Here is a 144,179-nt window from a genome sequence, read left to right as displayed (position 1 = left end):
TATTTTTCTGATTTCAGATTCTTCTTCTTACAATTCATCCTTTACATATATTTGAAAGATTAAGTTTGTTCATTTTTTCAAAAATTAATTTACTCCTCTGATACAATTAATAGCTACCTCTTATCTACAACATCAAATTTTAAATTCTTTGCTTATAAAAACCCAATCATATCATTTCATTTTTCCCCTCTCAACAGCTATCCTTCATGCACCTATCAGCACTCTCCTAAGTAACATATGCAACCACCTCAATAACTCATTTACTGAAATTCCACAACACTTCTAATATCTTCCTTTGACACCTCCACCTAATTCATTCATCCATCCAAAAGTCTACTCTTCTGTTCTAAACACCTTCCCCCAATTGCTGCAATCAATCAGTCAATAAGCAGTTATTGCACACCTACAATGTGCCATGCACTGTGCTAAGCACTTGACAGCTATCTGGAACTCTTCTTATATACTGCAGCACTTAGAAGCTGTACAATATAATAAAGTGTGTAGTTATATATTATTCAATATTAATCTCCCAATTCTTTTTAATTAATTTATTTTGATTTATCAACAATCACTTCCATATGGTTTTGAGTTTGAAATTTTTCTCCCCTTTCTCCCCACCACCCTCTCCAAGATGGTGCACAATCTGATATAAGCTATACATATACATTCTTATTAAACATATTTTCACATTAGTGATGCTGTAAGGAAGAATTAGAGCCAATAGGAGGAACCACCAGAAAGAGGAAACAAAACTCAACAGAAGAAAAAAGTAGCAAACAGTATGCTTTCATCTGCATTCAAATCCATAGTTCTTTTCTTGGATGTGGATGCCATTTTCTATCATGAGGCCTTTGGAATGTCTTAGATCCTTGTATTGCTAGGAAGGGTTAAGTTTATCAATATTAGTCATTGCACATTGTGGCTCTTATTACATACAATGTTCTCCTATTTCCACTCACTTCAGTCAACATCAAACCATACAAGTCTTTCCAGGTTTTTCTGAACTCCACCTGTTCATTATTTCTTATAGCACAATAGTATTATTCCATTATATTCATATACCACAACTTGCTCAGCCATTCCCCAATTGATGGGCATGTTCTCAATTTCTAATTCTTTGCCACCACAAAAAGAGCTGCTGTAAATATTTTTGTATATGTGAGTCATTTTCCAATTTGTATGATCTCTTTGGGATATAGTCCTAGAAGTGCTATTGCTGGGTCAAAGCGTACTTACATTTGGATAGCTCTTTGGGCAGAGTTCCAAATTGATCTCCAAAGTGGTTGGCTCATTTCACAACTCCACCAACAATGCATTAGTGCTCCAATTTTCCCACACCTTCTCCAAAATTTATCATTGTGTCATCTTGGCCAATCTCATAGGTGTGATGTGGTTCCTCAGAGTTATTTTGATTTGCATTTCTCTAATCAATGGTGATTTAGAGCATTTTTTATATGACTATAGATGGCTTTAATTTCTTCATCTGAGAACTGCCTGTTCATATCCTTTGATCATTTACAATTGGGGAATGACTTACATTCTTGTAAATTTGACTAAATTTTCTATGTATTTTAGAAACAAGGTCCTCAGAGAAGCTGGTTGTAAAAATTCTTTTCCAATTTTCTACTTTTTTCTAATTTTAGTTGCATTGGCTTTGTTTGTGCAAAAACCTTTCAATTTAATGTAATCAAAGTTATCCATTTTGCTTTTTTGTAATGTTTTCTATCTCCTGTTTGGTTGTGAATTCTTCTGTTCTCCATAAATCTGATAGGTAAACTAATCCTTGCTCTATAAATCATTAACCTATTTTGACTTTATTTTAGTATATGGTGTGAGATTTCAATCTATACCTAGTTTCTGCCATTCTCTTTTCCACTTTTCCTAGCAGTTTTTGTCAAAGAGTGGGTTCTCATCCCAGAAGCTGGGGTCTTTGTGTTTATCAAATTATAGATTACTGTAGTCATTGACTACTGTGTCTTTCATATTTAACTTATTCCACTGATCACCACTGTATTTCTCAGCCAGTAGCAAGCAGTTTTGATGATTGCTGCTTTATAATACAATTTAAGATCTGGAATGGCTAGGCCACCTCCCCATGCATTTCTTTTCATTAGTTCTCTTGATATTCTGGACCTTCTGTTCTTCCAAATCAATCTTGTTATTATTTTTTCTAACTTTATAAAATAATTTTTTGGTAGTTTGATTGGTATGGTGCAGAATAATTAAATTACCTTAGGTAGAATTGTCATTTTTATTATATTAGCTTGGCCTACCTATGAGCAACTGATATTTTTCCAATTATTTAAATCTGACTTAATTTGTGTGAAAAGTGTTTTGTAATTGTGTTCATATAGTTCCCTGTGTTTGTTTCAGAAGTTGGATTCCTAAATATTTTATTATGTCTGCAGTATGTTTAAATGGAATTTCTCTTTCTATCTCTTGCTGTTGGGCTTTGCTGGTAATATATAGAAATGCTGATGATTTATGTGGGTTTATTTTATAGCCTGCAACTTTGCTAGAGTTGTTTATTATTTCAAGTAGTTTTTTGGTTGATTCTGTAGAGTTCTCTAAGTATATCATCATGTCATCTGCCTTTAAGAGTGATGGTTTTGTTTCTTCTTTGCCTATTCTAAAACCATCAATTTCTTTTTCTTCTCTTATTGCTAAAGCTAACATTTCCAGTATGATATTATTTTAGGAAAGACTCCATTTATTCCTATGCTCTCTAGTGTTTTTAATAGAAATGGTTGTTGTATTTTGTCAAAAGCTTTTTCTACATCTATTGAGATGATCATGTGGTTTCTGATAGTTTTGTTTTGATATGATCAATTATGCTGATAGTTTTCCTAATATTGAACCAGCCCTGCATTCCTAGTATAATTCCTACCTGGTCATAGTGTATTGTTCTTGTGATAACTTGCTATAGCCTATTTGCTAATATTTTATTTAAAATTTTTGCATCTATATTCATTAGAGAAAATGATCTATAATTTTCTTTCTCTGTTTTGACTCTTCCTGGTTTAGGTATTAGCACTATATTTGTATCATGAAAAGAATTTGATAAGACTAGTCTCCCAACTGTTGAGGTCCTTCAAATCAGGTGCTAAAAATGACATCTTCCATTGACATAGTGTTTTACAATTTTTCAGTGACCTTCCATGTCCCTTTTTTCATGCAGTTTTTACAAAATTGCTGTGAAGTAGTCAAACCAAAATAAATTTATTTTTATTTTACCTCTATATAAAATTTCACACATGGAACAAATCTTATAGTGTTTCTTTTCTCATTTTAAAGGCCAAAAAAAATGGAAACCCAGAAATTAAAAAAAAAAAAGGCACTTCCAAGATGATATATTTAGTAAGTCAGCCTAGGACCTAGACAATGCAGTTTTAGAACTGAAAGGAAACCTACAGGTCATCTAGTTCAAATCTGTAAGTGTATGATGAGAACATTGAGATAAAAGAGGTCAAAGGTTAAAGAGGTAATTAGAACCAGAATTAGCACTAAAAGTCAGACCTCTTTATTCCCAGTCTAGTGTTCATTGTAGCTATCATATCATACTGCCTCTCAGAGGAAAGAGAAAAAAAAATTAGAATATTTATTATTCCCTAATGCTTTACTTGATTCTTTTGTATTTCCCTAGATTAAATAGCAAAGAATTGGATATCAAATGAGTGACTGAAAACAAAAGGAAATTAATCTAAAACAAGGCTAAAAGAGCTATATTTGAGTTTCTTATTATGTTTATAATGGAGGGAGAAAAATAAATATTTGTATTGTGAAGTTATATTTCAATTCATAGGAAAAAATGCATTTTAAAAAGTATCAATTCAAAAGCACTTATTAAGTACATTCCCATCAAACACTGAAGTGCATGGGAAAGAATGCTGGCTCTCCAGCTGATGTACATTGCTTTACATTCTGTTTGTCACACCAACTATATGAGTTTGGGCAAATTACTTAACCTCCCTGTGTCTCATTTCATCATTCATCATTTTCATTTGAAAAATAAGAAGTTCATACCACATGAACAGAGGTTCCTTGCAGCTCTTAAATACATAATCATATGATCCTATGATCTTTCATAAATCCTGCTTTAATGGGGGAACACAGTGAAACTAAAGATGTGTAACCTATTCCTATGAATAAGGGTTTTGATTTCATGACAACCCAAAAGAAACAGAGTGAAGTATGTTAGATCTCAGGATACAAATGCAAATCCAAAGTAATTTATGGGACTTAGTGGTGGGAAAGAGACAGAGAGAGGGTCTCCTTTAATAGAATTTAAAATCCTTGAAGGCAATGGCTCTTACTTTTGCTTTTGATTCTTCAGTGTCTAGTACAGTGACTAGAATTTAGTGGTTAATGAATAAAAATAATTTGTTCGTTCAATTGCTTGATGCATTCCTACTATTCATTCAGAATGTAACACTTGAGCTTTACCTTGCAGTTTCCTAAGGATTGTAAGATATAAAGGTGAGGAGGGAGGACATTTCTCCCATTAGGGACAGTCAATGCAAAGGCATTATAGGTAGGAATGGAGTGTCTTTTGTAAGGAAGAGTAAATAAATCAGTTTGTTTATACTCCATTGTACACAGATGAGAGTAATATATAATAAAGTTGAAAAAGGAGGATGTAGCTAACTCAGTGACAATCAAAGGAGTTTATATCTGATGCTATATCCATTAAACAGAAACAACACATTGGTGGCTATTGAGTAGGGGAGGGTTATAATCTGTGTTTTATGAAAGTAAATTTTGAAACAATATGTAGGATGGGTTGGAGAGCAGAAATATGAGGGAAAGAAACAAGTTAAGAAAGTATTTCAACAGATCATTTGAGAGGTAATGAAAGCCTGGGCATGAACTGGTATGGTGGCTATCTGAGTGGAGGGAACAGATATGTTTCACTGATGTATAAATGATAAATAAAGGGTTGGAACCTATATAGATATGTGGCATAAATGTGATTGAGGAGTCAATATTGATATGAATGTTGATAACCTGAGTGAATAGAAGGATAGTTTGATCCTATCAGAAATAGAAATATTTGGAAAATGGTTCTGTTTTGACCAGATGGAGTTTGGTATGCCTTCAGGACATCCTGTCTGAAATAACTAATGGGCAATATGTGGTGAATGACTTGAGCTCTGGAGATGGAATATGGATGGATATATAGATTTGATTCTCATCAGTATAGAAATGATAATTTTTATATATGAGCTGATAAGATAAAGAAAGATAATGTAAAGACATAAAAAAGAGGGCTCAAGGGTCTTAGGAGATATCCATAGTTAGGGGACATGATATGGTTGATGAACATTCAAAAGAGTCAGAGGAGTATTCAAAGGAGTAAAGCTAAGAGGGAAGAATGTCAACAAAATATGGAGAAAACAAGGTCTGCAGGAGGACACTGTACTCAAATGATTCAGAAATATCAGGAAGGATGGCAATTGAGAAAAGGCCATTACATTTAGCAATTAAAAGATGATTAGTAAAGTTGGAGAGTGAAGTTACTAGTTAAGTGCTTAGATTAAAACAAAATTACATAAGACAGGAGAGACCAAAGTATAATAAGAAGAAACATATAGCTTGAGAAAACAAAGACAATAATAGGAAAATGTTTTTCATTGACATAAAGTAAAATAAAATTTCCAAGGAAAGTATAGCCACTTTTATGGAAAATAAAGAGAAGCTGATTACATATTACTGTGAATAAAGAGAAGCATTTCATTTAAAAAAAATCATTGTCAATTGTTATTATTAGCTACAGTAAAGTAAAGAGGAAAAAAATCCTAGAATAGACAAAAGAACTTCATAAATATTATTTCCAAAAATATCACCTATTAACATGAAGAGACATTGATGACATGTATCCCTAAGAACTTGAAGAATTAGCAGACAATAATGCAAAAAAAACCCAGATTTTATTACTTTTGAGATTTTAAGTAATTCAGTGGAAACCCTAGTATGAAATAAGGTAAATTTAGTTTCCATCTTGGAAAATTGGAAGACAAAATAACTATGTTAATTATAAACTAGTTAGCTATTCGTTAAGACCAAATACAGTAATAAAATGCTGCAAAACACTCAATTTGAAATCACCTAAGAGAGAAGAAAGTAAATCAAATCAAATTAAGTTACAAAGCATTTATTAGGCACCTATAGAGACAGATAGGTAGGACTGTAGACAGAGTGCTGGGCCTGAAGTCAGGAAAACTCAACTTAGTGAGTTAAAATCAAGCCTCAGACACTTTTTAGCTGTGTGACCCTGGACAAAGACACTTAATCCTTTTTGCCTCTGTTTCTCATCTGTAAAATGAGCTGGAGAAGGAAATGGCAAACCACTAAAGTATCTTTGCCAAGAAAACCCCAAAGCAACTTAACTTTAAAATGTGCCTATATGCTTCATGTAAAAAAAAATGATAAAGTAAGAAGTGAAAAGTCAGGAAAAAGGAATTAGATTCTATTTGCCTGTTTTTTAACAAATGTTTTGGTTTTATCTCCCACTGGAGGTTGCTTCCAACAAGCTGAGAAAATATGGCTTGTATCATGTATTGTTAAGTAGGTAGACAAATGGAAAATAATCAATGACCAATTATTTAAAATTATATCAGGGAAGATGTGTTCTGGTGGTTTTAATTTCTGAAATTCCTTATGGCAATTTGAACCATTGTTTTATTTATTTATTTGAACCATAAAGCATCCTTCAGAGATGTGGCTTTCAAGGTTTTATGTAGTACTATCCCCTTTTTTTCCTAAACAAACATTTAAAAAGTCATACCTCTCCATTCCCTTCAGAAAATTATGCAACTAATTTTCTTAGTTTATTTTTATCCCAATAAAATTAAGAATTTTTAAAAGTGTATATAATACAAAAAAATCCTAAAATATACTAAAAATCATGTAATATAAACAGATTTCTGTTTTTGGTAAAATCCATTGTAATTTTCTTGTCTCTAACATAATCATGAGAACAGTAGTATTAATATTATACATAGGCTTCTTTTTTTGGCAAAAAAAAATTACAAAAAATATACTGTCAATGATAATGTATTAAATTTTTTTTTAGCTACTGACCAAAATCAACATTTCTTTATATAGAAGCTATGAAATAAAACTCCCCTCAGATATAAAATGCTATGTATAGAAGCAAAGTTTATGTTCCCTTGTTTGAAAAACAAAAGAACTCAATTAAACTGCAGCCAAATTATAGGATTTTAAGATATAAAAGCTCAGCTCAATGTAAAATCATACAACTAGTCTATTTACCATTCTTGATCAGTTAGAACAATACTAAATTTATCATATTTGTTCAGGACAAACTATTTCCTTATCAAAACATACTTAGAAATACCTTTCTTTAAAAATGAAATTTACACATATTCCAGTCAACTGTTTAATAATCCAATTTTAACACTGTTTTGCATTCATAGGGCAGGTTGTTGTTTTGTTTTGTTTTTTGTTTTGTTTTTGTTTTGATATAACTTTGCAAATTTATTATCCATATCTTTCGCTTGTTCTCAGATGCTGTCATTTGCTTTTCTGAATCAGGGTATGAATTCAAGGACATTGCATTGATTTATTTAGAATACACAATTAATTTTAATTACCATACAAGCATATTTAACTAGGACACTTTAGTTATAAAATTGAATTCTCCATGACTATTAGTAACACTAAAAAATGTACACTTTAAATTTTTCATTTAGATATACTACTTTGGTTTGAGAAAAGAAAAAAAAAAACAAGTTGACAATCACATTGAAGAGTCTTAGGCACTGCCTCAAATCGTTAGCCAATTTTGCAAAGACTTCTCTTTTAATAGACTATGTCATATAAGGTTGATTATTTTTGTAACAACTTGAATAAAGAAACTATGCTTCATTAATCATTTTAGTTCCTTAATAAAAGAGATTGTATGTGATGCATACAATGTATTCAAATTATAATAGGGGTCATATTTGTAACTTTTGTTTATTGATTTGTCCTTTCTCCTGATCACAGTTGAATTCTGGCAGTGCATATCCCAATAAAATTTAAAAGTATTTTATTATTTTTTAAAAATCTGTCAATAATATTGAAATTCTGTCTTAATAAGGTATTCCATCAATGAGTAACTAAAGTAGCAAACTTTTTCAAAAGAAGTTTCTTTTTAATTTTTTTTGTTTTTTGCTAAATAGTTCTAAATTACACATAACGTTTTTGATATTTTTCTTAATGTTGAGTTCCAAATTCTTTCCCTTCCTTTCACCTCTCCCACCTCATTGAGAAGGCAAGCAATTTGATTTTGATTTTACATGTAAGGTTATTCAAAAGATATTTCCAGATTAGTCGTGTTGGTAAGAGAACACAAACAAAATTAACCAATGTAAATTAAGAAATTTTAAAAAGTATGTTTCAATCTATATTCAGAGTTCATCCTTTCTTTCTCTGGACATGGAGAACATTTTTCATCATGGACTATTTGGACTTGTCTTGGATCATTTTATTGGTCAAAGTAGCTAAGTATTTCACAGTTGACCATCCTTACAACATTACTATTACTGTGTAAAATGTTCTCCTGGTTCTACTCACTTCACTTTACACAAGTTCATATAAGTCTTCTCAAGTCTCTTTGTTGTCATTATCTTTAATGAAATTATTGATTTTTTTTATGATTTGTTCTTTAAAACTTTCATTCTTTAGGATTAGATTATTTAGTTTCCAATTAAACTTTAGTCTATGCTCCCAACACATTATTAAATATAATTTTATTGCGTTATATCCAGAAAAGGGTGCATTTAATATTTTTACTTTTCTGCATTTGGTTGTGAGGATTTTATGCCCTAATACATGTTCAATTTCGGTAAAGATGACATATACAGCTGTTCAGTTTTCTCCAGAGGTCTCTCATATCTAACTTTTCTAATCGTCTATTCATCTCCTTGAACTTTTTTGTATTTATTTTATGGCTAAATTTATCTAGCTTTGAAAGGAAAAAGTTGAGGTCCCTATATAGTATAATTTTAATGTCATTTTCCTGCTGTAATTCATTTAATTTTTTCCTTAATTAATTTGTATCCTATGTCATTTGGTGTATATCTATTTAGTATTAGTATTACTTCATTGTCTATAGTTTCTTTCTTAAAGAGGCAACTAGATAATCAAGAGGATAATAATGCTGGGTCTAGAATCAGGAAGACTCAAGTTCAGCTTTGGCCTCAGTCAGTTATGTGGCCCTGGGGAATTCAGTTAATTCACTGGAGAAAGAAATGGCAAACTAACTCAGTATCTTTTCCAAGAAAAGCCCACGTTTAATATAAGTAAGGCATATGTTCCATGGGGTCACAACGAGTTGCACATGACTGAATGACTGAACTACAGCAAATGGCTCCTTTTTGCAAGATGCATTTTCCCTGCTTATCTCTTTTAATTAGTTATATTTTTTGCTTTTACTTTTTCTGAGATCATTATTACTGCCCTTGCCTATTTTACTTCCACTGAAGCATAATAGATTCTGCTCCAGTCCCTTATATTAACTCTATGTGTCTCTCGGTTTCAATAGTTTTTCTTATAAACAACACATAATTACATTCTGGTTTCCAATGTATTCTATATGAGTCTTTTTTTTTATGGGTGAGTTCTTCTCATTTACACTTATGATTATTAATTGCACATTTCCATCCATCTTTTTTTTTTATCTTATACCTGCTATAAGGTCTGTTTTGCTTCTGAGCACTGCCTTCTTTTGTCTGCCCACCCTTTGCTCACTCCCCCCTTTCTCTTATTCCCTTCTCAAACTTCCCTGTTGGGTAATATATTTCTATACCCAATTGGTTTGTAGATATATTTTTCCTTCTTTGAATGAATTTAGATATGAGTGAGGTTTAAGTACTGCCCACTCCCCACTATTTTCCCTTCAGTGTAAAAGCTCTGCCTTGGACTGCTCTTTTATGCAAGCTAATTTTCCCTATTCCTCTCATTTCAATCTTATCCCAGGGCAACGCTCTTTGTTGCCTATCCATTTTTTTACATAATTCCAGCAAAACTGACTCACATCAAGACCTTCTTTCTAAGTAGCATACTTCTAACTGCCCCAATAACAATGAAGTTTTTGGAAAATGCGTGCATTATCATTGTATGTAGAAAGGTAAACAGTTTAACCTTATAGAATCCCTTATGATTTCACTTTTCTGTTTTATCATTTTATGCTTATCTTGAATCTTGTATTTGGAAGCCAAATTTCCTATTCAGCTAAGATTTTTTCATTAGGAGTGCTTGGAAGTCCTCTTCATAAAATTCCCCAATTTTTCCTTTGAAAATGTATACTCAGTTTTGCTGGGTATGGTATTCTTGGTTGTAACTATGGTCCCCTTGCATTCCAGAATATCATACTCCATGCCCCCTCCCATTCTTTAATGTAGTAGTTTCAAAATCTTGTGGGATGCTTAGTGTGGTTCATAATATTCGAATTATTTGTTTTTTGTTGCTTGAAGTATTTTCTCTTTGACCAGGGAGCTCTGGAATTTGGCTACAATATTTCAAGTATTTCTTTCAGGTGATTATCAGTAGATTCCTTTGATTTCAATTTTTCCCTCTGCTTTTACCAGGGAAGTTTTCCTTGATACTTTCTTAAACTATATTGTTCTTTCTTTGATCATGGTTTTCAGGTAATCCAAGAATTCTTAAATTATCTCTCCTTGACCTATTTTCCAAGTTGGTTGCTTTCTGATTCAATATTTCCTGTGTTATTCTCTCTCATTCTTTTGACATTATTTTTTTTTCTTGTTGTCTCACAAAGTCATTAGCCTCCACTTGCACAATTATAACGTTTAATTTCTAAATTTTATTTCTCTTATTTCTATAGCTAGTATTTCTAATACTAAAGTGAATAATAGTGGTGATAGTGGGTATCCTTATTTCACCCTGATCAGGGTGTGCAAGGGGAAATTTATTATTAATCTCATCTTTGATTATCAGGATTTCCAATTTAATGCTCAATTAGGGATTATTAATTTGTTCTTTTAATAGTTTTTTTTAATTGCATGCAAAATTCATTAATCTGTTTGTTTCTTTTTTCCATTTTCTTGATGTAAAATTTAGAGAAATAAATGTTCCCCTAAGTACTGCTCTGGCTGCATCCCATAAATTTTGGTATGTTGTCTTATTGTTGTCATTCTCTTTAATGAAATTATTGATTGCGTCTATGATTTGTTCTTTGACCCACTTATTCTTTAGGATTAGATTATTTACTTTCCAATTGATTTTAATCTATCTTTCACTGCCTTTTGTTGAATGTAATTTTTATTGTATTATGATCTGAAAAGAATACATTTATGATTCCTTCCATTTTACATTTCATTTTGAGGTTTTTATGTCTAATTACGTGATCAATTTTTATGTAGGTGTCATATGCTGCTGAGAAAATGTATACTCCTTTCTGTTCCTATTCAGTATTCTCCAAAGATCTATTATACCTAATTTTTCTAATATTCTGTTTACCTCCTTAGTTTCTTTATTGTTTATTTTTGGTTGGATTTATTGAGTTCTAAGAAGGGACAGTTGAGGTTCCTCACTAGTATAGTTTTGCTCAATGTTTCTTCCTGAACTCGCTTAACTTCTCCTTTAAGAATTTGGAGGCTATATACAAACTTGATGCACATATTTTTAGTATTGATATTGCTTCATTGTCTAGGGTTTCTTTTAGCAAGATGTAATTTCCTTCCTTATCATTTTTAATTAGGTCTATTTTTGCTTGTACTTTGTCTGAGATAGGATTACTACTCCTATTGTTTTTTTTAACTTTAGCTGAAGCATAATACATTCTGCTCCAGCCTTTTAACTTTATTCTGTGTGTGTCTCTCTGCTTCACAATTCTAATTTTTAAGAAACTATTTTATTCAGAGACCTTTTGTACTTTTTTTTCCATTTGGCCAATTCTGTTTTTCAAGGTATTATATTTTAAAGTAGATTTTATGCCTCATTTACCAAGGTGTTAATTGTCTTTTTATAATTTTCTAGCTTTCCTTTCATTTCTTTACCTATTTTTTCCACCACCAAACTTATTTGATTTTTAAAATTACTTTTTTAGTTCTTCTGGTTATTCTTATTAGACTTGTGTCCAATTCATATTTTCCTTTGAGGCTTTTCTTGTGTATGGTTTGACTTCATTGTCTGTTTCTGAGTTTATCTTAATCTTCTTTGTCAGCATAGAACATTTTTATGGTTAAGTGGTTCTTGTTGTTGTTTGTTCATTTCCTCACCATATTTCTTGATTTGAAACTTTATGTAAATGTTCAGCTGTTTCCCTGAAATTGGGGTGAAGGGAAAGGCTCTGTCTCAAGCTTTAGGCTGTTATGCATTGCTGTTTTCAGAACTGTCTTGTTTTTTTTAAGTTTTTGATGTTTCCAAGTTGGTGTGATCTTGGGAGAGATATAGTCACTGCTCTCTTCATCTGTACTCTTGTCCTTACTAAAGAAGGGCCTTAATCCTTTGGAACTGGAATTGATATTTCTCCCTTGAACCATTCTCACTTGGAACAGAAAATGATATAGTTCCTCAGGGTGCCTGATCACTTAAGACTGGAAGTAATAAGTCTCGCAAAGCTTTCACTTCCTCTTGACTAAAAATGCTTCTCTCTACCTTTAAACTATTACCTAGAAATGGGTAGAGGAAATGGAATTATCAAACAGCATCTTGTCCTGCATCTGGCAGTATCCTTTAATCCCTTCTTGACTGGTGTCCAGGTGTTTTTACCCTATCTGGCTTGAGAACTCTTAAACTTCTTCTATCTCTACCACCTAGTGGTATTTTATCAATATGGGATCCAAACCACCATCTTCACTCATGTTTCAAATCTCTTTTTTTTTTCTGACTTGCTATGTATTCTTGGGGTGGAAGAATGTCTTATTCTGACTTTTTTTTTTGCTCTGCCATTCCAAAATGCGATTTGAGGTGTTATTTTAAAGTTGTTTGGAGTGGAATGTTGGGACAGCTCAGCTTTCTCTACCCCAACATTATGGATCCCCCAACATCAGTTTCAATAACATAGTGTTAATATGCAAACAAATGCACAGCTTTAAGTGTATAAGCTGCTTCATACTTTTCCTTTGTAAAATAGGAACATTCTATTTTTTTCTGTTAATTAATCAAAATTGTACTAAACTATATGAACAACTAATCTCATTACAGTTTGTTCAACCATTGCAGGCTCCTTTGCATATGATTCGTTAAGTATCACATTGAACCTATCAATATTTTTCTACCAAATGAAGCTTTTTACACTCCATAATTGTGTAACCAACCTTAAATAGTTCAATTAATCTCCCAATGACACAGAGACTTTTTTAAGTTTTTTTTTTCCCAAGGCTTAAATTTTCTCTAGAAAAAATAAGCTTACATTGCCTATATATGCTGTGTATAGATATTTGTGATGTTTCAATTTATTTGTTTTAATGCTTCCAACTTTGTGCTAAAGAATGTACATAAACAGAATTCAATACTCTTCCCACTCCATCAATCACAGTACTTGTGAGTTCTAATGATAAATTAAGTAGAAAACTGACCACATGTTATGGGATGTAAAAAAAAAAAATCACCACCAAATGCAAGAATATTAAATGCTTTCATTTCAGATAATGTATTTAAATTATATTTAATCAAGGGCCCTGAAACCATACATTAAAAAGTAATTGGAAACTAACTAATGAAATCTTAAAGAATGAGTGGATAAAAGAATAAATCATAAAAACATTCAATAATTTTATTAAAGAAAATGTCAGCAATAAGATAATATTAAAAATGTATGGTATGCAATCAAAACAGTACTGAGGGAATATATATGTGTGGGTGTGTGGGTGTTTATGTGTATATGTACATATGTGTGTATATGTATATATGTATGTATGTATGTATTTGCATGCAACAACAAAAACAACAAAAACAAAAACCAAGGTAGAACAAAACATAAAAATCCACAATTAAACATTAAAACAGAAATCTTGAAAATCAAAGGAGAAATTAACAAAATCAAAAGAAAAAAATTGAAATAATAAACAAAGCTAGGTACTGGTTTATGAAAAAAACAAGATAATAGATAAACCATTGGTTAATTTGAAAAAAAAAGCAAAAAACAAAATTACTAGCATCAAAAGGAAAAAGCATCAATGTACTACCAATGAAGCTGAAATTAAAGCAAATAATGTGGAGTTGGCTCATATTTATGTCAGTAAAACTGACAATCTAAAGGAAAAAGAGATAGATAGATAGATAGATAGATAGATAGATAGATAGATAGATAGATAGATAGATAAATATAGATATAGATATAGATATAGATATAGATATAGATATAGATATAGATATAGATATAGATATAGATATAGATATAGATATAGATATAGATATAGATACAGATATAGATATAGATACAGATACAGATACAGATACAGATACAGATACAGATACAGATAGATATAGATATAGATATAGATATAGATATAGATAGAGATAGAGATAGAGATAGAGATAGAGATAGAGATAGAGATAGAGATAGAGATAGAGATAGAGATAGAGATAGAGATAGAGATAGAGATAGAGATAGAGATAGAGATAGAGATAGATAGAGATATAGATATAGATATAGATATACATATACATATACATATACATATACATATACATATAGATAGATATAGATATAGATATAGATATAGATATAGATATAGATATAGATATAGATATAGATATAGATATAGATATAGATATAGATATAGATATAGATATAGATATAGATAACTGCCCATTAACAGAATAGGAAGTAAAGTATTTAAATAACTCCATCATAGGAAAATAAATAGAACAAGCCATCAATGAGCTATCCCCCCCACAAAAAAAAAATCATGACCAGGTGGATTCATAAGTGAATATACAAAATATTTAAGGAATAATCAATCCCAATAATATGTAAACAATATTTTAAAATAGGTGAACAAGTCCTAATAAATCTCTTTTATGACACAAATATGGTTTTGATTCTTGTTGTTGTTCATCTTTCACTTCTCTAAGGAGACCAATAACAAACATCATTATGTCTTGACTTGCATGTGAATTGAATATGAGTGGGGCAGAGCTGCACAAAATCATCAGCCTCATTGTCTCCTCCAAGTCATTTAAATTCATAGGTAAGATAAAGGTTAAGATGATTGAGGATGACCTAGGGTGCAGTGGGTCACCTTGGCATTTCTAAATTAAGGTCTTTCCCCAAGTCTCAGTTTGCCTGAGGCCATGCCTGTTCAATGACAGATGGTTAGGTAGGAGTTGAGACAAAAGATTGCTTCTTTTACTTTCACAAACACATCAGTCTGGAAGGGGAAGACCCTCGGAGTTTCTGACCAGAACAGAAAATAATTGCTTTTACACTCATTTTAAGCCACCAAAACCTAAACAATGAGCTAAGTGGCTTGGGTTAGGGATATTATTGGCCATTCATTGAGAGTCAAAGTGATTTGGGTTTTAAGGTCCACTGAAGTAACTCCACTTAAAACACAATGGGATTTTTAGCGAGCTATCTTTTCAGAGCTATATTTCAAGAAATCAAAATTGAAAACCACAGAAGACAAAAAATAAATTGTCTCAGTTTCTTGGGGGAGGGGAAATGTTGATAAAAATAAATAGATGAAGGAGGAGGAGTAGGGGGAGGAGGATGAAGAGGAGGAAAAGAAGGAGGAGGAGGAAGAGGAGCAAGAGGAGGAGGAGGAGGAGATGAAGAAAATAGCAGCATTCCCCAACTTCTGCTCAACTGACAGTTTAGGTACCCAGAGGATCGTTACTACTACTCTCAAATAGCATGGTGAAAGGACAATTATACAAAACATTCCCCTATAAACCCAGTTAACACCTTCCTACCAATACAACTTCCGTGGGAGGAGTAAATTTAAACTTAGAGCATCAAAATTATAATGAGGCACATGTTTAAGAAATATGGGTGACAAGGTTTAACTATAACACCTGCTCTATAAGTACTTCTCTCTATGTAGAAATTTTATGCAGAACTCCATAGTTTTGATACCTAAAGCAGGGATAATAAAAACAGAGAAAGAAAGCTAAAGACCAATTTCCCTAATGAACATCAATGCAACAATTTTAAATAAAATACTAGTAAGGAGATTACAGAAATATATCACAAAGATCATATACCATGAGCAAATAGGATTCATACAAGGAATATAGGGCTGGTTCAATATAAGGAAAATAATCTGCATCAGTTACCATAATATTAACAACTTTGGGGACAAGAACTTATTATTTTATGAAAACTGATCTGAAAACTGAGAAACAGTTTGTCAGAAAGTAGGTATAGACCAATATATCTCGTGGTATACTATAATAAGGTAAAAATGAGTATGTTCTTTAGATACAAAGGGTGATACTATGTGCAAATTAGGGGGAAAATGGAATAATTTACCTGACAGATCTGTGGGCAAGGAAAGAATTTATGACAAAATGAGAAACAGAATATTGAAAGATGTAAAATAAACAAATTTGATTTTAAGAAGTTTTTTTTTAAAAATAGTTTTTGTACAAAGAAAATCAATGCAGACAAGACTAGAAGGAAAGCAGAAAGATGGGGGAAATGTATTATATCACATGTCAATGATAAAGACTTCATTTCTTAAATATATAGAGAACTGAGTCAAATTTGTAAGAATGCAAGTCATTCCTCAATTGATAAAAGGTCAAAGGATAAGAACAGGCAGTTTTCAGATGAAGAAATCAAAGCTGTTTATAGTCACATAAACAAATGCTCCAAATCACTATTGATTAGAAAAATTAAAATTAAAAGAAATATGAGGTACTGCCTCACATCTATCACATTAGCTAATATGACAGAAAAAAAAAGAAAATAATAAATGTTGGAGACACGATGGAAAAATCAGGACACTAATTCACTGTTGAGAGAGTTGTGAACTGATCCAACAATTTTTTTAATGCAGTTTGGAACTATGCCCAAAAGGCAATCAAACTATGCATACCTTATGACCCAGCAAAAACACTACTAGGTCTGTATTTCAGAGAGGGGGATGAGGGGGAAGAGGAGAGAGAGAGAGAGAGAGAGAGAGAGAGAGAGAGAGAGAGAGAGAGAGAGGGAGAGAGAGAGAGAGAGAGAGAAGGAGAGCCTATTTGTACAAAAATAGAGCATCTCTTTTAGAAGTGGTAAAGAATTGGAAAATTAAGGGGTAACCATTACTTGGTGAGTGACTGCACAAGTTGTGGTATATGATTGTAATGGAATATTATTGTGTTATAAAAAGTAAAAGACAAGTAGGATGATTTCAGAAAAACCTGGAAATATTTACATGAACTGATAAACAGTTAAATGAGTAGAACCATGAGAATATTGTACACAGTACAATATACACAGTACATAGTACAATATACACAGTACACAGTACAATACACAGTAACAGCAATATTTTAAGGATAATCAACTATAAAAGACAGCTAATTTAATCAAGACCATGATCCAATATAATTCCAAAGACCCATGTTGAAAAATTGCTCTCTACCTCCAGAAAAAGAACTGATGACCTCAGATTGATACAGATTGAAGAATACTTTTTTTAATTTTTTTTTCTTTTTATTTTTGCAACATGGCTAATACGGACATATATTTTGCATGATTTCACATGTATAGTCAATATCAAATTGCTTGCCTTTCTAATGAGGGGGTGGGGCTGCAGGGAATGAGGGAATTTGGAGTTCAAAATTTTAAAAAAAATTGTTAAAATTTTAATATATAATTGGGAAATGATTAAATAAATATAAATCCCTTTCAATAATAAATAAATGTAGTGGATTAGGCTTTTTACATTTTTTTCTGTATTTCCACTCTTAAAGTATTTCAGTTTTCTTTGTAAGAAACATTTTCCCTATTCCAGTTATTTATCTTTAAACATTTCATTTATTTGTGGTATTTCACCTATCATTAAGAAATATTATTTTACTTTTAAAATTGACAAAAACAAAATTAAGAGAAATGTTTGTTGAGTTGTCAATTTTGAATAGTTTTGACCTTTTGTTATTTAGATATTTATAAACTTGTAGTTTTTTAGAAGCCAGTTTATAATATTGAACTTATTGAGATGAATCATGGTTGAGAAATAGAACAGATGCTTTCTTTTTTTTAGCTTAGCTAGTTTTAAAACAAATTTATATCAACAAACAAGGTGATCACATATATGTCAAGAATTAACTTTTTCCAACTAATGATTACTACAGCAGATAAAGCCTTCTGAAATTTAATAAACAAAGACTCATTTGATTTGTGAATATTATATTAATCACTTCACAACATTAATTGCTTGTTGGACTGGTTAGCATGCTAGTCTTGCTTTTTTCCTCTTACATTAGAACTTTGTGATCACTGCCAAAAGGAATATATTTTAATAGGAGTTGTACTCAAAAATATTCCAATAATTGTGCCCACTCTTTCACCCTGTTTTCCCCCTCATCCCTCCAACAGACTATATGTAACTCCCAGGTGGAGTTTTGGAAAATCCAATTTCAGATGTACTTAGTGGCCCATTCACATCCATAGCTACAATCTTATTGTTGGGAACTGTATCCCTTTTGTATTTTTATTCTCCCCCCAAAACAGCACAGTGAATAGCAAATAGTACTTAGTAAATCTTATTGATCAATTGTTACTTAACTAAAATTGGCCACATCTGTGTTAGTGTTTTATGTTTTCCATAGTGTTACCACGTATTTTCAAAAAGTCGAAGAAATATAGTAAATTTCCGGGGCAGTACATGAAAGCAAACTGTTTAGAAGAATTCATCTTTATTCTGGCAAAGAAAATGCTAAGCACTTACAATAATTGCCTTCAATATAAAAGATCATGGAGGAGGATTCTGAATAGTTGTTATACCTCTACAGAATAAGAGGAGAAAATGGAGTTAGGGTACATCAAGGGAGATTATCTCTTTAATTAAGAAAAAACTTGCTGTAAAATTGATCAAACACTGAATGAATTTATCAGAGAAGGTCATGGAATCTCCAACCTTAGAGAGCTTACAAAATAGGATCAAGATCTTTCTGTCCTTTGCAGTTTAGGTGGAGGCATGCCTCCAGTTTCAAGGCTGTAGTTCTTTCATTCCAAAGCAGCATTAATCACTGTTCTGTGAGTGGGTGTCAATGTCAACTCTTTCAATTCTTTTTTTTTATGCAGTTTTGTTTATGAGTCACTGTAGTCAAACAGATTTAAAAACAGCTTTCACTTGAACTGAAAATTTATCCCTATTTAACATAAAATATCCATGGTTTGATCCTGTTATAGTTCACTTATGTTCAATTTTTGTTGCTATGTGTCAGCTGCCTACTAAGTTATGTAAAATGCAAATAGAATTTAGGTTATCTAAAGGGCTCCTTCTTTCTCAGTTCAAGAGTTTTCTTCTAATTTGTGCCTCATGATATATTTCTTTTTAGTCTCAACCATTACAGTATATCCAGCCATAGATTTTTGCAAGTAGATATTAAGGTCCAGGGCCACCCCAACAGCGTTCTGGTATAAAACCCAAAACAAATGAAAGTGTTTATAATTCTCCCAGCCAATACTTTGCAATGATAAAATCACATGAAAATTGACTTGAAGCACCATAAGAAAAGAAGTTACATAGGAACAGTCAGAAATCATAAGGGGAAAATAAGTCAAAAAGGCCAGTGTGAGTGTGTGTGTGTGCATGTGTTTGTGTAGTGAGAAGAATCACTAATAATTCTCTACACTGAAGACAGAGCTGTTAAACTGACAGTATTCACTGTACACTAAGTTAGGGTTGTCACCATTTCTCCCTGAGACACTCTCTGAATCACTCTGTAGGTGGACCTCCTTATTCTCCATGTCTGAGCTATAACTCCTTTCCTAGATGTAACTGAGTACTATCTCATTCCTTAACCTTTGGTCAAAGTTCAGCAGATACAATCAAGCTATCATTTTAAGACAGCAAGAGGTATAAAATAACAATTCAGATTATTCCTGAAAATCATGTTCATGCTATTGTTCATGCATTTACGTTGTGTATATCTCTTCATGAACACAATTGGAGTTTTCTTAACAAAGATACTGAAGTTTTTGCCATTTCTTCTCCAGTTCATTTTAAAAATGAGGAAACAAGTAAACAGGGTTGAATGACTTGCTCACGGTCACACAGCTAGTAAGTGTCTCAGGTCACATTTGAAGTCAGGAAGATGAGTCTTCCTGACTCCTAACCTGGCACTCTGTGCATTGTGCCACTTGGCCACCCAAAACCACATTCGCTGTATATATTTATGTATCATATACGTGTGTATGTACACAAACATATGCATTTATGTACTATATGTGTGTGTATAAATTTTTTCATCTCAGAGGCTGACTTTGCATTGAGTGCCTAGCTCGTCCATCAGTATTGTTAACTTATTCTTCTGAAAAGAAACAATTATTCCTAATTAAAATACATCCATCCACATGCACTAACAGGAATTCTTCCATTGTTCAGATTTCAGATACATAGTAGATCACCACTAGCAGAACCTACTAACAAAGAATGAGAAGCCATGCTCTCAGTTTTGGTTGAAATGATTTTTATCCATTAGTTCATAAATCTATTTTATGGTGTGCAATTTATTGTTTGCTGATTCTTATTTGGCAGTAACTTGGGCAGCTGTAGCAAGGAATTCAATTTCCTTTTGATTCTGCACAATATTCAATTTTAGCAGATTTTTTTTATGTCAGTGGATTTTAAGAGCAATTTCTTGTGTTAGGTGCATTTGGGTTTTACCCATTTTCTTGATGTAGCTTCACTGTTGATATGTGTGAAAGATTGCAATTCTGCCCATGCAAATTCACTTTGTTTATAACCATTGATTTTAACACTAAAAAAAAAATAAATAAATAGATTGCAGCCATTCATTTGAATTTTGGAATTCGCATTATTTTTTTGTTTAGCTAGTTTGAATTCAAGTTATTTCCCCCATTCATGTATATTTATTGTCTTTACCCCCAAGAGTCTATAAGGATTCACTTTTTAAATCTGGCTACCTTTTTTCTGACAGTTTCAAATTATATATCCATAGAAACTATTTTATCTAAGTTCATCTAAGCTCAGTTGTCAAATATATGTTCTATGTATATGTATTTTCTTTTGTATGTAATTTCGAAGTCATTCAAAATGTTTTTGTGAATGTTTCTTTGCTCTACATTGAAAAAAAAAGTACTTTTTTTTCAAAGTGTACTCTACCAATAGAGATTGAAAATTATGCATCTTTCTCATGCTTGGTCTCTTGATCATGCTTTCAAATAATCTCTTCATAATGGCTCTACCCAAAACACTAAAACAACAACATTTGAACAAATTGAAGTACCATGAATTACTCATATCATTCATTTCTTTTTAACATTTTCAGTATGTGACCTATGTCTTTTGATGGTTATGATGGGGTACTTGGGTGCTTGTGTTTAGGTGCTTGTACTTGGACCCCAATTTCTCCCTAGCCTCAGAAACACTGTCCCTGACAGTTTCTCCCCAGCCCAAGGACACTGTGCCTAGCAATTACTCATGAGTGGGCCCCAGCAAGACCCTTATCTCTCTCCCTGGTGCAGTTCCAAACAGCACCTGAAGGATTTATTAGTTTAAACTGGCTTTGCACTGGGTCATAAAGACATTCTTACCCACTACTATACTATCCTACCACCCTACCACATTATCTACACCCTGGGCTCCTCATTAACTGTATTCTAGACTTAAGACATATGTATACTCCCTACATCTATCTTGTCAAACAAGACATTGATTGGTGGCAGACTGGACAACTCTCAGTTACCCTGAACTCTAGTTCATTTAGTGACTTAGCAGGCCTAAAACCACACCTCCATGTGGCCCCCCTTGTGGGCTTTTCCTAGTGAACCCTGAGTAAAATGCCTGTGCAGTAGGTACAAGAAGTGCATGTTCTTTTAAGAACTGACAACTCCTTAACCACTCCCTAATCCCACCCTGAATCCCCTAGTTAGCATATTTATTGTATTTTATCCTATATAAACTTTAACTGTACCTCTCTAAGGTTGCAGGATCCTTTAAGAATCCTTGCCCGCTGAAAAGCGTAACAATAAACTTTGCCACCTTGGCTTAAAGAATGCTTGAATCTGTGAATTCATTCCAGATGACCCATGTACTTCAGGCTTTGAGGGGTCACAACCTCTCAACCTCTCAGCCCACAACAGTTAAATATGGCCTTGATGTGTTTAGGTATTTATTTGCATATCCATTGTCATTTAAATACTGCCCCTTATATGGTCTACCACTTTGTGAGTTCCTTCACGTTGCTAGTTTATTTCTTTTGACATGATGGTGCTCTATGATTCACAGTCATGTAGTATTCCTGAGAAAATATTTGTACTTAAGATATGCAACTTTACAGTACCAAGTAGTGCATGATTTCTCCAATTTAAACTAGTTTGATGACCTACTACTAGTATTTGATTCAAAATACAAAATACAAAATACCTATACAATGTCACCTACAAAACTTTCTGAAAGTATAATTATGAGTGCACACATACACACGTGCGCAAGTACACATACACATAAACATATTAATGCATTAAGCAATTAACACAACATATGATAATAGCAAAGTAATAATTTTTAGGAATATTTCAATGTTATAATCTAGGTAACCTGTGTTTTTCATTTCTTTGATTGTTCCAGTGTGGCTAGATAGATTCACTGATTTTCTATTAATCTGAACATCACTGAAGAAATATGTGATTTGTATCTTAATGCAATTAATATAATATTATTGTCAAGTAGGAGCTTTTGGAAGATGTTGCCATCAAGAAGCAATTGTTATTTAATTTGAATCTTTAATGAATACATATTTCATTTTATACTCCCAAATAAATTATAAAAGCTTATGTTTAAATTGTTTGTTGTAACTATAGATTATTTTATTTATATTATCTAATTTGATCTTTATAGTACAGCAATCAAAGTGACACTCTTATAATGATTAACTGTGAAAGTAACTACACTAATCAATATAATTATCCAAGACAATTCAGAAAGACTCATGATGAAAATTTCTATCCACTTACACAGAGAGAACCGATGAACTCTGAGTGCAAATTACAGCATAATTTCTCATTTTCTTTTTCTTGCTTCTTTTTACAACCTGGCTAATACATGAATATGTTTTGCATGATTTCAGAGATATAATGAGTATCATATAGCTTGTCTTCTCAGTGGGTGGGGAAATGGCTGGAGGGTAAAAGAGAATTTGGAGCTCAACATTTAAAAAAAATTAAAATAAGTAAATAGTTTTAAGTGATACTCTTACCACTTAACAAGCTATATAGACAAGGCTGGATGAGTTGAGTTCCTTGCTTAGAGTTCCACTTTAAGTGAGATAGCAAAGTTTTCTGGCTTAAGCTTAGGATGCATTCTAGTATAGCCCATTGTACACTTGGGCTTGTGGCTTATAAATCTTTGTTTGAGTTTTGGGGCCTCTCTCTCTCTGTATACACACACACACACACACACACACACACACACACATACATAATCTCATAAAGTGAAGTCTGAATACTTGCATGATAGGATAACATTTAACATTCAGAAAGATGAAATAGCTTTTTTTCTGATGTTTTCTCAATTTATGATTTTAAAATATTTTAATTACATTTGTGTCCTCCTCCATTGCCATTTTTAATTATTCTACTTTTTAAAAAACTGACTTTGCTAATATTATTACCCTTTCATAGGGACAGGGTTTAAATTAGGTAGAAAGAGCAAGTCCATTGATAATTCTTTAATAGTGCCTAATAAGGGGTAAGAAAATTATATCAGTTCTTTCTTTTGCATGACAACTCTTCAAAAACTTTAAGAGAGTTACATGTCTCCTAGAAGTTTTCTCACCATTTCAACTATGTCTAGTTCTTTCAATCAGTCCTTGTACCAATCAATCATTAAGCGTTTATTAAGCACATACTCTGCTTCAGGTTAATATCTGCTCTCAAAGACATAAGAATCCATCATAAGGCATGGTTTCTAGTCCTCTTACTATTTTGCAACATTTTGATTATTCTAATTGCTCCAGTCAGAGAAGGAAATATACTTGACTATCATCATGATATCATATTAAGAACACTGGACAAAAGTAGATGGGATGCACCTTAGAGATCAGTCTCAAGTTCTAACTTTTTTGTTAATATACAATATCGTTGGAAATTCAGTTTCCTTCAGGAAAATATAAGCTGAATGAAGGCACATACAGTTTCAGGGTTTGTTTCTCCATAACCCTACACTTCACACAGTACCTGGCATATGCTAGGTTCTCAAGAAATGCTTCTGCACTTGTATTGAATGCATGATCAAATAATGGTGAAATTATGCATTACTTTGAAAATTCTAGGAACTTTAAAATGTACTCCATTTATATTCTCTTGACAATTCAAGTTTGGTCTTTTCTTTTTCCCAGTCTCCATTTAACGCTTGTATATTTATCTGACTCACTATGTTCAACCATCTGAGTCAGTAGTCTTCTTTTGTTTCTTCACGTGAGCTCTGACTGCATGGAGTGGATATAACCACAGCAACAAATGAACATACATATTTTAAGATTTATTACTTTCTCCTCATGAATATCCTACTCCCCATTGAATTATTGCTACTCAGTGGCACATTTAAGTGCCTCAAGTCCTTCAGAAATATCAGTCCTCTGTCTCACTTCACCCAGAAATACTATTCCAAGCATAGCATAGGATACTTGGGTAGCAGTGACTCCTACATTATAGATGATTGATAATGTGGAGCACTTATAATGCTGTCTAGATAGCTGTCTAGTTGGTTATATAATTGGATATCAATTTATATTTTTAAGAAAGGAAGTTATCTTCAGTCAATGTTGAAATTACTAGCATGTAGTTAGTCTTATAAGGAAAACTTTTAGAGAGAAAAAATTTCAAATATAAAACATCTTAACCTTTAAATGAATGACTGTATTTAGAATCAGTAGGGTAGACATTTCACTGTGAATGGCATAGAATCAAACAATAGCACAACTTCTCTAATTCATTTTTGTATGCATTCTTTTTATACTTTCCCTATTGAAAGTTTTTGTTTGTTTGTTTCATTAGTTTGTTGACTGTTGTATTCCTGCCACCAACACCAGCATCACCCTCACCCCCACAAAAAAAAATCATTTAGATTTTTAGACTTCGATCATAAAACATTTGGTCTGTGAAGTTTGGATCAGTCAAAGGGTAGCACTTGAGGACCTAGAGGGCCACATAAGCCTCCAGGCTGCAGGTTCCTCATCCCTACCCTAGGCTGTAGCAGCAGGCTGCACCTAGCAAAAGTTAGCATAAAGATCAGCTTCCCCCAAATTAGTTCTCTCTAATAATGTTCACCATTTGGTGACATTTGCCTGATAGGTGGGATCTACCCATTCAAGTATCAACCTAGGTGGCAGTTCTACACATTCTGGTGTTACCAGAAGTGAGAGAATTTACCCACTGGATTATGCCTTGCTTCTCCCAAGGGGATAGAAAACCTCTCTCTTTCCCTTTCCAAGGCTAGTTTCTCCCAAAATCAGCCACCTAGAATCTGAACATTTCACGCTTCTCAAGAGTAAGGCACGACCCAAACTGTACTTCATCACTTCCAAACAAGGATAAAAAGGGATGGGCTGGTTCTTAGACTTTCTGACCCCTACATAAGTGTCTAGCCTTAGAGTAGTTTCTTAATCTTATAAAATGTGTAGACAATGGATCAAGTTACCAAAAGTCTTGGTGTTGTAATGTCCTAAGAGTTAGGACCTAACCTCTTCTTCTATGCATGTTAGGATATTTTTTTCCTTAAAAAATATTGAAACCTTTCCTTGAGACTTGATTGACTGAAGGTATTAAAGGCTTAGGTTTTGAAATCACTCCTTTGTCTTCTGTGAATAAAACACTAATGAGACTTCCAGGTATCTTCTCTGATTCTTGACTGGTGGAAAATTATATTCAACTCAGGCAAGGAAGCTTTACTTAGCTGGGTGTGCCTGGAGAATATCTTTTTCCTGCTGCGACTACATGCACCTGCATTTGTTAACTATTGCATGATTTTCAAGTTGTTGTCTTCTAGTTTTGAAGTTAAATTGTCAAGGCCAATTTGATTTAAACACAGCTCAGCACACTTGGATACCAATGGCTGATTAACAGTGATCAAAGGACAAGTGAAATATTTTCTTCACCCCTGCCTTATCTCAAGAAGCCTTTGTCCAGGACCATTTCACAAAGGGTTATATGGTGAACAGCCTGAGGTGGTTCAAAGATGTTAAGGAAAAATTGATATCAGAGATCATAGCACAGACAGTCCATCTTCAAGTGACTCCAAGAAGTGAATAGAAAGATGTCAGGAACAGAATTGACACCACAGTGAAATGGCATGTGGATGTTACCACTTATTTGGCCATAAGACCATGTGAACAGGAATAATGAGGATTTTAACAGTGGATAAAGGAAATGCAAACTTCTAACTAACTGACTTCTGTATCTCTTGCATGAATGACTACATAGTTCAACCCTCAAGTCACTAAGTTATTCAGCCATGTGGCAAGTCCCTTCCATGATGATGTTGAAGGTGAGCAGGTTAAATTTCATAGCAGAAGGCATGTACTACTCAGTTATTGATATCCTAACATGGAGTTGACTGAGGAAGTGTCACCCTCTCCAAAAAGCATCAGTTAACATAATTGTCCCTGGGCCTCAGTTAGCAGCAATTTCAATAGTCTGTATCTCTCTTCATATATACCTGCTTTCCCCACTCTCCCACTAAGTCCCAAGGTGACAAGAGCCTTGTTAGAGGAGTAAACGTGGCTGTAATTCCAGCCAAAACTGACACTGCCTTTGAACAATCTGAAGGAAATACTGAGACACAGCACATGTACTGAGGTATAGTTACCATAGGGAACCTTTAGTGCAATGTCAGCACAGCTGCTTTGAGCTTATCTTGGAATAAGTCACTTTGTCTCGAGCTACACTCATCCCTCTAGTAACTGGCCACAGCAACAAAGGGCTTACAGAATCAGATTCATAGTAGAAGTAGAGCAGTATGTCAAGAAAATTGAAGCCAAGGAGCCTTACTCTGTCACTGCAAGAGGAAAAGCCTTCCATCCTCAGGCAAATCCATGATCCTCAGATTCTACTAACCCTTAGCTCTTATTTACTGTGTTCAATCTCAACTCCATTCTCTTCTCCTATTAGAGTCCCTCAGAACCTTGGAGGAGAGAGAGGACACAATCTTGCTTCAAAAACTCACCACCCATATAGATACCACTGCAGCACCATAGCTGCCAATTTTTTGTAAACAAATTTCAAGGCGGATGTTTTCTTAAAGTGAGCTAGAATATCTAGAGGAAAGAATGTCATTTTTCAATTTCTTCTACCATTCTCTGGACCTTGATCTGTATTTCCATTAAAATGATTTTTTTTTTAATATTTCGTTCAGTCCTGGTTAGACTACTTGATTCTACTTACAAAGGTGCTACTATATACCTTACAGCACTGAGAAAGGAAAAGGAAGTATTTTCCTTTTCTATTGCCAGATTCTATACTGCTAGTACAGAAATGACTGAAAATAGCTTTTTCTGTAAACCTTATCTTAGTGAAGTTCATTGACTTAACTTAATCTGTAATCCTCCATTGAGAAAAAACTATTCCTGGCACCATAAACTTCAAATCTTTGAAGTGGAGACCGGAAGAGAATTTCATTAATGACATTTAAACTGAAACAGGATACCTAGTTAAAGGGTACAATTGACTAAAAATCCTAAACTATGATTAGTGGATACACCTTTCTGCCACAAAGACTTATCCTATAATTAGAGACTGTTTACACCTTTAGATGTTACTTAAGTTTGAGAAAGCTAACAGCCTTACCTGAGATAACCTTGAAAGTGATGAAAGCTCCCTGATTATCAACATTGCAAAGCAGGCACATATTGAATATCTTTTTGTGTTTCCCCTTTACTTAAGTAATTTCTAGCTCTTACTTTCCATACATGAAATTTTTGCATGTTAATATTCAGGGGCTACAATATCTGAACTGTCCAGGATATTTTGTGCAATTTTGTAGAAACATAGTGTTGGATGAATTATTATTTTACTGTGGAATCATATTTTGCATTAATTACCTAACCTCAACTGTCACAAACAGTACCATGTAACTATTTTAAATGGATGATCTTGAATTTTTCAATATGAAATCAATACAGAGAAATGTCAAATACAATTTATTTTTGTATCATTGTATTAATATGATTTAGTGAGGTTCGGATTCGCTCCTATAAATGACACTCTCCAATGCACCAGAAAATAATAAGAAATAGATAATTTATTTAGAAGAAGCAAAGCACAGATAGTTTGAATTTGCATAGAAAGCATAAATAATAAGAACAATCAATAATATAGCACCGATCAAGAGAGTCGGTAATGGAAGAGAATACATCACCAATTCAAGGGAACCTCCAAAGTCAATCAACGGCTGGGAGCCCCGTTGCAGCCAGTGCAAACTTGAATTGTGTAAAGATTTTCCCGGGCGAAGCGTCCTTCCCGCGGGTGAGGCTCAGCGGGCTTACAGGACGCAGTGTTTTTATATTGTTCTAAACAAAGAAGGCTTGGGGCCAAGAAGCCCTTTTTGATGCATGCGCTATTCATGGTTTGTCCAATACACATCTGACCTTAGCCACGCTCCCATCCGCCTGAGGCTTGGTATTTTGTTTTTTAATAACATCACGTCTCACAAGGAGAGGAGCCAACCCTCCATGTCAACGTGACCTAGGAATGGCTAGTTCCTGGAATGCTAGGCCAAGAACACTCAGGAGATATGGAACGGTCATGACCGAGATTTGAACTGAACCTATTTATTTGAGTGATCTTATTAATTTAAAGGGGAATTTCCAATTTCCATTTCAATCATCCAAAAAGGAATCTCAATACTCTGACCAGTGGATTTGAAGCAGGGCATAGGGTAGCCAGTTCTTTGCTTTCAGATCCTTTATTGGCATTATCACTTGAGCTTTTACTCAGCATGTAGTCTGCAGCCCAGCAGGGCAGAAAGGGAAGCAGATTGGAGCTTCTCACCCTTATCTCACACTCAGTTACCACTAAACTAAAACAATTGATTATATGACACAGGGAGGAGGTAAGCCATGGGGTCAAAAAGCATAACGCAAGAGTTGATACTTAAACTAAGGTTTCAGCTCATTTTTCTGTGTGTTACGTGTGTCTTTACTACTGTAAATTCCTTTATATCAGACATGTTCATTGGCTATATCTTACAAGGAACAACTATTCCAAGTACTTTAGTTAATAAAATGTTTTCTTATACAACCTGCAGCAAAGAATTTTTACAATTTTTAGAAAGGCTAATGTATGCTTTGTGGATTGACCACTTATATTCTGAGGGCAGAGTACTTCCTCCATTCTTCCTCTTTTTCCTTCCTTGTTTCCTCCCTGACTGTCTTTTTTCTTCATTCCTTCCTTCTGTTTTCCCTTTCTTTGGTGATCTTTATAACTTCAATATATTTTACATTGTAGTTCCTTCATAAGTATATTTCATATCCAATTGAAAATATTTGCTTTTAATAACAGCTAATAATTGTATAGTATTTTAAAACTTTCAAAGCACTTTACATATATCATTTGGGCCTTAAAATAATTCTAGAAGGCAAGAGAAATAGGTATTATTGTTCTAATTTTATAGAATAATGAACTGACATTCAGCTAAGTTATGTGTCTTCTCCATAGCCACACAGTTCTTACATGTCAGTCTTCTAGGAACAGAATGCTGACTTTAGATTTCTTCAGTTCCCTCAGGTGACTGGTTTAATCTCTTTGATTTCTAAGAAAAAGTCTTGAATTTTGTTGGGGAGACAAAGTAGTGCCTGACTTCAAAGCAAATATTTTCTTTCTGTAGGAAAATTTGTGAAGTTTCTGTAGGCCTCAATGCAGCACCAAAGTCGATAATTTTGTTACAATTAAATATGCCTAATAAAAGCAAGGATGTTGAATGGGGGGTAGAAGACAATGGCCTCGACAGATATAACATATTCTCTCATTTACTTTTATTGTCTTTACAATTGAGTCTCATTGCTTTCATCTTCACCAAATCTCCAGCTGGGTTATCTTGGTTGGAGTTCTCAAAATCCCTTTTGAGGATATGAAGTGGCAATCACTGATATAATAGAATATCAATAGAATCATATGCACTAAAGTTAATGTTCTTGGTCCTGAGAATTCCTTTTAACCTGTATACATGTAGTCACAAACATATGCACACATACATATATGCACATATACATATATATGTATGTATGTATTTGAGTTTAAATCACATAACATTGTATATATGTATACCCACATATATAAATGGCTAACATTTATATAATTTTTATTATGTGTGATAAGTAGATATGTATACATGAATACATATATATCTGTTTGGATATAGACATATATGTATTTGCATTTATAATAAATGTATACACAATATTGTTTGATTACCTCTTATTTTAAACTAATATACTACTATGTTCTCTTTCTGGTAGCAGTAAAAAAAGTGGTGTAGGGTTCATTAACTATGGTTTTGAATTGGTATTAAATAGAAAGAAACCTTCAAATCTAGAACAGCTTTCTGGGGGCTCACACGTAAGAGTGGACCCTACTGATAGATATCTATAGCCACAAGGCCTTTCAAAAAAAACCTTAGCATCTCTATTTTTACGCTATAGCTATTACACATTCCCAAAAACTTATTAATGAGGGCACAAACCCAGATGAACACCAAAACAATAAACAACAACAACAACAAAAAGAAACCAAAAGCTCTAGCTTTGGAATTTAACTTGTCTAAAAAAAACTGTCTATAAGGAAGGAAAGTGAACATCTGGAATATCACAAATAAAAAGAATTGCTAAGTCCTTTCTTTTCATTTTCAAAACATTATGAAGCTGATGTAAAGGCATGTATATTGGACTGTTATACTTAAATATGATTATATAATACAATAAATTATATTTAGATTAACTATTCTTATGAATTATCCATGTCATTATTTGTATTATATAGTTTAGAAAATCATAATTGACCTTTTTTCATATACTGTATCTTTGAAAATATTTGTCAACTTGTATATGTATTTATAATATAGAAGTGATATATAGCCAGATTTTGAGGAAATATCCTTGAAGGAAAATTAATCACTTATTAAAAACGAATTTGAATATACTGGAATAGAACAAGCTTTTCAAGGTAGAGTAAAAAAGTACTTTTTAATATATTACCACAGTAGGATACAGGGAATGTAAATTAAATGATAGGTTTGCTATTTATAATTAAAAGAAGACATCTTTTTAATCTTAGTAAAAGATTGTGGATGTGTTTTCCATCTAAAAGACTAAGATTATACTAAATAATTCCTTTAAATGTTAATGAGACTTTTGCAGTTAAATTTTTATCTGTGACCAGGTTTTAAAAAGTAGTTGAAGAAAATACAGGCATGAATTAAGACATGCCTTTCTAAGTAATGACTTTCAAAATTTTTACAAACAGGTATTTGTGATTTGATTAGAGTCAGTATGGTTCAATAGAGAGATTACTCTTAGACTAAAAAGATAACTCAATGCAAATCTTGGCTCTGTCAACTAATGTGTGTCCTTGCTAGTCACTTCATCTTTGTAAGTTTCATTTTCTCATCTGTAAAACAATGACAGGGATCACGACCTTAGCTACTTCCCATGTTTGTGAGGAAATAAAGTGCTTTGTAATATTTAAAAAGACACATACATAATGCATACATATGCATCATTGTTATTATAGTTATAATTATCAATAATGATAATAGCTAACACTTAGAGAGCACTTACTTTATGCCAGAAACTGTGCTAAGAACTTAGAAATTATTATGTTGTATAATGCTTACAATAACTTGGGAGATAGGTACTATTATTATCCTCATTTTACAAAAAAGGAAAATGAGGTAAACAGAAGTTAAGTGTCTTGGTCAAGGTCACACAGCTAGTATGTATCTGACATTGGATTTGAACTCAGGTTTTCTTGATTCCAGGCTCAGTGCTCTATCCACTCTATCATCTATCTACCCCAATACATGTATGTATGCATATGTGTGTACGCAGACACATATCATATATATGTATGCATATGTGTGGATATACCCATATATATGTGTGGGTATACACACATATTACATTTTTAAAAAATATAACTGCATAAACTCCTTAAAGAATGAAGCATTTATTAAGAAGTTACTATTTGAAAACCGCTATTCCAAATACTGGAGATAAACCTAGTAAAATAAGATAATCTCAGCTCTCAACGAGTAAATACTTTTTTCTTTTTAGTCAATTAGTGTTAAATGCATTGTCCAGGTTCACACAGCTAGTAAGTGTCAAGTGTTTGGTGTGAGGCAGGATTTGAACTCAGGCCTGGTGCCCTATCCACTGTACCACCTAGGTGCCCCAAAGAGTACATATTCTAATGGGGGAGACAAGACATATAGAAAGGTCCAGCTACAAGGTAGAAGAAAGGGTTCGCTGACTCTTAGGGCATACCAGCAATTAATAATGTAATAGCTCTTATTAACCTCATTTCCAGTAATAAAATCATATCAGTTGCTAATATTAAAACATTTCACAATGCTTTGGTAACAAAAAAAGAAACTTTTGTTTTCTAAATCTTTCATAGATGTAGTAGAAGCACCTGTAGGAGCAATTGTCAGACTATGTCTCCACAGGACTTGTTTATCAGGTTCAAAGCTATGGACAATGGGTTAGAAAAAACTCTGAGGGCCTTACCCTCCCAGATTGATTCTTTTGGGAAGTCAGACTAGGCTATCTTTTACCTTAATTCTTACCTAGCCTTTAATCACTGAATGGGTGTCGCCTCAGAGAAACTGAGACCTGGGAAATATCTTAGATTAAAACGGCCAGGGTCTCCCACTGCTTCGGGGGTCATCACCAGTCATCCTGACATAAGTCTTGTCAGTGGACTCTGATGACTTTAAAGGACAGAGTGAGGTTGATAATTTTACACAGTTCTGCCTCACTTAAATCCAATTCATTGCAAGTCAAGATACCACCCTCTGAAGGACAAACAACAACAGAAGCACTGATATTTCCAGGGCTTTGATATCCATAATAAAAGGAAAAGTAGTGGTTAAAGCCCTACCTCTGGGAAAGGTTAGCATAAAAAAGATACCTGAGCAAAGAAAAAGTCATGAACTTGATTCCATCCACAGAGTAGGGGAGACCTAGAATTCAACACCTAAGATCTCTATAACACCAAAAAAGAGTATAATAATAACAATGATGATGATGATGATGATGATAGATTTTTATTATGCTAAGAAGACCAAAACATAAGAGACGAAGTAAAAGAACAACTCAAAAACACCTACCCTAAAAACTTTAAAAAAAAATAGTGCTTTCCCACAGGAACAAATAGGATTCTTCTAAAAAATTTTGCAAGGGTATAACAATATAAAATAAATTAGAGCTATGAAGAATAGATTTAGAAAAAAAAAAAGATAAACAGCTTAGTAGAAGAGGTACAAAATTTACCATAGTAAACAAGCTCTCTGAAAATTACAATATATGAAATAAGAGTTTGTGGATCCAGAAGACATCAATTATTTAAAAAAAAAACAAAGTCAAAAGAATGAGTAAATATAAGAAATTTTGAGATACCTCATATAAATAACAAAAGACCTAGAATAAAATTCAAGAAGAGATACCTTAATCACATTATCACCTGAAATTCATGAAGAAAAAGGTACTTGCACATAATATTTCAAAAATTCATTAAAGGAATTTTGTAGATGTGAGAATAAGAAAGTAATGTAATAATAGAAATAATCCACACATCAACTTTTGGAACTAAACCTAAAATGAAAATTTCCAGAAATATCATTGGCAAATCTAGAACTTTCAGGAAAAAAGGAAAAATTCTGTGAGCAGCCACAACAAAATATTTCAAACAATTAGGAAAAAAAGTATATCAAACACAATCTTGCTATTTTCAGTACAATAGATCAGAGAATGTAACAAAAAAAAAGATATTCCAGAAGGCAAAAACAAAGGTCTACAGCACAGAAGAAGTGATACAACAAAATTTAGTGTAGCCCTGAGAGGGTCTGGGGGATGCGTAGAGGAATAAATGTTCAATGAAATAGGAAACTAATGAAAAACATAGAAATGACAAGAAACTATAATAGAAAAATACAGACATCAAATGAAAAACTTAAATGTAAATACAAGTAAACAATTAGAAGATTCTTTGTAACTATTAATTGTTTACATTGTAATGGGGAGGAGACATTAAATGTTCAGTCAGACTTTTAACTACAAGAGGGGTTTGGGATGTATTGAGGATTCCTGGAGACAAAATGAGGGAAAGGGTACATTAGAGAAAAATGGGGATAAAGATAGGGAAAATTGATAATGCATATAATTGGGTTGCACATATACATAAATATAGATAAATGTGGAAAGAGGGGGGGAAATGAGAATCATTGAACTTCATTTTCATCTAAGCTCTTCAAAAGAGGGCAGAACACACACAGAATTTAGTGCGCCAATATACTTAGCTCAGGAGTATTACAGATAAGAATAAGAAGAAGGAAAGTTTAGTGTAATAGGTAAGCTAATACAAGAAAGAGATTACTCATAAGCAAAACAACCCTTGACCTTGGAGAGGGTATAGTGAAGAGGACATTAGAAGAAAAACTTGAAAATCTTACAACTTGAAATGAAAAGTGAGTAGGGAACATTAGAATGGGGTGGGGAAGTATGAGGACAGAATGAAGGAAAATAAACAATAAGCTATTATAACTGTGATTGTGAATTGAATGAAGTGGTTAGCAAGATGGATTAGAAAGTAAAGTCCAACAATATTGTGATATTTTGTTTTGTTTTACAAGAATACACTTTAACAATTAAAAACTACTAGAAATAATAAACAACTTTAGCAAATTTGCAGGCTATAAAATAAACCCACATATATCATCAGCATGTCTATATATTACCAACAAAGCCCAACAGCAAGAGATAGAAAGAGAAATCCCATTTAAACTTACTGCAGATATTTTAAAATGTTTAGTAGTCTACATCCCGAAACAAACCCAGGAACACAACTACAAAACACTTTTCACACAAATAAAATCAGATCTAAATAACTGGAAAAACATCAGTTGCTCATGGGTAGGCCAAGCTAACATAATAAAAATGAAAATCTAAAGCTAATTTACTTATTCAGTGCCATACCAATCAAACTACCAAAAAATTATTTTATAGAGTTAGAAAAAATAATAACAAGATTCATTTGGAAAAACAAAAGGTCGAGAATATCAAAGGAACTAATGAAAAGAAATGCAGGGGAAGGTGGCTTAGCAATTCCATATCTTAAATTGTATTATAAAGCAGCAATCATCAAAACTGCTTGGTATTGGCTAAGAAATAGGGAGGTAGATCAGTGGAATAGGTTAAATATGCAAGACACAGTAATCATGACTATAGTAATCTATTATTTGATAAACCCAAAGACCCAGCTTCTGGGATAAGAACACTCTCTGTGAAAAAAAATGCTGGGAAAACTGGAAAAGAGTATAGCAGAAATTAGGCATAGACCCAAATCTCACACCATATACCAAAATAAAGTCAAAATGGGTTCATGACTTAGATATAAAGGCTGATACCATAAGTAAACTGGGAGAACAAGGAATAGTTTACCCATCAGATCTATGGAGAACAGAAGAATTCATGACCAAACAGGAGACAGAGAACATTACACAAACAGCAAAATGGATAATTTTGATTACATTAAATTGAAAAGTTTTTGCACAAACAATGCCAATGCAACTAAGATTAAAAGGAAGGTAGAAAATTGGGAAATAATTTTTACAACCAGTCTCTCTGATAAAGGCCTCATTTCTAAAATATATAGAGAATTAAGACAAATTTATAAGAACACAAGCCATTCCCCAATTGAAAAATGTTCAATGTTTCTGAAAGGCAATTTTCAGAAGAAGAAATTAGAATTATCTATAGTCATATAAAAATGCTCTAAATCACTATTGATTAGAGAAATGCAGATCAAAACAACTCTGAAATACGAAATCACACTTATCAGATGGGCAGACATGTCAAAAAGGGGAAAATGATAAATGTTGGAGAAGATGTGGGAAAATTGGAACACTAATGCATTGTCGGTTGAATTGTATACTGATTCAATCATTCTGGAGAGCAATATGGAACTATGCCCAAAGGGCTATAAAGTTGTGATTACTATTTGACCTAGCAATAGCACTTCTAGGGCTGTATCCCAAAAAGATCATAAAAATGAGGAAATAACCCACATGTATGAAAATATATATAGCAGCTCTTATTGTGGTGGCAAGGAATTGGAAATTAAGAGGATGCCCATCAGTTGGGGAATGGCTGAACACGTTGTGGTATATGGATGTAATGGAATACTATTGTGCTGTAAGAAATGATGAGCAGGTGAACTTCAGAAAAATCTGGAAAGACATATATTCTGATGCTGAGTGAAATGAGCAAAACCATGAGAATATTGTACATATTAAAAGCCACATTGTGAGATGACTGACTTTGATATACTTGGTTCTTCTCAGAAATGCAAGGATCTAAGAGAACTCCGAAAGATCCACAATGGAAAATGCTATCCACATCCAGAGAAAGAACTATAGAGTCTGAATGCAGATGGAAGCGTACTATTTGCTCTCCTTTTCCTTTGTTGTTTTGCTTTATTGCTCCATTCTCGTGGTTCCTCCCATTAGTTCTAATTGTTCTTTAAATCATGACTAATGGGAAAATATGCTTAATATGAATGTATAAGTAAAGCCTATATCAGATTGCAAGTTGTCTTAGTGGGGGGATAGGAGGACAGGGAAATGGAGAATATTTAAAACTCAAAATCTTATGAAAGCGAATGTTGAAAACTAAGAATAAATAAATTAATTATTAAAAAACAAAAAAAACAAAAGCTGGAGACCAAATGAATGTCTATTAATTCATTTAGGGATGGCTGAATAAGCTGTAGTATATGAATGTGATGGTCTATTATTATGAGGGGAAAATGTGGAAATAAGCAATTTCAAATAAACGTGAAAAGACATATGAATTGATGAAGAGTGAACATTGATATCATAAAAAAATGCAAAATGTTGAAGGCTTTATAACTAATCAAGAATGAAATGAGCAAAATTAGGAGAACAATATGAACGGTGACCACATTGTAAAGAAAAACAGTTTTGAAGGCCATAACAGCTACAAACAACGTAATGACCATTTGTGATTGCGGAGTGTCATAATAGATTTAGGGAAAGAAAAAAAACTGTATAAATTTTTATACAACCAATGAGATAATGTTTTTTGTTTCAGTATACATATTTTAAGCAAAGAATTTTATTTTTCCCTCCTCTTCCTTTTTATAAAAAAATTTTAAACATTCATTTTTTAAAAGTTTTTATTTCCAAATTCTATCCCTCCATTACCTTCACCTCTTTGAGGTAGTAAGCAATATGATGTAGGTTATGTAAAAGATATATCTACATTGGTAATATTGTGGAATAAAACTTAAATGAAAAAGAGAAAGAAAGAAAGAAAGAAAGAAAGAAAGAAAGAAAGAAAGAAAGAGAAAGAAAAGAAAGAAAGAAAGAAAGAAAGAAGGAAAGAAAGAAAGAAAGAAAGAAAGAAGAAAGAGAAGAAAGAAAGAAAGAAAGAAAGAAAGAAAGAAAGAAAGAAAGAAAGAAAGAAAGAAAAGAAGGAAGGAAGGAAAGGAAGGAAGGAAGGAAGGAAGGAAGGAAGGAAGGAAGGAAGGAAGGAAGGAAGGAAAGAGGGAAGGAAGGGAAGGAAGGGAAGGAAGGGAAGGAAGGGAAGGAAGGGAAGGAAGGGAAGGAAGGGAAGGAGGGAAGGAAGGAAGGGAAGGAGGGAAGGAAGGGAGGAAGGAAGGGAGGGAGGGAGGAAGTGAAGGAAGGGAAGGAGGGAAGGAAGGAAGGAAGGAAGGGAGGAAGGAAGGAGGGAAGGAAGGAGGGAGGGAGGGAAGGAAGGAAGGAGGGAGGGAGGGAAGGAAGGAAGGAAGGAGGGAGGGAAGGAAGGAGGGAGGGAGGGAGGGAGGGAAGGAAGGAAGGAAGGAAACAAAGAGAAAAATTGCTTGTGTCAGTCTGTATTCAGATGCTATCATTTCTTTCTCAGGAGGCAGGTAGCATTTTTCATTATGGTCCTTTGGGATTTATTTTGGATCCTTTTTCTGTTGAGAATAGCTAAGTCTTTCACAGTCGTTCATAGTACAATATTGCTGTTAATGAGATGAATATAAAAAATAGGATAAATATAGTTTAATTAAAAAGTTAAAAGGGAGAAAGGGAAGTACAATTTATTAAACATTTACTAAGCCCTTACTATGTGCCAGGAACTGTACAAAGGATCTTCAAGTTAGTATTTCATTTAAAAAAGGCAGGGAAGGCATGATTGGTCATATAAATGTACAATGTTACATAAATTATGGGATGAGATTACTGCATTATTAGTTATACTTGTTTCCCTTTGTTACAAGGAATTTCACACAGACTGGACCTGCTATGCAAATATTTGTAATGTAAACACAAACATGTAGACAAAACTTTTTATGTTGTTTTGTTTTTGTTTTGTTTGTGTCCAGAGTCTCTTGAGTTCAGGGTCCTGTCTCCATCAGGATCTGAGGGGAAATGTGTGTAAAGGTGGTTTGGCCTGCCAGGTATACACCGGGATAAGGAATATTTCATATATATCTTTGAATCTTCAATGTCTAGCATAGTGGTATGCAGTGAGGAGGAGCTTAACAAATATATTTGAATTAAATTCAAATAGAAGCCTAGTGTTTACAAAAATTTCTAATGTTCAAATAAAGGTCCAATTTCTGGGAAAGCACAATTTACTTCAAAATTTGTGATGTACACCACATGTTAAGTATAAACTTATGATCTTTTCTCTTCCCTACCTAAGTCATGAGTGTAATCCATTTTCGAAAGTTTTGTGTCTCTACAGCAAGTACTTAAAGACTATGCCATAATGTGAACATCAAAAATTTTCCACTCCTAAAGTGAATGTGCTTCATTTGATATTGATAATGAAAGGATTATGGACTGAGTGAGAAAAAAATAAATGTCATCTGATCCATTGCTTCCTCTCTCATTGTCCCAACTTAAATATGTTGCTGCACGTAATTTATATATCTCTTAAATATATATTTAACTGATCACTTTTGTTTTTATATAGCCAAGATTTCTCACTCTGTCCATCTCAACTACCACCCAGAGAGCCATCTCTCAAAAATGAATTTAAAAAGGCAAAAGGAAAAGAAAATTAAAAATTATCAGAGATAAATAATTCATAAAACAATATGAGATTATGTGCAATGATCAATACTTCTAGACTTCCTCCTCAAACTGCAAAGAAATTGGGTAGGTATCTTCTCATATTTCTTCTGTGGGACTATGGTTTTTTTTTTTTTTATAGTGTCATGACATTTACTTTATTTGGTGGTGGTTGTTAGTCCAATTTAAATTGTTGTGGTCATTATGTATATTGTTTCTTTGGGAATGCTTAATTCAATTTGCATAAGTTTCCGTAAGCCTTTCCTACAGTGTCTGTATTCATTATATTGTCATTTTGTGTAGCAATATTCTATTACATACAAATGCTACAATATGTATATCTATTTAGTAATCAGTGGGCATCTGATTTGTTTCTACTTCTTTGTCACATAAAAATGATTCTATAAATATATTGTTTCATTTGGAACATTTATTCTTGACAATGATCTTCTTTTGGTATACTCCTAATGGTGGAATCTCTGAGTAATAGGTTTTGGAGATTTTAGCCATTTCATTTGCATAAGTTTGAATTACTTTTTAGAATGGTTGCACTAATTCTTGTATCTATCAATAGTTATCTGTACAGGGCCAGCTCTGGGAAGTTGGAGGGCTTAGGCCAGCCTGGGTCTTACCTGAAGTTTGTACTAAGCCCGACAGCTGTGAAACTCAGGATGTTGGCTCACCACCCCCTGTTCCATCTCTTGAGAACAAGGTGCAGGAAGGGAGGAAACAGATAGGGTAGAGGACAGGACGCAAGAAAGAACGTAACAGACAAGGTACAAGGAAGTAAGGAAATCACTTAGTTAGGTTTGTGCTTTTCATGGAAAATAATATTACTATTGCTTGATCCAATACTATATAAGCCTGAGCCCTCAGATCAATAAACAAAGTTTATTTTGCAGGCGCTCAGGGCATTTGGCGCCTAGACAGGGACCTGAAAGGAAGGCTTCCCCCGGCAGAGTGGCCCTGGACAAGGTGGGCTGTTTGGCCAACAGCCCTAGAAAAGGAGATGCTGTCATCAAGAGAAGATGGCTAACAAGGTAGGGTGATAATTTTCATATGAAGCTTTTTATTTTCACCAGGTTAAGCGAGGATTAAAAAGAAATGAGACTGCTGCTTTTCAGTGTCTCTTAAAGTGAAAGTAAACTTCAGAATAAGACTGCTGCTTTTCAGCATCTCAGATTTCAAGTGAAAGCAAACCGTGCAGGCAGGGAAAGCTAAAGTAAACTACACGGGCTAAAAACGAGACTGCTGCTTTTCAGTGTCTTCAATTTAAAGGGAAAGTAAACCGCACCAGCTAAGTAGTGTCCTATAAAATAGTTAGCTAACATGGGGCAGAGCTCCTCGGCAGAACAGAGAAACAGAGAATATTATTTCAAAGTGTTCGAATACAGGGGACACAACTAGAATTTCAGCATGCAAATAAGAACATTGTCTTTCTTTAAACTATCAACTGCATCATTGTCATTTCTATTGAGAAGAAACCAAGTGCCATTCTGCTACTGAAATCTCTGTATAAGATACTTGTATTGTCCAACCATTTCATTGCAAGTCATAGCTGAAATCAGTCCAGTGTATCACCAAGATTCAATCTGCTGACTATTTTGCTCGCCTATTCCAAGACTGTACTAATACCAACATTGATTCCACTAGGAAATGGCAGTGCTCAGTTTTTGTGGTGTTGCAATTTTCACATATTTGCTATTTTATTGATTATTATTTAAAATAATAGTGCTGTATGAGAACTTAATGACTGTGTCTTGGAATTATTTTGTATAGAAAATATACTTAGAAAAGTGGTTACCATGCTGCTGTCTTGTTCTTGTTAAAAAGTCCCATGTGTACAAGTAGAGTTTCCTCATGTACAAGAGTCCTTTTTTCAGGTGAATATTAATTATTCTTCAAATAACATTAAAACACAGCATAATTCTGGTAATTTTTAGTTGTTTAAATAGAATCTGCCATTAGTTCTGGAAAGCCTTTTTTGGTTTCCTGGGTAGAATTTTATGTAACATATATAAAAATTAAAGTGAGATTCATAAATATTCAGGACATTGGCAACTGATCACATTTACAAAGTCAGTGCGTAAGTGAGGTTATTACTCCCTCCATAATGCCTTATGGACAAGCAGGATCTGTGATGTGAAGCTACATTGTATTTCCCATTTTATATATGTCTCCCTATTTGATTTTATTCAAGTTATAGTACATTCTGAAAAAGTTGGCCTTAGGTGTGTATTGTTGTGGCATGCAAAGAGTTATGATGACTTTACATTAAATGCTAGAATTTCTAGTCATTATGATATTAGAAATTTTTGTGGTTTTCAAGAGTCTCAAAGAAAATTATATATTAATGTTTTTGTCAGCCATCACATTTCCAAACAGTATTTTTAAAAAACAAAGGTAAATGTGATATGGCAGATGAGCAGACTAAGCAAAATCAGTGGTTAAGTGGATTTCATTTTGGATCCTTTTTAATAATCAAAGGAAATAGGATATTTGCCTTATATATAAAAAAAAGTTTTATTGAAGTTAGAGCTAAAATAGCATACTTAATTTTATAGTTTTTGTAGATACATGTCCTTTGCAACCTTCAATTCATTTCAGATCAGTTTGTAAATCAAGAGTTCTATCTTACGGTAATTCTAGAAAAATACACCTTGTATCATTTTATCTACAACCACAATTTAAATAACTTAAAAATTACATTGGTATTCAAAAAAGAGGAAAATTACTTAAGAAGCTAAGTTACATCAACAATTAGAAAACAAATCAACTTGTTTTCTTAATCAGGTAGGGGAGGAAAAGTCAAGGGTAGGAGTAAATAAACTCCCTACTTTAGAAATTTGACATAAGCAGTTTGTATGTTAAACACAGTCTAATGCACTGTATGTATACTAAAATTTCCAGTAAAATGTAGCTTGTAAATTTTCTGAATCAGCTCCTTAGTACTAGTTATAATATAGCTAAAATCTTAATATATTTTACAGTATATAAAAGGCTATAACTTCATAAGTCCTTTTTAACATATCTTTCATAGAACTTTTTGATTTAAAAAATTATTCATTCCCACTTTGTTAGAATATTAATAGCAATATTTTTAGGCTTTCATTTGTCCTGGTGGTTCTTTGGGAGGGTTTGCAAGCAAATTAAACAAGTGAAGTGGGAAAGGGGACATTTATTTGTCTTTGAATATTTAGAAATAGATTTTTACCCTTGCCCAACAAAACCCTCTTGAATTCAGTAGATAACTAACGAAATTCTTTTGCTTTGCTGCAGAGTTCTACTGCCTAACTCCCCTCTGGTATTAGAAAATCCAGCATAAATTTGTCATAGCCTGGTCAGTAGTTAAAACAACATTTCAGAGTTGAAAATAATGTTTATTAATTAAACCATTAGGGAATCTTTATTTTAACTACAGATAGGAAACAGTTATTTCTGCTTTTTCTGCCAAGAAGCATAGCCTTAAACACATTTCTACACATACCTGATTTCTTTGCTACTTAAACTTATGCTGTTCTAAGCATTACTTAATCATATTTAGTTGGCTATTTTTATACTGAACAATTACACAATGTTAAGGAGAGTCTTATTCTAAAATTCCTTTATTTCATATCAATGTGTGACTCATGTTTTTTAAGTGTAATTACAATGTATGTGTCAGAGTATGCACAAAAAAAGTGGGGGAAAGATGAATATCATATGAAGATAAGCAGATACTTTGGATTAGTTACTTATTTTAAGAAGGACATAAGCAATATCATTTCTTGTTTTGCTTTAGCATTGTTGGCATTCCAAGGCACCTCAAGACTGACAATGGTCCCGCCAAATACCAGCAGAAATTTTGCACAATTTTGTCTCCCCTATAATATCACTCTATTGGCATGCCATACAATCTTACTGGACAAGCCATTGTTGAAAGGTGCAACAAGGATATTAAAATCCTCCTTGATAAACAGGAAAAAGAGGGAGTAGAAAATAGGGGAAGAAGGAGATTGAATCAGTTAATATATACCATAAATTTTTTGACACTAGATGATCAGGGATGTACTACTGCACAAAAACATTTTGCAGGACAAAAGAACAGGTTGATAGATGAGCAACCAGATATCATAGTAATGTGGAAGGATCCAAAGACGGGTAATTGGGATGGTCCAGTAAAATTACTAACCTGGGGTGTAGGTTATGCTTGTTTTCCCAGAACATGCAGGAGAACTGGTCTGGGTCCCCAAGAGGAACATTCGCTTCTGTCAGCATACTGACCAGAGGGATAGAGACCCTGAGCATCAAAGGAAAAATTGGTAGGAGAGACAAGTAGAGGAGGAAGGGGGAGACCGAGAAGAAGAAGAGCCAATAATGAGATGTTGACTATCCTTTTTGCAATGATGACTGTTGCTGGTTCTCTGGGACAGAGTCATGATTACATTGGACTTACATGCCTTACCCCCCTTTGGTTAAACCTGTAACTTGAAATGTGATTACCACTATAGTTTTGTTTGTGTAACTCCCTATTTGCTTTCTAATACTACCAAAGTAACTCCTGATCAAATATTGAATAAGCTTCAGGGCACTTGGCGTTCCAAAAATATAACATGGATGGTATTGATCCTCAAGATATTGCTTATAAGCTGTTGTACTATAGCAAGCAACTTAACGCTTTCCAGAATATTTCAAGTTTGCTGTTGCATTTCATACCCTGATAGTATTCTTGTTATTCTTGAGTTTTCTCCTGATGTGCATCCCACTTTCTCAAGCTAGAACAGAAAAAAAGGGGGATATTTAGAGGGCTGGCTCTGGGGAGTTGGAGGGCTTAGGCCAGCCTGGGTCTTACCTGTAGATTGTACTAAGCCCAGCCTCTGTGAAACTCAGGATGTTGGCTCACCACCCCCCCATTCTGTCTCTTGAGAACAGGATGCAAGAAAGGAGGAAATGGATAGGGTGCAGGACAGGACACAGGAAAGAAAGTAATAGACAAGGTACAAGGAAGTAAGGAAATCACTTAATTAGGTTTGTGCTTTTCATGGAAAATAATGTTACTATTGCTTGATCCAATACTATATAAGCCTGAGCCCTCAGATCAATAAACGAAGTTTGTTCTTCATATCTTCCACCTGGCCCTTGATTCTTTCTCTCTTCACACTCTGCCGGCATCAGACCACGGCCACGGACACAGGTGCTCACGGCAGTTATCAGTTAGTGTTCCAATCCTCCCACAATCCCTCTAGCATTGACTAATATCTTGTATCCTTTTAATCAATATACTAGGTGTGATGTGAAAATTCAAATTTGTTTTGAAATCCCCTTCTCTTAACATTAGTGATCTGGACCAATATTTCTTATGGTTGTTTATAGCTAGTATTCTTTCTTTTGAAATTAGTTTGTTCACGTCCTTTGTCCACTTATCTACTGGGGAATGGTTTTTGTTCTTAGGTATTTTGGTCAACTTCTTTGATACCAAATCTTAATATAAGAAATTTCAAACAAATAGATATTTTCTTAAATAACCGATATGCTTCTTATTCCAAATGCATTGGTTTTGCCTGTGTAAAATATTTTCAATTTAAAAATTAATAAACAGGTAAGAAAATATGTCCATTTTATATCTGTCAATTGCTTTTACCTTTTTTCATTAAAAATTCATCTTACTTGAAACTATGAAAAGTATGTGATATCCTTTTCTTTTAATATTTATGGTATGGTCTTTAATATTCATGTTGCCCATCTATCTTAAATACGTAATGAATGGAACATGATGTCAGTCTAAATATTATGTTGGCTGTACTGTGTATTCTAGTTTTTTCAATAATAGTTATCATATTGATGTTTTGGGGATATGTTAAATATTGGGCTTTTGAATTCTACTATTTCTGATTTTCCCTTTTCTAATTTGTGCCACAGACCCACTTTTCTAAATTTAGCTGGTACTAAGTCATTTTGAAGATTGTTGCTGGATAATAATTTTAAAGTTTGTAAGTCCTTTCTCCCCTTTTATTTCTATATGTTAGTTTATTACTCTGAAGATTGGAGGTAAATTTGCTACCTCTCCTCTTTCATATGTTCATGCTTTCAGATTAATCTGACTCAATTTAAACTAATGAAAAGCTTTGTGTAAACTTGTTTATCTTATATCATATCTTACATCATATCATGAGAGTGAGGCTATGTTGCTCAAATTTTTTAATCATTCTTCACTGAAAGATTTTTTTTGGAGGGAATGATGATGATGATATTCTAAGCTTGATTTGCCTTTAGTTCTCATAACTCTTCAGTTTTTGGTGAATTGTATGATTTTGAGATTATTTTGGTCTTGTAACAATATCACGCAAAATTTGTTTAGTGTACTGATAGTCAATTGTGATGTCTTTTCCTTTATTTGTGTCCCATTTTTTTTCAGTCTCTAATAAGTCACTTTAAAGATGTTATTGCATAAGATATCTTTCCATTTTTTCTTCCTTCTAATTTTGTATCAGTGTTTTTTAATGTTTTTCTAGTCAGATTTACATACATAGCTTATTCAGAAAGAACTTCCATAATGTTAATCACACATTTCATGTCATTTAAATTGTAACCAATTTAAGTTTTTCAATATAATTTTTGTTCTCTAAGTATTGATTGCCAATAATTTTCCCAAAGAAGAAATGTTAAATGCATTATATACCCACATATGTGTATGTGCATGTGTTAGGCTCCTATTTAATCTTTTTTATTTATTTCATTCCTTGTCCCTGAACCATATTTTCCAACATACTTTTTTTTAACTGCCTTTGCATATGGCCACCTTTACACTGATGTCACAAGTATTAAAATATCCCTTTGTAATTCTTTCTGAGTAGCCTAGGGTGCCATAATTACCCTGCTCCTATGCTAATATAATATCATTCATCTGGTATGACATAGTCATTCTCTAGACTGGTTTGCATAATGCAAACTACTATCACACTGACTGAGTTTCAAAGATAAACCAATGCCATACAGTTATACTCAAATTCTCTCAATAATCTAGGGATAACTTTGTTGAAGGGAAAAACATCCCTACTAAATAGTAGTCTTGTTCTTGAATCCCTCCACTCACTCACCCACCCCCACCACTATGCATTTTCATTTGCACAACCAGCAATCCCCAATGTAACACACCATGGTAGGCCACAGAAGATATATTCAACCTGTATGTCATGTGTTATGTTTACACAAATCAGCTACTCACAAGAATGACATATTTTAGATTTAACCATAAATGTATTATGTAAGGTAAAAGAAATAATATCACAGGCATTATAATATTGAAGCAATTTCATTAATAACAAAACAAATGATCATCACACATTAAATGTGGTCACATTCTCCCTCTAATTCAATCAGTGTCTATGGAAGAAACTAGAAACAGAAACACTGTAGAGAAGCACATAAGGGAGAAAAATGTGGTCTGGGTAACTCATAACTCTGTGCTTTAGGCTTTAATGTCATTAATCCATTCAGGAACATTTGTACCACAGAAAATTTTTTTCTACCAACTTGTGTCTTAATCCTTACTAATCTTCAGACTAAAATGTGCTCTTCTCTTGTATACTCAAATGTAGTACTTACTAGCTTGTTCATCTTATAGTCATCCTTCAGAAGTTATTTATAAATTATTGCCTTAATGTGAATAACAATACAAGTAAGTGGGAAAATTGCCAAAACCTTCAGATTATGTGTACAGACTTAACCAATTAGTTACTTTTACAGATGTTGTGTTGTCCAAACATATCAGAGCTCATAGCAAACAGCTCAGGTTAATTCTCCAGACAAGTTTAACTACCTTAGACAACATTCCTATACAGCAAAACAGCTGAAATCACCATTTTACCCTTTCTGTTCTTCCTTCTCAAAAGAGGGTGGGGGGAAGTTTCTCCTTTCTTAAGATGTAGGTAGTAGGTAATAGCTGAAACTTCAATCTTACTTCAGTTAAACACAAGCCAAGGAGACTAAAGTCTTCTATTTACTGATTGACTAGACTTACTGTTATTCTCTTTAAATTACTCCAACAAACTGATTTTTTCTAAACATCTACCATTTCTTCAATCTTCACTTGCCAGTTTCTTCCCTTCTATCTCTGAGGCCTATATATATTCCTTTATCCTTTAGTGGCTTAATTCAAGAACTCCCAGCTTTCATATTCAGTTACACAGTTGCAATTCTCTAAATGTCCACCTTGAAATCAATACTCATTTTAAAATCATGCCACAGCAAGCAAATATTTATATGATTTCTTGTTTGTTTTTTTTAAACTTTTGTCTTCTTTAGTTATAAAATGGCAATTTCTAAATGAAATGAAGGCCATTAATGTTCTGCAGGTATAATGCCCACAAAAGTGCCCCAACCCAATTTTGTCCTTGAAATATTGCTTCACACTCATTTTTAAAAAATTTCTAACAGATAAAAATTCTTGCTCTGTGAATTTAAACCATAAAATTGTTCACTTACACATATGGCATTATCTTCATCTTTTACAAGGTGATTGTAGTCATTGTATACATGCCACAACCCCTTTTCTGTCCTACATTTTTAAAATATGTTCTGAAAATTGTTTTATATACATATTTAAATTTTTATTAAGCCAAAAATTGTCCCCTCTTCTTCATAAAAATTTAAATTGTTCATATATAACAGTAAAAATATCTTAAAATATTTCTTCACACACAGAAGGGTTTTTTTGTTTGTTTGAACACTAACCTGATGAAAATAACCTTAAAAGAATAACACATGATACATTTATTTAATGATAAGTACTTGGACAATATTTTATGTACTTTCTTAGCCTCCAAATCTACTGAAATTGATTTAGGGGCTTAATCTGCAATCATCATGGTCATATTTGGATATTAAGGATCTCTACATTATGAGATGATCAATTGTTCAAAACAATGTTTCAGAGTGGAAAAATACACAGGGTTTAAAAATACAGAATAAAGATTCAAATTTCAACTTTGACAATTTTTTATTGTGACATTAGGCAATCACTTTGCCTATGTGTCATTTTTTTTTCATCTTAAAATGAAGAGGTTAGATTACATGATTTCTTCAATTCTAAACTTTGGTCTTATCACAAAGCAAACTGCAACACTAACTTTATGGGACGCTGCCAGATGAACCTGGAATGCAACCTTCCATTTAATTCTAACTTCCTTAAATTTTCTACATTAGTTTAGAAACAGAATGTTAATATTGATGTGTTAATTTCCTTTAGTAGTACTCACTTCTCATAAACTAAAAGCCATGAATTTAGTGTATCAACTGTTTAGTGAATATGCTGGTGAGAATGATATTATAAAAGTATAGATGGTATTCTCAGCAAATTTGCAGATGACACCAAGCTAGAAGAAATAGCCATTATACTATTTCATTGTAATAGGTGCCACAATTGTCCTATTGGCAACCTGACCAAGAGTTCAAATATAATTAAGCTAGGCTGGGGAAAAACAAGACCTAACCATTAAGGAAGGCTGGCATTGACAGCCTCAGTGACAGCCCCTTGCTTCAATGGACAACTTTTCATTGGTGAGGTCAGAGTCCATTGGCTGGTGAGAAAGATCATCTCACTCTAGAGAATAAAAGTGTGATGTCATCCTATATGGATGACTTCTCTAATCTTATGGAACTCCAACTTCACATGGACTGCTGCTTTCCAGGGTTGCAAGCATTTATTTATTAAGAGAATAAGGCAGTTATTCTAAGATAATGGGAAATTGCACTCAACTATCTTGTCTCCTTGCTAGTTTCTTTTTGTTGTTGTTGTTCCCCTCACTTGTATCCTTTAGTAAACCACTCACCAAGTTTTAGTTTTGAGTCTTAATTACATAGCATCACTGGACTTAACCAAGGAAAATCACTAAGTCAGTGTCCAAAAATGACCTCAAAAGTTAACAGCATTGAGCTAAATCTAAAAAAATAAAATTCAATAAAGTTAAGGGTATGCTGAGGTTAAAAAATAACCTCACAAGTATAGGATAGGGTAGGCATGGATAGTTAGCAGTTTTTTCTGAAAAATATCTGAGGATTTTGATTCAATTTAAGTTCAACATGAGTAAGAAATTAAATGTGGGGGTGGGGCAGGGGTGATGCTAATGAGATTTTGTCCAGCATCAAGAGCCATAGGCTCCCAGAAAAAGAAAGGGATAATACTTCTCTAATCTGCCCTTCTCAGACCTCATCTGGAGTATTAAATTCAAGTGGGCACAAGGGCTTAAGAAGAAAATTGATAAAATAAATAATGTATAGATGAGGGCAACCAGGACTGTGAAGGGCCTTGAGTCAATGTCATAGGGGATTGGTTGAGGGAATTGGGAAGATTTTGGGGAAGCAGGAGAATATTATGGGATGACATGATAGTTATTTTAAAGAATCTGAATGGTAATAATGTGGGGGAAAAAACAACATTAAACTTGTTCTTTTTGGCTCCAACATTCACAAGCAGCAGGAGTGGGTAGAATTTTCAAATATATGACCACTATCTAAGATAGATGGATACACAGATAGATACATAGATAGATAGATAGATAGATAGATAGATAGATAGATAGATAGATAGAGAATTCATTATTGTGTTTATTACATACAAGGCACTGTGCTAAGTACTTACGATACAAGTAGAAGAAAAGACAGCAGCCTATATATTAAAGAAGTATAGAATCTAATAAGTGAGGACAAAACTTAAAGGGGAATTAAAAAGTGATCTGGGAAACAGGCAGCTCTTTCAAGGTAGGGAAAACAGAAAGCAGGAAGTGAAGTTAGCAACACGCCAAGGATTTCTAACACACAACAGTTCTGGGCAGATACTAATCATTTATCAAGTAAGCCTCTGGGTAGCATCATCATCAGTGGAGCATGAAGGTTTCTGTGGGAGTAGATACGAGAGCAAGCTGGTTGTGAATTGAGATTTAAAGCCAGAGGGGAAAAAAAGAACAATTAGAACTGCCAAAAAAAGGAAAAGAAAAGAAATGCGTTGTTTGAAGACATATCAGATTTTGCCTCCATAGATATCATCAGTAAGAGATTAAATTTATTGATCATTGCACTGGAAGTTCCTTTCCTGTGTGGTTTGGAATGGATGACTTCTGAGGTTTCTCCAATTGCTTAAAATTTGTGATTTCTTGATTCTGAGAAACAAGATGAATTCACCAAGCCAAGGCAGTCAATTCATTTCTGATACTAGTCATTGAGCCTTAATTACATAAGAAAAGGTAGAGAATTTCCTAAGTTTAGGAAATTAAAATGTTACCATCAAAAGGTAATATAACCAAAGTTTCAAACAAACATATATCTTCCTCTAAACTCATTGATATAAGGACCTGGAATTTGGATCAGGAATGAGAAAGTATGAGATTAAATACCACCACTGAAAAATTACAACCTGTGTGACAATTACCATCTGTATGAATAATTATAATCTGTATTCAGCTGTGTTGTTTGATTTTCCTAAGTCTCAGTTTTCTCATCTCTAAAATAAGACTTTTGGACTATATGGCAACTAAAGTCCTTTGCTGTTCATACTATTCAAATTTATCAATCCAGATGATCATTATTCATCCTTCCTCACTCCCACCCCACACACATTCACAACATGTTTTCTCCTTTCTTAATGAGTTCAGTGCTTGGTCCATAGTTTTTCTCTTCACCTCAACTCTTGGCCTCTTACTGAGGAACCTTAATATGAATACTAAAGCTGCTCAAATGAATATAAATATTTCTCTACTCTAGCTCAGTTACATAATGAGATGTTTCTATCTTCGATCCTTTCATTGACAACGTGTTTCACCTGTGTTTATGAACTAGGAAATTCCTTTAACATATCATAGTCATTTTTAATTCAATCTTCCCTTATATCTTAAAGACCCCACACCTCTTCTTTGTCCTCATCATGACTTCTATTAAATTCAGACCTCATTTCTTTTTTAGACTATCAGCTCTGAACTTGCCACATTGTCCTCACTTTCTCATTTGACTGTATGGTGAAATAGTTCACTTCTACTTCATTCTCTATATTAAAATTAGTTACTTCCTTGTCCTATCACAAATCATTCTTGGCCAAACCCCAGCTCTTCATCTGACTCCACTTATGTGCTGATGAATAGAATTGGAGGAAATAACGAAAAACATTCTGATTGGATCTAGTATCAATTTATGTTATCAAATCTTAAAAGGGCCCTTACTACAGCTGGGCAATTCTTCTACTGCTACTTGGGCAGTTCACTAACCCAGTTCTTATAGTGGTTTTTCCAAATCTTATTCTTTCTCAAACCTCTAAAGGCAATCCCTTCCCCTCTTCTCTTTTTAGGGTTTCACCTCATGCTTCACCAACAGAAAGAGAGGGAGAGAGAGAGAGAGAGAGAGAGAGAGAGAGAGAGAGAGAGAGAGAGAGAGAGAGATAGCCTATGCGCTAAGAACTCCTTGTTTTTCCCTTTCATTTAACATCCATTAGAGTTATTCTTCTACCATCTCCTGTTTCACTACTGTCTTTTTTTTTTGGGGGGGGGAGTCAATGGGGTTAATTGACTTGCCCAGGGTCACACAGCTAATGTGTTATGTGTCTGAGGCCAGATTTGAACTCAGGTCCTCCTGAATCCAGGGCCTGTGCTCTATCCACTGGGCCAACCTAGCTGCCCCTCATTGCTGTCTTAAAGGAAGAGATGGCTTTTCTTGCCAAATTCAATCCCTTTATATGTACCCTTGATGCTGTCACTTTCTCTCATTTCTAGAATATTGCTCCCATTATCATCTTTATCTCGCTTTAATCTAGAGTCTCTCTGCCAGCTCCTTCCTTGCTGCCTTCATACATATCCATGTGTTTCCCATCCTTAAAACATGCTTCACTTGACCCTACCAATGCTAGTAACAATTATTCTATCTCTTTCTCTCCTCTACTAATCTCTTTAAAAAAAAATCATCTAAACAAGCTGCCTCTAAATTATTTTGTAAATTGTTCTCATTCTCAGTTTTGACCTCATCATTGAATTGAAAGTGATTTCTTAAATGTTCTCAAATATCTAAAGTGCAAAATTTAATACCCATTTCATAATCTTAATCCTTTTTTGCCTTTTTGTACCATTTGACACTATTAATCACCCTTGACACTATTAATCACCCTCTCCTCCTAGATATTCTCTCATTTCTTGATTGTTGTGACATTGCTCTCTCCTGATTCCTATATGTTTATACATGCATACACCCACACACAAAGATGTGTACATACACTTCATTAATTTAAGGATTTATTATTTTATTAACATAGATTAATGTAGGCTCCTTTAGCCAGCATATATAGAATCTCTTTATAAATTTAGTTTACTTATTTTTAGCTTCTATAATTCAAAATAGAACATCTTTCAATTGGCCATATATTAGGCCTATTTGAAATTACGCTGTTCCTTAGATACCAAATATATTAATACACAGTGTCTGTCTGTCTGACTGCCTCCCTTTCTTTTTCTATCTCTGTCTGTGTAAGTCTGTCTGTCTCTCAGTTTCTGTGTCTGTTTCTGTTTGTCTCTGTCTCTGTGTGTGTCTCTCTGTGTCTTTGTTGCTGTCTCTCTATATATTTCTCTGTCTCTGTCTCTCTGTCTGTTTCTCTCTCTGTGTGTGTCTCTCTAACCATAGAGGATGCTCTTTATGACTTAATTGAGTAATATGTTATGGTCTGTATCAATATGACAAAAATTACAGATCTTTGATTATTCATATGTATGCATGTATGAGGGGGAAGTATTACTGTTTAATATAAGTATGTGACTATTTTTCTGCCTACCAGTTTCTATAGAGTATATATTTATTAATGCATCCATTATAAGTGACAACTTCCATAGTATTACTTTGACATTTTAAATTTATTTAGTGAGGATTGTAGTTAAATATACTTATACTATTTTCATTAACAAAGAAGAAATTGTATTAGAATATTATTCTGTCATGTCAATATTTAGATAGACATTCCTAGGAAATATTTTGTAGCAATTAATAAAATCATCTCATATATGTTTATACATTTCAGATATTAACTGACAATTTCAGTTGATTACTCCATTCTTGATCAATGAAAATTACTTTATTTTTGGATGTCCCAGTTATTAGTTTGCATCAATAAAATTATGATCTCACATGACAGGTAATGTGTTCTAATAGATGTTAGCATATACCATAAATAAAACAATACCAATTTTTGTGACAATCTAATGCTATTGAGCATTTAAAAAAAATAAGCCCATAGCCCTTTTCTCTACTGGCAAAGTAAATATGGCTTGAATTACAAAGTGGAAAGTTTATTTAATATTTAGTAAAAAAGAACTCTACTTCCTCAGCCTCCTAAAGTGAAACATTTAAAAGCATTCTAGGGGACATAATACTTCTGATGAAATGAATGGGCGACATAACCTCTATGCTATAATTGTAAGCCTTTTAATTCCAGAGTGGGTCCCACTTGTAATTACTAAAAATAACCATAAATAAGTAATAAGGTATATATTGTCTTTTACATACTTTATTTCATTTTAACCTTTATTGTTGTTCTACAATTTCAGTCATACCCCACCTTTATGAAGCAGTATGGAGGTTTTTTTGCTTGTTTTGTTTTGTTTTTTGCAATTTGAACTTTTTATCAATCCTGTGTAATAGGTAATGTATTTCTTTCCCTTAAGTAACTTGCCTATGTTGTCAGTAGTATCAGAGGCTGGATTTGACTCCAAATTTGCTTCCAGTTCTAGCATTTTATCAGCTATATCACAGAATTTCTAATTGGGGAGATCCTGAGTACTCAGTTGAGAATTTTAAATATAATAAAAGAGAGAAAATATGGTTGTTGTTAGAACAGGCAAGAGAGTTTAGGGATTTGTTATTTTTTTTTTGAAGATGAGGAAATCTGAACAAAGAAAGGAGAACATAGTGATGGAGAAACTAAATAATAAATGAATATGAAGTTTTAGATTTGTGAGTGAGAGATAGAATGGAATAGTGGGTAGTGAGTAAGACACAGAGTGAAGAAGGCTTGAGGTTGTATCTTATATCTGGCACATATTAGCTTTATAAACCTTGGAAAATCATTTAACCCTTAGTTTTCAGGCAATTCTCTAAGACCATAAGCACAATAAATAATAAATGAAATTTTTATATTGCTAATATGTAATAAACCTGCATTTGAAGGTAGAGCTTTCCAGAATAAACAACACTGCAGGGAATTTTCTAGGAATCCTTGAGATCTTGTGTGGCCCCTTGATGCAGGACTTTGCAATAAGGGTGTCCTGGCAGCAGGGTGTTCATGATCTGTTGGTTTGTAGAGGATCTCTCTGATATTGAGCTTCCTGGAAGATCCATCAAGAAGATGACTTCAGCCTTTGGTGGACAGGTTGGTCTGAGGAAAACAGCAACAAAACTGATCATTTCCAAAGACAATGAAAAATTGAAAAGAGAATTGTAGGGCAGAGCCAAGAATGAGAAAAGGCAGGAATTTGCCTAAGTGCTTCCAAATTCCCCTCCAAACAACTGTATAATAATACCTCAAAATGAATTCTGCAGTGGCAGAATTAACAAAATGATGGGATGAAAAATTTTTCCAGCCGAAGACAACTTAGAAGGTTGGTAGGAAAGATCTGACTCTCTGGGATAAAAATGGAGAACAGACCACCTCCTACAAGCAAGCAGCAAGGCTCTGAGTCCTTGTGCAATCCAGCAGCAAAGGCCCAGGACCCTGCACCAGGGAGCCAGTAGCAAGCCACGTCTTTCACAACCCAGCAGTACATATTAGGGGCAACTGAATTGGCAAGAGTGGCTTCCAAAGCTCCAAGTCTATAGGTGGTAAGGGGATAGGAAAAGTGGTTAGAAGGAAATTAAAGGGGTCCTTTTGCTGGTACTGGATGCAGGACTCTGTGGTATTTCCCATATTTAATTCTGTGCCTTAGTCCCAGGGTGTGGAGCAGCATTAGCACAATACAGCATGTGATCATAGGGGAGCAGGTACCATAGTCACAGTTTCAGGGTGGAAAAGAGTATTTGTGGTCATTCACAGACCACAGCATAAGCCAGGAGAGTGGTGACTACGCTTCTCCTTAGGTCATACCATCTTGGAAGAGCTAAAAACATAAAGATCTCAAGAACTAACTCTGTAAAGAGCTGCATGAAAAACCTGAAGCTTGGGACAGCTTTCTACCCTAGAAAGAGAGAGCAACTTTAACATAAAGAGAAAAGTCAGGAAACAGTCTACAAATTGAACAAACAAACAAAGAAGGAAAAAAAAATCTGGATTATAGAAAGTTACCTTGATGACAGGGAAGATCAAAACACAAACTCAGAAAAATGAACAAAAGTCCAAACAACGACATCCAAAGCCTTAAAGAAAAATATAAATTGGCCTCAGGACTGAAAAGAATTCCTGAAAGAGCTCAAAAAGGATTTTTAAAATCCTTTTAAAACAGAGGTAGAAAAAATGGGAAAAGAAATGAGAATCATATAATAAAATCATTTTAAAAGAGTCAACAGCTTGGTAAAGGAGGCACAAAAATACCGAAGAAAATAACATTTTAATAAACAAAATAGACCAATGGAAAAAGAGGGACAAAAATATACTGAAGAGAAGTACTCCTTAAAAAGTAGAATTGGCCAAATGGGAAAAGATGTACAATCATTCATGACAGAAAAGAACTCTTCAAAAAGGAGAAGAGGCCAATGGTTTGTGGGGGCAGGGGAAGTAAAAGCTTAATGAAAAAAAATAATTTCTTAAAAATTAGAATTGGCTAAGTGAAAGGTAATAACTCCATAGGACATCAAGGAACAACAGAACAAAATCAAAAGAATGAAAGAAAAATAGAAGAAAATGTGAAATATCTCATTGGAAAAACAACTGACCTGGAAAATAGATCAAGGAGAGATAAATATTAGACTACCCAAAAGCCGTGAGTAACAAGTCTGGAGATCATCTTTTAAGAAATTATCAAGGAAAACTGCCCTGATAGCCTAGAACCAAAGGGTAAAAAAGCAATTGAATGAATCTATCAATCACCTCCTGAAAGAGATCCCAAAATTAAAACTCCCAATAATATTATAGTCAAATTCCAGATCTATGATGGAAAAAGAAAAAAAAAACACATTGCTAGCAGCTAGAAAGAAACAATAAAAATAACCTGGAACCACAGTTGGGGTTTAGCAGCTTTTACATTAAAAGACTGGAAGTATTGGAATAAGATATTCTGGAGGGAAAAAAGAGCTAGGATTACAACCAAGAATCACCTAGACAGCAAAACTGAATACAGCCTTTTTAGAGGGATTCAAATTTCCAATACTGTGTCATTTCCCAATTGATAAATGGTCAAAGGATATGAATAGGCAGTTTTCAGATGTAGAAATTAAAACTATATATAGTCATATAAAAATTGTTCTAAATCACTACTGATTAGAGAACTGCATATTAAGATGACTCTACTCATATCTAACAGATTGGCTGATGTGACAGATAATATGATAGAAAACAAAAATGATCAATGTTGGATGAGATGTGGGAAAATTTAAATACTAAAGCATGTTGGTGGAATTGTGAGGTGATCCAACCATTCTGGAGAACACTTTGGAACTATGCCCAAAGGACTATAAAATGACCCATATCTTTTGACCTAGGAATGACCCAACTGTGAATGACTGTCTGAAGGACTTATGATGAAAAATGCTACCTACATCCAGAGAAAGAATTGATAAAGTCTGAGCACTCTTTTTTTTTTTACTTATCTTTTTCTGGTGTTTTTTTTTTTTCCATGTTTGACAACATGACTAATAAAATAAGCTTCGGATGACTGCATATGCATAACCTGTATCAAATTTCTTACCATCTCAGGGACAGAGAATGAGAGGAGAGGAAGGGAGAGAATTTGGAATTCAACTTTTTTTAAATGATAAAAGTTGTTTTTACATATATATGTGTGTGTATATATATATATATGTATATATACACACACACACACACACACACACACACACACACACGCAGAGAGAGAATTGCATGTGAAAGTGAAAAATCATAGGTTTATATAATTCATAATTTATATATGTATATGCATATAATTTATAAACATATAATAAATTTAACACATTAATTCCAAAAACACATGTTTCCTCTCTGAGGAGCTCTGTATTTCTATGAAATGAAATTAGGGTAGGAAGGTAAAGATTATGTGGAATAAGATATCTAAGGTGTTCAGAGGAGATAGGATACTGAATAGTTGAAAAGGTTTTGAGTATAAAAATGTGATTATATCTGTATAGTGATGAAATTTTAGGTGATCGGCTTATCCTGAGAGGGTCATTATGCTCAGTGTAGTCCAAACTAAACAGAGTTGCTGATGGAAATTGAAGAAATAACTGGAAAGTTCTGAAAGTTCAGAATACTCTATAAAAGAAGACTTTGAGAGGAGTTTACTACTTCTCTTTCCAGCCCTCCAATCAGTGAGGAGAGAGTTATATAGAGATTTAAAATTTGTAAAGTATTTAGCCATATATGAATTGCACATGCAATTAGAGAAATGAAAATTTAAACAACTGCAAGATTTCAACTCATACAATAACAAATTGAAATATATAATAGCATGTAATTAGTCAATGTCACACTAATTCTACAAGCAGAATATATTGTGTAAAAAATGTAATTATACTAAAATTCATTAAATTTTATATATTCGTGTATCAAAAAACCTCACTACTAGTCCTACAAAAATCTGAAGTGAAAAACAGGAAGTCCCTAAACGTACCAAAATACTTATCATAGCAATTTTAGTGGTTTAGAAAACAACAAAGTGTCCAGTTTTATATTGATTGGAGAATGATTAGACAAATTATAATGTATAAATATAATAACAGTAATAACAAAAATAATAACTTGCATGTAGCACTCTATGATTTTAAGTACTTTACATATATTAATGCATTAAATATGCATAGTAGCCCTAAGAGGTTATATACATGTGAACTGAGTTTAAGAGTGGGTAAGTGTATTTCTCAGCATTGTATAGCTAGTAAGTGTCTAAGGCAGGATACAAGCTAAAGTCTTCCCAAATCCAGGTCCCACACTCTATTTACTACTCCAGATATCTACAAATAAGAGTATCAATGTTCTGTAAGAAATAATGAATATGAGGATTCCTAAGAAATATAGGATTTGATTGACTAAAAGTGAATTAAGCAAGACCAGGAATTAATATTTTATCCCTCAAAAATTACTTAGAATATTTGGCATTTATTTCTATCTCCTTATAGAATGTAAGCTGCTTGTTTCATTTTTGTCTTTGTATCTCTAGCACCTAAAAGAGTTCCTGGCATAGAGAAGGTAATGATTATGGGTTTATTGATTAGTTGATTGATTAACTGAGGTCAGGGACTCTTTCATTCATGTCTTGCGTCTAACTAGTGCCTGTACAGGACCTGGTACAAAATAAGTGCTTAATAAATGTTTGTTGATTGAATGAATTTACATAATGTCTCCCAAAATATAAATGAATGGAACAATTAAATAAAACTGAAAACTGTATAATTATGATAATCAATCTTGGCCTTGAAGAACAAATGAAGAATAGTATCATGCTTTTTTTTTTCATTAAAGAAATCAGGGATTACAGTATGAAAACTGAATATTCCAAGTACATCAGATGCAGATTTTTGTTTCAATTAATTTTATCTTCTTTTTTTCTTCATTGCAAAATAATACTTGCATATGTGGAGATGGTAGAATGAAATATCTAGAAATGACTGTGACATATGCATACATACACACATATATAAACACAAAAATACATGTGTGTATATATATATATACATATATGCATATGTATACATACATATATATATATATATATATATATACACATTAATAAAACTAAAACTTAAAAGTGTCATACTAGTTTAACTTCATATTTGAGAGACCAGCATAGGGCTAATAAACTAGCTAATATAGGGAATAACACGTGTCTAACTGTTGCGTACCTACCACTGAGGAATATATTTGAAAAATCCTCTCTTCTCATCCTTGTGGACAAGATAGAGGCATGTGTATTGAATACAGGTTACATTACAGGATGCTGAATGAATCCAAGGATATCATCTTTGAACTTCTATCAATAGTCTTGGAGAATCCATGTACAAAAATGCAAAGGAATAAAGAATGAATTAGTCAAATGTCTCCATTTTCAGTAACAGCAAAGCAAGTAAATTGACCTTGACTTCAATATTCGTGAAAATAGTGAATGAATTTTAATGAGTGGTTGTTGAGCCCTTAGGAAGGTAATCACTATAAGACCTTGTGTTCAATGAGAATGAGTACAGATAACCTATCGCAATTTCTTTATTTCAACAGGGTTAGCAGTTATATCAGAAGAATGTCTAGACATCATCATTTTGTTTAATTTAACATTTCTACCAATGAATGAAGATAACAGTGGCATTGTACTTATCAAATATGCATTCCATGCTTAAGCCAAACTTGTTTCCTTCCTTTTCTTTCTCATGTAGGGCTTTAATTTCTATGTATGTGCTTTTATAATTGCTGTCTTTCACGCCTAGAATGCACTCTCTTTTATTTGCCTCAATATCTTCTGCCTGAAGCCTTTCTTGAGAATGAAGTAAGAATGTAGGAAGATGCTCTATTTTCTCTCTATCATTTTCCCCCATTTGTTCACTAGCCATTGGAAACAAAAAAAAAACAACAACAGCCACCTAATAGGTTGAGTTCTAATCTACAGTGAACTAAAATGTGGAGGGGATCAGGTGGGTGGGAATGTCAATCAGAATAAGCAGATAGTAATGATGATGATAGTCAATAATACCTACATTAATATAACAAGTTACTATGTCCTAAAAGACTCTTCCTTGATACACCAGTAGAGACTTAAAGCTAGCTATATTCCTATTCCTATTACCCAAAACTTGAAGAAAGCCATGAATTGAAGAAGATATTGGGATAGATGAGCTATTGATTGATGAGGCATTCTGAATTAATTTTCCTATAAAAGAATTTCTATCCACAGTGGTTAGGTACTATGGTACTATACTACTAATAATTTAACTCTATATTTCTAGTATATTACAAGTTCAATTGAATTTTATGGGTTGTTCTGAAAAACTAATGATATACAGCATTGTTTTTGTTGGTGAATTAATTCTAAGTGCCTAGCAACCAATTTACATGTAAAGGCATCTTACTATGTAGCTACCTTTTGCTCTTCTTACATGAAACAACAAGAATTTTAGGTTGGGTAGCAATAGAGGAGTGATGTGACAAAATGCCAGAAGAAAGGAGTGGTCAGGATAAGAATGAAAAGAATTCAGGGATGATATCAGCCCTGCTCCATGATTGGGCTGGCTGATAATTAAAAAAAAAAACATACACAGAAATGGATGAACTGAGGCTACATGAGCTCAGAAGTTCCTTCAACTGACCAGATAATCCACCAACATTCTTGAGGTCAAGTTCACACCAGATCCCATACAGTAGCTTCTCTACCATAAATAATCCAATACATTGTGTCTAGAATTCCTGTATACATACCTGTTGACAAGTTCTTAAGTACACGTGAATTAAGCATCTTCAGGGAATGTTGATTGCACTCCCTACTTTCTTCAAGGGTTAACTCAGATTGTGTGGGCTATAAGTCTCCTATGTCCTGATCGATTCTATATTTAGGGGAATTATAGTTATTTTCAGTAGAACAGTGAGTGGACAGTCCTTCTGTAGATGTTTATATGTTTTGTTGTGTATTGAATTATCTGGTTATCAAATAGTGTGCATTTTCTTAGTGATTCTATGCTAGGAGTGAAAATCAAGCATAAAGCATCCCTCCCATATGCATCTACTCGTGGGAGGAATCAACTCTATTAAGCAAACTAAAATAACTTGTACTCATTAACATAGAAAGTTGAAAGTAAGGAAGGATCAGGCAATGGTTGGGGCTTCAAAGTTAATTTCATTGGATAGATTTTCAAATACACACTCTATTAGACAACAAGTTACACTGCCCCATTGACAGAGACAGAGACATACAAAATAACTTATGTTCATAACCATAGAGAGCTGAGCACTGACTTATCACTTCAACCTCATCAACACATACTCAAACTTCTAGAGTTAGTGGATGATGTCCTATGAGAAACCATCAATTTTTTTCTGAGAGTTAAAGACTAATTACTTTTGTAGTAGACATTTTCAGAGATTGAGGATTTGAGGATTAAAATTTATTACATGTTCACATAATGATCTGCATAACTTTATAGTCCAATATAGGTTTGAGGTCCTAAAATATGAGCATTGTCTTGGCACTATTATACATGCATCCATATTTTCATACAATTTTAAAAATTTGAATTTTGTGTCAACAAATATCCTTCTAGAATTATCACTTCAAATCCCTGTCCATGTTTGATAGACTTAAAAAAATATTTAGTCTTCCTTTAAATAGCTACTCAGAAAAATCCAATTTTATTTAGTAACTATAGAAATGAACAGACTTTATAGTACAATCATAAAGATGGTCTTTTTGTGTCAGCAAAATACTGACATTTATTTAAGAATTCAAGGTTTACAAAGCTTTAAATTTTTTCAAAGAATCATCTTTAAGCTGGACTTCCTGATTGTTGAGATCTTAATATATCTACCTAGCCTCATACTCATCCTTGCTCATCCCTTCTGGATATCTTCTACCTTGCCAAGTTTGTTACTACTCTTTCCCATCAAACACCTAGAGACCATTCCCTGGAAGAATTTTGGAATTCCCTCCTTGCTGTTAAACTTTACTTATTCTTGTTACTTCAATATATCTAGCCAGATGTTGAATCATACTCTTTCACACCTGACATTTCATAACCTGACTTCACATTTATATCCAACAATAGAGATATGGGTAAATTGTCAGTATGAGAATTAATATCTAGGAAATTAGTAGATGTTACACATTAGGGCTTGGTTTTTTGTTTTGTTAATTAAGTAACCTTAAGCAAGTGATAGAGAAAATATATATAATGCAAATGAAATTTAAGTATGTCATTGCATTTCCCCCCAGAAGGCCTTTTGTTAAACATTTACACAACTGTTAGCATCCCCTTCACACATAAGAACACAAGAGTGTATGTGCACACACACAGATGCATGCACACATGCACACACACACACATACACACACACACACACACACACACACACACACACACACACACACACCCATCCTATACTTGATTTCCTCACCTTTATCTGATAACCAGAATCCAAGCCTTTACTTCTGGAAAAAATCATATGGATTCATTACACCATCATTCTACTCAAAATTCCTGTATCCTCACAGGAAAAAATAACCCATCTTTGACCACTCTTCCCCAACATATGTTGCCTACTTGAAAGCACTCTTTAAGGGCAGGAACTATCTAACTTCTAAGTATTTGTATTACCAGCATAGTACATGGAACATAGTTAGCCCTTCATAATCAAGAAGTATTCTCCCAACTTGCATGCAATCTGGCAGGTCAGATCTCTAGACCTCAGCTGACTACATCATATCCTCAGTATTTCAGGGATTCTTTTAATGCTAATGGCTTAGGTCCCCATCTCAATATGATCCTTTAGCATTAATCATCAGTGATTATTGTTACAACATCATTTGACAATGTCAGTTGTCATTTCACTCATTAATATCTAATATCATTTCACTAGTTAATATCTCTTTGATATCAATAAACAATTAACAGTAACTAACCATTGCAAAGGATCATTTACTGAGAAGATTTAGCAAGCACAAGAAAAATGAACACAACAGCCATAACTGGAGCATACTTTCCCTTTGACTACCTCAGTCCCTGAGGAAATGGGGCTCAAATATAAAGCTGAAAATACGAAGCATTCCTTCTTTTGAGTTCACTTCTGAGTGGAACAGAGTCAATAGACAGTCACCTTCTTGCTTGTATCTGCTTCTGGGTCAATCCATTGCTTGGTTGTGTTAAACAAGCAAATCTTTAAGGCTCTGTGGGATCACTGGGCTCAGATACTAGCAAACTCTGGTATGGACTCCAGTTCCTAGATATCCAGTAAATCTTACTACATTTTGAATCTCACAAGATTGTAACCTAGTCTGCTATGCCTCATATACTCATTCATATAAAAGCAGCAAAGAACGTAATAACTGTACAGAGAGAAAAACAGACATGCCATATGTTTATGGCTTCATGTTATACTAGGTGGGAAGAATGGACTATTGGTGCTACCTCTTTGGGTGGCTAGGTGGCATAGTAGATAGAGTGTGGGGCCTGAAGTCAGGAAGATTCATCTTCCTGAGTTCAAATCTGGCCTCAGACACTTACTAGCTGTGTGACTATGGGCATGTCACTTCACCCTATTTGCCTCCATTTCCTTATCTGTAAAATAAGCTGGAGAAGGAAATGACAAACTACTCCAGTATCTTTGCCAAGAAAACCCTAAATGGGGTCATGAAGAGTCAAACACAACTAAAATGATTGAACAACATCAAGCTACTGCCTTCCCCATCTGAATGGTTAGAGCAGTTCTTGCCTTAGTCACCACTAAAAAGAGAGTTTGATTTGCCTGGTTATTACCTCATATGTAAAGCACATTCAATTCTATCTCAGTGGTCATTAAAAAGGTTTTTCTTCACTAAGATTAAGAGGTCAGGGAGTAGGTATGGAATCCTTGCACATGCTCTTAATTGGGACAGGATCCTTTCTTTTATATCATCAATTCCAGAAATAGAAAATGATGATCACGTTATACTGCAAGTATATCCATTTGGATTGGCACCTGACACAATAGATTGTCTCTATAGGCCAGTCACCTATTACACACTCATTAACTGACTTGTTCCTTGTGGATTAGAAATAAGTACTATTATTATTTTCATCCTACAGATGAAGTTACTGAGGTTGAGGAAGTTAAGTGATTTGCCCAGGGTCCTTCAGCTAGTAAGTGGCAGGGGTAGAACTTAAACCCAAGTTTTCTTGGTTCCAATTAAAGCTTTCTATTCACATTACCTTGAAAATACAAAAAATTAATCATTCCATATATACGATATTGCTCAGACTAACACTGTTGTTTCAAGGTAACTACATAAGTTCTTCAAAACTTTGAGTTAGTGTGGTTACTGCCTCCACCAATGCAGATGATGACCAATTACGATTTTAATTTCTTATGGTTGAAAATGTCATAAAACTATGGTTAATCTAGCAATTGGCTTCTCCAGTCTTAGCCTGACCTGTTATTGGATAAAAATGAATAATCTATCTCTATGCACAGTATTTCTAGTTTGTAGAGACCTTCCAGAAATTCCCTGGCATCAGTATCTGGAACCAACAATTATCACCAAACCATAAGGAGAAATTGAGACATTAGAATAGGACTCTAGGGAAGGTTCAAGTTACCCAAACTGTCAACAATAATAAAATAAGTAAATGAATGTTCATGGCTGAATCATTCTCCTTCTAATCACAGCTAATGAAATGGGACTCTAGCACATTGCTCAACAATATTGAGAATAATGCAATATGGAGCCTAGCCCATAGAAACTCCTGTGCTTTCTTTGAGATATCAGTGAGTGCCATGAAAGCTGGTGCTGGGATTTTTTTTCCCTTCATTCTATTTCTTCAATTTGGGCAACACACATAGTTAAGGATTGAGCTGGGACCTAGTGAATTTTTGGATGGGGAAGAGTAAGAGGAGAAGGGGAAAAAAAAGAGGAGAAGGAGGAGAAAAAGGAGGAGACAGAGAAGGAGGAGGAGAAGAAGAACAAGAAGAAGAACAAGAACAAGAAGAACTGAATAGGGTATAATATAAGTGACTAGGCATTTTTTGAAAGAACAAGGGGGTCTTGTCTAAAAGAATCTGGTTGGATGGGAGCCATCATTAAGTTTTGAAACTGGAGGATTTTCACCTGAAATAATAAAGGTTTAGTATATGCTAGATATGGGAAAGGGTGATTTACAGAAAGCAAGAGTTGGTAGATAAGCTCCTTTTGTAAAACATGTGGCATCAAGTGCTCTATTTTGAATAGTTTTATGAATAATAATTCTGTATAAAAAAGTAACTTTAAAAAAATCAATAATTAAAATTAGTCAGTGAGTCCCAATTCAAGATAAAATAAAGGCATACTTTCACACAACAGGGAGAGGGTCACAAAAGGCTACTCATCCATCAATTTTTGCTTTAAACTACATAATACAAAAGCCAAAGATGAGAGAAGTTAAGTTACTAGGACACTATTTTTTCCTGGACATGATACACAGGGAATCAAGTCTATTTAATGACCAAAAAAAAATCCACAATTAATAGCTTGGAGATAATTCTAGTTGAAACAGGAAGCCAATATAAATCTGCCAAGATAGAACTAATATGTTGTCCCTTCCCAGTGAAAGTTAAATTACGATACAAGTTCTGGACATGTTGTAATTTGGAGATAGCCTTATCAAAAAAGCCATAAAACCAAACATTGAAGTAATCTGTTGCTGTAGCAACTGAGTTGCAGCTATATGTTAAAAAAAAACAGCAAATCATACAAAAGGTTCATATGTATAGCATACCTCAAAGGCATTAAATCCCTACAAATCAAAACAGATGCATTAATTGAGGTATGAGTAGAATTTTGCTTTTTATTTGAATACTATCAGCAACTGAATTCACATTGTTAAAGTTGGTAAGTATGAAGGTCAATCTTGGCACACTCCCCTGAAATATAATGGAGCATTCCTAGAATCCTGAATATAATAAACTGGCCCTGTGTTTCAATTTTGATGTTTCTATGCTACTTTTAGCCATGATACATAAAGTATCTGCTGCCTTGCTGTTTTCTTCAAATATTTCCTTTTTTCCAGAGGAGCTGAAAATACTAATTAATTTCTTACAGATTATATGAGCTATTTTATCAAACAAATGATTAATGAGAAATATTTAGATGGACTCTAAGACTGCAAAATGACAATATATCCAGTCAATTCAACCAATATTACTTCCAAACTAGATCATCCAAATATTTTTTTTTCTATTCTATACCTAACTTTCAGATTGAGTTTCCTCAAAGCATAAGATGCTTTTGATTTTTCAAACTTGACAGTGGGATGATGTAAGCAATCCTCAGGAACTTTTAGTTAATTTAGCCAATTTGTGTGCTTGTGTAAAACTAAAAGAACAATAACCAGGGTAAGATAATGGAAGCTTTATTCCAGGACCTAAATTTGGAGAATACTGACAATAAAGGCATTCAACAACATAGAAAGAGCAGAGTTTAGTATTTAATTAGAATAAAAAAAGTTAAACAGTAAGCTTAACAGAGTGGTCTAGTATGAGTTTTGTGCCAACCTTTCCCTACTCCCACAACTGAAGTAATACTTGTTCATGGTCACTAGTCCTCCCTCCAGTTATCTGAAGGAATGTGTCTTATTTGTTGTGGTTAAGTGCTTAAAAGAGATGCTAAAATTCAACTTAAAAAAATGAAAATGAATTTTGATAAAATCTCCCTGGTCATAACAATAGAATAATGATTATAAATAAAATTAATTGTAGGAAATTAACTCAGTTTTGAAAAGGTGTTGTCTAGGTTTGGCTGCAATTACTTAACTGCACTCTTCTTTCTTTCTCCCTTCCTCCATACTGCACATGTGCTCATAAATAATAAATTTTCTTATTTTAATTTTCTCTGCCTGTTTTAAAGCAGACAAAATAGAAAAATGAATTAATTAATAAATAGAGAAATAAGTGAATATGTAAACAAATAAATAAGCAAATAGATAAAATAAGTGAATGAATGGGTGGATAAATAGATAAGTGAATAAATAAACAAATGAATAAACTTTTTAAAATGACAAATTGGGTACATTTAAAACCACTAAGTAAAACAAATTCACTGACCTCCTCTCTTTATTTTACTCTCTTTGCTTTAGTTACCTTTAAAAAAGCTAGCAGATTGGTCATTCTGATCTAGCCTCTGTAGAATCTATACCCCATCAACCTTTGCATCTACCAATACCTTGAAACGTTCAATCCATAGCATAATTTATTTATCCCTAAAAACTCTTTGGTTGGTTTATAGATGTCTGTTGTCTCTGAAAATTGTTCCATTCAATGGCACCATTTAAATATAGTCTCAGTGCCCTAATACATTAATTGATTTTACTTGTTTTTGTTCTTCTTGTTCTTCACCTGTAAGGTGTTTGATGTTTTTTTTTTTTTTAATCTTACCACGATTTGGAAAAGAACACATCATAAGTAAGAATGTACACTGAATAGATGCATGCCTATTTTGAAAAGTTGATGTGGGGTAGTTTTGGAGGCAGCTATTGTATAAAGATTCAAATGTATTTATTTTAGTGAAATAAAAATGGTAAGATTTAAGCCACATTTTCTGGAGAATTCTGTTAGGTCCAAGAACCACAGTTTCCATTGTCAAATTAATACAGTAACAAAAAAGCTATTAACACTTCCTTTATATCTCATGTTCTTTTTCACCTATCAATGTAGATAGTATCATCGGCCCTGGGCAAAATTATAACTTTGGCAAAGTTTGTCCTTGCTATTTTTATCACGGTTTTCAGGTTCTGTCAATCTGTCTCAGATGTATCCACAGACACTGTTGTGCCTCTCAATCTTTCCATAACCATCCTATTTGCTATCTCCTTCATGGAATACTGGTTTAAACTTTCTAACTAACATCATTGTTAAAAAAGGCACAGCATTTAATATTAGGAAAACTATCAGCATAATTCAGTATATCAAAACCAAAACCAACAGAAACCACATGATCATCTCAATAGATGCAGAAAAAGCTTTTGACAAAATACAACACCCACTCCTATTAAAAACACTAGAAAGCATAGGTATAAATGGAGTCTTCCTTAAAATAATAAGTAGCATCCGTCTAAAACCTTCAGCAAGCATAATATGTAATGGGGACAAACTAGAAGCATTTCCAATAAGATTGGGGGTGAAAGAAGGATGTCTATTATCACCACTGTTATTCAATATCATACTGGAAACGTTAGCTTTAGCAATAAGAGAAGAAAAAGAAATTGAAGGTATTAGAATAGGCAAAGAAGAAACAAAGCTATTACTTTTTGCAGATGACATGATGATATACTTAGAGAATCCTAGAGAATCTAGTAAAAAACTACTTGAAATAATAAACAACTTTAGCAAAGTTGCAGGCTATAAAAAAACCCCACATAAATCATCAGCATTGCTATATACTACCAACAAAGCCCAACAGCAAGAGACAGAAAGAGAAATTACATTTAAACTTACTATAGACATTATAAAATACTTAGGAATCTACATCCCGAAACAAACCCAAGAACTGTAAGAACACAATTACAAAATGCTTTTCACACAATTAAAGTCAGATCTAAATAATTGGAAAAACATCAGTTGCTCATGGGTAGGCCAAGCTAATATAATAAAAATGACAATTGTACCTAAGCTAATTTACTTATTCAGTGCCATACTAATCGAACTACCAAAAAATTATTTTATAGAGTTAGAAAAAATAATAACAAGATTCATTTTGAAGAACAAAAGGTCCAGAATATCAAAAGAAGTAATGAAAAGAAATGCAGGGAAGGTGGCCTAGCAATTCCATATCTTACATTGTATTATGAAGCAGCAATCATCAAAACTGCTTAGTACTGCCTAAGAAATAGAGTGGTGGATCAGTGGAATAGGTTAAATATGCAAGACACAGTAATCAATGACTGCAGTAATCTACTATTTGATAAACCCAAAAACCCCAGCTTCTGGATAAGAACCACTCTTTGAAAAAAAACTGCTGGGAAAACTGGAAAAGATATGGCAGAAACTAGGCATAGACCAAATCTCACACCATATACCAAAATAAAGTCAAAATGGGTTCATGATTTAGATACAAAGGCTGATACTATAAGCAAACTGGGAGAACAAAGAATAGATTACCTATCAGATCTATAGATAACAGAACAATTCATGACCAAAGAAGAGATATAGAACATTAAGGAAAACAAAACGGATAATTTTGATTACATTAAATTAAAAAGTTTTTGCACAAACAAAACCAGTGTAAATAAGATGAGAAGGAAGGTAGAAAATTGGGAAATTATTTTTACAACCAGTCTCTCTGATAAGGTCCTCATTTCTAAAATATATAGAAAATTAAGAAAAATTTATAAGAATACAAGCCATTCCCCAATTGATAAATGGTCAAAGGATATGAACAGACAGTTCTCAGATGAAGAAATTAAAGCTGTCTGTAGTCACATGAAAAATCATTATTGATTAGAGAAATGCAAATCAAAACAACTCTGAGGTACTCCATCACGCCTATCAGATTGACCACCATGACAAAGCAAGAAAAAAGATAAATATTGGAGAAGATGTGGGAAAATTGGAATACTAATATACAGTTGGTGAAGTTGTGAAATGATTCAACCATTTTGGAGAGCAATTTGGAACTATGGCCAAAGGGCTATAAAAATGTGCATACCCTTTGACCCAGCAATAGCACTTCCAGGGCTATATCCCAAAGAGATCATACAAATGGGAAAAGGATCCACATGTACAAAAATATTCATAGCAGCTCTTTTTGTGGTGGCAAAGAATTGGAAAGTGAGAGGATGCCCATCAATTGGGGAATGGCTGAGCAGATTGTGGTATATGAATGTAGTGGAATACTATTGTGCTATAAGAAATGAACAGGCTGACTTCAAAAAACCTGGAAAGACTTGTATGGTCTGATGCTGAGTGAAATGAGCAGAACCAAGAGAACATTTTACATAACAACAGCCACATGGTATGATGACTAATATTGATAAACTTAACCCTTTCCAGCAATACAAAGATCTAAGACATCTCCAGAGGCCTTGTGATGGAAAATGCTATCCACATCCAAAGAAAGAACCATGAAAGGCGAATTGATATTTTTTTCTCTTCTGTTGAGTTTCTTTTCCTCTTTCTGATGGTTCCTCCTATTGGTTTTAATTTTTACTTGCAAAACCACTAATGGGAAAATATGTTTAATAGAATGTAAATCTATAGCCTATATCAGATTATGCACTGTCTTGGGGAGGGTGGTGGGGAGAAAGGGGGAGAAAAAAATTTAAACTCAAAAGCATATGGAATGATTATTGATAAATCAAAATAAATTAATGAAATAAAAAATAAAATGAATAAAATAAAATAAAATAAAAAGGCACAGCAATCTCAAACGATCAGGTGTAGTAGTAAGGTTACTAGGAGTTAAGTTCAAAAGAGCTCAACTGAAAAAAGAAAAAAAATTAGAAATAAATTATATGGTCACAAGCTTTCTAAATATGAGCATTTGAGGTAAGAAAAAATATTCAAGTGGTTAAAGGGGAGAATGTTTGCAGCCTAGAGAGCTTGGTTTACAATGGGCTATTAGGGATAATGAATGAGGATATAAAATATGTAACTATTTAATAATCCATGAAAGAGGTAGATTGCCTAATTACTTTCATTTTCATGCTTAAATTAGTCTAATGTTTCCTTGGATTTTCTTGTTTTGGCTTCAGTTTATCGGAAACTAAAGTCAAGAAGTTCCATTATTTATTTATATCATGATTTCATCTCCAACAGATCTGTAAACAGTCTAAACTGTCTAAATCATGATTTTGACCAAATTATATTTCAGAGCTTGGAAAAGCCATGTGAAATGTATAATGCTTGTTTGGAAATTAAATCTGTACTCCAAAAAAAGAAGAATATAATGTTATAGAAAAGCAAATGATTACAACTCCACCTTAGTAACAGCCTAATTCCAGGCTTCGGTTTCATTACTACATCTGTTATTCACTACCTATATGACCCTGGGCAAATTATTATTTCCCCTGTCATTAATGTCCTTGGAAAATGATGAAAGTGAATTATGTGAATTGTAAGATCCTTTTGAGCTCTAAAAGTATGGTGTTATTACTTTCTTCTCAAATGATTCCATGAATACTGAGAATGCCCTAAGCTTCCAATCTTTAGGAACTACCAGTTGGAAACCCTCTTCTTCCATAAGCTGTGATCTGAATCAAGTCGCTTAAACTCTTAGAGCCTTACTCTCTTTGTATGAAAAAAGGGGATAATAAAATTTGCATTATTTCATAAGGTATTTATGAGGAGGGAACTTTCTTGAATTTAAAATTCTAGATAATTGTTAGAAGTAATCTCTCTCTCTCCCTGTCTATTCATCACCTCCATAATGCCTACAGGAATATCCAAATCTCCCCATCAGGGGAAAAAAAATCTTCACTAGATTCTCCCATCGTTACAAACTGATATTCCACATCTCTCAATTGTCTCTTTGTCAAACTCTTTCAAGGGGGAGGAGAAAATAACTACACTCATTGCCTTCATCTTTGTTTTTACTCTCTTCTAAATCTTCTGCACTGTGACTTCTGAATTCATCAATCATCTGAAATTAGTCTCTTTTAATTGACAAGTTTAAAGGCTTTAGTCTTTATCTTTCTTGACTTTTTAGTTCTTTTGGTAAATATTGACCAGCCTTTCTTCATGGACCCTATCTCTTCCCTTGGGCTTTTATGAGAGTGCTCTCTAATTATTTTTCCTACCTGTCTGATTTCTCATTCTTGGCAATTTTTGATTCATCATTTGCTATATCTCTCTAACAATTATGATTTTGCCACAAGGCTCTGTCCTCTTTTCTTCTACACACTCACATTTGGTAATTTTATCTGATGTTTCCCCAAATCATAGATCTTAACTATACTTCCTTTATTATCATTTAATTTCTTCCTTTTTTAAAGTAGATGTGACCTTTTATGCTCAGATCAATTGTCCATTCTGAGCCCATTTTGTTGTATGGTATGTTAAGTTGGTCAAACCCTTACTTCTACAAAATTGTCTACCATTTTTTTCAGTATATCTGTTCCAAAAGGGAGTAACAATTCAAATATTTTATGATCTGCAGTTTATCAAGCACACTATAATAATCTGGTCATAAATTCACTAATACTGATCTATAAAGCTTCCAACAAATAACTGTATTTCATTTCCCACACATTCTAAGGACTGTGCACCCCTGTGCATGGCCTAATTTTGTAGTTAATAAATGTTTAATTGAATTGAAAAGAGCTGATGCATTTTTTTATGAATGGACAGTTTTACAATGGGAAATAAAATTGATTGTTATTTATTTACTAAGCTGCATCTATAGGAAAATGGAATTTACAGATCTAGAAGGAAGTATCTTATAAAATTCTCAAGGGTTTTCCATGCAGACAGAGCAAGTATATTGGCAGCTTGAAAAGAATATTTACTGAACTAGTCTCTGGAGAGTAAGAGCACACACATTAGAGTCACTTTCACATTGGATTCACTACAGAAACAGTATTGCTATGTCATGTTAAGCCAAATTTTTTATCACCTAGGTTAGTTGGTTGTATTAAGAGAGGTAACTTTATGTGGAACATCAACTCTTTTGTGTCACTAAGATATTATCCAGTATTCCTAAGCAATAATATCCTATTGTATTTATAGACAAAAGTTTCATATACACAAAAAATATAGCAATAGTATATTTTCCTTCTCCCTTAAATCCCTGTCTTCTTCATTTATTCTTACATTCTGATTCTCTTTGATCCTCAGACTATCACTTCACCTCACTTTAATTAAATTCTATTTATTTGCTTCAAGAAGCATTCATTTAATTTATACTCTATGCAAAGCATAGGTTGTTCACTGGCAATACACATATGAAATGAGACGACACAGTACATCAAAGAGCTTATGGTCAAATAGTCATCATCCTTCTTTCCTGCCTACACCCTGCACCTCCACCCTGCCCCAAAGCTCCCAAGGGGTGAAATTTCTTTCTGAATTTATCTCCTCTGATTTTCCAAAGTCTTCTAGTAATGTCACTTAGATTCAGGTGATTTCAGTCAAGTTCCTCTAGCTGCATTTCAACATAGTGTTATTTAAGAACTTATCATTAATATATTAATTTTATATCTTTAGAAAAAATCTGAATTAATGCATTGGCCAACATATGTTTTTCTGAGAAATTCTAGCAGACAGGTGTAACAAGATACTAGATAATGACAATGATAATAATAGATAGCAGTAGTAATCAATATGGAGAACAATTTATTCCAGTTGATACACCAGCTACACAAGTAAATAAGTTAAATTAACTGAGCATTCACTGATGGTAGAACTGGGAACTAGTCTAAAGATTCTAAAGAACAATTTAGAGTTATATACAAAAAACTATAAAATTCTGCATAGCCTGTGACCTAGCAATACCATTACTAGGTCTTTATCTCAAAGAAATCAAAGAAAAATGAAAATAACAGATATATACAATCATATTTATAATAGCTCTTTTTTGTGATGGCAGAAAAAGGAAAATTAGAAGATGTCCAATCATTAGGGAATGACTAGACACATTAGGGTATATGATTGTGATGAAATACTAAGTTGCTTTAAGAAATTATAAAGAGTATGGTTTCAGGGGAAAAAAAGAATTTGTACACAGAAATAGCAATATTGAAATTAAAACTGTGAAAAACTTAGGAATGATAATCATACAATGACCTAAAGCAATTCCAGAGGACTCATAATGAAAAATGTTATCCACCCCAAGAGAGAAAACCAATGGACTCTAAGTACAGATTGAAGTATATTTTTTAATTACATTTTTCTTTTTTTTTACGCGTAAAAATACTAATATGGAAATATACTTTGCATGACTTCATACATATAATGGTCATTATATTTCTTGCCTGCTCAATAGATGGGACAGGTATGGAGGGAGGGAGAAAATTCAGAAATGAAAAGCAAAAAACAGAAAAAGAATAAGCAAGCACTAATTATAGACAGGGCATGGTGTTAGTGCTAGAATAAGAAAAAAAGTAAAAGCATTTCTTCTTTAACTCGAAAGTTATTTACATATTACTCATGTTGCAAAAAAAGGCAAGAAAAATGAAAAAAGTAAAAAAAATGTACTCAGTATGCACTCAGACATAATTTTTCACTTGGAAGTGGATAGCATATTTAATCCTGAGTCCTTCAAAATTGTCTTGGATCATTGTACTGATCAGAGTAGCTAAGTCTTTCACAGGTGATTATCATTATAATATTGATGTTACTGTGTACAATGGTACAGTGTTCTCATTCTTTTCATTTCACTTTGCCTCAGTTCAAATATATTCCCAGGTTTTTTTTTTCTGAAATCATCCCCCTCATCATTTCTTATACCGCAATAGTATTTCATTCCAATGATAGCTTGTTCAGACATTCCCAACTGATGGGTATACCCTCAATTTTCAATTATTTGCCACTACAAAAAGAGCTGCTAAAATACATATTAAACATATAAAGCCTTTTCCCTTTTCTTTGATCTCTTTGCAATTCAGACCTAGTAGCGGAATTGCTGGGTTAAAGGGTATGTATAGTTATATAGCCCTTTGGGTATAATTTCAAATTGTTCTTCAGAATATTTGAACTAGTTTACAACTCCACCAATAGTGCATTATTGTTCAAATTTTTTCATATCCTCTCCAATATTTGTCATTTTCCTTTAACATCATGTTAGGAAATATGATAGATGGGATTTAGTACCTCAGAATTGTTTCAACTTTCATTTCTCTGATGAATAGTGATTTGGAGGATTTTTCATATAAATATAGGTAACTTGATTCCTTCTTCTGAAAACTGCATATTCATAACCTTTGACCATTTATCAATTGGGTAATGCTTTTTTTTAATAAATTTGATTCATTTCCTTACATATTTAAGAAATGAGGCTTTTATCAGAGAAACTTGTAAATCTGTTCTCAATTTCCTGCTTTCTTTCTAATTTTGGTTGCATTCGTTTTGTTTCTGCAAAAACAGTTTAATTTTATATAAGCATAATGATCCATTTTATTTCCAATGATCCTCTTTATCACTTCTTCAGTGACAAAATCTTTCTTTGCTCATAGATCTTACAGGTAAAATTTTTCCATGGTCCCCTAATTTGCTTATGATATTACCTTTTAGGTTTAAATTATGTACTCAATTTGAGATTATGTTGGCACACAGTGTGAGGTGTTGGTCCATATATATTTTCTGCAACTTCTTTCCAGTTTTCACAGAAATTTTTGTCAGAAGGGAGTTCACTTGCTAATTGAGGAGGTAATATGAAAACAATTATAAAATACAATATAGGCAGTATTAATTGGAGAAAAGCTCAGAGTAAAGGGAAGTGCGTTAAGGGAGGCTAGTAAAGTCTTCTTGCAGAAAGTGTGATTTTTCACCAATACTTGACGCAAGCCAGGGAAGGCAGGAAGTAGAGATGGAGAGAGAAAGAATTCTAGGCATAGAGGACAGAAAAGAGAATTGATGTAGTTGGGAAGAAAAGCAGAGAGTCCAGTGTCACTGGACTGTAGAGAATGTGGATGGAGAGTAAAGTATAAGAAGATCCTAAAGGTAGAAAGTTAAAGGGTAATAAAGTCTTTAAAAGCAAACAGACAACTTTATATTTTATTTAATCTACATTTCTACCATTACTAGTTATTTGGATAATTTTATGTGGCTTTAGATAGCTTCCATCGCTTAATTTTAGAACTGCCTATTTATTCTCAACCATCTATTTTTGGATAACTTATTATATGTACACATATGTATGTATATACATTATTTTTTCTGTATAGAAAGCTTACTTCTAAAAATTAGACAAAAAAAACAATATTGAAGGATTAAACACAGGAAAAGAAGTAATAAATATTTATCACCTTTCCTAGATATTACTATTCACTTGGAATTCCCTGAAGATTCAACTTTTCAAATTTGAAATGATAACTTCTGTGAAGTAGTAAGGTATAAAGAAACCCATAAAAATATTTAGCATTTTTATAGAAATTCACAAAATGCCATAGAAAGGGATAGAAAATGAAAAATCATTCAAAATAATTACAAAATATATCAAATAGTAATAGGGAATCAACAATGTAGATATATTCAGGATTTTTTGAGTTCAATTATAAGATAATATTTCAGAAATAAAAAATAATTATTGTGTTACATTGTTGCTATTTGGACTATGACAACATAATAAAATTGATTAATATATTTAGCACTATAGCAATTAAATTAAGTATTATTTCATTAGTCTAGGCAAAATCATAACAAGTTTTATTTAGAAAAATGTTGATCAAGAATCTCAAGGGGAATAATGGGTACAAGTAAATAATAAAGAAGGCTAACTAGTGGTACCAGAATTAAAAACCATACTATAAAGTAGTAATCTCATACTAGAAAGTAGCATGGTATTCACCAAAATAATTTGGCAATACAAAAGGCTGTACACACATATACATATGTACACACATATACATACACATACATATACATATATACACACACAGCACATATATATATTATATATGCCTCTATCTACATATGCTTAGATGATATGACCTTGAATATATTTATATATAAAAGATTTATACTATTTATATGTAGGTCATTTATTCATTTAGACTTTACTGTAACAAATGAGATAAAATTAGTCTAGCCATAATCTCTGCCAGACAATCTTCAGATTTCTACATAATATTTTTTCTCAGATAGTGCATCCTTTCTCCAGCAGTTGGCATCCTTGAGTTCTAGAGAACTGCATAGCTCACAATCCTAGAAAATTTCCTAATTTGTTCAGTTAATAAAGCCATAATGGAGAAGAACAGACCTAGAAATTTCCTTTCATTGTAATGATGAGTTATACATATGTCACAGTATGCACTTATAATGTGCAAGTCTGAGGAAAGCAATTCAGTGCTCTTTTGACCACAAGTAATGTGGGGGATAATACTGCATAAAGGAGTGATAGTTTGTTTATCAACTCATATATCAATTTTTGCCTTTATTATTTTTCATCAGATAAATGTTAGGTATGCAATATATTATGTGCAATGTATTGTTATCTTGAGTGTACTTGAATAGATGGTAAGTACCCCTTTTTTTCATTTATTTGTAGTCATCTAGATAGTAATCAAATCCTCGTGTTCTCAATGGAAACCTAGGTGAGAGCAAATATGAGCCAACTGCATGCCTAGTGAAAAGCCTTCAGTTCAAAATTGAACCCAATCCATAAAAACTCAGAGTTTAGGCTTTGAAACAGAGGTTACATAAAGCAACTTAATTTTAATATAATACTTTTATTAGTTACTGTGCTGGGATCCCTTCATATACATATACATATACATATACATATACATATGTATATATGTGCTGTGTGTGTATATATATATGTATATGTATACTTATGTGTATACATATGTATATGTGTGTAGAACCATTTGTATTGACAAATTATTTTGGTGAATACCATGCTACTTTCTAGTATGAGATTACTACTTTATAGTATGGTTCCCAACTTTTGCTATTTTCAACTTGTGAAACTTCATTCTTGGAATACTCCTACTATCTGATTTTTTTTAAAGTAATCGTCCAAACCTACTTAGTGCTGCTACCAAAAGTCCTATATTTCATCTGAATTCACACACTACTTTTAAAATTCATTTCAACAAGAATTTATTTAAGTGCCTTCCATGTGCCAGTCAAGTTTAGGTGAGGGTGATATGAAGACATAAATGAGAATTGTTGCCCACTAGACTACATTCTCCTAACTCATTATCATTTTCTTATCTCATTCTCCACAGTGATTGGTCCAAACCATTTCTTCTCTTCTCTTACCATAAAATATACCATTATCACCATATTGCCACCCATTTAAAATAAAAGACTTAGCCTCCTATTTCACAGGTTGAGGCTATTTGATGTCAACTCACTTCAACTTCTCTCATATCTTCTCAAATATTTTCAGCATTATTATTCTCATTATTTTATTTTCCTCTTGATATAGAATAATATATTTCTACTACTCATTGAGTCTTCTTAATGTACCTGCTGCCATGGTACTTTTTGCTCTTGTTTCCTGAATCTTACCAAAGCATTAATCCCCTTTCTCTCATGTACCTTCAATCTTTCTCCCTTATTCCTTCTAATCTGGATGCCCTTCCATAATTTAATTAGCAAAAATATGTTGATATCTTCTATTTTTACATCACCTACATTCTTAATTTAACTTTAATATCCTTCCACCTTCCTACAAGCATGCTCCCTAATCTGAAGAAGAAGAAAAAGTTTTATGGAAGCTTTTACCTTATTCATCTACTACTTGTCCATCTGTTTCCTCCTCTCTGATAATTAACCTATTGAGAAAGTTGCCTTCACCCTCACTTCTCAACTTCCTTACTACCATCTTAACCTTCAGCTTTTTTTTTTTCATTTTATCTTCTTGCTCAATGCTGTACTGGAAGTGTTTTCTTAGAGATGCTGAATTTCCCTTGTGTCGTGGACTCCTTTGTCAGTGTGGTAAAACCTATGAATATTATCTCAGAATGACATTTTTAAATAATTGAAAGAAGTGCTAAATTTTAGAGGGTGGTGATAATAAAAATGCATTTTTCCCTTTCCAAGTTCATGGATCCCCTATAATTTATGCATTGATCCATGGACCTATCTTCATCCTTGAAGTCTTTTCAGTTTTGACATTGTTCACCAACACTGTCAACTCACTGCACTCGCCTTTCTTAACTTATGAAATAAACTTTCCTGGTTCTTATTTTTTTTTAACTACTACCTGGCTACTTATCCCTTCTCTTCAGATTCTTTAAAGTGCATATTCCTCAGTGCACTACCTTTCCTTCTTTATTCACGTCTACTTCCTTTCAAAGTTCAAGCATTCCTGTGCCTTCAATTGCTAACTTTATGAAGATTTCTCCTACATTTATATTTTCAGCAGCAACATCTATTTGGAGCCCACATCCTTATTTCAACTACCCACAGAACATGTCTACAAGAATATTCTACCAGTATTTCAAGAATTTCCAATATTAAATTTATCTTTAAACATGTTCCTCCTTTTGACATCACTGTTCTCTCTATGGTACCATCATTCATCTACCCTCTAATGTTCGTAATCTTGGAGTAATTTTTGACATTTCTCTTTCCTTTAACTCTCATGTAGAAACAATTACAAAGTTCTATTTATTCCATTGCCTCAATATCTCTCAATTCATTTCTCTTATTTATTCCCATTGCCATATTAAACTAGGACTTCATTAACCCCTACTTGGGCAACTGAAATTGGTTTCAAACAGGAATTCCAGCCTGCACTCCATCAAACCTACATTCTGACCTTACAAAAATGACAAAATATTTTTTCTTCTACACAGACCCACAGATTTAGACCTGAAAGAGGTTTTAACACTTATCTATGTATCCCTCTTATTTTCAGGTGAATAATTTGAGTCCCAGAGATGTTATAGGATTTGTTTAAGTTTGCATAAAGAGTAAGTAAAAAAAAAACTATGTTTTGAACTAAAGGTCTTCTGACTCACAATCCAAGCATCTTCACTGAACCTCACTGACTCCCATAGTCATGACACTCATCTCCACAAAACATTTCCATGTTTTGTTATTTCATAAAGTTTATGCTCCTATAACTAACATTATTCAAGACCTTCCACAATGTAGTACTACATTATGTCTCTACGTTTATATTGTTTATTTCTCTCCTGCATGGACTTTGCTCTAGACCAAGTAGATAACTTTTTCCTCCCACAAACATGCTCTGTACTTTCATTCCTGTGGACTTTTAAGGACTACTTTATACTTCTATTATGAACTCCTCACCACTCCATCCCCTATACCACAGTCTTTCTCTTATACTTAATCAATGTCAATGCTTTAAAGACTAATTCTGATGCCACTTCCAACAAGAACTCTCCTGGGATGTTAATAACTTTCCCTTACATTGCTTACATAGCAGGGGAGAGAAAGGGAATAAACATTTATATAGTACCTATTGAGATTGGATTTGCATTCAGGTCTTCCTAACTCCTAGTTCAATATTCTATCCACTCCACCACCTAGCTTCCTCTAACACATAGAATTTTGCTTTGCAACTCTTAAACATATTTATTGAAATTACTTATGTCAGCATACTCCTCCCTTGCTGAACTAAAGCCATCATCTGCATTTTGCATATTTCAGCACCTAGCTCTGTGTTGTGTACATCACATTTTCTAATATGTGCATTCTATTGCACATACATTTACACACACACATATGTATACAAGTATATGTGTATGTATTTATAATGTGTATATACACAAACACGTATATAATCTAATATAAATAGATATGCCATATCATATTATTAGCTGCCAAGATGATTTCTACTTCAATGCTATTCTTTCCAAAGGATATATAAGGCTTTCTCGATATCCTTTTTTATCCTGGTGTAAGGAATATTATATTCTATTACCCCCAAATATATATAGCCTGTGTTATTGAGCAAAATGGGACCATTATAGTTCTACTGTGCCCACTTGTTTTTCTAGCTACTCTCACCAAGGGTAAAAGAACATATAATTCAAGAGGAAGGAAACTTTTATTCAAGGTTTGCCCAGAGGGAAGTGTCACCTTAATGGCCAAAAAGTATCACAGTGAGTGCCCCCAGAGGCTCAAAGAGAAGAATACATATGTCCTACATTCCTCAAAATTCTCCTTTATTTTATTGTGCCTTAACACTGACACCTAGTGGATTTTTATAGAAAGGAAGTAAATAAAGCAATAAATCTTAAGCCTTTGCTTTTTAGGTCATTTGTGTGTGTATTCAATTCAGATAACTAAAAAAATGAAGATCATATGGTTACATACAATATAACATTTGGCTAGCATATAATGAAATTTTCTTCCAAACATGACATTTTATACAAAATGCAGTAATTTAACAAAAGTGGAATAAGGTCAGGCCCTTATATTTCATTGGTATAGTAAATTCTTTAGAGAAAATATACATACCGGAGAAGGTGTGCACCTTCTCTGCAACTTATAGTGTTAGAGATTTGCTTAGGCACTGAAAGGAAAAGTGTAGTCACATGTCAGAGGTGGGATTGGAACTCAGATCATTCTGGCTTTAAGGACAGCTCTCTATCCTTTATACTATGCCTTATTAACAGAAGAAAATAAAAAAATTAATTGTGGCTTCATTGTCAAAAATCAACTACTATTTCCCATGACCACAAATCCACATTCTTTTAGGGAAATGTTGACATTTGGAAGTTGTCAGAAGATGCATGACTACAATATAGAATGTAGTGCTTATCTAGACAGTGTAAGTAACAAAATTAAATTCTACTGGCCAAACACAATCTCAGTGATACAAATCTTACACTTTTCAATATTCATATTCCTTGAGTATGAAGAGTTTAATGAGAACAGGAGATTACAGGATCATATCCTCTGTATGTTAAAATAAATAGAAACCATTGTATTACCTCTAGTAAAAACTAATAATAACAGGAGACTACAGGAGCTACTTCTGTGCTGGGTGAAATTATAGGGATGCTACATAATTATGGTTTGAAAGGAACCTTTTGTGATTATAATTTTTGGACTTCGGAAAGATTAGTTTGCTTTTGTCACATTTGAGGACACAATCTTTGTCATAAGAAATCTGATTCTTTTTGTTTTTTCAAAAGAACATCACAATTATATGCTTAGAAACACTATTAGTACAATATTGATTAAAAGAGAACTGTCACTTAATATGCCACCTATTAGTTATGCATTTCTTCATTATCTTAGCAGAATGGCTAAAAAAGCAATTGTCTTAACATTTATCTTTAGCAGCTTCTTCCATTTGAATATAATTATAATCATTTCATATTTAGATCTACATAAGACAGGTATTTTCAAAATTCATATTGCTTATTTCTAAATATCTTCCCTTTTAATTTTATATATTTAGAATCAATAAAATTGGATATAAATGATACCAAACATATTTATGAGAACTGAAAATTTCAGTTCAGTATTAAGATATTTGTAATTACTTCTATGTGTGACCTTATATTAGAAAAAAAATCAAGATATTTGAATTTTTTTTTTAGTTTTCCCTTGTACTTCACATCATGTGGACACAGCATAGAGAAAATTTTAAGCATAACTATGGTACAAATGCGGTGCAGTGTTATTTGATAATTAGTCATCTTTATGTGATAAGGCCAAAAAGATTGCATTTGGAATATATGTTAACTAAATGGAAAGGATGATCCTTACATTATCCAAAACAAACAAAATAAAAAATGAGGTCAATAATTCAAATGTTTGTAGGTGTATATACACACTTTTTTTTTGGCTTGGGTAGACTATATAGCTGATTGATTTTGTTGTTGTTTTCAATCAAGCTGCTATTTTGGTGAATTACAATCATATTCATAGAATTGATCAAATTGTTAATTTTTAAAATAAAAACTAAAAGATTTTTACAGACTTTCAAGTTCAACCTTTCTCATTTAATACAAGTCAAAGTAACCTACACCTAGTATGTACTTTATCACTTTTTGTTCAGTTGTTAAATTAACAGATGAAGGAATTAAGGCCCCCAAAGAACAAGTGATTTGCGTAGCTAATCTGTAACACAATGGATAATAAAGCTGGGGTCTACTGATTCTTATTCCTGTCCTCATTCTATTCCAGCATAATATTGTGCACATGTACAACACATGAAACTGTCCCTTGCATAATGCTTTGAAGACCGACTTAGATAGCCTTCCTACAGGACATTTTCTATAGGTTCTAAGTCATTTTCTTCCATGATTTCATTTCCTCATAACCTTCTTGATAAGTAATTCACCTAAACTCATCTCTTAATTTTGCTTTATCATTCTAGGCTCAGAGACTTAAAAATAGCACAAAAACAAGAGAAACAAACAACAAAAAATGTACATCTCACAAAAACAGCAGTTTAGGCTTACTTGTTCTTTAATACATTAAAATATAAATACTTTTAGCCAAGTCAATAAGTTCTGTTATCTATATTTTCTCTAGGTATCTAGGCATAGCAAATAGAAAGTTTGACCTGGAGTCATGAAGACATGGTTTAAAATTCTTCCTCAGACACTAATTAGTTCTGTGATCCTGGGGAAGTCACTTATACTATGTCTGCCTCAATTTCTATATATGTAAAATAAAAGTTATTGTAGAGTGGACCTTCCAGGGTTGCTGTGAGGATATAACGAGATATTTGTTAAGTGCTTTCCTCACCTTAAAGTATCATATAAATGCTTGTTATTATAATTACTTGGGTAAAATAAACAATAATATACAATGGAGAGAATAGAGGACTAGGATTAAAAATATTGTTAGTCTTGACTGCCAATAATCAACCTATATGAACTTACCCAAATTGCTTAAGCTGTCTGTCTCAGTTTCTCAATCCATGAAATGCAAATGATACAGAGCTTACCTACAGTACAGAGTTGTTTTGAAGATTGAATGAGGTAAAAATCATGAAAGTATTTTGAATATGTTAAAAGTGCCAACAGATGTGAGAGATGATGATTTTAGTAATGATGGTGGCTGAATGTTTTTCATAGTATCTGATATTTATATAGTGCTTTGAAATTAGCAAAGTCATGCATATGTATTATATCATTTAAAATTCCCAACAAATTTTTGAGGTAATTACTACAGATATTATTATATGCATTTTACTACTACTAATAATATCATGTGATTACAGTTGGAAAATACATTTAAAAATTATGTACAATATCTCCATTTTTTTAGGAAAGGGAGTTGAGCAACATTGAGTGATTATTTATGGCTATAGGGGCAGCTAGTTGGTGCAGTAAATAGAGAGCCAGGATTGGAATCAGGACCTCAGCTCAAATCTGGTCTCAGACACTTATTATCTGTGTGACCCTGTTTGCCTCAGTTCAGTGAAAGTGAGCTGGAGACAGAAATAGCAAACTACTCCAATATCTTTGCCAAAAAAATCCCAGATGAGGTCACAAAGAGTCAGACATAACTGAAATGACTGAACAACAGTAACAACAACAACAACACCTATGCCCATGCAACTAGTAAATATCAGAAGCAGAATTTTAAGTTAATTGCTCTTGAAAATATATGTATTATCATTACTATCCATATCACACTGCCTCTACATAATGTTAAGATGAATTTCCTTAATATCATAGAATTACATATTTGGGCCTAGAATGTAATTTATGTGTTATTTTTTCCAAATCCCTCATTTTTACAGAGGAGGAAACTGAGGCCCAAGCATGGTAAGCAATTTGACAAGGCCATGCTGCTTAGTAAGCTTCAGAAGGAGAATTTGAACCTAGGTCCTTTTATTCCAGTCAGTATGCTTTGAAACATGCTGCCTCTCTATCATTTTATATATTATTTATAAAACATATGTAAAGTTTCCTATTGTATCAATTTATTCAGATACAAGAAAATTAAGACAAAGGAAAATTTTTTTGGAATTATGTCTTAACCCTTTATTCAAATAAACCCTGTCCAATGAATAAAAAAAAATCAATTCATCTCTCCTGCTGGGTTTGAGGATTGAAAACCAGTTCACCCAGACAAAAGTAATTTCCTGGAAGATTAGTTTTAATGTTTTTTCCTGTCATCTGGGGGTGGCTTTATTTCTTTAGATTTGGTAAACAAGTAATTAGCATTTCAATAGGTCATGGCCAATATTATAGTATGATAATCACCAGGAACTATTCCTTTGTAGAATAATAACATTATAGTGTAAAGTCTAGAAAAAGAAAAAAAACCTAACCCCAATCTGATTTTAGAGAAAAAGATTATTATTTTAAAATAATCATCTTGAATGACACTTGCCAACTGTATTACTAAGGAGAAAAGGACCTCCCCTCTGAACTTCAGTTTCCTCATATTTAAAATAATGTACCTTAAGTATTTATCTCATAGGGTTAACATCAAATGAGTTCACAAACATAGAGTACTTTCAGAAAATTAAAATGCTATATAAATATCTATTTATACAAATGTTAGAAATCTTCTATTACTGACTCCAAATACATTTGCATCTTTTCTCATGATATTTAGATTACCAGACACCACAATCTGCCAGGTTCCTTACTACAAAAGATGAAACCTGGAGATCCCAGGTATGAACACAAAGAAGACATACCCAGGGGTCTTAAGGGCAAGTTCTGAGCTATTTGGTAAATATTACACAAGTTTCAGTACTTGTGAAGGAAGAGAAGCTAAATCGTAACTAGGTTGGTTTGTTTGTTTTCCCTAACAGAAAAAGTACCACAAATGGCCCTTAGAGTTTCAGCTAATATTTTGTAAGAGATTTGTAGTGGGTGTTGAGATCTTTCAGGAAGTTTCTCAAAGATGTTGTTAAATATGTTTTATGTATAGTTAAGGAGAATAAGAAAAGTAGGGTAGAAGCTTCCAAATTTAACAAATTGTTCTTCCTAACTAGGTGATAAACTATGTTGATTTTATGCTTATGAAGGCCTGGAAACATTATCAATCATCTGTAAATTCAGTGCCCTGGGGCAAAGCTCTAGTTATTCTGCCTTAATTATGACTCTGAGTTGAACCTTCACTTCTCCCTCTAGCATTCCCTACACTGATTTTTTTTGTCCCAACCCCACTCCCTCACCATAACACTGTCCTTATCTCTGTCTGTCTTTGTCTCTCTGTCTCTCTCACTGAATGAAGATGATTATGAAGATCCTTGATGAACACAAGCTGTTTATTGTGCTTTCTCTTAGAGCAGAGAGGAGGACAGGCACTCTCCCAGCCTAGTCTGTATCTATTCTAGTACAGATTTAGAGTAAATAAAATAGATACCATATGTGATTTTTTTTGATAAATATTCAAGTGTTGTACAGATTGATATAGGATTTTTTTCTTATTCTGTGTGTTGCAAAATTTGTACATAGCTGATTGAGTAAAGGCAGTACCAGATACATGTATTTCTACTACATCTAATCTGGATAGCCACAAAGCCATTTTTTTCAGCCTGTTTCTCCCTTCTCCCCCATTCTTTTCCCTTCCCTCATACTCCCTTCAACTTTGCCTTCTCCCCTAATATCAACTGTGAAAAATGATTTCTTTTGGTAATCCATGTATTAGAGACTCAGAGCTCCCAACTCTGCCCAACCTTCTGTCCAAAGTTCTTCAGAAGGACATTACTAATAATGAGATTGCATTGAATCTTCTTATCTTGGTCACACTACAACCCAGGCCTGAATTGATTTTATCCTACTCAGGTTTGAGTGAAGACAGATTCCCACAACTAAGGGTAGTATTTCCTTTTTCCAGATAGCAGGTGATATCAGCCCCAGTTGAACAAGATAGTGACCTAAGTGACATACTCCATTATCAAGGCTTGAGAAAGTACTGAGGAAAATGTCAATAATGCAGATCAAAATAAAAAGTGTTTCATGTATATGTTTTAAAGAGTTAAACATGTACTATAGTGCTATAGGTTTTGAACCAATTTTCCATTATTCTCATTCTCGTTCTGTCCTATTTATCTCAAATCAAGACTTATATCTTCCCATAAATGAGTTAACATATTCTATAATAAATATGCTGCGGCTTTAGGAATTGCTGCTCTCTGAAGTTCTTTTGGAGGAAACTACCTCAGTCCCAAGTGTGCTGGAATGGACTAATCCAGTCACACTTAAGTCACGTCCCTTACCAGGTTGTTGTGGTAATCCACTAAAATATAACCATGTATTTAAAAGGGTTTTGAATTTGATAAGTTCTATGTAAATGAAAACTAGTTAAGTAGCATGGAAAATATATTTGAAATATTTGTGCTCAATGAGGTAATATACTTTTTTTTAGAAAGTACAAACAAAATTAAATCACATTTAATTGTTAAAAGTCTTTCTTTGTAAATAATTAGAGGACCAGATGTTCTGTTTTCTCCCAGATGTCAATTCAAGGAACATTTATTAAGTACCTCTTATGTGTCAGGTATTGTATTAAGCCCTAGGGATACAAAGAAAGACAAAATACATTATATGCTGTAAAGTAGCTCACAGTTTGATGAGGGAGACAATATACAAACAACTACAGAAAAAGAAGATATTTAAAGAATAAATTTGAGATAACTAACACAGGGAAAATACTATCATTTGCAATGGGGGGAGGGAGAGGGCCAGGAAAGTCTGCTTTACAACAAGGTATTAATTTACTTGGAACTTGAAGGAATTCCAGAAATCCAAGAGGCTGAAATGAAAACTGAGTGAATTTTAGACTTAGGGGTCAGCCTTCATAAATGCATGGTTTGGAGATGGAAAGAGTCTTTTGTGAGGAACAGCAAAAGTCCAGTATCACTGTATCACAGAAAGATGAAGGTAAATATAGATTGGAAAGGTAGCTAGGAGCTGGGATATGAAGTGTTGGGCTTTTTTTTGTTTTTTTTTTCTTTTATATTTGACACTAAAGGTGATAGGTAACCACTGGAATTTATTGAACAGGGCAATGATTTAACCAGATCTGTGATTTTTGGAGGATTAATTTGATATCTGAGTGGAAGATGGACTGAAGAAGAGAGATATCCGACACTAGGACACCAAAAGAAGTCTATGTTAATAATCCATGCAGGAAGAGAATGAGGCCAAGATGGCAGAGTAAATGTAGGGATTTACCTGAGTATTTCCAAATTCATCTTCAAACAATGGTAAAATAATGCCTACATCAAGAATCAATCAAACAAAATCAAAAGAATGAAATAATGGAAGATAATAAAAAATAACTCATTGGAAAAACAGCTGACCAGAAAAATAGATCCAGGAGAGATAATTTAAGAATTATTAGTCTACCTGAAAACCAAGATTTGAAAAAAAAAAGCCTGGGAAGCATCTCTTAAGAAATCACGAACGGGGTAGAGACAAGATGGAGGAATGAAAGCAGTGACTTGAGCTCTCCCCCACACTCCTCCAAATGCCTGTAAAAAAATGGCTCTAAACAAATTCTAAAGCAGCAGAACCCACAAAAAGACAGAGTGAAACAAATTTCCAGCCCAAGACAGCCTGGATGGTTGGTTGGAAAGGTATATTTTTCCAGGCAGGGAGAGGAGCACAGTTCAGCATGGACACACAGGCAAAATAGGCCTCAGTGAACCTGGAGCAGGCCTCAGAGCACTGAATCATGGGCAGTTATGGTGGTTTCCAGACCTCTCAACCCACAAATACCAAAGACAAATTAGAACACAGTGGGAAAGGTCTGTGACTGTGGTGAGAGACAGAAGCTTGGTCCCAGCCAAAGTCCCTAAGCGTGGCCCCATGGCAGTGACTGCCTCTAGAGCTTCTGGCCCAAAGACTGAGGGGCAATTGGGTGGCTGATCAAATGGGGATTGCAGGGATCTCTTTGCCATTGCTGAGGTAGGAATCTCTTGCTTTGCTCATTCTTGAATCTGGGTCACAGTTGTGGGTGGTGGTCCTGGGGTGAGGAGGAGTGCTGGCATGGTAGAGCTTGTAGTGAGGTGAAGAGAGAATCCTTCTCACAGTTCCAAGGCAAAAAAGAGTGCTTATGGTCTCTCATAGACCAGAGTACAGGCCAGAAAAGGAGTAAACACCTTGCCCCTTAAACAATACCACTTTGGAAGAACTGAAAATTACAGGTCCCTAGAAGGATCTCTGAGAACAGCTGCACAAAACCCCCAAAGCTTGGGACAGTACATTCTCCACACTGGAAACAGACCCCTGCCTTAACAAAGAGTTTAAAATTCAAGTAATTGGCTGAGATCATGAACAATCCTACATTAAGGGATCAGAGGGCTTGGAATATAATATTCCAGAGGGCAAAGGAGATAGGATTACAACTAAGAATTACCTAATCAGCAAAACTGAGTATACTCCTTCAGGGGAAAAAATGGATATTCAGTGAAATAGAGGACTTTCAGGTATTCTTGATGAAAAGACCAGAGCTGAATAGAAAATTTGACTTTCAAATACAAGACTCAAGTGGAACACGAAGAGGCAAACAGGAAAGAGAAATCATAAGAGACTTATTAAGGTTGAACTCTTTACATTCCTGCAGGGAAAGATGATATTTATAACTCATGAGACCTCTGTCAGTATTAGGGTAGTTGGAGGGAAAAAAATTAAAATTAAATATATGTATGTAGACAGATAGATAGATATTTAGATAGATAGATAGATAGATAACACAGGTTGAGTTGAAGATGAAGGGGTGATATTTGGAGAATAAAATTAAGGGGTGAGAGAGGATTATACTGGGAGAAGGAGAAAGGGAGAGGTAGAATGGGGTAAATTATCTCACATAAAAGATGAAAGAAAAGGCTCTTACAGTAGAGGGGAAACAGGGGAAGGTGAAAGGGAATGAGTGAATCTTATTCTCATAGGATTTGACTTAAGGAGGGAATAACATACACACTCAATTGGGTATAGAAACCTTTCTTACCCAGCAAGAAAATAGGGGGAGAAGGGGCAACAGGGCAGGGGAATGATAGAGAGGAGGGCAGATTGGGAAAGGGGTAATCAGAAGCAAATACTTCTGAAGAAGGATTGGGTCAAAAAAAAGAATAGAATAAATGGGGGGGCAAGATAGGATTGAGGGAAATAGAGTTATTTTTTAACAATATGACTACTATGAAAGTGTTTTGTATAACTGTACATGTATGACCCATATTGAGTTGCTTGCCTTTTCAATGAGGGTGGGAGAAGAAGGAGGAAGGGAGAAAATTTGGAACCCAAAGTTCTAAAAACAGATGTTTAAAAAAAAATTTTCACATGCAACTGGGAAATAAGAAATACAGGAAATGGGGTACAGAAATCTATCCTGCCCTACAGGAAAATAGAAGGGGAAGGGGATAAGAGAAGGGAGGGAGATATAGAGGGGAGGGCAGACTTGGAGAAGGGATATTCATACCATCTTGGGGTGGGGGAAGGGGTAAGATGGGGTGAAAATTTGGAACTCAAAATCTTGTGGAAGGAAACGTTGAAAACTAAAAATAAAAAGAATTAAATTTTTTTTAAAAATTTAAAAAAGAATGTGAGGAAAGGAATTGATATTGGACAAAATATTTAGAAAAGGTAGCTAATTTAAAATATATTACTTACCTTTCAATCTATTCTCTGCTTTTTGTACAAAAGGATACACTTCCAGCAACATTTGAGGACAAGGAGAGCTTTCTTTTAATATTAACAGCTAAAAGCAAGCTATTTCAAGGCAAATATACCATGGAATCCTCTGGAAATATAATTGTAACAGAATAGCACAAGGTATAAGATTCTCACTTTCTTTTTGCAAGAGGGTTTATGTTTGGTGCTGTCAGATTGAAAGTGTAGAAGTATGACTTTTTTTTTTCAGATTCTTCAGCCCAATCCAGGAAACATCCAGGAACTTTCCATTATAGAAGTGGAGGAGAGAAAATATTTCCTTTTTCTCTGCTTTTTTCTCCCAGCTTCCCTTACTCTATATAGATCCTCATAGTACCATAGCTAAAATACATTAACGTATGGTTTTGATTGACAGTTGAGACCAATGATTATAACCAACATGATAATCATTTATAATTATGTACTTTGCTGTGATACTGTGCCAACATTGAAGAGTCAAAACAGAGAAAAGTATAGGAAATTATGATTCCACCTTTGCATGTTTGAGTAAATACATCACCTGTGCAAAGAAGTTTGCTATTCTGTCTTGAGTGTGTCCCTAGTTAGTTGTGTGTCAGTTTCAAGTCATGTCATCATCTCCCTGATGTTATGGTCCTCTTCAAGAACAAAGGACAAACTACAACATGTGAGTAGACCAACCTGTTTGAATGGGGACCCAGCTGGCCAGTTCCAGTTGGGTAACTCAGCTTGTCCTTCCATCTCTTTCCCTACCATCCCTTCTCCTCTCCTCTCCTCCCCTCCCTCCATCCCTTTCCCTCCCCTCTCCTGTCCTCTACTTTCCTCTCCTCTCCTCTCCTCTTTTCTTCTCTTCACTCCTTTTCTTCCTTCTCTCCCCTTACCTGAGAGTATTCTGCCCAAGGGAAGGTAAATTTTGATGGCCAAAAGCTGCCTAGTTAACTTGGGGTTTACTGGCTATATTTCTTTCTCAAAGACTAAGCCTTGAGGGCAGCTAGGTGCTGCAGTGGAGTACTGACCCTGGATACAGGAGGACCTGAGTTCAAATCCAGCCTCAGACATATAACACTTACTAGCTGTGTGACCCTGGGCAAGTCACTTAACCCCATTGCCTAACTGAAAAAAAAAAAACACTAAGCCTTAAACCCAATTCCCTCTGGAGCTCATGGATTGGACAGTAATAGGTCCCTGCCTAAGCACCACTTAATGATTATTTTGGGGGCCCTCCTGGCTCAGAGTGAATGTAAATAGTATTTTTTTCTCTTTTGGCCAGCAAACCTGAGGGTCTTCCTGTCCCAGTTTGATGTTTTGTTTTGTTTTTTTATTAAAAAGGGCCATCCCTTGACTTACTTCTTAAAGAAGCCTATTCACTGAATGAGTATTGCTTCACTCAAAGTGAGAACCTTAGCTTAATAGGGTCAGGGTCTCCCATTGCATCCTGGGCCATCTCCAATGTTCCTGATGAATATCAGACCACTGGACCCAGATGGCTCTGGAGAAGAAAGTGAGACTAATGACCTTGCACAGCCCTCCCTCACTCAAATGAAGTCAGTTGCAATTCATGTCATCATCTCACTGATGTCATGGCCTTCTTCAGGAATGAAGAACAAACTATAACCACAACCACAACCTGTGTGAATATAATTAACACAGGTATTACATGAATATGTCAAGTTATTTTTACATGGTAAAGATATAGGATATGGGACTAGATTTATGATTTTTAGTGAATGTAATACGCTGAAAGAGAAAATCATCCTTTTCAGAATTCTATACAATGATGATCATGGTTTAGGTAGTGGTTTCCTTATATATTAAAAATTAAGGTAAAAAAGATGCAATCAATGACAAGGAAAACATTATTCTATTGCATGATGGAAAAAAAGCAAATACATGAAAAGAACATAGACTGTGAAAATAATTTGGGAACTGAATGGAACTACTTTAGTTACTGCTCTTGTCTGAGAGAGGGATACTGGGATAGGATTATATCTCTGCCACGTTAAATAATGTTAGTTTAAAGGATATATTTTTCAGGTTCAAACTAAACTTGTGATTACTTTTTACTTTAATGGGGGAAAAAGACCAAAACTTTATTTCAAAGGTTTTACCTCTTCCCTACCCAAATCCAGTTCCACAATGAACATGCCGAGCAAACAGAAAAGAAACCCGTTTATGCAAGTCAATGGCAGAACAGAAATTGGAGAAAGTACATATAGGAGAATATTTACTAGACAGTATAGAGTAAAGCAGCTATCTCACTGGCAGCAAGGTAACACAGACCAAGAGAGGGTGTCTAACATATCAACGATAACAAAAAAGTTCCCTGAATTTTCTAGTGTAACAATCTGGGGATAGGGACATGAAAGAAACTGCCAGTTCTTTCATGTTGGCTTCTTCTCAGGCTTTTCCATCAGCAACCAGAAGTGGGTTTGGCATCTTACATCTTTTCTCTCAAAGCTGGAAGACAGAAGTGCCAGGAATGCCTGAAGCCCAGAGACTGAAAAACCCAAAGACGCTGAAGAGACTAAAAGACATTGGCACTTTCTTTTCTCCTTTTCTTGCCAAAACTGCCTTGCCACTCACATAGGTGTAATACTAATGTGCTTTGGGACTCAAATTATACTCATTGATAGCCTGTTGAATGATTTTAATTCTCATTTATGAGGCTCTACAACATTTCAGGGCTTGAAAAAATTAGTACAATGCAATATGCAAAATGAAGAATATGCAGAATGTAACCATCTATAGACAATATTTCTTCCTATTATACTCCACTCAATATTTTCCAGGATTGTGGCAAAAACCTTTGGTGAGAAACAACTGCCTGTTTTATTGCTCAATTTGATGTTGTTCAGTCATTTTTCCATTGTGTCTGACTCTTCATGACCTCATTTGAATTTTCTTGGCAAAGATATGGAGTGGTTTTCCATTTCCTTCTCTAGCTCATTTTACAGATGAGGAATGGAGGCAAACAGGGTCCCCTGACTTGCCCAGAGTCACACAGTCAGTTAAGTGCCTGAGGCGAGATTTAAACTCAGGAGTATTATTCTTCCTGATTTCAGGCCCACTCTACCCACCATGCCACCTAGCTTCCCATTTATTGCACTATATTAACAAATAAAAGTTATCCAAAAAAGTTATCTTCAAGGAGGTTGAGCCAAGATATCAGAGTAAAGTCAGGGACTCACCTGAGTTCTCACCCAAATCCTTCCAAATACCTTTAAAAATGACTGAAAAAATTCTAGAGCAGCAGAACACACACAAAGATGAAATTTCCAGCCTGAGACACTATGGAAGGTTGGTAGGAAAGGTCTGTTGCAACAGGGTGAGAGAGAAGTGCTATCCAGAGCAGGCCACACCACTCCAGATTGGGCCACAGCAAACCCGGAGCAGGTCTCCAGATGATTGAAACACTGGCATCAGTGGTAGTTTCAAGACCTCTAGGTCCAGAGATGAAAAAGACAACTTAGAAGGTCAGCAGGAGGGGCTATTGCACCTGGATGAGGGTGGAGTGCAACCTCAGCCAAAGCAAATCAGGAGCAGGCCTTGGGAGTGACTGAATCAGCAGCAGGTGCTTATGGAGCATTCAGTCCAGAGCTGGTAAATGAATTGAGAACTGGTCAGAAGGAGATTACAGGGATCTTTTTTGCTAGCACTGAGGCAGGACTTTGTGGCTTTGTCCATATGTAGATCCAGGTCACACTCCTGGGTGTGAAGGAGCACTAGCATAGTAGAGCTTCCAGCAACAGTGGAAAGGGGACCCTACTAACAGTTCCAGAGCAGAAAAGAGTACATGTGGTTACTCACAGACCAGAGTGCATGCCGGGAGAGTAGTAACCACCTCTCCTTAGATCATACCAGAAAACTTATAGGTCCCTGGAAATATTTCTGAAAACAGCTGAACAAACCCCTTGAAGCTTGATATAGTAGGTGCTTCACCATGGAAGCAAAGACCTACTTTAACAAAGAGTTAAAGGTCAACTAATAAGCTGGGAAAATAAACCCACAATCCAAAAAAAAAAACTCTATTAAAAATTACTATGCTGACAAGGAAGATCGAAACACATACTCAGAAGAAGGCAACAAAGTCAAATCTCCTACATCCAAAACCTCCTGAAAAGAGGAATTGGTCTCAGGCCATGGAAGGGCTCAAAAAGGATTTTGAAAATCAAGTAAGGGGGGCAGGTAGGTGGCACAGTGGATAGAGCACCGGCCTTGGATTCAGGAGGACTTGAGTTCAAATCTGGGCTCAGACACGTAACCCTTACTAGCTGTGTGACTCTGGGCAAGTCACTTAACCCATTGCCTAGACAAAAAAAAAAAAATCAAGTACGGGCTTAGATTCTTAAAATCTAGCCACTGCTCAGATTCTTTTAATCTAGCCGATAGCTCACTAATGTTGAGACCCCTTAAGAGTCTGGTCAATATGGTGGACATTCTAATAAACCTTGTCTTTAGTTAAAAGAAGGCTTCGGTCTAATTCTTTTGGGCAGGGCCTACGTGTTCTGATATTGGGGTCCCAGAACCCCTAAATCCCTGAACCTCATCATTTTGGTGGCCTGTATGGGGAAACTGCCTAACCCAAAGTTCTTCTCCAGCTATGACTGGAAGGCATATAAGCCTCCCCCCTCCCCTCCTTTCTTGTTCTGCAGTTGGGGTCACTCTCCGAGCACCAAGGCTTGGAGGTTCTTTTTAGGTAGACAGTTACAAGGGTGTCTCACATTCAGCCTGATGCTCTTAGGCTGTTGGTCCACTGGGTCAGTTCAAGGCCATGGACCTGGGTACACCTTCTGCAGCATAGAGAACAAGGATGGATGCCCCTATATGGGAGTGTATGCCCAATTCTGTCAATTTTCTCGGTGCTAGGGAATTGGGGAAAACTATAGTTGCTTTTTGGTTCCCTGAGGCTTACTTACACCCTTCCCTCTACACCCTTGAATTCTCCTTCATGGAGATTACATGGAAGAGTTAGAACAGCTAAAAATATCTTGGCATATTTTGGAGGTTTTGTGATTGATCATTAAGGAGTTTTGAAACACCTTCTTACAACCCTGATCATTCCCTTCCTTGAGTCAAGAGGGTATCTGTTAACCACTCTCATAGGAGAAGAGAGTTTCACCCTTTTCCCTTCACCTTTGATTTCACCCTCCCCCACCTGGGGAAAGCAAGGAGCAGGGAGGGGCAGCAGTTACAACATTGTTTCCTCTGACACTGGCCTTGGGCCCTGGAGCAGCCTTTACTTGGAAACATCACCCAGGTTCAGCTCAAGATAAAGAAGCTGGCCTCTGAATTTGGGTAAACATTCTCTTTTAAAGCTGTAGTTTTAACTGTTAATGAGATGTTGATTCTCTGTGTAAAGTAATCTGGAAATGTGTTTAAGAAAATTAAAGTCACTTGATTGGTAATGTGTTTGTTTCAAGTTTCAAATTTCTATCAGTTGTGTCCAGCAGCTTTTCAGAATTTGGTTACCGCTAAAATAATTTGCTCATTCTTGGTCACTGTTTTAATGTGTAACTAGTCAAAAAGCTTGTTTGGGTTTTGTCTTGCTAAGAATTTACAGTTATATAGGAATAATCTCTAATGACTGGCTTTTTATACCAGGACTAATTTAAATTTGAGATGTAAATCCTGGAAAATTTTTTTCCTAAACTGTGATTAAGGAAACTTGCTGTTTGAGGTAAAAGCTCATAGAATTTTATTTTGAGTTGTCTGATGGATCATAATAATCCACTGATAACCAATAATCCACCATCTGAGAGAAATGCCACAAACTACTCAGATAATGTGATACTGGTGGGAAGTCAGCATCAGGAAAAGCTGAGAAGACAATTTTAGCCTCAGTCTAAGATGGGATCCTCCTGGCTCAGTTTCCCCATTATGTTCCTTTGAAAAGGAATGTTACCCACCTGTCTATTACTGAGTCTGGCTATGAGGTGTATTTGATACTATGTGGTTGGAAAACTGAATCATCTGAATCCAAACAGAGCTAAGGATGTTTTATCTTGTCATATCTGGGCCCTGCAGTGTTTTCTGTCAGATTTTTGTCTTCCAGACTACAGGCAATTCACCTACAGTTGGTAACAAGCAGTGGGTACCAGCCAATGAATGTCCCCCATTGTTCCTTGGATGCAGCCTGTGCTCAGTTCCAGTCAACCTACTCTTTGGGACCCTCCTGAGGCAGGGACAGCTCTATTCCTCTTGCCAACAGGAAGCTTTTTCAGAAGTCAATACCTTCGCCCCTTGTCCCAAAAGAATTTGGTTTCCATTTGTTTGAGGGGGGAATGATGAGGATGGGAGCCAGACCCCAAAAAGGAAAACCCTGGACTTTCCTCCATGACCAAATCTCTGGCTTTTGCCTGAGGGTATAATCACATCAACTGGCCTATACCGAATCTCCCAATACTATTACCTTCCTATGGCCCCTGGCCATTTCCCACCCTTAATTCTAGCTAGATTCCATTCTTCCTTGTCCACAAGGTTCAGGTCCCAGGTGTTCTGTTCACCCCAGCTTACTGGCCACTCCCATTCAGATCTTCCTTAGACCCCTCCTCCAGTCACCCAAACTACTTGGCCACTCCTGGGTCCTTCCCACAGTCTTTCTGTATGTAAAGGTCCATCTTTTCTCCATTAGGATGCTTAGATTCTTAGAATCTAGCCATTGCTCAGATTCTTATAATCTAACCAATAGCTCAGTAATGTTCAGACTCCTTAAGAGTCTGGTTAATATGGCAGATGTTCTAATAAACTTTGTCTTTAGGTGAAAAAAATCAAGTCAGAAATGTAGTAGAAAAATTGGGAAGAGAAATAAAAATGGTGCAAGAAAATCATGAGAAAAGAGTCAACAGCTTGGGAAAGGAGACACAAAAAATACTGAAGAAAATAACACCTTAAAAAACAGACCAAACTAAATGACAAAAGAGGTCTAAAAAGACAATGAGGAAAAGAAAGCTTTAAAAAGCAGAATTGGCCACATGAAAAAGGAGATCCAAAAGCTCACAGAAGAAAATATTTCCTTAAAAATCAGAATGGAGCAAATGAAAGCTAATGACTTTATGAGAAATCAAGAAGCAATAAAATAAAATAAAAATAATGAAAAAGTAGAAGATTGTGAAATATCTCATTAGGAAAACAACTGACTTGGAAAATAGAACCAGGAGAGATAATTTGAAAATTGTTGGACTATTGAAACCATGATCAAAAAAAGCCTAGACATCATCTTTCAAGAAATTATCAAGGAAAACTGCTCTGATATTCTAGAACCAGAGGTGAAAACAGAAATTGAAAAAATACACCAATCACCTCCTGAAAGATCTCAAAATGAAAAATGTCAAAATATTATAGCTAAATTCCAGAGTACCCAGGTCAAGGAGAAAATACTGCAAGTAACTAGAAAGAAACAATTCAAGTATTGTGGAACCACAGTTAGGATAACACAACATTTAGCAGCTTCTACATTAAAGGATTAGAGGACTTGAAACATAATATTCTGGAAGGCAAAGGTGATAGGATTACAACCAAGGATCACCAAGTGCAATCTTTCAGGGGAAAAAATTGATATTCAGTGAAATAGAGGACTTTCAAGATGAATAGAAAATTTGACTGTCAAATACAAAACTAAAGTGAAACATGAAGAGGTGAACAAGAAAGAAAAATCTTAAGAGACTTATTAAGGTTGAACTGTTTATATTCCTGCATGGAAAGATGCTATTTGTAGCTCATGAGACCTTTGTCAGTATGAGGGTAATTGAGGGGAAAAAAATTATATGTATGTATAGATAGATAGATAGATAGATAGATAGATAGATAGATAGATAGATAGAGGGCACAGAGTGACTTGAAGATGAAGGGGTGATATCTAGAGAATAAAATTAAGGGGTGAGAGAGGATTATACTGGGAGAAAGAGAGAGGAGAGGTAGAATGGGGTAAATTATCTCACATAAAAAAAAGAAAAGGCTTTTACAGTGGAGGGGAAGTGGGGGAAATTTGAGAGGGAATGAGTGAATCTTATTCCCATTAGATCTGGCTTAAAGAGAGACTAACATACACATTCAATTGCACCTGCAAATCTATCTTACCCTACAGGAAAATAGGGGGGAAGGGGACAAGAGAGCAGGAGGATGATAGAGGGGAGGGCATATTGGGAGAGGGTGTAATCAGAAGCAAACACTTCTAAGGAGGGACATGGTCAAAAGAGGGAATAGAATAAATGGGGGGTGGGATAGGATTAAGGGAAATATACTTAGTTTTTCATAACATGACTAATATGGAAGTGTTTTGCATGACTACACATGTATAATATGTATTGAGCTGCTTGCCTTTCCAATGAGAGTGGGTGGGAAGGGAGGAAGGGAAAAAAATTTGGAAACCAAAGTTTTAAAAACAAATGTTAAAAAAAACAGAAGCAATTACTGTCAATATGTCAAGCTATTCAACATAAGCAAAAGTAAGAATCATCAATATTTTACAGTGTAAACAAAAACCTGGATCATACTTTCTTGCCAATTCATTCACTATCTGAGAAGGAGGGAGAGTGGGTACAAATGTATATAAACATAGCACATAAGTGAAAATATTCATATGTTTAGGGTAACTCATAACACTGTACTGTGAGCTTTGATTTTGTTTGCATGTAATGGGGATTGGCCAAAAAACCCCAGTCCTGTGGTTGGCCTGATGCAATCCTTAAGTGGAATTCCAAGGTAATCTATGACTATTTGCTCTGTTTTCCTGTGGTGGGAAAAAAAAGGACCTCTTCATTTGGCTGCTGAGCATATATACAAAAGCCATCATATGGGGGCAGCTTGACTCTTTTTTTCTTCTTTGTGGTGATCAAGATATTGAGTAAGAGAGATTTCAGATGTGGAGAGAAGTAAGTAGCAGCGGTAGCAATAGTCTCCTGCTTCCAGATGCTTACACCTCATGTGGGTTAACATAAGGCCATGACTGCATGTCTCTGCTTTTGCTACTGTTTTTTTTCCCAATTCTTTCTGAACATCTCATCAGATGTTTTATCAGGGTGTGGCTGTTGTACATCACAGCTTCTTAGAGCCGCAAGTAAGAGTTGGGTGAAAGATGAAATCTAAAGGTAAAAGGGCAGCCCTGAAAAGGACTCAACAGGCCTTCACATGAGAGATGTTAGTCTCCTTGGAATACCCCACAAACCAGGTTGTGGCTAAACTAAAGGCCTCAAACCTGTCAGTGAGTTAGGGGGATGTCTACCCAAAGGATGTGAATACTTCCCCTGGCAGAAAGAGCAGACAAGAACAATTTGTTCCAATGGCCATGAGAGGAGCTGAAGCAGGAATTGTGGAGTGCTTAGAGCTTGGTCAGATAGTGAAGATACTGAAGATGCTAAGATCATCCACTGCATCCTGGGCCATTGCCAGTTGCCTTGACTTTTGTTCCACCACTGGAATTCAATGTCTCAATGAAACTGACAACTTTGCACCACTCTGCCTCACCTAAATCCAATTCACTCAGGAGTCAAGACATCATGCTGCGATGTCACTGTTCCCCTTCACAAAGAACAAACAATGACTTTGGAGGTGGAACCAATTTGAGATTGAAAAGATCAAGAGATTCAGTTATAGGTATGTATGCCAGAGTTTGTGGGCAACCAAGCCTGGTGAGGAGCAAAGCACAAGTATTCTGCTTTGCCTAGCACAATTATGGATTAACACTGAAATTCTGGTTTCTATAAGTGAAGGAAGAACATTTCTCATTTGCTGTGGAAAATTTCAAAGTGAATTTGGTGGAACACATACTTCACAGTATTTTGATCTTTGATTGAAGTATTTTGATCTCTCCTTGATCTTTGAGCCTGCTGGATCTTAATTGGTTATATGGAACTTAGTACTTGGATGATAAACAATGAATGAGTTTGTTCTCAAAGGGAGATACTATTGTAAATGGCAATTAATATTTTGTAGAACATGTCAGAATAAGATTCTGGGCTAATAAAATTATAAAGATAGCCCATAATCTCTTAGAACTTTGAAGCTGAGCAACAGCCTTGCTCTGGGTACCCAACCTGCTAATGCAAATATGGATTGGGAGAATAAGTCCAGAGTCTTGCTATTGTTATATTCTCTGTCCTCTCAGCTACATAAAGATACTTCTCTGCTAATTGATCTGGTCCTCTCCTTTCTCATGCTGGGAAAATCCTATTGTCTTTTACTCTTATACTGATTAAACAGTGACAAGCTTTTTTTAATTCAATCACTTTTAAAAGGTAATTGAAAAAGTGTTACATTATTGTATTGCTCAACTATTCCCCTCAGCCAGTAAATTGCAAGTCTCATTAAGATGGCTCTCCCTTAATAATGCAGACAATTACAGTCTGCTCTTCATTTATCTGTACTCTGTGACATCCAATCAGCTATCATCCAGAAGATCCAACAATATATCAGCTACAAAGCTTTTATTTCCCCTTGCTGCATTTCTTTCACCAGAGAGGACAGTAGAGAGCAAAGCTCTAAGAGTTTTTACCTCTCTCACAATGAATCCAGCACTAAATGTATCTCCACCATATTCCAGTGATAATCATCTGTTCTCTAGCCAGTGACGGACTAGCTGGTGAAGTCTTCTTGTCTACTAACTCCCCTCATACCATCAGTTTCTTTACATCTCCTAGACACCTTCTGAGTATTCACTATCACATTCATTACCACATTCACGTCTGAAATCAGTACTTCCTACTACTCAGTGCTGCTAACTTATGAGGAAAAAAACACTCACAGTTCCCCTTTCTGTTATATATAGACAGCCTTTATTTAATAACACTTTTCTTAAATATTTATTTATTTTGGATTTTATTTTTGAATTTAATCTCTAAAAAATAAAAATCTAAAAAGTCCCAATACTCTGCAACTTAAGCCACTTATCAGTTCTCAAACTGATCCCCAATATTCCATGGCTCTGAAAAGTAGATTGGTTTACATTTGTATTTTATGTTTTTGATAAATAAATGTCCAACTTTCTGTCCTTTTAGCCACCAAACTATTCACATGTAGAAAATTTATTACCTTAGGTTGTTTAAATGGTTAACTATGACTTCATTTATTTTGAAAAAAAAATTATTTCATCCCTCTTTGTAATAAAATTGTTCATATTTCAATTTTTAAAAAGTTCTTTCACTGTTCCTTTTGGCTACCAAACTGTTCAACAAGGAGAAATACATTCTTCCAAGTTGATTTGTTTTATCTTTATTCAAAAGTAATTTTATATATCTTTCAGCAAGTAAACTTCTGACTTCTTAGAGATACAATAACTTGTAGCTAGCATAAACATCTGATATGTACATATAGATATCAACAACATGTGTCATTTTCCTTTGCCAAACTGATAGGAATGAGATGGAATCATATAATTACTTTAATTTGCTTGTCTCTAATTAGGATTTGGAAAATGTTTTTCTTGTGGCTACAGATACTAAGTATCACGGATACACTTAACTTATACTATGTTTCCTACTGCATCATTCTATAAGACAATTGTCCTTTGATAAATTCTTAGACAACCTGCAGTAGACAAAAGCTTCTACAATCACCTCTATCAAATTTGGCACTGTACGATTGTGGCTGCACTTGATCTGATTTCCAGTTGTAAGAGTTCTAAAATGTATTTGAGTAGAGTTATTTCACATGGTGAACTACAGGGCTGGTCCTAAAAGGGTGTCATCCAATTACAAAATAGTCAAGATTTTTCATTACTAACTACTTGTCAAGTAACATTAGCAATTAGCTTTCTTTTTTCTTTTCTTTTTATTTTTTACTGAGGCAATTGGGGTTAAGTGACTTGCCCAGAGTCGCACAGCTAGGAAGTATTATGTGTCTGAGGCCTGATATGAACTCAGGTTCTCCTAACTCCAGGGCTGGTGCTCTATCCACTGTGCAGCTTAGCTGCCCCAGCAATTAGCTTTTAAAAAGGATTAATGGTAGGCGAGATCGTCAATCAAAAGCTGTATAAAATACATAGTATAAAAATCTTATGAAGAAGATTGCTTTTGCTCATCATTACTGATTCAGCAAATTAGACCTGATCAGTTCACAAATACAGACAGATAAGTTTACTCCACAAATTGTTTTTCCAAATAAATTGTTGTCTTTAAAATTCATAAAATTTTCCCCCACTCTTAGGATCAAGATCTGATTGTTCTTGTTTTGTGGAGTTTTGAATGATGGAAAAAAGGAAATTGCAAAGGTGATAGTGCAATTTAACCAAGTTGTTTCTGATGGTATTTGGGAATTATTCCTACACATCTTGATAAATATATCATCAAAGTTAATATTTTTCACTTTAAGTTGTCTTCTTGTTTTTTTAGTCTCAACAGCCATAATGATTATCTTAAACTTGCATGTGTGCATCTTATGATTACACCTCTTGCATCTGTAAGCACATATTTCATTTCAATGTAGTGGCATAAGATGTGCAGAAATAAGTAAAAGAGTGATAAATGGACTAAAAATATAGTTTATTGCTCAGGAAGGCAGAATTTCTAAATTGAGCTTTCAAACAAACAAGATAACTTCCAGCTTACCTAAATATATGCAAAAGGGCCATGTAGTCCTTTAATGGAGTCAGGATTTTTCATTCCTAATTACTTGTCACTTAACATTAGCAATTAGCTTTTAAAAAGGGTTAATGGTAGGTGAGATAGTCAATCAAAAGGTGTATAAAATGCATAGTATAAAAATCTTATTTTTAAATGGCATGGACCAAGTTACCTTTGAGTTAATGACAAAAATGAGATGATACAAAGAAACCAAATAATTAATATCAAGAGTAGAAGTGACAGAAATTGACAGTAAAAATATAATATTTGGCTTTCAAGAAATAAAAGAAAGTTACATTAAGAAGGGACACTAAGAGCATTTGGTTGCATTCAAATGAAAACACTATTATGACATAGTCTTTCCCCTTTTCAATTGACTCATTATGCTCCCTTCAATTAACTCTCATTTTCTTCTTTCTCTGTCTTTGATGTTCCTCTGAAAGCTACTTTTTGAAATTTTCTCTCTAAACTTCCAGAAAAGAAATTTCTTTCTAAATTACTCTCCCACATTTCTGTTCATTCTGTTCTGATGAATATTTTATCCCAACATCACAATCTTATTGGAAATACTAGATAAAATTTGGCTATTTCATATAAAACAATCTGGCATTATTATATTCATATTTTCCATAAGAAGAAACTATACTCCAAAATTTAATTCATTGCTTTATATCTACAGAGTATAATAGAACAAGAGGCTCTCTTTTTGTGTTCTGTTACAAAAGAAGGCAAGAAACATTGGAATAAATCACTAATAACATTATTTTACCTACTAGAAATGTTAAATGGGTCAATGTAGATATTGCTGATCACTAAAGCAAGCAAACCACAAATGTGCATGAAATCAACTGCAGACATAACTACTTTAAATATATTCATATTTTCTGGTGCCAAGATGGTGGAGTGAGGAAGGAACCCCCATGCCCTCCCAAATTACTCTCCAAAAAAAGTGAAAATGACCTCAAAACCAATTTAGAAGCAGGAAAGCAGCTTATCAACACAGTAGGAAAGGTCTTTCTCACTGAAGTGGAAAGAGAGCAAGGTTGGAGAGCAGCAGCAGCTAGGTTCACAACTATCCATTACTTATGGGCAGGCTGAGCCAATATAATAAAGATGACAATTGCATCTAAATTTATTTATTTATTTCCTGTCATACCTATTTATTTATTCAGTGTCATGCCAATCAAACTACTAAAATTACTTTATGGAGCTAGAAAAAATGACAGAATTCATCTGGAAGAACAAAAGGTCAAGGATATCAAAGGAAACAAGGAAAAAAATGTGAAGGAAGGTGGTCTAGTTCTATCAGATCTCAACTGTATTATAAAGTGGTAATTATCAAAATAATCTGATACTGGCTAAGAAATAGAGTGGCAGATCAGTGGAATAAATTAAGTACACATTACATTGTAGTAAATGACCGTAATAATCTAGTATAAGATAAAGTCAAAGATCCCAGCTTTTAAAACAAAAAAAAAATTATTTGACCCCCCCAAAAAAAATGCTGGGAAAGCTGGAAAACAGTATGTCATTAATTCAAAGGTTACTTAGATCATTGGATCCCAAAGGACTAATGGTGAAGTACACTGTCTGCCTCCAGAGAAAGAACTGATATTCTCTGAATACATACTGAAGCATGTGATTTTTCATGGTCTTTGTTCCTTTCTTTCTTATTCGAGTCTTCTTGTAGAAAATGACTAATATGGAGGTGTTTTACATTATTGCATATGTGTAACCTATTTTTGATTGCTTACAATCTTGAGTATGAAGGAGGGATGTGAGGAAGGGAGAAATAGAATTTGGAACTCAAAACTTTAAAAAAAAGTTAAAGAATTAACATTTAATTTGGAGAAAAGGAAATATATGTTTTAAAAATAAATATGTTTATACTATATCAATAAAAATGGAAATGTCTCACTAATTATATGCAAGGGCTTTATAGTGTATATTTGACAATGGTACTTAAAGCTCCAAAAAACAGCACAAAACATTGCCAATTTGTGAAGGGAGAGGACTTAAAAATAATGATAATCTTCAAACTAGGTAAAAAGTAGTAAGAGGTTAAATTTAGAAGCTGCTCAGATCTGAAGAGGGAAACACTGAAGATCTTGAGATCACTAAAAATATTCATATGACACAAAACCCTTAAGTTATAACTAATAACAAAGTAGATGACAAAAATGTAACACTGAGATGGACATACTGAGGAATTTCAACAACAACAAAAACAACATTTGTGGCCATTGTTGTAAAATGGATTCAAAGTCCAAAAACAAAAAAGAAAAGAGGGAGCTCTCAAGGAACATCCAAAGTTGACAAACAACACCATGACAGAAGCAAAGAAAGAAAGCTATTAAAAATCTGTAGAATGACTTTGGAACACTATATCAATATCTTGTTTGTATATCCAGTAAAAAACTTGAATGAAATGTGACCCAATTAAAAGCACAACAAAGTAAACAAATCACTTAAGAAATTCTAAATTTGCCTAATCAACAATTGAAAGAAAAAAAATATTAACATAATCCTGAAAGTCTAAGTAATACAAACAATAAAATGAATAATTCAGCATCTAACAAAAGCTACAGAGGCTTGAGAAATAAATAGGTCAAAGAAATTCTAAAGGATGTGGGTAATTTCTCTATCTCTATATGATTGTAAGGAATCCATCATAACAGAAATGCTGATTAGATTAAACTATAAACTGAGAACTTGAGCAATGATAACATAAGGAACCACAAAACAGATATATCAAGGGAAGTAGCTGAAACTTTTAGCATCTCTGCGATATTGCTAATCATAGGACCAGATAAGATGAACAATTATTGGTTCAAACACTTCAAAATGGAACTTGAAATACTAACAAATATTTTACCAGCTTCCTGTCATACATAAGTCTGATCTCACCTTTCTTAACAGAAAGCAACACATAAATTTCTAAAACATAAAAATGTTAGGAATAGTATAATTTACAGGCTACCTATATGTTTACTTATTGTATACTCCAATCTCTCATAGAATCCAGTATTTCAAAAATCTATAAACATAAAAAAGTTTTGGTTAAGTAAGAAAAAAAAATTATAACTAAATTCCCAGGAGTAGAAATTTGACTCATTAACTATCTGTTTTAAAAAGCATCTAGATATTTACATCACTTTGGTTGGTTATAGCAAAGCCTTTGTCTTAGTTCTATGTTCATGCCATAGTTGTGTACAACAGAGATTTGAAATAAATTTGATCTTGGTGAGAACCCTAGAGTATTTGATTTCAACATGTAAAGTTGTTCCCTATTTAAAACGTCTCATCAACATAATAATATCAGGAAATAAAATTGAAATAAAAAGTAGTTTCTTCTAGTGAGAAGACTACTGTGGTTCTACATAGCACTGACTCTATCAACATCATTCCCAAATAGAAATGAGTATGGCTTTTAATCAGAGAAGGAGTCATAGCAAAATATTGCATTAATCAATCAATATAAATGGAAGACATCAGATAAGTCAGTTGAATAGCACATTAAATGACTATTTCATCTCATGGAAATTTTCCCAATGATATAAAAATGATCTTTGAAGCCACAGAAACTTTTGCCCACAAATGCCCAAGTATAACATGATTCATAAAATTTTGAAAACAACTTTTAAAATAGATGTCAATCATACCAAATATCCATAATCTCCAAGCTATGTGTATAGCATTTAATAAGACAGAATCAAAACCATCTGGGAATCTTGTTATGCTACTGCTATTGAAGTTGACCCAAAGATATTTTCAGAGACATGACAGAATATAAATTTATATTTCTGTACTTTTATTTATTTACAAAAATCAATTATTTTATTTACCTGCCTACTAGTCCACAGAACATTAAATATAAAAAGAATAATATTAGTGTAGTGACTTCTCCTAGAATCTTTTCACTCTGAACTCCATTAAGAAACTATTCAATTTACTAAATGCAATATAGTTCACTTTTTAATGTATTCATTTGTGTCAATTGTCAATCTGCTATGCATGTCTCAAATACATTGATAGACGAACTCAAAGAGCCAAGCATCCAACATCATATGACTAGGTGCAGCATTCTACTGCACTAAATGATGCTGAAATCTTTTTTTTTCTTATTTTATTCTCTCATTGTGTCTTAAGTGAAAATATCACTTGGAACATTTCAAGGGAACTTGCACATAAACATTAAAAACTTTCCCATTTCCAAAAGCCCTCCTTATCAGAGTACCTTCCAATCAGCTAAGGATTGCTAATGTAACATTATAATGGCTCAAGAGATTACTACTTAAATTACACAGCAAATAATATGCTAGAAGAGAAAGTGTGAAGTTCATGTGATTTTTTTCTTAAAAATGCTAACTTCTCAAACTAATATGGAAAAATTTTCCTATTTTAAGTATTAAACACCCATTCTTAAAAGAGGGTTGATTTGAAATAGGATTAAAGAGGGTTTATTTGAAATGTTTACTTTTTTTCTTGTACTAGGATTAAGGATGGCTAAGGAACCTATTTTAGGATGTATTTCATGATGCAATCTCTAATGCTTCATAGATCATTTAACAGGAAAAATAAAGGGGATAAGTCAACACAGGAATGAAGTGTATTTTTTGTAACAGTGCAACAAAATATTAAGCAAAAAGTAAATTTCTCATTCAAATATTAATTTCTCTGAGTAATTAGAGACAAATCTATTGTCATCTGTATCAGTTGGCTTTAATCTTACCCTATATTAGCCTACCACAAGTACCAACTTACGTCTTTTCAAGCTCTTCTCTTGGGAATTCTTACCCTTAGAAATACATGTCCTATTTGAAACATAATACACTGTGATAAATATAATATCAGCCATGTTTTCTTAAGTACTTTTCTGTTAAGTGGTATTGAAACTATTTTTAAGAGTAAATTGTTTCATGGGAAGCAAGGCTTGGTCTATTTCTAGTGGCCTTTCTAGTGACTTAATTACAAAAGCAGACTATAGGGAAGTACAAGTTACTCTGCTTTAGGGTTTGCAGGCATGCCATCAAGAACCACACAGAGGAAAGGAAGCTTCATTCAATCATGTCATTTTATTTCCTAGCTAGGTATCTTTTCTACAGTACTTCTAAGTAAACCTCCTTTTGTTAACTGCTCTTTCATTTAATTCCCATTACAAACCTGAAGTACCATAGAGCCCTGAATCAGGCCTAGGATATAACATTCTCCACACTCTTGAAGTATCTTTCCTTAATTTAACTTGTTCCCTAAAGATCTTCTGTTCTTGATATCTCTTCTCATGAAGACCATGCCATCTCCCAGGCCTGGTACTTACAACAACTGAACCATTGGTGTACTCCTTGTTCTATACTCCCATTTCCTAACTATCCCACAATCTGAGTAATAAAATTGTAATTCATTCAAAGAACAGAAGGAAGTAATATATTGTATATAAATTGGTTAAAACCTAGTGCCAGAGATTATTGTGGTCAAAAAGCTAAGTACAAGATATTATGAAAGACATATGATTGTAATAGGGGGTATGTTGGTCATGCAGCTAATCAATCAATAAATCAATCACCAAACATTAATAAATGCCCAGTATGTACCAGGTACTATGCAAAGGCTTACAGAGGAATAGACCTTCTGCTATATTAGTACCCATGTTATGTCAAAAAATCTGGAGGAAGGCCACCAATTCATTACATGGGGTCCCCGTGGAAATTTTTTAGGACATGGACAAAAGTTACACAGGATGAGAAGGTATAGATAGAATTTATAGATTGAAGGGATTTGCCACATTACTGTAATCAGAGAATGATTGAGATATAAAAAGTTCTACGCCATTAATCAAATACTTCGCATTCTTTAGAGTTTATACCATCATAGTATACCGACTTTACCTCCATCATATTGTTTCACATTTACCAGCCTTCATTGAGGGTAATCTCCCACATTTCTCTATGACTTTAAAACTTGGTTTTCATCTTCCTCTATTTTTCCATATCCTAGCATTACCCTTGTATACTTCAATTGATATAACTCCACATTTCCTCAATCTTCTGAAGACTATTTGTTTCCATTTTTGCTCTATTTTTGTCATAAACTGCCACAGACATGACTTATACCTTACGATTACCTTGGATTGTGTTCATAATATTGGACTCTAAATAATTTCTTACTCTCTTTTGGATCTTTCCCCTCTTACGACAAACATATATAGATCTATACTAAAAAAGGGGGTAAAATCCTTAAATTTTTGTATTTATGTTACAGCTATACTAAGGAAAACTTCTGAAGAATGAAATAATCTCCATAAAAAGATATAGGGAGTTCTTTATTAATGAAAAATTTTCTAGAATTTTTCTGATCAAAATAATTTCATGACTGCCTATTTGCCTATATTTGATCTGATTCATGGGATTATTTATTATCAAATGTATTCAGCTCTCTACTTTGAGCAATGGAGACTACTGCTTAAAATTTAAAAGTATGTTATTATTAAATATTTCACATAATTTTGGAGTACCTGAAAATTCATGAATTGATATCATTACAAGAGACAGCCTATTGTCAAGGAAAAAAAAAACACTTTAAAGTTATGAGACCTGAGTTCTGGTCCCAGCTTTTCTAGTAACTATTTCTTTGACCTTGGATAAATCACTACACCTGAAACTTCAATGATTGATGTCTATAAAATTGAGGGATTTGAATCAGGATGTTCTCTCAGGAAGAATTCAGCCCTATAATTCTATCTATTTGACTTCACCATTATAAATTCTCTATTTGACTTCTTCCTTTATTTCCCAATGAAAGAAGGCATCATTGTTTCAATATTCCTTTTATATTTTATCTTTAATTCTTCTACCATGTTCTATTGTCCATTTACTACTATGACATATTTTGGGTCCTAGCAACTAAATGTATGCAAATATATATGCATACATACATACATAACACATATGTGTATACATATACATAGCTGTATATTATATATAATAAAATTTATACTTCAATAATCAGAATCTTTAGGAGATCATGGTATCTACTTGTAAACATCAAAAGTTATCAATCAACAAACATTTATTAAGCACCTACAATATGTCAGGCCATGGGGATTCAAAAAGAGGCAAAAGGTAATCAGTCCTAGACAAAAGACCTCACTTGACAGAGGAAAGCCAGAGAAGTTAAGTGACTGCCCAGGATCTCACAGAAAGCAAGTGGCAGAGCTTAAACCCAATGGCAAATGATCTTTCTACCACACTGTCCTGCCTCAAATCAGTCATTTCTTAGGATTGTTTCCTGAAGTTGCTGAGGAGTTGCTACTACAAAGCTTTGATTTGTGGCTCAGAACTTAAAATAACCTGCATGGATGCAGCCCAAATCTGTCATCCATTTCTAATTCTGTGCCAATTATACAGCAATAGCCAAATTCTCACCTGTCCAAAAAATTAAGACCTTTCAAATTTATCCTCTTTTGTTTCTATTCTATTGTTTTCCTTTGAAACATAATCACAAGAAATTCTTAATAAATTTCTTGAATTTGCTGGTTATGTGAAAGGAAAACCTGTTCTCCTTTCTCTGTCTCTCTGTCTCTCTCTCTCTGTCTCTCTCTCTGTCTCTCTCTGTCTACCTATCTATCTATCTATCTATCTATCTATCTATCTATCTATCTATCTTGCTCTTGCTCTCACTCTGGCTTTCTCTCAGCTAGAGGAGTGCATTCCACAGAATTATATGTGGAATAATTTTGGCTTGGTTTCTAATACTTCTGTTCCTCATTTCTTTGACAGGTTTTTCACCTTCCTTTTTGGTCTTAGAGATTTAGAAACCTCTTTGAGCTCAGAGTTTTAACAGTTTATGCTAAAGTCCAGCTCCAGGCCAAGCACTGGTTTTACATCTCAGTTGATGTTACCTGAGGGTATGTAACACTACTACCATTCTCAATGCTTCTCTCAAATACATATTTTTTCAGCTGGACAGATGAGCATCCTTCACAACTCTAATCAGGATTGCAGTACAGGTCACAGGGGTGAAGAGGCCTTTTGTCACTAAAATAGAAACTGCCATCTCCTGAGGCTGTTGGCCTTCCCAGTGATTTGCTTCAATCATCTACATTGTTGGGTCCAGATCACAGGGTCATTGCTAGATTTCTCACTCCAAAGTGAAAGATTTGTTTTTACTCTTTAACAAGACAGTGGGCCAGACTTTTATCCAATTTATAAATCATAATTGATGGTGACCATTTGAAAAGAATATTTTGCTTGAAATGTGATCATCTGCTATTGCCAAAGGACCCCTTACCAGTGACTATTTGAATATACTCCAGAACATTTGAATATGTTCCAGAAATAGGAGGATCCCACTGACACTTGTGGGATTTTCCCCAGCCCATCTATTCTTCATAAGACATTCCACCTTGATTTACCCTAGAGCATCAACACACTGATTCACTACATGCACGCACGTGCACGTGTGCGCACACACACACACACACACACACACATACACACACACAAACATGAAAACAATAATAAAATATTTCAAGGCTTTAAAAAGAACTTTCATTTCCTATTCCTTTATCTGACCTAGCTAGCTAGTGTGCCTCAGATATTTATTTAATTATAATAGAACAGAAAGTTTATTTTTTTAAATGAGACTTTATTTTGTTATTCTCCCCACAAGACAAGTTAGAGGCAATTTGTTGTGCAGTAAGTGTCTTCTTTTAAAAATTATTAATCGATCTCAGTGTACAGGCATTAATTTGAAAGCACAAAGCAATGTAATCAGGGCAGAGGAGACTGCTTAGATGGTAGATGCGATGGGAGAATCTCTCAGGAGTATAATGATGTCTAATGAGATCCAAAAGTCATAAGGAGATGGTAACACAGCTAATTTGGGGCTGGGAAGAAGGGATCAGTTGCTTGAAAAGGGCAATTAGGAGAGTAAGTTTCTTTGGAAAGTAAAAAATAGAGGAAGCTTCATTCTAAAAGATTTTAATTTTTTTCTGTTCTTTCTTCATTTTCTGATTTCTCCATTCATTTTTATGTTTACATTTCCAATTAGTAACATGTTCTTGAGTTTATGAAGATATTTTGAATATATTAACATAATACATGTATTTGATTACCTCTCCAAATTAATTATACATGTGCTGGAACAAAATACAGTACTTATATTAGGCATAATTATGTATTGCAGATGGTGTTGGGTACAATATTAGAGGTGGAAAAGGTTTTTAATTCAGCCTTAATTTTGCACTAGACTTTTTGCCATTTCAAGTATATGTGAATTTACATATATATATATATATATATATATAAATTTATTTATGTGTATGTATGTGTGAATACATACATATATGCATACATATATACATATGCATATATACACACATATATCAGTTTTGAGATCCAAGACTTAATGAACAACAGGTAAGGAATGAAAGGGAAGATATCATATATAAAAACATATAATTAATATATGAAAGAAAAAAGCAAAATAACTGTAATTTTGTACTGTTAAGCAAAATTGCCTAAATTAATAATATGACACAATAATGTATGCCAATTATCTTTTAAACTGTATATACTCAAAAACTCAATTTGAGGATGTAGAATTAACATGGCAAGTGAGTAGCTTGAGAAGTTGGATTAAATTTAAATTTGATTTAAAAATCACTCAGTCAAATGAGTTGGTATTTACTTCTATCTAGATAATCCCAAAGCATCTAAATAAAAGTTGAAAAGTCTCATTTTCTGTATTTTGTGACTGAAAACAGTGTTTGAAACTCTGAAAATCATTTGAATTTTAGCATACGTTATGATAAAACATATTTGAATTTTACCTATGTAGGATTTCATTGTGTAGACTTAATCACAGTTTACACGAACAGAGAGGGATTACAAGAAAAGTTAATAAAAGAGGAGAAAAACTAGCTAGTGAATTGATCATAGCTTCCACAGTTTTCGCAAACTTATTTAGCTTCACAAGATAGCTATCTCTGTGCATTTTGTTGTCCTGTTTCTAGCCTGCTTTGCTAAGCCTCCTTAGTCTGTGTTATTGAATGAAAGGTCATTGAAGAGTTTCTACTGATTTACTGCAAGTTTAAAGCAACTATAAAGCCTAATTGTTGTTGTTGCTGCTGCTGCTGGTGTTGTTGGATCCTTTTAGTCAGGTCTGACTCTTCATGACCTCATTTGGGGTTTTATTGGCAAAGATATTGAAGTGGTTTGCAATCCACCAATCATCTCCTAAAAGATATACCAAAAGGAAAACTCCCACATGGTATTCCAGAAGGCAAAAGAGCTGTTATTATAACCAAAATTACTCAGTAAAACTGAACACAGTACTTCAAGGGGGAAAATAGATATTAAATGAAGTAGAGGGCTTTCAATCATTCCTGATGAAAAAATCAGAGCTAAATAGAAAATGTGACATTCAAAACAAGATTCAAGAGAAACACGAAAAGGTTAACATAAAAGATAAATTATAAGGGACTCTATAAAATTAAACTGTTTACTTTCTGTATGAGAAGATGAAATATGTAACTTCTGTGAACATAATCATTAGGGCAGTTAGAAAGATATTATAGAGAAAGAGCATCTGAGTGAATCAATTATGGTGAGATGTTAAAAAAATGGATAGGTGAGAAAGAGGGGTGTGACTTGGAGAAGGAACAAAGGAGAGGAAGAATGGGGGAAATTATTTCACATAAAAGAGGCAATCAAGGAAGAGCTTTTACAATAGAGGTGAAAATGGTGTGCGGACAGACAATGCTTGAATTTCACTCACATCTAAATTGGTTCAAAGAGAGAAATGTGTGTGCATGTGTGTGCACGTGTGCACATATCTACACATACATATATATGGATATGCGTGTATGCATTATATGTGACGAATGTAAAATCTGAAAGATAATTTCTGGGTAATTAAAATCCAATTTATTAATTATGGCTAGCTAATACTTAATACATGAGGTCAGCAGCACTTTTAGAAGCTAAAGACACTTGATGGAGGCCACTTGAATGTTTAAATACTTTTGGAAAAGAAAGTGTCCCTGAGGGTGGAACTCAGCTCTGGTTGGTTAACAATCAATGACTGGGTAGATATTCTAATTAGGAGGTTGGCAAAAACTCTGCAACAACTCCTGCAGAGAATATGACATAATGATGAGACTCAGGCACCTCCAGCAATCTGGACAAAAGAATTCATCTTTCCCCAGACTACCCTGGCTGGATTTCCCCTTCGTAAGCCGGGTCACCCTAAATTCTAATGAAAGGTCCCAAGGACAGGGGCTTGTTTAGGGCAAGGTCTCACCTAGACTGTATTCTCTTTGTAATTTCTTCTAGTTGAGTGGGGTCTCACACAAGATCAAAAAACACTTGATGATTTGGGCAGTCTCATCTATCAGCAGTATCCTTGAGATACTGGCATAATAACCTCAAGGGTAGGTTTCTGAATAAGGAAACAGTAAGGGGTAGGAAAAAAACCCTGGATATTAATTGATTATTAATAATTATTTCATATATTCATACATATACACATATACACATACACACATATATACACATACATACATACATATATGAATTACCTATTGAAACCAGAATATAATAATGTTATTTACAAGAAACACATTGAAACAGAAAGACACACAAAGTTAAGAAAAAGTGACTGGAACAGAAACCATTATGATTCAGCTGAAGGAAGAAAAAAAAAGACAGAAACAGCTATCATGGTCTCAGACAAAGCAAAAGCAAAAAAAAAAAAAAAGAAACATAACAACAACAACAAAAAAAATCCCTAATTAGAAGGAATAAATAAGGAAACAAATTTCTTGCTTAAAGGCATCATAGATAATGAAGTAATATTAATAGTAACCATATATGCACCAAATGGCATAGTATCCTAATTATTAAAGGAAATGTTAAATGAATTACAGAAGGAAATAGAAAGTAAAACTATACTAGTAGGGGATCTCAACTTTCCTCTCAGAGCTAGATAAACCTGGCAAAAAAAAAAAAGAAAGAAGTTAAGGAGATGATTGGAATTTTTAGAAAGTTATATATGATAGACCTCTGAAGAAAATTGATTTGGAAACAAAGGAGTATAACATATTCTCAGCTGCAAATAGAACTTTCAAAAACATTGACCACATATTAGGACATTAAAACCTCAAAACCAAATGCATAAAAGCAGAAATATTTAATGTGTCCAGATAGCAATGCAATAAAAATTAAATTTCAAAAAAGGCTGAGAAAATAGATTAAAAGCTAATTGGAACCTAAATAATTTAATGGTAAAGACTTAGTGGGTAAAAGAACAATGTTTAGAACATCAATTACTTCACTAAAGAGAATGACAGCAATGACACAATATTCCAGAATTTGGAGGATGCAGCCAAAGTAGTACTAAAAGGCAAATTTGGATCTCTAAACACTGATATAAGTAAAAGAGAGAAAAAACTAAATGGATGAATTGGACATGCAACTAAAAAAAAATCAGGAAAAGAACAAATTTAAATTCCCAATTGAATACTAAAATGGAACTTCCAAATAACAAATGAAAAATTAATAAAATTGAAAGAAAAAAATTGATTGATTTTTAAAAATTGGCTCTGGTTTTACTAAAAAATTAAAAATAAACAACTTGTTAATTTAATAAAATAAAGAATAAAATAAAATTAATAGTATCAAAAATGAAAAGGATGAATGAACCACCAAAGAAGAGTAAAGCAGTTATAGGAATGATTTTGCCCAATTATGTGACAGTATCACTGACAATCTAAATAATATGGATAAATATTTATAATTGAAAATAAATTTCCTAGAATAACAGAAGAGAAAGTAGAATACTTAAATAACTCTATCTTAGAAAATTATCAGCACAAGTTACCATATCAATAAAAAATCATGATTATATCAGTAGATGCAGAAAAAGTTGATGACAAAATACAATATCTATTCCTATTAAAAATACTCTAAAGAGATGGAATTAATGGAATCTTTCTTAAAATGATAAGTACTATTTTTTCTAAAGCCAAGAGCAAACATTATCTATAACCAGGATAAACTTATAGCATTCTCAATAAGATCAGAAATAAAGCAAGTGTATCCATTATTATCACTACTATTCAATATTGAGCAATAATTGCTAGCTATAGCAATGATAATTAAAAAATAAATTGAAGGAAGTAGAATAGACAATGAGGAAACAAAACTATCTCTCTTTGCAAATGGTATGATGGTATACCTAGAGACCCCTAGGCAATAAACTAAAAACATACTTGAAATAATTAATAATTTCGGTAATGTTGTAGGATATAAAATAAACACACATAAATCATCAGGATTTCTACATAGTACCAAACTAAACCCAGAAGGAAGAAATAGAAAGAGAAATTTCATCTAAAATAACCTTAATCAATATATAATACTTTGGAGTCTATCTGCCAAGGCAAAGACAGGGATTATTTGAATATAAGTAAAAAACACTTTTAACACAAATAAAGATATCCAAACAATTGGAGAAATATTAATTTCTCATGAGTAGACTGAGCCAATATAATAACAATGACAATTATACCCAAGTTAAATTATGTATTCAGTGCCTACCAATCGGACTACCAAGGAATTATTTTATAGAACTAAAAATAATAATAATAATAATAAAATTCATTTGGAAAAAATGTCAAGAATATTGAGAGAATTTATGAAAAAAAATGTGAAGAAAGGTAGCCTGCCAGTTCTAGATTTTACACTCTATTACAAAGCAGTAATGATCAAAAAAACCTAATACTGACTAAGAAATAGAATGGTACATCAGTGAAATAGATTAAGTACATAATACACAGTACTAAATGACCATAGTAATCCTATTGATACTGTTCAGTCATTTTTTACTTTTCATGACCACACCTGGGGATTTCTTGGCTAAGATGCTGAAGTAGTTTGCTGTTCCTTCTCCAGCTCATTTTACAGATGAGGAACTAAAAAAAGCAAACATGGCTAAGTGACTTGCCCAGGGCCACACATCTAGTCAGTGTCTGAGATCAGATTTGAACTCAGAAAGATGAGTGTTCCTGACTCCAGTCCCAGCACTCTATCTACTATGCCACCTAGTTATCCCATCAATTGACAATGAGATTGGTTGATGACCACAGAGAAAGAGATGGGTGAGAAGGATTATTGTTGTTTAGTCATCTCAGTTGTATTTGACTCTTCATGAGTCCATTATGAGGTGGTCTTGGCAAAGATACTGGAATGGTTTGCCATTTTCTCTCAGCTCATTTTACAGTTGAGGAACTGAGGCAAACATGGTTAAGTGACTTGCCCAAGGTTACACAGCTAATATGTGTATGAGGCCAAATCTGAAATCAGGAAGATGAGTCTTGCTGATTCAAAGCTCAATGTTCTATCCACTACACCATCTAGAGACAAGCTTTTGTGGTTAGAATTCACCATTTGAAAAAAAAATGCTTGGAAAATTGGAAAGCAGTTAGACATAAACTAGGTATAGACCAACCTCTCACATCATATAAGGTCAAAATGGGTACATAATTTAGACATAAAGGGTGATATCAAAAGTATATTAGGGAACCATGGGGAAATGTACCATTCAGATGTATGGATTAAGGAAGCATTTTTGACTGAACAAGAAATAGAGGGTCACAGGGGCAGCTAGGTGGCACAGTAGATAGAGCACCGGCTCTGGAGACAGGAGGAACTGAGTTCAAATCCAGCCTCAGAGACATAACACTTACCAGCTCTGTGACCCTGGGCAAGTCACTTAACCCCCCAAAAAAAAAAGAAATAGAGGATCACAGAAAGTAAAATGAATTATTTTTGTTTCATTATATTCAAAAGCTTTTGCACAAACAAAAATAATTCATCCAAAATTAGAAGGAGAAGAAGAAACTAGGGGAAATTTCTCTGACATGAACAGTCAATTTTCAGGAGAAGAATTCAAAGCTATCAGTAGTCACATTTTAAAAAAAAATGCTTTAAATCACAACAGATTAGATAAATACAAATAAAAATAACTCTGGGATACCACCTCAGATTTCTCAGATTGGTTAACATGATATAACAGGAAAATGACAAATGCTGGAGAGGAGATGGAAAAAATGAGAGTACTAATGCACTGTGGTTGGAGTTGTGAATTAGCTCAACTATTCTGCAAAACAATTTGGAGCTAAACCCAAAGAACTATAAAATTATACTTCCCCCTCCACCAAGTAATACTTCTACTAAGTATATATCCCAAAGAGACAAAAAAAGAGACCTATTTATATGAAGATATTTATAGCCGCTCTTTTTGTGGTGGCCAAGAATTGGAGATTGTGGGGATACCCATCAATTGAAAAATGGACGAATAAGTTACATCATATGATTGTGATGTCATATGAATGTGATGGAATACTATAGTGCTATAAGAAACAATTCATTTTCTGAGTTGAAACCTGGCCTCAGATAATTACTAGCTGTGTGACATGAGCATCATTTAACTCTGTTTACCTCAGTTTTCTCATATGCAAAATGAGCTGGAGAAGAAAATGGCAAACCACTCCGATGTCTTTGCCAAGAAAATCCCAAAATTGGGGTCAGAAAAAGCACAACTGAAATGACTAAACAAAAAAAAAAGAGCAAGATAGTTTTCAAGAAATGTAAGAACATTTATAAGAGCTCATACAAATAAAGTGAGCAGAATGAGGAGAACATTTACACAGTTACAGCAACATTGTAAGGATGATCAACTGTGAAAAACCTAGCTACTCAGATCAAGACAACGATCCAAGCCAATTCTGAAGGACTCAAGATGAAAAATTCTATCCACCTCAAGAGACAGAACTGATGAACTCTGAATGCAGAGTAAATGGTACTTTAAAAAAAATTTTCTTTTTCTCTATTTTTATTTGTTCTGTATTTTCTTTTGCAACATGGCTACAAGTTGTTGGGCAAGAATTCATATGGATAAGTGATATCAAATTGTTTGCCATTTCAAGAAAGGATGAAGATAGGGGAGTAGAGAATTTGGAACTCAACAATTTTAATGATTTTGAAAATACATATATGTAATTAGGAAATATTTAATAAAGTATAATAATATATTATAATATATACATATATAATATAACTCTGTGTGTGTATATAATAAAACTATATTGAAAACATATGTTGGAAAAAACCCTCCTCTAGTTATTATGATAACTGACAGCTTCCAGAGGTAATTTGGGATGATCACTGATAATGAAGTTTTTTAAGGTATTCAGGGCATTTCTACCTCCTCTGCCCCCTAGATGTTGTTATTTAGTTGTCTGGAGGAGAAGTATTCTTGTTTTTTCACTTGTTTGTTTTTTCTCCCATACCATGTGGGGAGCATGATTAGTTTGTGCTATTTATCTTCCCCTTACTCAGCTTTCCTGCATGCCAGCCGAAATTTTGTGTGGATGTGTACGAGCTCAACAGCCAGCAGAAGCAGATGTCAGATATCACAAATACCTTTCTTTTCTTCTGCCCTGCCCAAACTTATTTCAGCCCAGATTTCCATCTGTGGAATGGGAAATCCCTTTGAAATGTGGAACACAGAGAGCATTTTTCCCCAAACTTCCTCATAATGCTTCCTTACCCATTGCTATTCTTGGTGGTATCTCAAATCTCCAACTCCATCCTTGCAAGAGAAAACCCAGAAGTTATACTCTTTATCAACTAGAGATCCTATACCATTTAAACAGAGATAGGTGAGGCTGCTACAATCACCTTTCCCTCCCACCAGGTATTAAATATTTAGCCTCTTAGTATTTGGATGAACACAGATTCGTCTAATCCAGTCTTTCCAATCTGATGTAGGACAGCTGGGTCTTGGCATTTTTTGGTGTTATTACACAATAAAGTTCACAAGGTTTATCATGTGTCTTTCCATTGTACCCTCTATATTCCTAGACACTGTCATATTACCTGCCAATATACCTTTTCTTATTCTAGACCTTTTTATTCTACTTTCTCTTGCATCCTGTAAAATCCTAGGATTTTCCACGCATCTTGCATGGGAGAGAATTTGGAACACAATTTTTTAAATGCATGTTAAAAATTGTATTTACATATAATGGGGAAAATAAAATATTAAATTTGATATTAAAAAAAAGAATATTGTATCATTAGTACCTTCTTGAAGCCCCATTTGGGATTCCATCTGGAACTCAATTAAAATAGATATTGACAGGCAAAAAAATAATAGATCAATTTGAGGAAAATGTCATTTATTAGAATGGAAAATATTAATTCTGGAGCTAATACCCCTCCCCATCTCCTCTGTCACTGATTTTTTTTGTTGTTGTTGTTTTTGTTTTTTGCTTTTTTTAAGAGTAGACTGGAAGATTACTCATTGGAAATGCTGCAAAATGGGTTAAATTAAATAGACTCAGAAGATGATTCTAGTACTAACATGTTGTCATTTGGGCTGGCTAAATTATTAAATAGACTCATAGAATTTTTTCAAGTTTTTAAAAAGAATTAAGATTTTTTTAATTGAGTAATGTCAATTCAAATTTTTGTAAGAGGCAAGAGGATGGAGAAAAGGCAAGGACTTGCCTGAGCTCTCCCCAAAACCCATTCCAAATACCTTTAAAATATTGCCTTAAAACAAATTCTGGAGTGGCAGAACCCACAAAACAACAATTTTCCAGCCCAAGACAATTTGGAAGGTCAGCAAGAAAGGTCTGTCACAATGGAGTGAGAGTGGAGCACAGTCCATTGCAAACCACACCAACACAGGTGGGACCCAGTAAACCAGGAGCAGGCCTTCGGAGTGATTGAATCAGCAACAGCTGCTTCCAAACCTCTCAGCCCCAGAGAGTAAGGGGGTAGCACAAAGGAGACTACAAGGATCTCTTTGCTGGCACTAGGGGTACGAATCTGTTGCTTTGCCAATGGTGGGATCCTGATTGCAGTCCTGGCTGGCAGTCTCAGTCTTTGATAAACTCAAAACTCCTACATCCAAAGCCTCAAGAAAAACTATCAATTGGTCTCAGGACATGGAAGAACTCAGAAAGGAGTTTTGAAACTCAAGAGAGATGGAGGAAAATTTGGGAAGACAAATGAGAACGATGCAAGAAAATCATAAAAAAAAGAGTCAACAGCTTGGTCAAAGAGGCACAAAAAATACTGAAGAAAATAACAAATTAAAAAAACAGAATAGGTCAAATGGTAAAAAAAAAAATACAAACATTCAAAGAGGAGAAAAATGCATTGAAAAGCAGAAAAGGCTAAGTGGGGAAAGATGTCCAAAAATTCACTGAAGAACTCTTTAGAAAGAAGAATTGGCTAAATGGAAAAAGAGGAATAAAAATTTACTGAAGAAAAGAACTCCTTTAAGTAGTATTTGAATCTACATTTACCTGACTCCTGCTCCAGGATCCTATCCAGTATACTACACTGACTCTCAGTTCAACAGGACTCATAGACAAAGATGATAAAGCAATATAAGGAACCATATATGTGACTTCTACATTTGGTGTCCATATGGCAAAGGAAACATTGAACAGTTCTCTACTTCCTAATTAGTCATTTCAACATAAAATAGTTTATTGACTGAATTACTGAATTTGGTGATAGATCAGTCTTAGATCTTTTATTCCCAAGGTGATTCTTTGGTCTAATAGAGTAATATTTGTTAAACTCTTGTTCAAGTCATGAATGACCTTATATTATTGCACAATTCTTGAAGACTGATCTGCAAGCAATCCATGTATATTTTATCTTCTGTGTTTACTTTAAAAGCTATTGGTAATGCATCAATCCCTGGATTATTAATGATATTATTGTATTCTGAAATCATGGAGCACAATAGCTGTGTGAACTTAGATTGGTCACTTGAACTCTCTGAACCTCAGTTTCATCGGTTGTAAAATAAGGATAATGCTTGCATTATGTATCTCATGAGGTTGTTGCGAGTCACAGATGAGGTAATGGATATAAGGAATTATTAACCACTAAGCATTATGTGTATTTATAGTTATTCTTATTTCCATTGTGTTCACATATTCATGAAAAGGTAATCACCATCATCATTGAATAAAAAGGTAATAATTAAAATAAAGAAAAGAACTCCTTAAAAAGTAAGATCGAGCAAACGGAAGCTAATGACTTTGTGAGACATCAAGAAACAATAAAATAAAACAAAAGAATGAAAAAATAGAAAACAACATGAAACATCTCATTGGAAAAACAACTCACCTGGAAAACAGATTCAGAAGAGATGACTTAAAAATTATTATACAACCTGGAAGCCATGAAAAAAAAATGTCTAGACATCATTTTTCAAGAAATTATCAAGGGAAAGTTGCCCTGATATTCAAGAACCAGAGAGTAAAATAGAAATCAAAAGGATCCACCAACCACCTCCTGAAAGAGATCCATAAATGAAAACTGCTAGGAATATTGTAGCCAAATTCCAGAGCTCCCAGGTCAAGGAGAAAATACTGCAAGAAGCCAGAAAGAAACAATTCAAGTATTGTAGAAGCACAGTCGGAATAACATAAGATTTAGCCGCTTCTACATTAAAGGATCTGATGGCTTGGAATATGATATTCTGGAAGGCAAAGGAGATAGGATTACAACCAAGGATCACCTACCCAGCAAAACTGAGTATAATCCTTCCAGGGAAAAATGGGCATTTAATGAAATAGAGGACTTTTGAGCATTTCTGAGAAAAAGACTGGAGGTGAATAGAAAATTCAACTTTCAAATATGACTCAAAAAAAGCAGAAAAAAAGTTAACAGTAAAGGGAAATCACAAGGGACTTAATAGGGTTAACTTGTTTACATTCCTTCATGGGAAGATGATACTTGTAACTCATAAAAGCTTTCTCATAATCAGGGTTATTTGTTTGTGTTGTTATTTGTCTTTCATTTTTGAAGAGGACAATGTCATCAGGGAGATGATGCCATAACATGCAAGTGATTTGGATATAACTGAGGGAGAACTGTGCAAAATCGCAGCTTCACTTTCTCCTCCAGAACCACCTGGGACCAGTGGCAAGATATCATTCAGTTTGACTGGAGATGGCTCAGGATGCAATGGGATACTTTGACTTTTTAAGTTAAGGTCTTTAATAGGTCTCAGTTTGACTGGGGAAACACCCTTTCAGTGATTAAAGTTAGATAAGAAATGAGGCAGAGAATAGCCTTTTTTACCTAGTCAAAAAAAATAAATCTAGGAGGGGAAGACCCTCAGAGTTTATGACCAAAACAGAAACAATTGTTATTTATATTCACTCTGAGACAATCAGGGCCCAAACAATGACCAAGTAGAGCTTGGCCTGGAACCTTATTGTTGGCCAATCAATGACAGCCACAGTGATTTGATTTTAAGACATGTTCCTTTTGACAAAGAACTCCTAGGTAAGGGTATGATACAAATATGGACAGAGGAAAAGGAAAGAAGAAAACAGAAAAAAGAAAGAGAGAAAGAAAGAAAGAGAGAAAGAAAAGAAAGAAAGAAAGAAAGAAAGAAAGAAAGAAAGAAAGAAAGAAAGAATGAATGAAAGGAAGGAAGGAAGGAAGGAAGGGAGGGAGGGAGGGAGGTAAGAAAGGAGGAAAGAAGGAAGGGAGAAAAGAAGGGAGGGGAAAAGGGAGGGGAAAAGGAAGGAAGAAAGAAATGTGTTGCCCAACTGGCCAGTTCCAGTACTCACAGAGGTGATTGTTGTTGTCCTTTGTTCTCAAAGAAGACCATGACATCAGGGAGATAATGCCATGAAACGTGAGTGAATATGATGGGATGATATCTTAAAAAAAAATAATTAAATTAAATTAAGGGATGAGAAGTAAGAATTCACTGGGAAAGAGGAAAGGAAGATCTAGAATGGTGTAAATAATCTCTCATAAAAGAGGCAAGAAAGCTTTTACAATGGAAGGGAATATGAAGGAGGTGATAGGGAATGCTTGAACCTTACTCTCATCAGAATTGGCTCAAAGAGGGAATAATATACATACTCAATTGGGTATAGAAATCTACCCTACTCTACAGGAAAATAGGAGTGAGGGGATAAGAGAAGGAGAGATTGCTGATAGAAGGGAAGGCAGGTGGGGGAAGCAGCAGTCAGAAGTAAAACACTTTTGAAAAGGAATAGGGTAAAAGAAGAGAGGGAATGGGATAAATAGGGGAAAACAAGATAAAGGGAAATAGCAATCATAAGTGTGAAAAAAAATTTGGAACAAGTTTCTCTGATAAAGAACTCACTTCTCAAATATGTATGTATAGACAAAGATATATAATGTACATATATATATATATATATATATATATATATATATATATATATAAATCAGTCAAATTTATTAAAAAAGAGCCAATTGATAAAGCATCAAAAGATATGAACAGTACTATTTATAGTATCAAAGCTATCTATAACCACACGGAAAAAGTGTTCTAAATCACTATTGATTAGAGAAACACAAATTAAAACAATTCTGAGGTACCACCTCAACACTTAATAGATTGGCTAATAGGTCAGAAAATGAAAATGAGACATGGGATGAGATGTGGCAAAATTGAGACACTAATGCACTGTTGGTGGAGTTGTGAACTGATTCATCCACTATGTAGAACAATTTGAAACTATGCCCAACGGCCAATAAAACCATATATGCCCTTTGACCTAGCAATACCACCACTATGTCTGTATCCAAAAAGAGATTTAAAAAAGAAAAAGAAAGGGACCTATATGTAGTGTGTGTGTGTGTGTGTGTGTGTGTGTATGCATCTTCTTTTTTTCTGGTGGCAAAGCATTAGAAATTGAAAGGATGCCTATCAATTGAGGAATGGCTGAACAAGTTGTGGCATATGATTATGATAGATTACTATTGTGCTTTAAGTAATGATGAGCCAGATGCTTTCAGAAAAATCTAGAAAGACTTACGTGAACTGATGAAAAATGAAATGAGTAGAACATTATACACAGTAACAGCAATTTTGTAAGATTATCAACTATGAATAACAGCTATCTTAGCAATATAATGGTCCAAGACAACTCTGAAGGACTTATTATGAAAAATTCTATCCATCCCCAGAGGAAGAACTGATGGAGTCTAAGTATAGATAGAAGTATACCTTTTTTTAATTGTCTTTTACTCTGGTTTTTGGGTTTGTTTGTTTTTGTGCTCTCTGTTTTCTTTAGCAACATGACTAATGGAAATTTAAAAAAAATTCAAGGCATTGCACTAGGCACTGAAAATACAAAGATAATCTCAAAAATTTATATTAATACTAGAAGGAGAAAGTAGGTAGGAAAATAAGCCAAGTGCTATGAACATATGGCTAGATTTATGCAGCCTGTTTCAAGTGAGGCACCTAACAGGAAAGTGCGTAATGAAGAAATGTGGGCCAGGCGGGTCAGTATGGACTGAGCTGTTTATTCATCTGAAGGTTACAGTATATAGAGAGAAACCTAACATAACTTCAAAGAGTCATTCCCGTGAGACACTCCCCGTACACATTCTGTATATGTGACATTACAACACATGTCTCCTTGTTATCAGGGTTCATAGATCAGGCAAGACCTTCCCTGGTGCCACCTTAATGGAAGAATGGTATATAAATCTAAGGGTTCAAAGAGCAGGAAGGAATGTTCCAAGAACCTCCCTTGCATGGGAGATTGGTGAGCCAACTTCCTAAGAATGTGAGCCCTAGGGGTCAAGACAAGGCAAGAGTCAAACTCTGTCCTGGATCTTCAACCCAGATCAGACTCTTCAGGGCTGGCTCTCAACAGATTTAGAGTCAAAAAGACCTGGCTTAAAATCCTGCTTCAAAATGTTAGTTATTATGTAACCTTTAGCAAATCAGATAATCTCTCTAAGTCTCAGGTTTTCTTCTCTTAAGAAATAGGAATAATAATAATAAGACATTTCACAGGGTTCCATTGTGGATCAAATGAGATAATATATGTAGAGAATCTGGGGAAATATTAAAATGATATGTAAATGTGAGCATTTACCATTTTTAATTTTTTGAGAAACTAAACAGCATTCAAAATACAGAGTATTCCTTTTCTCTACAAATAATATAATGAAAAATACACATAATATATCTTATATACATTCACTCACATTTTAGAAAAGCATACATTTAAATATATATGTACTTATAATGTATATGTACACACATCACTCTGTGTGTATACATATACATATACATACACACATATATATGTGTATATGTGTTATATATGTATGTGTATATACGTATATGTGTGTATGTATATACACACATATACATATACATACATATATACATACATGCATCTATATACATACACACATACACACACACACACATATACATATATAAAACAGCAGTTTCATCCAAACAGATATGCTAACCATAACTCAAAAGAGTAATTATATATTTTGTCTGAGGTAGAATGATTTCATTCACTAGTAAGACTGTAGCTTTAATTTAATAATTGACAATTTCTAGTAATTAAATCTGAATGCATTGTCAATAGTATTATTTAGTTGGCATTTAATTATTAAGTAAATAAATTACTTGGTAATTAGTGATAATTAAGCACTAATAAATTGTGTTAATAAAGTCATGATTATATAGTTATGAAATTATAGTGTTACTAACCAACCTATTAATAAATGATTAATTTTATTAATGTAGAGTGCACACATCAGTGGTAAAACTTAAATAGCAAATTATTACAGTTTTTATTAAATGTTTGTAATAACATTATTTGTGATATTAGTTTTAAAGGTTAGTTGCTAGTTAACATAACATTGAAAAACTACACAAAGTTCAGATTTTTCAATGGATTTGTAATGAAGGTCTACTTATTCTGCACTCTCATCTGCATAATTCTTACTGATAATCTATCACAGGTTTGCCTACACAATATTATGGGGATCTTCCTCTAGGTCTGATACTGCATGGATACAAATGAAACATATGGCCTATATTTCCACTTTCCTTGTTCTATCATAAACAACATCCCTCTCTCACCATTCTCTGATAATCTTTTAGGCTAATTTTCCTCCACTATTCTTCATTTGTAATTAGTTATATCCCAAAAATATTTCCAATGTGTCTCTCTTTGCCCTCTTTGTTATTCTAAATTTCAGTTCTTCTGAGACTTAGTTATTATTTGACTTACAGGCAAACAATATCACTAGACAAATACCATTACTATAAAGATAGGACTTTCTCTTAAATGGCATATGGCAAAATTTCCTTTAAAATTATGGAATAATATTATGCTACAAGAAATAGTGAATGAATAGGGGAAAATCAAAAAGGAATAGGAAGATTTATAAATTTAAATTTAAACTGTGTACTTATAATGACCAAATTTGGCATGGAGATGGAAGAAAAAATGTACCTCTATATGTTGTATAACTGACAGTGCTTCTTAAACTTTGGGTCATGACCACATATGGGGTTCCATAATTGCATGTGGGGTCACAAAATATTTGGCAATAGTACAAGGTTTCTGAACATGCAACAACCAAAAATTAATTCAAAATCAAACACATAATGAATCTGAGGTGTTTCTGGCAGCATTTGCCCATGTTGCATTGCACAACTCCACTGCAGCCTTAATTCTAAACTCACATGTGCACTTTGCACTACATATGTCATCATGCCATACAACGCCTAAGAACATTGCCAGAAATACCTTGGCTTAGATTCAAGACTATTGTATATTATGAATTGCAGTGTTTTTTACTATACATACAAAATCATTAAATAAATTATGGCTTGGCATTAGGACAGAACTTCCAAAAATTTCTTAAATGGCCATAAACATACTTCTGTCATTTTGTACTATGTATTTATGTAAAGCTGCATTCTCAGCATTGACAATTATAAAACAAAAATATCAATCAACTCTGAAAAACTTTGAAGATGCTCCATGTCCTACAGAATCAAATATTCCACCAAGACTTGATTCTTAATGCAAAAATAAACAAACACATCCATCTCATTAGTATGCAAGTTTCCTTTCATCTTTAATAAATGGTAAAAATGTACATCAAAGAACTGATTTATTATCAGTAAATGTTTGAATTGTGTACCTATTTTATATATACCTGTATACCTGGGGTTGGGTAAAAATTTCTCAGGTGAAAAGGAGTCATAAGTGGAAAAAGTTTGATGTCATTTAAAAACAGAAGCATCTGGAAGATGGCATAATCTGTTGATCAGTTAGAAAGGTCAGAATTTTTTGGACCCTTGGTACCTTCATTTATTTCAAATACCCTAGAATTCACCTCTCAATACCCTCAAATTGTGTTACCTCCATCACAAATCTTCTCCAATTACAATCACTCTTATCTAGCTGTTTTTTTTTCCATCTTTGTTCTGTCTTGAGAAAGTTCTGCTTCTTCTATAAGCACAAAATACATTGTGAGATTTCCCACTATATTTGGTGGCAAAAACATTTTATCATGAAAATCTTTACAGATATTTCCCAGATTTCTTGTATTTGTGATCCTTTCATCTTCTTCCTTGAACTTTGCTAAGTTGGAGCTTTTATAGTGTTTTTTTTTTTTTCTTTGAATCTCTAGTGCCTAGTACGATGCCTGACACCTAATAAACTCTTAAATGCCTGTTGGCTGACAAATGTAATCCAATCCCACACACCTCTTTTATTCAGTTCTCAAACCATATAATTGTCTAATTACTATATTTATCAACATATAGGTATTGATTGACTAATTCAATGTCTTGTCCACTAAACCACATATCATAGTCTAAACATTAATTATTCTCCTTCATTCATAATGCTTTTTTTCCACCATGTAGCTTGTTGAGACTGGACTCATTGAGAAGTATCAAAATATTATCTACCAAAGAAGGATATCTAAAGAACCTCATAATCTACAGGAAACTCCTGTTCAATTTTTTGTTCATGTAAAACATGTTCCATGACAGTGGTACAAACCTTTGTTGAGTTTGTATCTCCTTTTCTTACAACTAGTGCACCAATACACAATATTATCACCATGATTTCAACTAGCAGGGTATCTTTTATGATTTTAATATATGTAGAAGAATAATCTTATTGGAGCAGAACCATTTAAGCTGTGTTTTGGTCTACTAAATAGGATGTTTCTTATTTATCAGCAATTAGAAAACATAGGAAAATTTTGTATTCTATATACTTCTTAGTCAATTTTACTATGATTACAAGTGGATTGCTATAGACAATCTTCTGTGAAAGCCTGCCAGATACTTTCTCATAAATTTCATAGAAGAATTTGTAACAAAATTCATAGAAATCAGGAAATAATCATTTACCAATATTTCCTAATATTTTCTTTGTCATTCTTTCAAATGAATTCTTTAACACTCTTATCCCTTTGTATGTATTGTAGAAATCAATCTCTTTAAAATTGTGCAATGTATTTCATGGATTTTTTTATGTATGTTTATAGTAAAGTCCAATATACTTGATATCATTTTCTTAATTTTTATATCTGGTTCTTTAGATGGGACATGTAAGCCCCTGATATTGCCTTGGTTCATGCCTTGGATCATGTCAAGTTCCTTAAATAGTTTCTTTACCCTCTGTGACAGATTTTGTTGATTAAATTTTAATTATCTTCATACTGATCCGTATTTCAGTAGTTATCATGAATACCATGAGACAAGATTATAAGATGTTTCATGATTTAATGAAATGTCTTTAGGTACAATATGAAAAGGCTTTACTAATGCCTTTCTTTACTTCTCCAAATGAGTACCATCCTCATAGATACCTGTGACAATTCATATCACTGGGTTCAATTTATAGCAAGAATATCAGTCTACAAAAGGTTCAATTCTTAAGCATTGTATCAACAATGCATTTTATTCTAAAACAAAACAACAACAACAACAAAAACTCTATGATTCTTAGTGCCCTCTCCCCACTTGCCAACTCCCTGTTTTCTGTCTAAATGGAACTGGAAAGTTCCACATGCAGCTGAGGACCATGTTGAATTATTTATTTATTTCATGGATTGTCACTTTCAAAGAATTCATCTCTACTGCCAATACCCTGGTAATAGCCATTATCAAACCTATTTAATTTGAACCTGAGACAGAAGAAAAGGCTTTTTAACTTGGGATAATCATTCAGAATTTGTATTCTGTTGGACTAGTTTCTGAAAACTCAGACCCATTTTCTTGCCATAATAAGCCATTGGAATTGTCCTTTGCTGAAGCAGTAGAAGATCATCTATATAAATGATTTGCTGGTATAGGTGAGGTTACTTAAATCCACACTACAAAATCACCAAATTCTTCTTTTCTTCATTGACAATCAGAAGATAAATGACAAAAAGTGAATGAATAGCAGGACTATAAAAGATTGAAGCAAAATGACCAGGCAAGAAATTACTGAGACTTTGCATTTTCTATGGGTAAATATAAAATTTGTGTTCTTCAAGGTCATCAACATGTCATCTTTCATGAGCAATAAGTTAATATCATTTTGATAGCTCTTGGTTTCTGATCACTACATCTGGGAAACAGCAACTATTGGCTAACATCTAGTATTGCAGGAGGCAGGAAAACAATCCAAATTATTTCATGGTAGGTGCACAATTCACATGAGACATCAGTAAATCTCTGCTTTCAAAAGGTATCATTATTCAGCAAGCAGAATAAGATAAGGTACAGAAAATTATGAAAAGAGAAACCAACATGATCAGACTAGCAGAAACTGCTACTAGGGAAAACTGAGTTTACTTTTTTCTGCCTTCACAAAGCACAGAGGGAATTTCAAAGAAATTAGATTTGATTAAAAAGTTAAATGCTCTCCAGCAGCATGAATATCTCAGTATGATCACAAAATGGATTATTCAGTTCACTGTATGGTATATTAGTGATAAAATTCCAAATCAAGCAATGCATATAAATGTACTCTGGCTTTAGCCAATATGTCTTGAACCATTTTGTGTAAGTTACAAATCAGTATTTATGTCATATATTGATTTCAATATGAGTCACTTAGCTTTTCCTGTCTCCTATGCTAATGTGTGTCAAAGGTACAAAGGCTGAAAATAAAAAGTTACCAGTCATGGCATCTGATATAAAAATCTATTTTTTAAAAGGAAACACATAGCACTGCCATAGTAGTAGTATGAATTCATTGATTCTTTGAGTTGGTGTAATGTAGTAGTAATAGTGCTGGAGACTTAGGTTTAAATATCGGCTTATGGTATTTATAGTTGTGTGACATTGCACAAGTCTCTTAATCTCCTCAATTTTTTATTTATGAAAAGGGGAGCATGAAAATATGCTATATAGCTTATGGGGATTTGGAAAGGAAAATTACTTTAAAACCTTAAGCAAAAGATATGAATTTAATGTCACCTGGAGAAGTAGAAATTCCTTTCTAATGTTTTTGGTTTCTTCCCAAAATCATGTACTCCACAAGCAAATCAGAGATCTCACAGTAACTAAAACTTATAAAAAAAAAAAGTGTGTGTGTTAGGGTGTTTGGGATGTGTGGATGTGGGTATCATGCAATGCCATGCTGAACGAGATGCTTCAAAATACCACATACTTTGAATTTGTGTCTCCAGTGCTTAGAATAATGTCAGGCACATACTAGATATTTAATAAGTATTTTTGATTGATTTCAAGTATGTTACCAGAGATAAAAAGGCCATAGAATTAAAACTGAAAGAGCCTTGAAATGCCATCTATTTCACTGATCTAATTTTACAGATGAAGAAACTGAGGCACTGGGAATTTAAGTGATATGTCCCAAGGTCACAAAGATAATAAGCATCGAGGCAAGATTTGAACCTGCATTCTATAACTTACAATTTAGTGTTCCTTTTGGGGTCATATTCTGTTTTAGCTTGTTCATTGATTTGGTATGTACAAACATATCAAACATAATGATTGGTGTCACTGACTAAAGTATATCTGTCCATCCAAGGAAGACTGGACTAAGCAATGGAGGCAAAGAAATGAGATTCTTCAGTATTCACAACACTCAATCCATGATAAACATCTCATTTTGTGTGCCACACCAAAATTGGACTTAATTTACCTACATATTTAATGGGAATAGTCTGCAAAAAGAATTCAATCAGCCTTAGAAAAGACTATTCAAGTGTTTGAGTGGGGGGAGGGTCAGGGGGTGAGTGTTACTCATGTATAAGAGGTTTCTCCTCTTGCCTCCTAAGCTGTATAAGCTGCTTCTAATTTCCTGTACTTCCAGTATTTACAAAAGACTAAAGAACAAAATGTACATTTAAAAGAGACATAACCATATTAATTAGATTGAGGAATTTATACAAATCACTAAAAGTTAACAGAAGAAGTACATAGTATGCCTCACTTCTCCAGTCCCCTTCCCCTTCTGCTGATCTTGCCCCAGGCTCAATATACAATTTTGTTATGAAAACAGGAGAATCAATAGAAAAATAAACATAGATTTATCACAAATTGAATTTTAATGACAAAGTAAACAAGATTACACAATATAAGTGTTGGTTGTACTACCATTGACTATTGCTGGCTAAGAATTATGCAAAATCTCCTTTTTCGGGGTCTGTTTTTAGAAACTGACAGTGCAGAGAACCAACCAAAATAATCAAACTATTTATTTTGTTCCTTCCTTCCTTCCTTCCTTCCTTCCTTCCTTCCTTCCTTCCTTCCTTCCTTCCTTCCTTCCTTCTTTCCTTCCTTCTTTCTTTTTCTTCTTTCTTTCTTTCTTCCTTTCTTTTCTTTCTTTCTTTTTGTTCCTTCTTTCCTTTCTTTTATATGTCTACATGTGTTTACAATTATATTGATAGATTTAAGTAGATGATATACATATAGAGACACACACTGTGAGAGCATTTGGTAAATAGGAAGTGGGAGTGAGGGAGTATTTGTTAGAGTGACCATTTTTTGTCATGACAAGAGAAAATTCAAGTAATTTCTTTTTGAAGCAACTTGAGTAGAAATGTGAGGTCATCTTGTTTTCTGATTGTTTCCTGCTAGCTCCAAAAGGCTCTGCCATGCATCTACATTTCTCTTAGAGCAACAAAGAGGATTACAACTTTTTATGAACTTCCCAATTTGAGGAAAAGGATTTTCAGCGCTCCTGAATCAACTCGGATATAACTTCCCTTTTTCAAGATTCTAAGTTTCACAGAGCTTCCCTTTGTGAGTTTCTGACAGCCTGATGTTCATATTAAGTGGCTGACAATCAGGCTGATCAAATAAATTATCTATTATAAGGAAAACAAACATGTGAGCACATTAAATCATGATAATTAAGATAATAATTTAGTAAACAAATTTCTCTATCTGAAAAATTCATCAAATAAAATCCTCTTTACATTTCCCAATGTTTTTTAAATCATAGTAACTCCATTTCTACTCTATTGCCATATAAATTCATATTTGTGTATCTATATGTGAGTGTGTGAATATATATATATGCTTGTGTGTGTATAAAACATATATATGTATGTATGTGTGTGTGTGTGTGTGTGTGTGTGTGTGTGTGTTTATTTTACAGAAGCAAGAAGGAAAAAAAATAAAAAAGAAAAGAAACCCTGGCCCTACTAATTCCCAGCATCTCCAATTGGAAGGGCAAGAAATAGTCTTTCCTCCACAGATAGAAATGTGGTCAGGACATAAGTACAGCCTGAGAGAACAATTTATCTGAAGTGTATTTTTACCTAACTGGCTCTGTTCAGCACAAAGCCATCCTCTAGCTACACCAGCATCCCCAGCTACCACAGCAGTTACTACGGCCATGCTAGCTAGTACTTTTTGTAACATGCAAATAACTGTTTCTTGAAGCCTATACTAGTGGTTCATACTAGCATATAAGAAGCTCTGATGGGGCCTATCAAGATGGAAACACTTTTAATATGTACTTAGCAATGAACTTCACACCTGTCTGTGAACCAAAAGCCACTTCAGTAAAGTTCAGAAAAGATCATCTCCAGAAGAATAGGAGAAAGCTTGGTAGTACAGTGGATAAAGCACCAGGTCTAGAGACAGGAAGACCTGAGTTCAAATCCAGCCTCAGATACTGTGTGACCCTGTTCAAGACACTTAACCTCTGTTTGCCTTAATCCACTGGAGAAGGAAATAGTACACCACCCCAGTATCTTTGCCAAGAAAACTCCAAATTGGGTCATAAAGAGTCAGACCCAATGAAAACTGGACTGAACAACAACAAATATAGTTAGATAGATAGATAATCATAGGATTATCAGTTAGAACTTGAATAGAACTTAGAATCATCAAATAAAATTTTCTAAGTTTATAGATGAGTAAACTATAGAACAAAGAAGTTGAGTAATTCAGTAAGTGTATGAAGTGGGATTTGAACCAGGTCTTTCTGAGTCCAGATTAAATCTAAGATGCTCTGACCCAACAATTTATGATATTATGTCATTTATTCTTGTGGCAAAGGTGGAGAGATTCAGACTATGTGATAATAAAGTTAGGTGGATTCAGAAGGGATTAAGTTGAATGAAACTCAAATCATTGCCATTAATGGTTTGACATTAACTTGGCAGATCTGCAGTGTGGTACACAGAGATCTGCGCTTGAAACTGTCCTGCTTGATATTTAAATACTTTTCTTCATCTACCATTAGATGCTATGCTTAGTCTTGATTCCAGGAACATCGTGTCTTCCCCAGGATAAGCTCATCACCTGAAATATCATCATTATGGAGACTGACCCAGCTTTAACACTTAATATATCTTCAACACCCTCAGACACCTCTCCCCTCTGGAAGACTGGAGAGCAGAGCAATGAAGTCCTCCCAAGGCCTCACTTTATAGAGGGGGGTTAGTCTTTTTCCTGCTAACTTCATTTACTAATTCAACTAATCTACTTGTTTCAACTTAAACATTAGGTTCCCATCCTCCCATGCCGAGTTGCTTTTCAGCTTCTTTTTGATATTGTCTTCCCAAATTAGACTGGAAGCTCCTCAAGGACAAAGGCTGTCTTTTTTCCCCCTGCTTTATATCCTCAGCACATAGCACAGCATCTAACATGTATTACAAGCTTAATAAATGTTTATTGGCTACTGTTGATGACTTTAGATAAAGAGAGCATCTTATCAATTTCGCAGATGTCATTGGATCTGAGGGATAGCTAACTCATTAGATAAGAAGGTCAGGGTTGAAATCAAACAAATAAGCAAACAAATAAAAACCCTAGAGACTAGAGCATTACTCTAAATTTAATAAGATAAAACTTGAAAGTGCTAAACATAATGTCTTTTTTGTTTTATATCACAAATACATTATTCAGTTAGTATGGTTAAGCAACAATTTGACTATAAAATATATGGGAGTGTTAATAGACTCCAAACTCAATGTGAATTAAAATGTGATATGGAAATAAACAAACAAAAAAAGCCAATGTGATATTGTTCACCTTTTGAGAGTTACAACTTCCTGGAATATGCATATGATAGTCTTATTCTATGTATCTCTAGTCAGGCCATGCTTATAATATACTCAAATATAGCATAAAATGGAACCACATTTTGGGAATGGTGTTTATAAGTCAGATAACTTTCAGAAGAGAGAAGCCATTATAGTGGTGAAGGAACATTTTGTCCATGCTATCTGAGAAGCAGTTGAAGAAACTGGAGTCATTTATCCAGAGTAAAGAAGACTTAGGAGGTACATGAGAGTTATCTCCAAGTATTGTTAGGCTGTCATGAAAAAGTGGAATTATACTCATTTTATTTGACCTGAGAGGTGCACAGCTAGGAACACTGGATAGATGGAGTAAAGAAAGAAAATTGGGTTTAATGACATCAAGATCTTCTGAAAAACTGGAGTTATGGAAAAGTTGAACGAGCTACCTTAGAAATAATGGGTTCTCCATCATTGGAAGTCTTTGAGGAAAGCCTAATTGATCATAAGCCTAATATGCTGTAGCCAGAGTCCATTTTTAGGTACGTGTTGAACATGATTCCATAGAGATCACCTCTAATTCTAAAGTTCTATGATTTTATTAAATAAGTTTTAGAAATATTGAAGAGAGCTAATTATATGATAGATAAGAATTGGAGGTTGAATACTTTGTTATGATTTTGACTAAGCAATATTTGATACTGAATAATTAATAAAAGTTTAGGACTCAATAAGATTGAATAAAAATGACATATTATCCTAAAATAATATTATGTAAAATAAAACTCATTTAATTGTGATGGTTTTTAAAGAGCATGTAATTCTATTCACTGCTACTTGAAATAAAGGCATTGTCTTTAGGTATTGCCAATTAATCATTATAGCATGTTATACTGTATTAAACATTAACTTTTACAACTGTTAATGTAAGTATTAATCAAATGGTCTGCTGTGGCTTCTTTCACATTTAACAGACAAAACAGAACCTTCTTAAAGTGAGATAAGATCGTAATTTCAGAATAAATCTGAAAGGTGGGGAGCCAAGATGAAGGACTAAGAAGTAAGTTGCTCTTACCATCTTTTATTAACTTCTGAAAGCCCAAAAAATATCACCCCAAGAAGGACCCTGGAAGAGCTTACCCAACACAAAGATGGGTTTCAGTAGACCAGTAGCCCAGGTAGCTTCAGGGATTAATGAGAAAGACCCCTTTTGCCCTGGGGAAGGGGAGCAATACAGACTAAGAGGAGTTCCAGCAAGCTAGCTGAAAGCCCCACCTCAGCATACCAGGAGGAGATCCTGAAATCCAGGTGGTGGAGCACACAAACACCAACACCAGGACCCTCAAGTAAGGGCAGGAGAAGCAGTGGAAATGAGCTCAAAAAAACACTATATGCCTAGGTATTCTATGGCAACCAAGTCTCCCAGTACCTCAGTAAAACTCTGGGAAGCACTCCAAGGGGCCCAGGTGGATAAATATCCTACAACATTCATCTGAAAGGAGCTGAAGAAAGCAAAAAGAAGGAAATGCTAAGGTGAGCAGACAACCTCCAGGGGCCAGACTACCCAATCCTAGCCCTAGAGTTCCAGTGTTGCTGATTCCAGCCCAACACCAGATAAGCTGCCAGAACCCTACAGTCTCCAACTTCCAGAATCAGAGGCCCCAGCACACAAAACCAGTGACCAGGCCATGGGCTCCCAACAGAACAAGCTTGGGTCAGTGGCCCCCACTCCCTACAGGAGAGTACAATCTCTTTAAAGGCCAGAAAATAGGCAAACATCATGAGTAAAAAAGAAAATGTACTATACATTCTTATTATGGGAATAGTAAAGATCAAGGCAGAAATCGAAAAGGACAACATTATCAACAAACCCACATCTAGAAACTCGAAAGGGAATATGATCTGGTCTGAAAACCAAAAAGCCTTCTTGTAAGAGCTCAAGAGAGGTTTAAAAAGTCAAATAAGAGAGTTAGAAGGAAAATTGGGAAAAGAAATGAGAGGTATGCAAGAGAGAGTCAATAGCTTGGAAAAAAAGGACAAAAAGTAATTGTAGAAAACAAGTCCTTAAAAAAATACAATGGGCCAACTGGAAAATAAATACACTGAAGAAAACAAGTCCCTAAAAAATACAATTGGCCAAATGGGGAAGGAGGTACAAAATCTAATAGAAGAAAACAATTTGGTAAAAATTAGAATTGGGAAAATGAAAGCTAACGACTCTATGAGAGAGTGAGAATCAGTCAAACAGAAACAAAAGAAGGAAAAAAAATAGATAAAAATGTAAAATACCTAATTGGTAAAACAACTGCCTATAAAATAGATGCAGGAGAGACAATTTAAAAATTATTGGTCTACCTGAAAAATCACAATGAAAAAAAGAGCCTGGACAGCATCTTTCAAGAAATCATCAAGGAAAACTGCCATGAAGTCCTAGAACCAGACAATAAAACAGCCATAGAAAGAATCCACCAGTCACCTCCTGAAAGAGATCCCAAATTGAAAACACCAAGAAATATAGTAGCCAAATTCAAAAATTACCAGGTCAAAGAGAAAATGCTGCAAGCAGCCAGAAAGAAATAATTTAAATATCATGGAATCACAGTCAGGATTATGCAGGATCTTGAAGCTTCCACATTAAAAGATTGTGGGGTATACAATATGATATTCTGTAAGGCAAAGGAGCTTGAAAGACAAACAAGGATGAACTACTCCGTGAAAATGAACATTATCTTTGAAGGGTGGAGATAAATATTCAATGAAATAGGGGACTTTCAAACCTTCTTAATAAAAAGACCGGAGCTCAACAAAAAGTTAGATCTTGAAATACAAGACAAAAGAGAGACATAGGGAGGCTGCTAGGTAGTACAGTGGATAGAACTACAGCCTTGGAGTCAGGAGTACCTGAGTTGAAATCTGGCCTCAGACACATAACACTCATTAGCTGTGTGTCTCTGGGCAAGTCACTTAACCCCAATTGCCCTACAGAGAGAAAGAGAGAGAGAGAGAGAGAGAGAGAGAGAGAGAGAGAGAGAGAGAGAGAGACATATAAAAGGTAAATGGAACAGAAAAAAAAACATGTTATTAATAAGGGCAAACTGTTTACATCCCTACAAGGGAAGATGAGACTTTTAACCGTATTGTTATTACATCATGTTAAAGAGGGATATGTAGAAGGGATGAGTATAAGTTGACTTTGATGTAATGATAAAAAAAAATCTAATCAATGGATTAGATGGGTTAAATGGATCCAAGCAAGTGGATTAATATGATCTAACTAACTAACTAAAATGTACTGAGAGAAAAGTAAAGGAGGAGGTAGAGGTAAATTACATTACAGGAAAAGGGACAGAAAGCTATTACAGTAGAGGGAAAGAAGAGAGGGAGATAAGCATTGTTTGAACCTTACTCTCATTAGATCTGGCTCAAGGAGGGAATAACATAATCAGTTAGGTATAGAAATTAATTTCAATACTATATAGACTATTTGGAAAACTAGGTGAAGAAGGAGTCTTAACAAATTCTTTTTATGATGCAAATACGGTGTTGATACCTAAACCAGGAAGAGTCAAAATAGAGAAAAAAATTATAGGCCAATTTCTCTAATGAATATAGATGCAAAAATTTTAAATACAATACTAGCAAATAGATTGCAGCAACTTATCACAAGAATAATACACTATGACCAGGTACGATTTATACCAGGAATGCAGGGTTGGTTCAATATTAGGAAAACTATCAGCATCATTGAGCATATCAACAACAAAAACCAACAGAAACCACATGATCATCTCAATAGATGCAGAAAAAGCTTTTGATAAAATACAACACCCATTCCTATTAAAAACACTAAAAAGCGGAGGTATAAATGGAGTCTTCCTTAAAATAATAAATAGCATATATCTAAAACCTTCAGCAAGCAGTATATGTAATGGGGACAGGCTAGAAACATTTTCAATAAGATCGGGAGTGAAACAAGGATGTCCATTATCACCACTGTTATTCAATATTGTACTGGAAACCTTAGCTTTAGCAATAACAGAAGAAAAAGAAATTGATAGCATTAGAACAGGCAAAGAAGAAACAAGGCTATTACTCTTCGCAGATGACATGATGATATACTTAGAGAATCCTAGAGAATCTAGTAAAAAACTACTTGAAATAATAAACAACTTTAGCAAAGTTTCAGGCTATAAAAAAACCCATATAAATCATCAGCATTTCTATATATTACCAACAAAGCCCAACAGCAAGAGATAGAAAGAGAAATGCCATTTAAACTTACTGTAGACATTATAAAATATTTAGGAGTCTACCTCCTGAAAGAAACCCAGGAACTCTATGAACACAATTACAAAACACTTTTCACACAAATAAAATCAGATCTAAATAATTGGAATAAGAACTAGAGTGGTGGATCAGTGGAATAGGTTAAATATTCAAGACATAGGAGTCAATGACTATAGTAATCTATTATTCAATAAACCCAAAGACCCCAGCTTCTGGGATAAGAACCCACACTTTGAAAAAAAACTGCTGGGAAAACTGGAAAAGAGTATGGTAGAAACGAGGCATAGACCCAGATCTCACACCATATACCAAATTAAAGTCAAAATGGGTTCATGACTTAGATATAAAGGCTGATACCATAAGTAAACTGGGAGAACAAGGAATAGTTTACCTATCAGATCTATGGAGAACAGAAGAATTCATGACCAAACAGGAGATAGAGAACATTATGAAAAGCAAAATGGATGAATTTTGATTACATTAAATTGAAAAGGTTTTGCACAAACAAAGCCAATGCAACTAAGATTAGAAGGAAGGTAGAAAATTGGGAAAGAATTTTTACAATCAGTCTCTCTGATAAAGGCCTCATTTCTAAAATATATATAGAATTAACACAAATTTATAAGAACACAAGCCATTCCCCAATTGATAAATGGTCAAAGGATATGAACAGACAGTTCTCAGATGAAGAAGTTGAAGCCATCTATAGTCATATGAAAAAATGCTCTAAATTGTTATTGATTAGAGAAATGCAAATCAAAACAATTGTGAGGTACCACATCTAACCTATCAGATTGGCCAACATGACGAAACAGGAAAATGACAAATGTTGGGGAAGATGTGGGAAAATTGGAACACTAATACATTGTTGGTGGGGTTGTGAAATGATCCAACCATTTTGGAGAACAATTTGCAACTATGCCCAAAGGGGTATAAAAATGTGCTACCCTTTAATCCAGCAATAGCATTTCTAGGGCTATATCCCAAAGAGATTAAACAAATGGGAAAAGGACCCACATGTACAAAAATATTCATAGCAGCTCTTTTTATGGTGGCAAAAAATTGGAAATTGAAACAATGCCGATCAATTGGGGAATGGCTGAGCAAGTTGTGGTATATAAATGTAATGAAATACTATTGTGCTATAAGAAATGATGAACAGGCTGACTTCAGAAAAACCTGGAAAGCCTTATGTGGTCTGATGCTGAGTGAAGTGAGCAGAACCAAGAAGACTTTGTACACAATAACAGCCACATTATGCAATGACTAATATTGTTAAACTGAACCCTTCTCAGCATTACAAGGATCTAAGACATCTCCAGAGGCCTCAGGATGGAAAATGCTATCCACATCCAAAGAAAGAACTATGGAAGTCGAATTGCTATCACTTATTTTTACCTTCTCTTGAGTTTTCTTTCATCTTTCTGATGGTTCCTCCTATTGGTTTTAATTTTTACTTACAACTTCACTAATGTGATAATATGTTTAATGATTATGTAAATGTAAAGCCTGTATCAGATTGTGCACAGTCTTGGAGGGGTAGGGGAGGAAGGGGGAGAAAAATTTTCAACTCAAAAGCATATGGAAGTTTTTGTTGATAAATCAAAATCAATTAATAAAATTTAAAAAAAAATAGATCTGGGAGGGGAAGACCTTCAGGGTTTCTGGCTAAAATAGAAACAATAGTTATTTACATTCATACTGAGCTAATTAGGGCCCACACAATGACCAACAGGGCTTGGCCTGGGATGTATTGTTGGCCAATCAACTAGGGCCTGAGTGATTTGGGGTTAAGGGTAGTCTTTAAAAGAAAAAAAAAGTGTCAGAGATTAAAATTAACATTTCCTTGGGGCAGAGCACAGGCAGGTAAAGGTGTGATGCCCTATGTGGACTGAGGGGAGGAGAGAGGAGGACAGGGGATGAAAATTCATGGTTGACTTAATAATTATTTATCTGAAATATTATTTCACACCACTACAAACATAAGCCATAGATATGGGACTAAAGTTTTCAAAGGGTTCAAAAAAGATAGCAACATATTTCAATAGCCTAAAATTCTAAAGGAGGAATGGGATGCTGTCTAGAATAAGAATAAAAGAGAAGCCATTCTTATGAGAAAGAAGGTGAGTTGTTTTGTTATACCGAGAAATGAGCGAGTTGACGACCCAAGCTAATTTTAAATTGTGGACTTTATTAGCGCGCGGCTGCCAGGGATATTCACATCCAAATCAAGCAGCCCCCATCAGGGGTTGAGCTAGGGTTTATATAGGGAGTATACAGGACAGGGAGGGGGATGGATCTTTGAAGTCTGGCAAGAGGAAGAGGTTTTTTTTTTGGGGGGGGCTGGTCAAGGACACCCTTCTCCCTCTGTGTAGATATGATAATGCTCTGCAAACTTTCTCACAATGGAGGCTTCCAGAGATATGATCTGAGGGCTGTGGCCTGAGCAGCCAGATAAGGGTCTTGCTAAGGAATTTGGAGGTTTCCAGAGACATGATCTGAGGGCTGGAGCCTGAGCAGCCAGATAAGGGTCTTGCTAAGGAATTTGGAGTTTTCCATGGCCTAAAGGGTTCTACTACCCAAATGGTAAAATAATGTTCTGCATTACAGTTTAAGAGACCTAAATAGATGTGCACAAAGCACTTACTCAAAAAATTAGATTACAAAAAGAAAAAATAAAAGATGTACAGAAAGTGGAAGAAAGGGCAGGTAATTGAAGATGAATGCAAAAGTTTGGCACCATCCTATAAGCATAATGTCAGGAGCACTAATACTCAAAACAAGCTGAGGTTGGAGAGAAAACTAAGAATAGCAAAAATGCTTTTTTTTAGGTAGGGAAAAGAGAATGATCAAAGACCAAGAAGGACTGCTACTTAAGGTGTTTTGGGGCAATTATAGCTAACAACTGAGAGAAGACTGAGTTGATCAGCTTTTAGTTTGCTTCTGTATTCACCCTCCCAAGTAGAATTTTCTTTCTTTCAACTAGAAAGAACTGATCAAAAACAGCTAACAAAAACTTGATTCTGTGATAAATAGAAGATAGAATGAGTACCTGTCATTGATGGGTAAAAACACCAGGCCCAGATAAACTATATCATAGACTGAAATAGCTAAAAGATGTGATTATTGACCCATAGTAAAATGGACTGGGTGATAGATATGTAGTTTAAAGATAACAATCTGAATCCTGATTTGCCATTTAATATTTATGACTGTGATTAAGTCACCTATCCTTCCAGAGAGTCATCCCACATAGCAAGTAGTATTTTCGCAGGAGTGAAGGGGGGGAAAGAGGGAAAACAGACTATAACTTCTCAATAAATCAAAGTGAAGAAGTTTAGGACTTTTGGGATGTTACTGGAACCCCAGCATCACATACCAGCCCTGCCTGAAAGAATTCAACTCAAAACTTCTTCAGCCAGAGGCAGTTTATTAGTGATAAAACACTTAGTCCAGGTGACATCCGTAAGGGCAGGCAGGCATGAGAAACTCTCAGCCATTTGAGTGTGAGATTCTCAGCCCCAAATGAGGGCCAGGGTGGATCTTATATACTTTTGGGTGACCAGGGAAGGGTCTGGGAAAATGGTCTGGGAAAAGGGTCTGGGTGTGAATTCCCAGAGGTTGGAATGTCTAAGAGATTGAATAGACAATGGGAATAGATAATGAAGGAACTGAAAGGCATCAGAATGAGATTAAAAGGTAGGCTAAGGCTTTCAAAGGGAAATGAGGGGCTGGGGCCTGTAGACAAGGGGAGCCAGATTCCCTTTTGTGCAAGGGGAGAAGACCTTGGCTTGGGCCACACCCCATCAAAAACAGCCTGAAACTATGTGCAAATGTACAACATTTGTGGAAATCCTACAAAGAGGTGGGTTGGGAATGTCCTTTCTTATCTTTTCTTTAGAGAGGTGCTCTCCTTTTTTTTATTAATTAATTTTGATTTATCAACAATCACTTTGATAAGCTTTTGAGTTTTAAATTTTTCGCCCCCTCCCTCTCTACCTCCCTCCCAAAAAGAATGTGCAATCTGATATATGTATATATATATACATATGTATATATTTTCACATTAGTGATGTTGTAAGGAAGAATTAGAACCAATAGGAGGAACCACCAGGAAGAGGAAACAAAACACAACAGAAGAAGAAAAAATAATAGAAAATAGTATGCTTTAATCTGCATTCAAACTCCATAGTTCTTTCTTTGGATGTGGATAGCATTTTCCATTATGAGATCTTTGGAGATGTCTTAGATCCTTGCATTGTTGAGAAGGGCTATGTCTATCAACATTAGTCATCTCACAACGTGGCTATTACCATGTACAATGTTCTCCTAGTGCCTGCTCATCATTTCTTATAGCACAATAGTATTCCATTACATTCATATACCACAACTTATTAAGCCATTCCCCAGTTGAGGGGCATCCTCTCAATTTCCAATTCTTTGCCAACATAAAAAGAGCTGCTATATATATTTTTGTACATGTAGGTCCTTTTCCCATTTGTATGATCTCTCTGGGACATAGCCCTAGAAGTGCTATTGCTGGG

This window comes from Phascolarctos cinereus, unplaced genomic scaffold (genome assembly GCF_003287225.1).
Source record: "Phascolarctos cinereus isolate Bilbo 61053 unplaced genomic scaffold, phaCin_HiC Scaffold_7;HRSCAF=346, whole genome shotgun sequence".
Classification (NCBI taxonomy): Eukaryota; Metazoa; Chordata; class Mammalia; order Diprotodontia; family Phascolarctidae; genus Phascolarctos; species Phascolarctos cinereus.
Note: the sequence above shows the minus strand (reverse complement) of the source record.